A 120,221-nucleotide genomic window follows, 5' to 3' on the forward strand; every position below is an offset into this window, starting at 1 on the left:
AGCCGTTTTCCCTCCAGACTCTGGCCCTCCAGTGCTTGGGGTCGCTGAGAACATTCCTTGGTCCCTTCGAGGCCCAGACAGCCCAAGCACAGCCCCAGGAGGAAAGCAGTGGGGTGTAGGACAAGGCAGTCCCACCTGGTGGCCCAAGAAGATAACAACCCAAATAAAGAGCCAGCCCCGAAGGGCCAGCGACCAGCAAACAGGCCCTGGGCCATCTAGCCTATCCATGCATGTTGGAGGCTATCACAGTGGAGACCCCAAGATCAAGGCCTTCCAAGGTCCAGGACATACACAACTTTTGGCGATGGCCCGGGAAGGAATGTTGCCCAGAGGCGCCCACCCTCAGGTGATCAGGGGCCACTTCTCCATTCACCACATCTCCATTCATCACGAGGCTGCCCTCATTTCCTGTGCTGCAGAGAGAAATTGACAACCTTAAAAATCAACTTGTGGCTGTTTTTGCTCAGTGGTTAGAGCATTAGCTTGAGGACGAAAGGGTTCTGGGTTCGATTCTAGTCAAGGGCACATGCCCGGGTTGCAGGCTCAGTCCTTAGTAGGGGGCATGCAGTAGGCAGCCAATCAATGATTCTCTCTCATCACTGATGTTTCTATCTCTCTCTCTCCCTAATCAACTTGTGGCCATGCACTGCCACACACACACACACACACACACACACACACACACAAACACACACAGAAACAGCTCTACCTTTCCAATCCAGGACCTACAGCCACACTGCTCCCTGTTCTCCTTGCCCACTTCTCATCAGCATGCCCACTCGGAGTGGGGGTGGGGAGGGGAATTAAGGTCAGGGAAGTATTATTCTGCCTCAGGGTGTATTACTCTCATGTAATTTAATTAAAACGAACCCAGATGAGCACTAAAGGAACCGGCAGGGAAAAGATCAGGAGCTTTGAATTTATTATACAGTGTGAGCGACAGAGGAGAGAAGGAGGGGTCTGAGGGAGGGTCTCGGTGAAGGGCGGGAAGTGGAGCAGGCTTTGGGATGGTATAATGGTTAGGGGCCTGCCTGAAATCAGGTGGCACTCTCCAAAGAGGCCACTGAGCAACGTTGAATGAAGGGGCCATTTAGAAAAACCAACAAGGGTGAGGGAAGCATGGGGCGTGGGGGTCAGGCGACTCCCAGGTTATCACCCCCAGCCCGAAGAGCAAAGGAGAAGGGGTGGTTCCTGGGGACTGGGCAGAGCCACAGATGCAGGAGTCCGCTGTGGCCTCCAGGTAGCAAGCCCTGGGAAACCCTGGCCTAGCAGAGAGGGAGCCGGGGGATGGGGAATCTCCTGCTGGTGGCAGCCATTGGCTTAGCACAGATTGAGGCCTTGGCAAGCGAGCCCCGCTGGTACAGTCAGCTGGGACTGGCCTCTGTGGAGAGTGGATCTGGAGAGACAGGCAGACTGGCCAGCGCGGGAGCACCTGCGCCATGGGTTGGACGTCACGTGGGCTCACGTGGGTACAGGGCAAACATGCAGAGCATGGGTGCTCCTCGTCAGCCTTCTTTCCACTTCTCACAGTCCTGCTTTCATGCTGCGTCGGTTTTTTCACGTCAGAACGGTCCCCGAGTGACCGCTGGAAAGGCCCCAGGTTTGAAGGCTGTCTTCAGGGGGTGTGAATGCTTCTCCAATCCCCGCTTGCCCCTCCCAGCTACCGTTCTCATTGGGAGGTGACAAGAATCAAGCCGTTTCTCCTCCTGACAAATTGTTCGGCACCTTGGTGGCAGTCAGGGTGGCAGTGCACAATAGGACCAGTGGTGAGCGGCCCTCCGATGGATGGAAAGAAAATCTTAAGGCAAATGGAGAACTCCACCCACTCTGTCATTTCCCCAGTGGAATCCGGGCTGCCCAGGCTACGGTGGTCAGTACAGCCTCTGCAGTTTCGTCTCTTGTTGTCTCTGTTCAATCTCTGACCTTCCTTCATGGGGTCGCTGTAGGGAGAAGACAGGAAAAGTGGGGAAGGAAGAAGCGAAGAGATGAGTGTGCGGCCGTTGTGCTTTCTCTCTTACTCGTTGAAATACTGCACTACCGATTTCCCTCTGCATGGGGCCGTGAGCACTGGAACCCGATCATGGGAGGGCTCCATGGCCAACCTTTAATCGCTTACCAATTCAATAACCATGACCTGTAATATTATTCTCAGCATTTTACAAGGACATCACTCATGATGATTGGTATCTTTGTGTATGGACGGGGTTCATAAGCCAAGGCCAGGCTAATGTTCCCTTTTAGGCTGCACGTTTAAAATCTATTTTCTATTCTGTGGAAATAGACACTAATTGAATCATCTGATGCCATTTGCGAGGCTGCCTTTCCCCCCCCCCCCTGGTTGGTCACTTCCCTTCTGTAAAAGGAGTCACCCCATTTCTGAGGACAAAGCTTCAGGCAGGTCTCTCTGCCTCTGTCACTTCTCTGCTAATCACAAATGCCATGTCTTAATCCTGGTAACGGTGTATCCAGAGAGCAGCAATGTAGAATTCTAGTCTGACCATTGTAACAAGTGCTGTGTCCATCACATAGGGGCTCAACACCATCTTTTGAATGAATAAGAGAATGTTCTTGAGAGTTGCACTTACTAGTCAGAGGTGAAAGAGTATAATAATAATATGGCTAAGGATTTAAAAACAATATTGGGGTAATTGATAACAGTATCAACCTTCAGGGGTTGTTGAAGATTAAGTGAACTATATGTGAAAAAGCCACGTAAAACTTCAAAGCACAATGTTACATGTTAATTAGTATCGTTATACAGTAGATAAACCAGAGGCCCGGTGCACAAAATTCGTGTACAGGTAGGGTACGTAGGCCTGGCCAGCTATCAGGGCCAATTGCCGCCCTCCTTCTGGCTGCTGGCCGGGGCCTCCCTTCATTCTGTGCCATCCCCTGGTGGTCAAAACATGTCATAGCAAGCGATTGGTCTCCAGGTCTAACTCCCACATGGACAATTTGCATATTAGGTTATATATATATATATATATATATAGTTCATAAGCAATCTGTCTAGAAAGTGCATAAGACTTAGAACCAGAAGATACTTCCTCCTTATAAGCCTCCAATAGTATGATTCTGAAAAGTTGCTCAGAAGTACACTCTGACCCTTAGTCTTCTCATCTATAAAGTGGGGGTTTTAACATTCCATTTTCCTCCCACATGCTCAGAGGGTTATGGAATACTTGAAGGTTGTAAAGCACAAGTAGACGTTGACTTTAGTTTGCTTGTTGGGTGATTTGCACACCATGACTCAGTGAACAGAATTCAATGGGAGAGACACTATTACCCATAGGAGGAGCAATACATTTGAAAATATACACTTCTCATAAAGTGTATCTTCAGAGCTTTTGATATCTTGTTCCCCTACATAGGTCATCAGTTTGGCTCAAAAAAGTCTTATAAGAATTTTGGAAGGAAGGAAGGAAGGAAGGAAGGAAGGAAGGAAGGAAGGAAGGAAGGAAGGAAGGGAGGAAGGAAGGAAGGAAGGGAAAGAAAGAAAGGAAGAAAGAAAGAAAGAAAGAAAGAAAGAAAGAAAGAAAGAAAGAAAGAAAGAAAGAAAGAAGAAGAAAGGAAGAAGAAAGAAAGGAAAAGAAAGAAAGAAAGAAAGAAAGAAAGAAGAAAGAAAGAAAGAAAGAAAGAAAGAAAGAAAGAAAGAAAGAAAGGAGAGGAAAGAAAGAGGAGGGAGGGAGGGTGGAAGGAAGGAAGGAAGGGTGGAAGGAAGGAAGGAAGGAAAGAAGGAAGGAAGGAAGGAAGGAAGGAAGGAAGGAAGGAAGGAAGGAAGGAAAGAAGGAAGGAAGGAAGGAAGGAAAGAAGGAAGGAAGGAAGGAAGGAAAGAAGGAAGGAAAAGGCCATACGGAGGTTGAAGCCATGGACCACCCAAAGATGAATGCCACAGCCTGTCCTAGCCAGTGGGCCCACAGGTTTAAATCTGTGGATTACTTCTAATCATTGTGCCTGGAAACCACTCTCCTATCCAGCTCCTCCCGTGACTTCTAATAGAGAGCCAAGTGGGCAATTAGCATTCTCTGATGGGTTTAACAGTAACCACTCTGGACAGAGAATCAGAGGCTGAGCTCAATACCCAATGGATGTACTTTCTGGCTCTCTGATGGCAGACAAGTCATTTATCATTGCTTAGGTGGAGAAAGAGAATCATGAAATCTATTGGGCAGGACTGTTAAGAAGCTAAAATAAGTTTCTGTGTGTGTGTGTGTGTGTGTGTGTGTATATATATTTATAAAATGCCATTTTGTGGACTGCAAAGCACTAAACAAACGTAAGCAGACTCGGGGGGAAATGTTACGGAGCAGTAACATTTCCTCGCACATGGATAGCAGAAGCAGAGAAGAAAATGAGCAAAAGGCCTGGGTCACGCACACACTGGTACAGCCAGCTCCTGAGTCCTGCAGACGTGGCGAGGCGGCGTCCAATACACTTCAGTGGCTGGAAATTTGAGCCCCTGAGCAAAAGCTGAAGGAGCTATTTAAGATGGATGGGAGGAAACCTAAGGACTTCCAAGCACACATAGGGCAGCGTGGGAAATGTGGCAAGCTGTGGCACTGTTTCCACAGAGCACAGAGCTGTTAAAGGGGGGTGGGGAGGGTCTGGGCCATGGGGCAGGCCAGACCTCGCCTGGGGGACCGACACTGTTATGGAGTTTAATCACGTTGAGCAAACATGGGCTGACCTCTCATATGGAAAGGCTTATCTTTGTGAGCTGGAGCTTAAAGGGGCCCGGGGGACAGGAATCTTCCCTCGGCCGGTGGCTCACCCTGGAGCTAACCTGCACTTTACTTCCCAAGTCAGTTACTTGGAACGATTTGTCACAGCCTCACATAACCTGAAGTGCAAAGCAAAATTTGGAGCATCGTCCTTTATTCATTCACGTTCCATCTATTGATCTGGAACCGGTGACGGCTACCTGTGCACGGGCAGAGAAACCAGGGTGAATACGGTGCAGTCCTCTCCATAAGGAGGTGAACTGAGTGAAGAAGGGGGTGAAGCTGGCAAGCAACTGGTGTACAGTCGATGGAGAGTGAATTGTGGAGGTACCGGGGAGAAAGCAAGGTCACCTGACGGAGGAGATGATGGCTAACGATATAGGGAAAGCAGCGTTTGGATCCCAGACTCAAAAGGGGCAAGTTTTGGAAGGCTGTTTGCAGCAATGTTCTAGCATGAATCTTTGTGTGGAGGTATTTGATTTTTATTATTTATGTGTTTTTTTGTTTTGTTGTTTTTTACAATCTCCACATCCTCTCCAACATTTGTGATTGTCCATTTTTTTATTTTATTTTCACACTCCTAGTAGATGAGAAGTAATATCTCATTGCAGGCATGATTGCATTTTTCTAATGACTAATGATGTTAAGCATCTTTTTATGTGGTTATTTGTATATATTCTTTGGAGAAATGTCATTCAAATCTTTTGCCCATTCCCCTGACCCGACTCCCAAAGATTTTAAAATGTTTGTTAGTATGGTGTTATCTGGGTCTGGAGGCTTGACTTCATTTAATATAACTCAATGATCTCTGATAGCCTTTTTTTTTTTCTTTTTCTAATATGAGCTTTAATTATTCACCTAGAAATATCTTCTTTAATTTCCTAGATAGCACTCTTTTGTTGTTGTTGTTGTTAATATTCATCCAAGGATATTTTTTCCACTGCTTTTTCTTTTTTAGAAAGAGTGGAAGGGAGAGGAGAGAGAGAGGAACATCTATGTGAGAGAAACATCAATTGGTTGCCTTCCACACTCGCCCAGGATGGGGCCAGCGATGGAGCCTGCAACCCAGGTACATGCCCTTGACTAAGAATTGAACCCCTCAGTGCGAGAGCCAACATGCTAGCCACTGAACAATAGTGGGCAGGGCTAGACTGCAGTCTGTGATGGAGCAGTGAGGAGTATATGCTCTTAGCATTACTACAGTTTCACATACCAGTTCTTATTCATCTTCTTTCATACACTTTAGCTCATCCCCAGCTTCTTCCTTGCCCTTTGCCCATTTCTAAATTGAATTATTTATCTTTTTATTGTTGAGTTAAAGAGTATTTTAAATATATTCTAGAATCTAGATGCTAGTTCCATGTCAGACATATGTCTTATAAATATTATCTCCCATTCCATGGGTTGCCTTTCTACTTTCTTGTCCTTTGAAGCACAAAAATGTTGTTTTTATGAAATCCATCCAATCCATCTATTTTTTTAGTTGTTTGTGTTTTGTTTTGTTTTTTGTATCTAAGAAACTATTGTCTTCTCTGAGGTCACAAAGACTTGCTTCTATCTTCTAAGAGTTCTGAAGCTTTTGCTCTTACATTTAAGTTTATGATCTATTTTGATGGATCTATATGATGTGAGGTAGAGCCACATAAAAAATCTTAAAAAAAAAAACCAAAAAAAAAACAACCCTCACTTTTTTTCTATATGGTGTGAGGTAGAACCACTTTTCTTTAAAAAAATATATATATATATTTTTCTATAGTGAAATTTAGCTTGCACACAGAAAAACACAAAACAAAAACGCATTGCTAAATGAATTATCCAAAAATGAACACTTTATAACCAACACCCAGGTCAGGAAATAGGACACTGCCAGTATCAAGAAGGTCCCCTTGTGCTACTTCTAAATATGTACCATGACATTCTATTTTTGATGGTCATTTGAATTGCTTACAATTTGGGGTTTTTATAAATAGTGCTGCTATGAACATTCTTTGCCTTATGTCTTGGTGCATGTATGCACATCTGTTTGGTATATACCTGGGAGTCGAATATTTGGACATATGTAGAAAGTGAAAAACTGTTTTCCAAAGTAATTGTATTGGTTTAAGCTCTCACCACTTGTAAATATGAGTTCTTATACCACACTCGGTGCATATCCTATATAATAAAAGGCTAATATGCAAATTATCCCCTCGACCAGGAGTTCAACCAGCAAGCAGGCTGGCCAACCGCCCATGTCCAGGGTTCAAGCCTGCAACCTAGATACATGCCCTTGACTGGAGTCGAACCCAGGACTCTTCAGTCTGTGGGCTAACACTCTATTCACTGAGCCAAACTGGCTAGGGCTTTGCTGATTTTCTTATGTCAAATCATTGAACTTGTTTATAACCTACTCTCTTTTTGAATTTGCTAATATTTATTTGAAATTTTTAAAGTAGACTTATGATTTAGAGCAGTTTTAGGTCCACAGAAGAACTGAGAAGGTACAGGAATTTCCCATATATTCCTGCCTCCACACATGCATGGCCTTGCCAATCATCAACACCCCCCACCAGAGTGGTCCACTGGTTACAACTGATGAACGTACGTTGACACATCATTAGCTTCCGGAGTCCATAGTTTACATTAGGGTTCACTCTTGGTATTGGTTTGGACAAATATATAATGACATGTATCCGCATTATAGTATCATTCGGAGTAGTTTTACTGCCCTAAAAACCATCTGTGCTCTGCTATTCATCCTTCTCTTTTCATTAACCTCTGGCAAACACGGAGATTTTTTTCACTGTCTTCATAGTTTTTGCCCTTTTCAGAATGTCATATAGTTGAAATCAGATTAAATAACCTTTCAGATTGGCTTCTTTCATTTAGTTATATGCCTTTAAAGTTCCTCCATATCTTTTCATGCTTGATAGCTTATACTTTTTAAAATATATATTCTATTGATTTTTTTACAGAGAGGAAGGGAAAGGGATAGAGAGTTAGAAACATTGATGAGAAAGAAACATCAACTAGCTGCCTGCCCACAACCAAGGTACATGCCCTTGTTTGGAATTGAACTTGGGACCCTTCAGTCCGCAGGCAGATGCTCTCCATCCACTGAGCCAAATCGGTCTTGGCGATAGCTTATTTTTTTACTGTGAATAATATTCCATTGTCTGGATGTATCATAGTTTATTTATACATTCACCTAAGGAAGGACATCTTTGTTGCTTTCAAGTTTGGACAATTATGAATAAATCTGCTATAAGCGTCCGTGTGCAGGTTTTTGTATGGATATGTCTTTAAATTCTTCGTATAAATACCAAAGAGTGTGATTATTGGATCATGTGTTAAATGTATGTTTAATTTGGTAAGAAACCACCACACTGTCTTCTAAAGTGGTTGTACCATTTAGTATTCCCACCATCAAGGCATGAGGGTTTTTATTGCTCTGCATCTTTGCCCGCATCTGGAAGTCTCAGGTCTTGGATTTTTAGGTTCCGTTGTTTTATTCAGACAGCCATCCTATACCTACATTCTTCTCATTCCCCTTTTCATTCTTCTATATTCCTTTAGGCCTCTTAGGGCCTGCATTGGGGAATAATTTTCCTTTTGGTTGAATGATACCCTCTAGTGTGGTTTTGACTAATAGGAGTTTCTCATATTCCTTTTTCTTTCTCTTTTTGGAACGTCTTTATTTTTCTTCCATTGTTGAGGCTGTTCTTTCATGGGGGGGGGGGGGGGAAGCTTGCCGTCAGGGAGCGAACAAGCCACTATCAGTCCTCAACTAGCAAGGGATGAAGCTGATGGATAAATACCTGCTGTGCCCTACCCTTAACCCTCGGTGGGATAATGCTGAGTTGTGTGCCACACAGTCCCTCAGTGGTCCCAGCCGGATTGGTTTCCAGTTGCCCACAGTGGTAAAACAGTCATCCGCTCATCTTGTTTTTTCCCCATTTCGTGTCTCATTTCTTCATTCCTGTGGAATGCTCTCTGCAATCACTTCCTAAATAAACTATGTAGCTAAATCCTTGTCTTAAGGTCTGTTTTTTTTGAAACCAAATCTAAGACATGGCTTCTTTCAGAGGTAAACTCTCCAGGGCTCAACAGAGTAAGAGGGGTTCATTGGCGCTCCCCACTGCGGTGGGGGGACCCTGGACACCAATCCCTGCTGTTTTAGCCCAGAGTGTTTGTCAGAGCTGTCAGCCTCTTGGCTTCTCACTCTGTCTTGCTGGAATTGGCATTACTCCCAGAGGAAAAAGGGGCTGCAAACACAAAACTCACTTCTCCGGGTCTTATTCATCCCTCGGATCCTTGCGTGGTAATTCATCATTACTTCGTTAACTCTCTTGTACCATGAAGCAGGTCTACAGAAATATTTGGCTAACTTGTCCAGTTGTCTTCAAAGGGAGAAAAAGGTCCCAATTATCAGGGGGAAAGCCCCTCCTCCTTTTCTAGGCTTGGATTGCATCTTGACTTTTCCAAAAGCTTCTGCTTGAACCCTGCTTACCTCCATTCCCTATTAGCATTCCTTCCTCCTTCTTCCAAGCCATGGGCTTGCACAACTCTGCACCTTCATTCTGACTTTTCCTGGTTCAACGTCTAAAACTCTCCTTAACGTGCTATTCTGAGTCAAAAATGTTGCTACGTCAAGGTGGTGGTCAGTCAAAGGCCAAGTGGGCAGTATGAATGGGCTGCCCGGAATGAGGAGGCCAGCCTCGACCAGGTCAGAAAGTCTCAGTGCTAGGAAAGTAGGAGGGGATACATCCAGTTGGAAGCAGGGCAGAACACAGAGAAAAGATAAAGGTAGCTTTGGAAGAAAGACTCATGAGTAAGGTGACCAGACGTCCCGCTTTTGGCGGGACAGTCCCGATTTCTAACAATTTGTCCCATATCCCGCGGCGTTTTAAAAAAGTTCCGATTTTTGGAAAGAATGCACGACAAGCTAGGAACGGTGGGAGAATGGGGAGGGAATACACAGTTTTTGGCGGCCATGTGGCTATTATTTAGGATATCGGTTTTATATTATTTTTGTTAATTTTATAGTGTTAAACTTTAATAATAACAAATAATTGGTGAGAACTGATTATCGAGAACTGCTTATCAAAGTTCGCAACGATGAAAACATTTTGTAACTGTCTCTCAGACGATACACATCATACTGCGGCTAGTAAGCTAGTTAAACAAGTGATGTCATTACAAATCAGCTATTCAGATAATTTAGGTAAGTATTTATTTATTTCATAAGTACATAAATTTTCTTGAATTTAGCAGTCAGTACTTGTATTATTTATATTTTATAGTGACGGCAAAATGTCTAGTGCCGGCCTTGAAAGTGACACTTACGACTTAGTTACAATTAAGTGTTGAGACTTTGAAAGCCATTTTATGTGTAAAATATAATTTAACAAATTCTTGTGAAAAATTTCATGACCTTTTAAACAATGACAGCAGTCTACTAAAAAAAAAAAAAATTCACTCAAATGAGAAATACGCCAAAGAATAAAACAATACTATACATAATTTTTTATTTATTATATTTATAAATTGTACTTATGTTGAAATTTAAAAAAATATATTACAATACTATTTTTTCGTTCTATGAAAATTTTTGTTGCTCCATATAGACCAAATTTTTAATCAAGAATTAAATGGTGTCCCACTTTACCAATGTTGAAATCTGGTCACCTTACTCATGAGGCAAAGTCCAGGTATGGAGTAGGGTTTGTAAAGAGGCAAATCTAAAATGACTAGAGACCGGTTTGGCTCAATGGATAGAGCGTCGGCTTGGGGACTGAAGGGTCCCAGGTTCGATTCCGGTCAAGGGCATGTACCTTGGTTGAGGGCATATCCCCAGTAGGGGGTGTGCAAGAGGCAGTTGATCGATGACTCTCTCTCATTGATGTTTCTAACTCTCTCTCTCCCTTCCTCTCTGTACAAAATCAATAAAATATATTTAAAAAAATAAATAAATAAAATGAGCCGAGACCGGTTTGGCTCAATGGATAGAGCATCGGCTTGGGGACTGAAGGGTCCTGGGTTCGATTCCGGTCAGGGGCATGTACCTTGGTTGCGGGCATATCCCCAGTGGGGGGTGTGCAAGAGGCAGCTGATCGATGACTCTCTCTCATCGATGTTTCTAACTCTCTATCTCTCTCCTTCCTCTCTGTACAAAATCAATAAAATATCAATATATTTAAAAAAAAATAAAAAATAAATAAATAAAATGAAATGACTAGGGTTAGGCCAGATATTCCATTTGCCCAGAATCTTCTTGAAAGCGCAGCTTAAGTGACTTTTCTTAATTTTCTTGACTAGAATCACTCCCTTCTTTAACTCCATAGCATTCTTTTTTTTTTTTTTTAATATATTTTATTGATTTTTTACAGAGAGGAAGAGAGAAGGATAGAGAGTTAGAAACATCGATGAGAGAGAATCATCAATCAGCTGCCTCTTGCACACCCCCTACTGGAGATGTGCCCGCAACCAAGGTACATGCCCTTGACGGGAATCGAACCTGGGACCTTTCAGTCCGCAGGCCAACGCTCTATCCACTGAGCCAAACCGGTTTCGGCTCCATAGCATTCTTATTACATTTATCATATCACATTTTTTCCCTATTGGCTTTGAATATTCTGTTCTTTCTAAATTATCTGCGTGTGGTACAGTAGAAAGAGCAATGAATCCAAGTTAGTCGACTTGGGTTTCAGCCTCAGTTTCAATAGTTACCTAAGGTGTTTGAACCTCAGCGTATAAAGGGGATAATGACATATTCCCCATAGTGGGATCTGAGTATTAAAAGACATCTTATATAATCCTATGTAATAAAAGCTTAGTATGCTAAGTGTCCAGTCATCCGGTTGGCTGTTCAACCAATCAAAGCGTAATATGCTAATGATATGCTAAGGCTGCTCAACTGCTCGCTATGATGTGCATTGACCACCAGGGGGCAGATGCTCCAACCAGTAGGTCAACTTGCTGCTGGGGTCTGACCTATTGGGACTGAGCAAGATAAACCAGACACGCCCTGGAGCCGTCCCACGGTCTCTCCTGGGCTGGCCAGCCTCCTACATCCCTCCCCGGCCTCAATTATGCACTGGTGGGGTCCCTTCGCCTGGCCTGCACCTTCTGCAATCTGGGACCCCTCGGGGGTTGTCGGAGAGCTGGTTTCAGCCCCATAGCAGAATGATTGGTCGCTATGACATGCACTGACCACCAGGGGGCAAATGCTCAATGCAGGACATCACCCGAGGGCTTCTGATTACAAGAGGGCACAGGCTGGGCTGAGGGGTCCCCCGCTCCCCAAGTGTATGAATTTTGAACACCAGGCCTTTAGTCTTATATAACAAAACCCTAATATGCAAATCGACTGAACAGTGGATGAACAAACTAAGGACCCCCTGGGGATGTCCAGCCGGCAGTCGGACTTCCCCCGAGGGGCCCCAGGCTGTGAGAGGGCACAGGCCGGGCTGAGGGATCCCCTCACCCCAGTGCATGAATGTTGTGCACCGGGCCTCTAGCTAAGGGTAAAATGTGGCCCATAGTGAGCCCTTGGCAAATAAAAGTTTCCATTTGCAGAACCTACTAAGCGTCATGAAGTGCCTTACGTGCTTGACATAAGTTATATACTTAGACCTCACCACCATTTATGTAGATCTATTCCTTAGAATGCTTTACCAATGAGAAAAAAGACGCTTTGATAGGTTAAATAATGTAATTGATGTCACATACCTAACTAACAGCAACGGGACACACATCTAAGTCTGTCTGGGTCTAAAACTAGCTGTGTCCATCGGTCCACCCTGCTTCCCCATGGCTCACAGGGACATCTAATAAATAACTGGTCTTAAATCTTTTACTCAACACTAATCTGTGCTAATTTTGGAGCTGGTGACCTACAAAAAAAGTGTCCCATTATCTATCCTGAATTACAAATAAACTTTCATGTATTTTGCTCAAAAAGTGTGTGATGCATTACCAGTGAAAAAGTGTTATTTAACATTAGGAACTTTTCACCGGATCCCCTGATTTTAAGGAACATCCCCGGACTGGAAAAGCGGCTTGGCTTCAGGTGTTCACTTTTGCTTTGAAATAGATACTTGATTTAAAAAAAAAAAATTTAAGGAGTCACAGAAGCCTTTGAAGGGAAGCTATGAACTGGCTCCCTAGAAAAAAAGCCTCTAGGTCCATTCAAGAATTTGTGTGAAGTTGAAGAATGCCTTTGTGGGATAGATCATCTTTCATTTGAAAGCCCTAAGAAAATCATGAACTATTTACAACGAAGTTAGTGGAAATTTCCATTTCTTGTTTCCTTTGTGTGGCCACAGGATGGTGATGGTGGTGGGGATGGTGGTGGAGGAGTAACTGGGGAAACTAAGGCGGTAAAAGAAGTTGGCTCTAAGATGCTACCCTAGGACCTTGTGGAAAGGTTCTTACATAACTTCCCATCGCCAATGAAAGAAAGGCTGTGCACTAACTGACCCTTCACTGATTTTACACTTCCACTTTATTTTTTTTAAATATATATTTTTATTGAGAGGAAGGGAGAGGGACAGAGAGCCAGAAACATCGATGAGAGAGAAACACTGATCAGCTGCCTCCTGCACTTCCCCCACTGGGGACCTGCCCACACCCAAGGCACATGCCCCGGACCGGAATCGAACCCGGGACCTCCCGGTCCGCAGGGCGGCGCTCCATCCACTGAGCCAAGCCGGTTTCAGCTACACTTCCACTTTACATATAACAGCAGGGGGAGGACAAGAAACAACGCTCCCCTCCCCCCCTCCCAACACACCCCGAGGGCTTGCAAAATAAAGAGGGCTGTCCTCCGGAAATCCAGGAGGATGCGGGAGCCCCTCTTCCTGCCACCTCCCCGGACACCCTCGCACCCCGGCCGGCCTGGCTCCCCCGCGCGCGCGGGCGGGCGGGCGGGCGCGCCCCTCCGCCGCTCACTCCCGAACACGTGCTCCGGGGACACTCACCCGGGCGGGCCCACCCCCCACGGAGGGGGCGGGGCGCAGGGCTCGGGGCCGAACGGACCAATCGGCGCGCGCCTTACAGCGCCGTGGCGCGACGTCGTTGAGCCGCCCAATCGCAAGGGCCTCAGCGCCCGTTTCCCGGAGCCCCGCCCCTCGCAGCCGGACCCCCCCCCCCCCCGCCCGCCGGTCTCCTCCCTCCTCCTCCTCCTCCCCCCGTTCGCCCCTCCCCCGCCGCCCGGGAGCCGAGCCTGCGAGGCGGAGAAACTGGGGCAGAAGTGAAGATGGCGGCGGCGGTGCTGGCGGCGGCGGCTTCTCCTCGCCAGTGACGCGCGGTGCGGGCTCATCCCTGCCCTCCTTCCCCACCAACCCGGGCCCGGACCCCGTCCGCCGGCCGCCGGGGCCACACCGCCCCCTGCAGCCCGCCCCTCCGCCCCCGTCACCCTCCCCAAGCCGCCCCGCTGCCGCCGGCCTCGCAGCAGCCCTGCGCGCTTTGGCCGGGGAGCGGGCGGCGCGAGTAGACCTCCCTCCCTCCCGCCCGCCCCGCCGGACCGACCGACCGACCGGCCGCCGGGCCGCGGCCCCACACACACACACACACACACGCCCGGCAGCCAGCGAGCGGCGGCCCCCGCGCATCTGCTTCCGTCCATTAGGGGCCTGGGCGGCGGCGGCCGCGGGTTTTGGGGAGGGAAGTGGGTTCGGGGCGGGGGGAGAGAGCGGGCGGGGGCCGCCCTCGGGAGGAGGAGGAGGAGGAGGAGGAGGAGGACGAGAAGGAAGCACCACCATGACGTCCATCCATTTCGTGGTTCACCCGCTGCCGGGCACCGAGGACCAGCTCAATGACAGGTAATGGGGCCGGCGGACGGGGACGGGGGGAGGGGCGGCTCCCGCCCGGCCCGGCCCGGCCCGGCCCGGCCCGGCGCGGCGCTGCCCTCCCCCGCGGGGCCACGCCGGGGCCGGCGGCGGGCGGACGGACGCCGGTGTTTACCCGCCGCCGGCCGGTTGGCGGGGGGCGGGCGGGCGGGCGGGCGGGCGGGGGGCGCTTAGGGGTGGGGGTGGGGTGGGGTACGGGGTGGTGGGGGTGTCCTCACGGCCCCCTGGCCGGCTAGGCCCTTTCCGGGGCGAACTTGGGGTCCGGGGGCAGCGCGGGGTCGACGGGAAAGCGCACCGTCCGCCCCCCCCCCCACAACCCCCGCCGAGGAGCCGCGTTGAACTCGGCGGAGACGGGGAGGGTCGGGCTCCGGGGCCGGGGGAACCGGGGGGCTGTGATTACCGCCGGGCCCAGGCCCGAGGAATCCATATTAGTCAAAGTTGAATTGAGACAGACAATGCGGATGGGGGATGGTGGAGGTGGAGAGAGAGGGAAGAGGGGCGGCGGGCGGGCGGGGGGCCCGGGAGGGGTGTCCCCGGGTTTTTGGGGGGGGGGGTCCGGACATGCCCGGGGACCCGGGGGTTGGGGGTTGGGGGGAGGGAGCCCTGATTCCCGGCGGATCCCCGCGGTGGGAGCGGGAGGAAGCGCCATGACTGTTGTTATTATTACATTGGAGCCCCCGCGGGGAGGCTCGGCCCGCCCGCCGGGTGGGGAGGGGTTCAGGGGGCGGGGGGTGGGGAAGGGGATCGGATTCCCTTTGCTCTCCGGCTCCCTTCCCTGTGTGTGTGGGGCGAGCTTTTTTTTTTTTTTTTTTTTTTTTTTTTTTTTTTAATCCTAATGGTAGTGTTTTCCTGAGTTGTCATTTGACAGCTGAAAAGCGAGCGTTCCAGTAGAAGAAGGAAAAAAAAAAAAAAAACCCGCTCCTAGACGTTTGCAGCTTTCCTTAGCACGCTGTCCACGTCTGGGATGGGATGGGCTCGCTGTGGGCGGAGGAGGGACGGTGGTGATTTTTTTTTTTTTTTTTTTTTTTTTGTCTTTCATAAGAAGGCTGTCTTGACAGCGGGTTCCTCTCCTTTTCCTCCTCCGCCGGTCCCTGCCGGCGTCGGGGGTTGAATGGCAGGGCCGCATGCTCCCGGGGAACGGAGATAAAGCAGGAAAAGTTCCTTTGCTGATGGAGCACAGAGACTCCGAGGCGGCGGAGGGAGGCCTCCATTAGAGCGAGTCTCCGGATGGAGCACTCGGATCTGAGGGTGGGCTGAGTGTTTACGGGATCACAAAGGGGGGCATCTGAAGCCGCCTGCTCCCCTATGCCTTCGCTGCCTTCCTCCCTCCCTCTCTCTTTCTCATTTGAATGTAGGAGGCAGTCTGGGCCCAAGTTGTGAAGTTCGGTAGGATTTTTGCTAAGGGGACGGGTGACCTAAGTTGTGTGACACCCTATTTGTCATGCGCTTCCCGGGAAAGGGGTTGGGGGTGGGGAGAGGCCTAGCTTGCTGCTAAGATGCTGGCCTTGGTCTCCAAGGATCTAACCGCGGGGGGGGGGGGGGGGCAGCCTTTCCATCCTAAAGCTGGCTTGGATTTCACTCATCTTGGCTGTAGTCATAGCTTAATACGTTTGAGGAACTTTTGGGATACTTCCCTAAAATACTGAAAGAAGTTTTTAGTCGTTTAAGATTTTATTACAGGATCCTTAATCTGGTTTTATCTCATTAGCGTTAGAGATCTTTGGAAAGGCTTTTAACTTAATATTTTTATTTTGGTAAAATTTCGAATCTGGTTAGTAGTGAGGATAGAACCAAATTGGTAGTGTTTGGAGTATAACGTCTTGTAACAAAATTCCACCATGGTGGAGAGAAGTAGGGTGTGTTTTCACTATTAGTCTTATTTTACTACATACCAAGAGTCCTGACTAGTTTACCCAAGGACCACACATGCCAGAACCTATTTTGCAGTAGTATTTGGGCAATTTGATTCATTTTTGAGCATTCCTTTTGCTTCAGCTGGTCTGAGAAATTGACCAGGAATGTATCTCTTTTTAAACTGCCTTTTTTTTTTTTTCCCCTTCCCCATTCCTAGTACAAACAAGTAATCTATTTTGGTTTTGATTCCTGTAGTGTCAGTATGCAATATTTAGATCATCTTTAGTTTTCATTTATGAAATAAGATAAGTGGATTTGATTCAGATCGTAAAATCTGTGCATCAAGGATGCAGGTATTTGAAAAATAGGCAAGTGCTGTAGGTTATAATTTTAGGGACCTACATTTGTATGGAATAACAGTAACAATGTCTGGTCTGTTGAGATTTGTGAAAGCAGCATTGAGACAGCCTTGCACAAGTTTTGCAGTAATTGACTTGTAGAGTTTTTCTCTGTGTCTCCCCTTCAAAAGGAAGGAGCCAATCAACCTATTGCTGCATTGCTAGGGAAAAGTCTGTGTCCAAAGATACTGGTTTTCTGGAATCAACATCTGGAACAAGAAGCCTAGGATATTTACATTTTCAGATAAAAGCTTTATCAAAGTTTAGCAAGTTTTGATAACAGAAAAGAATGTGCTACTATAGCTTTATTTTTATATGAGAAACGTGCCTGTGAGAGTCACAAATGAAATGATAAATGTTAGTTTTGGGTTAAAAGGGGTATAAACAAGCAGACTTTATTCTTTATCCAAAAAGTAAGATTGGGTAGGCAGTGAGGTGTACTGCAAATAAATTGCTCAGTTGAAGAAAATTTAGGGGACTCAAAACATCTATTTTCCCCAAATAAGGTTGTGTGTTTTTTTTTTACCCACATCCTTTTAAAAATCAAATATTTTGTTCAATATAATCGTGTGATGTCTCAAACATGTAAGATGCACTCAGCATTAAAAAAGGTTAAATACTGATTTTTTTTGTTTATTTTTGTGTATTAAAGTCTGGCCCTGGGGACCAGATAATGAATGCAGTTGATAAATATAGATGGAGATGGAGGAATTTAAAGATCTTAGCTTGTTGGTTGGTTGTAGCTTCCTGGAGTGATTACAAGGTCCCTGGTGCCGAGTGGCTGGCCTTCTGCAAATATTCATTGTGCTCAATTGAAACCTTCCTGTGCTCAAATACTTTTGTGACCTTTCAGTTTTCTTTCTAGGGAATTTCTGCTTAAAATACTGTCTCAGAGAAATAGGAAAAGCATACCAAGAACATGTGTCTGCCTGTCCAGGTTGAGGGAGAGCTGGAAAATGCCTGCTCACTGAGACCTGGACAGTGCCCAGGAAGTATGCAGACCAGGCTTTTCACTAATGAGTCGAAAAAACAGGCCTAGAGATTGACCGAGTTTATCCTGGTACACAGTGACCTAGAGGCTGAGGAGGTCCACATGATGGCTCTTCTGCCTTTTTCCCAAGTCCAGGGCTCTTTCCTCTGTCCCACACGCTCTGTGTTCTGGGATATTTCCGCTTCCTGAGGCATCCCAGCCTTAGAGCAGTCACTTGCCTTAGAGTTTTGGTTTCCTCTTCCCTCCTACCTACCTCATGGCTCCAAACTGACTTTTGCCTTTTGCTAGGGTGCTAACCCTCAAGCCTTTCCTAGAACTAGATTAGGAGAGGGGAGGGAGGCCTTTTAAAGTTGATGTGGGTATGGCTTGGCTTGTCCCTGTCCCGAATGCAGGTTGTTAACAGTACAAGCCGGTTCTCATTGTTTCTTCTGTATGTGGACTTTTCCTGTGAGCTTTGCTTTTTGGCATTATCATGTGTTATGCAGTCATAAACAGTCTTGATTGAGATTTTCATATCAAAAAGGCTTTTCTCTAAGGAGCTTCCCCCTGTAGGTGCTGTAAGACTAACTACAAGGTACGTTGAGATTTGGAATTCCTAAATCTGGATATGTTTTAGCCATGCTGTTCATTCGCTGTATTGTGATAGGCATTTAACCTCACTCCTTGTCTCTACTTCCCACCCTCCACACACCTGCCTCAGGGTCAGTGAGGAGCACTTTAGATCGTGGGAGAACACAAATATTATAATGCAGATTCTGCAGAAAATGTAATGCGATGGCTAGTTGTAACTGCTTTTAAGTGTAATGTGGTTCCCAAAAATGTCCCTAGAATATTCTTAGCACTGGGTACAGAATCCAGACTCTTAACCTTAGATCAATAGTTTTAAACTGGGTGTGATTTTAAATGCATATAGTTGTAAAACTAAATGGAAATAATCTTTATGACGGAAAACCCAAGTGATATAGGTTAGTCTCAAATGTGACTATTTAAATAGAAATGAATTAAAATGAAATAATATTAAAAAGTCAGTTCCTCAGTACCACCGGCCAGCTTTCAAGTTTTCTGTAGCCACACGGAGCTGGTGGTCACCATGCTGGACAGGGCAGATACAGAACAGTGCCCTTCTCACTGAGAGTCTGTTAGAGAGCAGTGGCCACAGGTCCAAAGTGCCCCCCCACCCCCCTTTTTTTTCACAGGGCGTGACATTTAGTAACCGCTCCTTATTTTTATTTGGAACTGTTGGGTTTTAAAGACTCAGGCATACCCTTGCCTTCTCAGTAGGAGCCAGAAAATATGCCAGGGATTTCATAGAGCTGAATGAAGGCTGTGGAGGTAGTTGAAAGCAACCTAAAATTTCAGTGAGCTACACCAAAAAGCACAACTGTTAGTCTGTGTGAGATGGAGCATCAACCACGGCACCAGTGGGAAATCTCCCTGTTTGGTTATTGAGATCGTTACTACAAATAATATAGAACAACTGTGCTGGGAAAATACAGGGGAGCGTCACTAACATGATTAAATGAAGTTGATTAAGAAAAGTAAGGTTAAAGAAAGGGTATGAAATAGCCAAACAAAATGCTGAAGAGCAAAGCAAAGAAGGGCAGATCAATATTATAAATGAAGAAATCAGTGATTATATTGCAGGTTTAGTAGTAAGAAGGCACCTGTGAAGGAAATGGCACGGTACACATGAATACAACTGGGAATAGTGGGATGAACTTGAGAAAGGTCAGGATTTTTCCTTAACTATTAACCCTTTGCACTCCGCTGTCCCCTCTCAGGGGACATTGGAATTCTAGCATATCACTCGGATGTCTCCTCTCAGGGGACATTGCAGTTTATTAGTGATTACGGGGAATTGAGTTATTTCAACGCACGTTTCCACCGTTAGCGTCGAGTAGCTGGTAACCAATGTCCAGAATGGTTCGGAGTGCAAAGGGTTAAGTTATTTACAAAATAGTCTCTAAAGGAAAGGAATTATTGGAAGTTATCAAATTATACTTCAGTAGAATTGATAGGGTTATTGAAAGCAATTTTAAAGTTTTCCTCTGAAAATTATTTTTAAGCTTTTTATTAATGGAAATTTTAAACATACAAAAGGTGAAATAGTATAACTGTACACTCATGTACATTACCCAATCACAACAGTTACCTATTTAGGGCCAGTCTGGTTTCCAGCGTCTTCCACATTTATTCCTTTCCATTGGGTAATTGAATCAGTATACTTTCAAGATGAGTTTTAGAGATGAAGACTTAAACAAAAAACAAAAAAAACAACACCTTAATATAAAAATTCAATCTGCCTAGATTTTCCTATTGTCATATACACTTATTTTTGATCAACAATTTTGATAATTTTACCTCATAAAACTAGGATCTAGCATGTTGCAACATTTAAAAAATATATATTTTATTGATTTTTTACAGAGAGGAAGGGAGAGGGAGAGTTAGAAACATCGATGAGAGAGAAACATTGATCAGCTACCTCCTGCACACCTCCGATTGAGGATGTGCCATGTTACAACATTGGACATTTTTTTAAAAGTATATTTTATTGATTTTTTACAGAGAGGAAAGGAACATTGAGAGTTAGAAACATTGATGAGAGAAACATCGACCAGCTGCCTCTTGCACCCCCCCGCCCCCCGGATGTGCCCGCAACCAATGTACATGCTCTTGACCGGAATCAAACCTGGGACCTTTCAATCCCCAGACCTAAGCTCTATCCACTGAGCCAAACTAGTTTTGGCAACATTTGACATTCTTAAGAGAAAGTTTGTTTAGATTGTAGACTTAGTAGGAGGGTCAGCATCACATTGGAAATCTTAAGGTTCCCTTCAGTTTGATGCTGTCACTTAACCTCCAGTGTGGTGGTGTTTTATCAGCAGTCACTTGTAATGAGTGTGTAATGATAAGATGGGATTCTTGAAATTAAATTTCTATGGAACACATTGAGGAATAGGATTGCTATGTGAAAAATTTACTACATCCTTCTAAGTTAATATATAGAGGTGAGACTATTGTTAATTTGGACTTGGCTATTAGAAATAATTCCTAACGAGGCCATATTTCATACTACCTTCGCACACCCACCAGCCAATCTGGAGTGAGTATGCAAATTAACCCAACAAAGATGTCAAGTTAATTTGCATATGAGGCAGGGAGCAGCAGGGGGGTGGGTGGGACAATGCCGGCAGCCAGGGAGAGGAAGGCCCATTCTTGCATGAATCTGTGTGCATTGGGCTTCTAGTTTTTAATAAAGCATTAGAAATCTGTTCTTTCTTATGTTTTCATGTCTTAAGACAGAATTTCTTACCTACGTAGCAAAATTTGCTTAATTTTGGATGGTATGATTAATCGTAATAAAATGTTTTCAACTTTCTCTGTTCTTGTTTTGTAAATCAGCTTTATTGATGTATAATTTACACACACTAGAATCCACCTATTTGAAGTGTCCAGTTTGATAAATTTTTACATGTATACAAAATTTGTATACACACCCCAGCAATTAAGCTATAGCACCCCCCAGCCTGCGTGGTTCAGTGGTTGAGTGTCTACTCATGAACTAGGAGATCAGGGTTCAATTCCTGGTCAGTGCACATGTCTGGATTTGGTGCTCCATACCCAGTAGGGGGCATGTAGGAGGCAGCCTGTTAATGATTCTCATTATTGATGTTTTTGTCTCTCTCTCTTTCTGAAATCAATAAAAAACATATATTTTTAAAAAATAGAACATTTCATCACACCAAAATATTTGTGTGTGTGACAGCCTGCTTGATATGTGAAAAGTAGAGGATGACGGGTTTTATAAGCCTTAAGAAAAAGCCATTTTTGAGACTAGGAAGTGTAATTTGATGAGAAAGCCAAACAGACAATATGGTAGGGCAATTTTCATGTCTAAATGATGAAAATAGGGTTTTATATAAAAGTCTGGGGGGATAGGATATTGGGCTTGTGCAGTTCATCTGTTTTCTTACGTTGAAGGAGTGGCTCTGTTTTCTGTCCCAAAGTAATTTGAACTAGCCTAGTTATGGCTGTGTCATCATCTGCGTATATGGAAACCCTACTTTGTCTTTAAAGGAACCACCAACCAAGTGGTTTTTCTTAAGTTGCATGCAAATCTTGTTTAAACATTCATTCTTAGTATGCTGAGAGTTCTAGTGGTGTTTAAGCTGGTCTTCTCCTAGAAACCCTTTGATGTTTTGCTGAAGTGATTGCAGGTGGTGTGATTGTTCTCCACAGACAGACAGACAAATGAGGGAGAGGGACACTTCCATGCTGTGGACTGCGTGACGCTTTGTTTCTGTGGTGGTTCTTTGGGGAGGTATAGGATCTATTTTTTTTTTCTGAGTCTTTTTTTTAATTTCAAGAAAAACGATCTAAAGAATAATGTTACATGCAGTAAACAATATCTCAAAAATGATTTTAAAGATGATGTTACATGCAATAAACACCAATTATTCAAGAAAAATGATCTTACATGTAATAATATTACATGCGATAAGCATTAATATTTCAAGAATAAAAGGATTTTAAGTATAATAATATTACCAGAACTTTACTAACATAGTATGGTATCACAAAAGTTGTAGGAAATATTAAAAATCCAAATAATAGGATTACTTCTATTATATTTTAGAATATCTGCCCCCCACCCCTGACTCTATTTTTGTTCATCAGTTTATGTTGCTCATTATATTCCACAAATGAGTGAAATCATGTGATGTTTATCTTATTTCCCCACTGGCTTGTTTCGCTTAGCATGATGCTTTTAAAGTCTATTTTGTCGGATATGAGTATTGCTACTCCAGTTTTTTTTTTTCCTCATGGAAAAAAATTTTCCATCCCTTAACTTTCATCCTGTGTGTTTCTTTGTTTGGAGGTGGTCTCTCATAGACAGCATATAATTGGGTCATGTTTTTGTATCCATTCAGCTACCCTATTCCTTTTGATCGGAGCATTTAATCCATTTACGTTTAAGGCTATTATTGAGAGGTACGTACTTATTTATAGCCATTTTAATTCTGTTTGGCTAGGTTTCTCTTTTTGTTTCTTCTTCTCGGCAATCCCTTACAGCAATCCCTTAGCAATCCCTTTAGCATTTCTTTTAATGCTAGCTTGGTGGTGATGAACTCCTTTAGCCTTTGGTTTGTTTGGGAAACTCTCTATTTGACCGTCTATTTTGAATGATAGCCTTGCTGGATATAGTAATCTTGGTCTCAGATCCTTGCTTTCCATTACTTTGAGTACTTCATGCCATTCCCTTCCGGCCTGTAGCGTTTCTAATGAGGAATCAGGTGTCAGCCTTATGGAACTCCTTTGTAGGTAACAGTTTTCTTCTTTCTTTCTGCCTTTAAGATTCTCTCTTTGTAATTTTTGGCATTTTAATTATGATGTATAGGAACTACTTTTTCTTTACTTCATGCAGTTGCCAGCAGGGATGAGTACAAATTGCTGCCACCTGCTCCTCCTAATTCCGTTAGGTCTCTCACTGCTGAGGGGACGCAGACACAGGATGGGTAGGGTTAGGGGAGGTTTACAGCTCATGGCCTGCAAGTCAGAGATGACATGTGGACTGCTTTCTTTTGGCAGCTGCTCATCTTTCTGCCACTTCGGAGAACAGAGAGCTACTGCAAGATACACACAACATGGACATTCAGAGACAGAAATCCATCTGCAGTGAACAGCTAGCCTATAACATCCCAGAATTTTTTGGTTTCACAAAACTGTTGAGGGGCTGGGACTCCGGGCAGTTGGTCTTTTGCTTTTCTTCTCTAGGGTCTCTTGAGTCCTCAGAAGACTCTTTGGAAATGTAAAATGTCTTTTTAGTTGACAGGAAGATTTAATCTTTCTTTGGTAGATTTTAGGACATTCTTGAGGAGTGATAGATAGCATTTATTTTTGGATATATGTTTAAAACCCCTCTCCCCCCTTTTTTTAATGGAAAGTTTTTCTGGTAATAATGTTGAGGGTTTTAAAAGTAACATAACCTAACCAAATTGTAATGAGAACATTTATTGTGGTGGCTTTTCTGATTAAGAGGTTCTTTGATTTAAAATAGTGCTTTAAATAACCAAATACCAGATAGACTGACTACTTTATGCTGCTAAATAGACCACTGTATAGAAAGCTCTTACCATTTTCTTAGTTAAAAATTCAAATTGGTGACAGCAAATAGAGTTAAACTTGACAGTTCCTTGCAACTCTCAGCCATCCTTTCCCCCTCAGGTTATGGATTCTCCAGCTGTCGAGTGAGAATAGGGTATTTTTCTGCCCTTTGAGACTTTTTTGTTTCTACAGATGACATTTTAAAAATTTGAGTTAAGTTACACAAATATTATGTCATCCTCAGAACTGTAAGATCCTGGGATGATATTTTAAAACATATTTAAAAGAAAATAAATATTTTATTGACTTCAGAGAGGAAGGGAGAGAAACATCAGTGATGAGAATCATTGATTGCTGCCTCCTACACATCCCTACTGGGGATTGAGCCTGCAACCAGGGCATGTGCCTTTGGCTGGAATTGAACCCAGGACCCTTCAGTCCGCAGGCCAGTGCTCTATCCACTGAGCCAAACCAGCCAAGGCATGGGACAATAGCTTTTTAAAAACACATGTCAGTGCTCATAGGGTTACAGTTGAGGGGGTGAAGCTGATCCACCGACCAGTAGCAAACAGAAAGACTGGTGAAAGAGTTGGCCTGTGTAAATATTTGCTCTGTGTTGCCTGCACAGAGTTTGAGGGCAGTGTTAGATTAATTTTCCTTGGTCAGTAAATGTTTGTGTGCTTCTCAAACATTGTGCTAGGCCAGGGGTTCTGCTAGTCCAGGTTGCCGCACCAGCCCTGCCTGGAACTTTGGGTTGAGAAGCAGTTGGAATTTTTTCTGGCTTATTGGGAAAGTTTGGAGAAAGGCGAGGTGATAGATTAGTGGGCCTAGGGAGTGGCATCAGGTGGGTGTGCTGTGCTTTTTAAAAATTAAGCTTTTTACTTAAAAACAAGTATAAGCTCATAGGAAGTTATAAAAATAATGCAAAGAGGACTCCTACTCCCATAACCCAGCTTCCCCCAATGGTAACATCTTGATTGTGCCATTTTTCACATCCTTGTCAGAATGCTAGAGATGGAAAGGAACATTTTCCTTGTATGCATTTTTTAAAAAAATACATATTTTTATTGACTTCAGAGAGGAAAGGAGAGAGAGACAGGCAGAAACATCAGTGACGAGAGAATCATTGATTGGCTGCCTACTGCACGGGATCAAGCCTGCAACCCAGGCATGTGCCCTTGACCGGAATCAAACCCGGAACCCTTTAGCCCATAGGCCGATGCTCTATTCATTGAGTCAAACCAGCTAATGCTTAATACGCGTTTTTGAACATTATTTATTTATCTGCTAAGATAACATAGTTTAGAAGACAATTATTTAAAGAAAACTTGGTATTTTTAGACGATTTTAAATTGATGGAATATATAGTAGGCAAGGATTAAGTTTTTAGACAGTTCATCTTATATTTGATGCTGAATGGAATATATTGTAAATGGGAGAACAGTGGTTGGGGATTTGTTCTTTTTTTATGTGACACTACCTGGCCATGTGACCAGGAGTAAATGATATAAGTCATTTGAAAAGTGAGAGAATTGGGCCGTATCATTTAGGTTTTTCCCACTCCCAATTTCTATTCTCTTAGAATTGTGTTAAAGGATTTTTGTATTATGTATTCTTGGGGAAGAAAGAACTGATACTTAATTTTTGTTGATGAATGAAAAAAATGAACTAGGAAATTGGGAAAATAAATTTTACTCTTTTACTCAATTCAGTGAGTATTTTGCCAACTAAATTATATATATTGGAGTACTAAAATGATCTCTGCTTCATGGAGCCTTCAGTTTAATGGGGGGACAGACATACAAATAAAGGTTAAATAAGGGGTTAGATAAGGTCAGAAGGAAGAGGACCTGATAATTAAACGAGGTGCTTATGAAGGTCTTTGAAGACAAGGTTTCAGGGTGTGGGGACTGGTTCATTTCCTTCCCATTCTCTTGAGCCTAATGAATTTTTGTTTATGGGATTGAAGATACTGTCAGTAGCGAGGGGTTCGTCATCGCTGCCTGCATTTGACACTGATAATGAGTCCAGCAGTCCTGTGCTATGTGCGAATAGACAGTGGGTTTTTTGTTCTTTGCTCTTTATTTGCAAAAGATACTGTCTAGGGATAATAAGTCAAGATAATTGGCCCATCAGGGTATGAGAATGGTTGCTTGATTGGTATGCTTTGACTGTATTGGGAGTTGGCAAGGAGGGAGAAGGGATACCTGAAGAGTGACAGAAAGGTATCACTCGTGTGCAGGGTGGGACTGGGCTCCTGTGGCCACCTTGAGCACTGCCAGGAGAGCAGTGTAGTAGCAGAGACTTAAAAATGAGACCAAGTGTCCTAGCGCTTTCATGGTTATTATTTTTGTTTAAAATACTTAAATTCATCTAAGGTACTGCCAATAACTATTTCAAGATTATGGTTGTAGATATTCATGTAATAGAAAGGTTTTGTTGGGTTTAGAATTTCATACCAGAATTAAGACCTTTAGGTGAGATGAAATAGTCAAAAATACATTTTTAAAAATTTAGATGTATCTGCTTAATCTTAAATTTTGTAAAACATTTTTACCTATCTTCAGGTTTGTTTTATGGTATTGATATCCATGATCAAGTATTATAATTCTTACAGAATTTGGGAGTGTTACTGTATATCCAAAAGATTTTGTCCTACAGAAAGGTCCTGATGGGGGCAGAGCTCTGAGAGCTGGAAAGATACTGGATTTGGAGGTAGGCGGCTTGGTCTTCCTATTGACCAGTGGTGGGATCTTGGACAAGCCATTGCCTGCAGTGTCTTAGTGTACTCATTTGGAAGATGAGAGGTTGTATTTGATACTTGAAAGTTCATTTCAGCTTTGAGTCTGTGTGATTTGGGGCGTTTAGATATTGTTTGATGAGTTACAGTTGATGTATGTTGATCACCTTTGCATTTTTAAGATTTGATATTATTTCCTGCCTCAAACCTGCTTTTCTGTCCTTTTGTATTTGTTCTAAGGGGTTTTTAGAATTGCGGATATTCTAAACTTCACCTGTTTGTTTAACTGGAGGGGAACTCTTAAAAACCAGCCCAAATATTCTGTATTTTTCAAAAAATTTCAAGTGGCTAGGGCTGATGTATTAGTACAATTGTATTGTCTTTTAATTACACTTCATATAAATTTAATAGGGGAAGGTTCTAGGTGGCAAAAACTCCCTTGAAATAAAGTGGGACAAAGTAAAAGTACATTGACTGTGTCACCAGCTGCGGGTGGGAGGGTTTGCTCACCTTTGGTTTCTTTCCCAGGCTGTTCAGGAGGCCCCCCAGTGCTGCCAAGTGCTCAGTGGGCCTGTTTTCCAGGATACCCATTATCATTCTGTATGTTTAGCTGTGGTAATTGATATTACCTTTTGACTGGAGTAGTAGACTGCAGGTCTACTTGAGTTTGATTGCTGAGTAGGAAATAATATTTAAGATTTTCGACATTTTATACCAAGGAGGATTTTAGGATGTTTGTATTTATAGCTGCGGAAATTGAGGGCTGGAGTGCTCAAGATGATTAGTTAAGTGGTCAAGACTCTGCATCAATTCAGCTTTATTGCTTTTTTCCTTTTCTATTTGGAATGAGCAAAGGAAATTACTTGTGTTTCTGACACACATTCGTATATTATGTAAAAATAATTAAATATTAATATGGATACACTGTATATCTATATATATGCCATATTCTGCACCCCCCTCTTAGTGGTCAGCACACGTCATAGTGACTAGTTGTTCAGTTCCATCATTCAGTATATTTGCATATTAGCCTTTTATTAAATAGGATTGTCAGATAACATCTTATTACCAGCCGATTGACTTCAAAATATGTGGAAGTGATAGGCCAGGTTGTGCACTTGTTAAACTTGCAGGGATGTTTGGAGACCATTTTAATAAGAAACCAGTGACTTGTGAAGGGTTAGGCCTTGTCAGCTTTTGTTTCCTTACGCAGTCCCCTGACTGCAGGGATCAGGAAATGAGAACATTCTATCTGTTTGTTAATCTGGTTGACAGGAGAGTTGGCCTGTCAGTGTTAGGTTAGTTACAAAGGTATATAGAAGTATAAGGATTTTGTTTATATTTACATAAAGATTGGCGTTTATTTTGAGCAAAGATTTACTTCAGATTAATCTAAGATTAAGTAGATCTGTAGATAAGATACTTGAAATAAATGTTTAAGGAAGTCTACAGATTGTTGTTTGTTTGTTTGTTTGTTTGTTTTTTACTTTGGCTCAGTTAAAGGAATCTGGTAAGGAAGATATCAAAGATGAAGCATGAATGAGGCTTTATTCATATACCAGTGGAATTAACACCAAAGAAAATGTTGAAGGTTTTTTGTTTTTTTTTTAATCATTCTGTGTTTTTATTACTGTATTATAAACAACTCTAAACTTAATGTGAAACCACAGTCATTATTATTTCTGGGGATTGACAGTAATCAGCTAAGTGGTTCTAACTCCAGGTGTTTTCTGCAGTTGCAGTCTGATGGTAGCTTGCATCATCTAGAAGTCAAACGCTTCTCTCCCCCTGTGTGTGTGGTTTCTGCAGAAAGGCTTCCAGGTAGCCAGACTTAGTACGTGTCAGCTCACAGTTTCAAAGGCATGGATCCCAAGAAAGAGCATCAGGATGGAATGTCTTAATATGACTTAGTCTTAGAAGTCATGTAGAGTCACTCTGCCTCATTTTTTTCTCAAGTAAATCATAGGCCTATTCATGGACGGATAATTAGACTTCATCTCTTGATGGGAGGCCTGTCAAAGAATTTATAGATTTTTTTCTAAAACCATCACAACCATTAAAAAATATGATAAACTAATAGTAAAGTGTAATTATTCAGAAGGATATTTGGGAACCATTAAAGTATTAAAAAAGATTGGTATACATTTGAAAATAAAAACGAGACTTGGCATTTATGGCACTGGACACTATGCATTTATGGAAGTAGTAACTGTTAATAAACTTAATATTTCCAGGCAGAAGTACTGAACTTGGCAGTTACCAGTAAACAATTTAACATCCCAGAGACAATCCATATCCTAGGTCTGAGTCCCAGGAAATAAATGGAAATGTGCTTCTTTGACGTCACTGGTATTACAGAGGCAGGTGGTTGACTGGGTGCATTATTTAGGGCATGTGAAGCATTAGGTATGTTCTAAGACTTAAAGATTGGAATATGGGCTACTTCTTTACTATGAATGTGCAGATGCACGGTGTATTTTGCTATGAAACAATTTTCTTTGGACAAGAACTACACAGCTTCATCAGCCATATAATTAGTCAGCTTTAGGACTGATTTTTTTCTATGGTCTGAGACAAATATGCCATGAAGGTTTTGTTGCTGAGTCAATTTGTTTTAATCATCACTTGTATGCCTACAATATGCCAAGCTACTGGCTATAGTGGCATTCAAAATAAACTTTACAGCCAATTCCTAAAAGAAAGCTTCAAAATCTTTTGAGCAGGGTCATTGATGAAATAAACATGTAGCTTACCAGTATGATTAATATGAAAATAAGGTCTATTTGCAGGCAAAGTTTGTTGGAAGTAGGTTGTATTTCATAGGTTGTCTATGAAATATGTGGTTTTCTGGTATTATTTGTTGTCAAGTTTAAAGGGATATTAGTCATTTGTTATTTTTCTTACTGTTTTTTATTAAATGGAATATGTGAATGTGAAAAAGAAAGGCCCTATATTTATTTTGTGCATTCAGTACTTTTTGTTGTTTTGCCAGTTTCTAATAAAAGAGGCCTTATTATTGTCATCATAAAATGAAGATGTGGGATTGGACTGTGTCCAAGGTTCTTACCAGGTATAACACGCAAAGTGGGAAAGAGTGGGTAGAAGTTGTGGATGGTAAAGGTGGTAGGAGGTGCCAGTGAAGTGTCAATTGAAATTGAATCATATTTTGGACTTTATGAAACTTAGACTAAAAGTAGTGGTAGCAAATGGCACTGTTTATTATGTTATACTAGAGGCCCTACCATGCTCAGTTGAGTGTTGTAACTAGGGATATTACTCATTTCTGAAGCCAGTGCCTGTACCTATTTATTAAGCTCTTCCTGTAGACTCTTCATCCTGACATACAAGGGTGTCTGATGGTAGACTGGGGAACTGTAGACTCATAACGACACTGAATTGTTTGTCTTTCATGTGTTGTTGGGTGAGAAGGTTGTGAACAGTTGGTCTCTGATGTTGTATAATATTCTAGTATATTTAGGCAAACTATGCCGTACCTACAATGTGCAAAACGTGTGTACTATGTAGTTGGGAAAATAAAATTGAGTTGTAAAAAAATAGCAATATCAATGACAACAGTTCAAAGCAGTAATTGATTATTTGCAAAATTGAACAGAACTGATGAGTTCTGGATGAGCTCAAAAGAGGATGTGCCCTGTGGATTGTAGTACCTTAATTATATTTCCTGTAGATAATTGATATGTACCTTGGGTAGATAGAGGTAATTCTAAATATAATTTGTAGAAGTTGAGATAACCAGATCTTAATAGATGCTATGGCTTCACATTGTTTTTACAGTACATATGACCTAAGAAGTACAATTTTGTCCACTAACTTCAGTTAGGTCCACTAGACCAGCGTTTTTCAACCGCTGTTCCGCGGCACACTAGTGTGCCGCGAGATGTTGCCTGGTGTGCCGTAGGTGCAGACAAGACAAGAATTTTATAATTTTTCACTATTTTGTTTACTTAATATTTCATAATAAAGTAATTATAAAATACTTTCTTTGTGCTTATTTGATTCCTATTCAAGAGAATTACTTTATATATAGTCAATATAGGCACAGAGTTAAATTTTTTAACATTTTCTAATGGTGGTGTGCCTCGTGATTTTTTTCATGAAACAAGTGTGCCTTTGCCCAAAAAAGGTTGAAAAACACTGCACTAGACATACCACTAGACCTAACTGAAGGTAATGGACAAAACTAGAAGGTAAGTGTCTTAACTGCTCCTATTGCAAACTTCCAACAGTCTTCCTGTTAGGGGTTACCTAACCCCAGACATCAGAGGTACCCGGTGCCTTAAATTCCTAGAAATGGGTCTGCTCATTTTTGGTTCTTCTCCTGGGACCTTCATTTTTAGGGGCTTTAAAGGCTGGTCATTTAGGGGAGATCTTAGGGGCAGAGCAATAGAATATTCATCAGCTTCATGCTGATGTACCAAAGTGAGATTTATTCACTTAATTTGTCCTTGGGTATGGTTGGCAAATAGTACTTTACTAGATTTCTATTGTTTGTCTCCCTGAATAGAGGGATTTAAGCTATTTACCCTCTGGTTGGGGAGGAGAAGTGCAATCCATGGTTTAGGGAAGATAGGATTTCCTAGGTGGACACAAACAGCTGTTTAACTGTCTGTCTCAGTTTCCGTTTCTTTGTCCTGGAATTTTCCCAGCTTCTTACAGTTCTATAACAGAAGGATTGTTGGATCTGAGTCCCTTATATCTGCTGTCCTGTTAAGGGAAAAAATCATCTGCCTCTGTGAAGTGCACTGGTCTTTCCTTTTTTGACTTACACTGCTCTAGCACTGTCCATTGTTTAGATGACTTGTAAGAACAATGAAATGATTTAAATTTTAGAATTACCCTATTGGCATCCTGAAGTATTTTGGATAATTTTAAGTTTTTTATTGCAGAAGAGAGAGGGGTAGAATGAGAGAGAAAGAAGGAGGGAGGGAGGGAAAAGGGGAGGAAGAAAAAGAAAGAGAGGTTGATTGGTTGATCTCACATGCTTCCTGACTGGGGCCCTTATCAAACCTGCAACCTTAGTACATGCCCTTGACTGGGAATCGAACCTGAGACCCTTGGATGCATGGACCAACACTCTAACCACTGAGCACTCCTGCCAGGGCATGCCCTTTTTTCTGAGATGATGAATTTCAACACCAGTCAAGGCCTGCTTCCAAATTCTGACTCCTGAAGCCCTGGTCCTCATTGAATCTTCTAAACCAGTGGTCGGCAAACAGGCAGCTCATGAGCCTCGAGCTAGCCTCGGTTTGCTGCTCTGTTGATTAATGAGTTTGCCCACCACTGGGATAGGGGCTTAATCACAAGGAACAACAACAGCCTGTAATTACTGGAAAGGACAGTCTAGGTCAGGGGTCGGTAAACTCATTAGTCAACAGAGCCGCAGTTTGCTGACCACTGTTCTAAACCAAAGTGAGTTCTGCCTTCTTGTAGTAATTTTTGCCTTTAGCATGTATCTTGGCACCTGGTTTATTTGTTTTGTTTGTTTGTTTAGTAGGTAGTTGTTGGTCTCCCCCTTTTGCCAGTGTATTTTATTGTGCGGTTTATTTCCTGTAATATTCAGCACCTACCATTCAGGAAGTATTTGTTGATTGAATTGGACCTTTGGCAGGTGTGCTATTATGGCAGGACTAGTCGCCTGAAGAGGTTTTGTCTCATGCTCTCCCTTGTACCTTTTCATTGAGTAATTACAGGTAAATCACCTACCCTTGCAAATGGGAAATAGGGAGACTATTGTAGCAAGGACTTCCGGAGTAAATGAAAAAACAAAAACAAAACAACAACCTTTTGAATTTATTTTTTTGTTGGAATTTTATATTTTCTGATTTTTCTTGCTGCTTTCCCCCCTTATATTAGGTCCCTAGACCATGTATTGCATTTCTGTTCTTTTACTATTGAAATTCTCAGCTACAGTGTTTTCTAACAAAACTGGAGCCCCCTCTAGCTTCCAGGATGAACCTGGCTCTGGTACCCAGTCCCTCACTGGGGAACACTTGTAGCCTCGTTTCCCTTTTGTGGAGATGTTTATCTTGTAATTGATCCTATCTTTGTCTCTCTGTTTCCTCTTCTTTTTACACTTGTCTTTTAGAGCTGTGCACTTAGACCAGGAGAGATCTTTCCCAGAGTGAACTCAATGGTACATCTCTCTCCAACCATTCTTCCGCCCCTGGTATGCCACCTGCACATAATATTCACAAAATCTGTTAATTGATAAGTATCTTACACATTTTGTCCCTTCTGTTTGATCTAGTTTTACTCATTTTCTTTTTTTTTCAGTCAGAAAAGAAACTGGAGGGACTAGGACCATTCAAACCTATGGGAGGGCTTTTTCACTGGCTACCCACGTCAAGCTTGGTGGGGTGCTCAGTGTTATAAGAAAAAAGGAATAGAAATTTAATCTGGTTCAAAGCAACTGTACAGCCCTAGTGTGAATTGACAGGATTTATTAAGTGTTCTTATTGTAGGCTGCCTTAATTTTAGGTTTGTTAACTGGTGTTTTTTGTTGTTAATCCTCCCCTGAGGATATTTTTCCCATTGATTTTTTTATTTTATTTTAAGAGAGTGGAATGGAGGGAGGGAGACAGAGAGAGAGAGGGTGAGAGAGACACATCGATCGGTTGCCTGTTGCATTTGTCTCCACCAGGAATTGAAACTGAGACCTTAGGTGCAGAGCGACACTCTAATCTTTGAGCCACACCGGCCACGTGGTTTGTTAACTGTCTTGCCATGTAAACAATAAAGCATTATACAGATGCCACTTGCTTTTTTTGTGTGTGGGAAACGAGGGCTAGCTACTCTGCATGTTGTAGCTATGATGATAGTGACTGAATTTTGCAGGCATTTCCATTTAGCCTAGTGATGATGACTAGGACATTTCTGAGATGGTGGTGGTGACTAAGGACACCAGGCTAGAAATGAGGGTTTGGATCTACCTTGATCACCACTCTGCCATCTCCCTCTTTCAGGAAGTTGAAGTAAATTAAGAAGAGAGGAGGTAGCAGATTAACAATAAACTTGTTAGTGCCCAGTGTTGCAAGATTAAAAACAAGAATCTGACTAGTGATTTTCAGGCATTAAAATAACAGGGAAACCAATAGTTTGGGGTTGATAATTAGGGACTGGCACATAGGGAGGCAGAGCTTCATAATCTTTCCCAGGGTTGGCTCTCTATTATATTCTCACAATACTTAAAAGCATTAAAGTTTGCCTGGGCCCCTCCCTCATTCTCTCCCTTCCTTCCTTCCTCTCTTCCTTCCCATGTCCGCCCTCCCTTCCACTCTCTAAAAAAATCGATGGAAAAAATATCCTCGGGTGAAGATTTAAAATAAAGCATTAAGGTTTTTTTGTTTGTTGTTTGTTTTAAGTGGTTGGAGACAGAGAGATGGGGACTCTTCATCAGAATTGTCAGTCTGTAAATTGGAACCTGTTTCTTGAGTCAAGGGGAGAATTGGAAGCATTAATGGTGGATCCCTGGGGCCAAAATCCAGAGCCAGACCTTTGCTTTGGTAGCTGTGTTGCCAGAGAGGGGAAATTTGTGTTCATTTGTGCCCTTAGTGATAAAACCAGAGGAACCTGGTAGAGCTCTTAAATTTGACTCTGGTGACGTAGTTTTGATGACATTTGCTTGACCTCTTTGGTTTAGATCTCTGAGTTACACCTGAAGGAAGGCTTTCTGGATCAAAGGTTAAGAATGGTAAGAATCCTGGTTCTCACAGATTTCAGAGAAGCTATTTGCTGCAGCTTTCAGACGCCCTCTGGATATACTCATGAACATGTTTTCAGTACCAGTAAAAGGCAAACAGGTGGTCAGACAGTTTGATTGTAAAGCTTACTTGATTAGTTTGGCTTCATGGTAATAAAGATGCCCAGTAAGGTTTTCTTATGTAGGGATGGGGAGCCTTTTTTTTAGCCAAGGGCCGTTTGGATATGTATAACATGGTTCTTGGGCCATAAAGAATTAACTTAAAAATTAGCCTGCTGTATTTGATCAGACATTTAGTTACCTCACCCCTAAAGCCTTGGGAGGCCAGAGCAAATGGTTTTGTGGGTCTCACGTAGCCCACAGGCCCCATGTTTCCCACCCCTGCTGTGGAAGGAAATGATACTGAGATTTATTGCTGTCTATTGAAAGTAGATGATTTTGAATCATAGTCTTTTATTTTTCCACTTAAAGGAATGAAAATACCTGTTGATACATACCGTATTTTTCGGACCATAAGACGCACTTTTTCCCCCCCCAGAAGTGGGGGGAAAAAGTCCCTGCGTCTTATGGTCCAAATATAGCCTACACATATACTTTTTTAAAAAAAGTTTTTTTACTTGCCCGGCTCTGTGTGGTCTCTGTGTGCTTGCCCGGCTCTAAAATGGTTCTAAATGCTGCTGTTTACTTTTCAGGGTTGATTACATGTGTTTATGACTGTGATGTTGGGTTTTAATGCACATAAAATATTTTAGGACACTATTTGTTTCAGAATCTTTTTTTCTTCATTTCCCTTCTCTAAAAACTGGTGCGTCTTATGGTCCGGAGCGTCTTATGGTCCGAAAAATACGGTAATTACATAATTTGAATTTAAAAAATGACCTGCTGAAGGTAGTTTGCATTTTTTTTTTTTTTTACATTATAATTTTAGGCAAAGTGGGGTTGTTTATGCTGTTAACCTTTTTGTTCTTTAAGTTGGTTAAGCAATAAGAAAGTTGGGAAATCATTTTTTTAAATATATTTTATTGATTTTTTTCTTTATTTTTTTTCTTTATTTTATTTTTTTTTACAGAGAGGAAAGGAGAAGGAGAGCTAGAAACATCAATGAGAGAGAAACATTGACCAGCTGCCTCCTGCACACCCCCTATCGGGAATATTCCTGCAACCAATGTACGTGCCCTTGACCGGAATCGAACCTGGGACCTTTCAGTCCACAGACCGACACTATTCACAGAGCCAAACCAGTTTCGGCAATGTAATTTTTATTTAGATAAAGGGAAAAGACAGGAAAGGCAGTTTGTCGCTCTTGAGCTTTAGTTTCTTGAGAGGCTTACTCTGGGCCAGGCATCCTCCAGGCTTCTGGGGCAGAGAGTAAAAGTAAGACATTGTCTGTCTCTGCCTCCGGAAGCAAGAGTCTCAAACCAGTGTCCTCTGGTTCCCTGAGATCTTACTCGAAGGAGTGACCTGAACTGTGTTCCATGTTCAACTTCAGTTTGGGAAACATAAGATTAAGCATAGTTAAACAGGTTTCTTTACTGTAGGATTTATCGTCCTTAATGGATATATATGAATTGTGATGAATTTCTAAGATGGGGCTCTCCTGAGCAACATTAATAAAACTTGAAATAGAAAGGGTGATTAATATTTCATTAATCTTATGATTATTTTAAGCCATCCTTGTGTGTACTTGTATATTAGAGAAGTGTTTTTTGCAAACCTAGTTGATCAGAATCACTTTGAGTGCTTAGAATTTAAAAAAAAAAATTGAATTGATAATATGCTTAAGTTTTAAAATTCAAAAAGTGTATGTTGGCACACAGGAAGAGTTTTCTCCTTGATTCGTTCCTTACCTGCCTACTTCCTTTCCGTATAGGTGACTAATGGTATTCTTTCCAGAGGTATTTCATGCATGTGCCATATTTTTTTTTAGCCAGAATATAAATTACTAAGCCTGGTATTTGGAGATTTTTGATTTATTGAGTTTGGATCTGGGAATATGTCTTTTAGAGATTGTGATGATCACACAGATGTAGACACTATTATTTTAGATGGTACATGTTACTTTTGTATGTTGCATATTATCCAATTCTTAAAACAACTCTGAAACAGATACGGTAATCACTGTTTTGGCCAGGAGGTGGAAACATGAGAATAGGAGATGTTAAATGCCTGTTCCATCTTTTAGTTTGGAGCTGGGATTTAAAGCCCTGAGGAGTGTGTGTGTGTGTGTGTGGGGCGGTGTTATCTGGGGAGAACCAGGTTGGCACTAATTCTGCCTTTTCATGGCTACAATCCTTATGATAGGCCAAATAACAAACACCCAAACAAATAAAAAGTTAATATGGGTATTTATGTCCAATTCTCCCTAATTTGCTACAAAATTAAATGTTAGATTATTTTATTGAATTAGTTGTCAGAATGTGTCCAGTGAGTAGACTTTCTCTGGTTTGCATTTTAAGTCACATAGCCAGATAGACTAGTTTTGTCCATTCCAGACACTTTAAAGGCAGGCTTCTTGCAGATTTTCATGTGTAATTTTGCTTTCTGATGATCCCTCCTCTCTTTTCTTTGCTTCCAGCTTCCTTAGCACATTTCCTTAATAACAACCCAGATTAAATCACACAGGAAAGAGAGGGAAGGGAGAGAGGAAACAGGCCTCCCCCCAAGTGGAGGAGACTGGGAGAGTCCATATCCCAGGACTGTGAAGTACTGTGCGATTTTCCTGTTGGTCTGGTACACCAATTATTTCTTTCTCGGGATAATTCTCAAAGAAAGCATTTCAAAATTTCCTCATAGCATTGCGGGACCATTTGAACTAGGGTATAGCCCCAGGTGGGTTATTTTGTAGGACAACATTCCTGTGATGTGTTTTAAAAAACCCAGTCTCAGTATATTGAGCATCTAAAATGACTTTGAAAATAACAGAAAAGTTGTAAATCCACCATTTTGAAGCAGTGTGTAAATGTCCATTCGTTTAGCTACCTGGGCATTGGCAGTTACTAAAGATTCACAGTGTGTCAGGTGCTGGGAATTAAGAAATTAGTGAAACACGGTCTTGCCTTCATAGAGCTTGCCTGGTGGTGACAGACAAATATTTCATCAAGCAAATGGTTACAGCATGAGAATGGATGAGATGTGCCCAGGTATAACTGGGACTCAGAAATGCCCAGTTTAACCTGGAGTGAAAGGTGAGTTAAGGTTTTCCACAGTTTTTTCCAGCCCAGCCTTGAGAGACTAGTCGCTAGATAAGTAGAATGCAGTGAGGGTATGTTACAGTATTCTAGGCTGAGGGAATAGACATGTTAAAAAAAGAAAAAAGGAGTATTTTGGATGTATACTTTAGGTAGGGAATTAATGAGAGTATAGTGATTGGAGTATAAAGTCCTCTGGAATAGGAGTTAAGATTAGAGAGGTAATAGGGCCAGGAAAGAAGGAATCTTTCACTTTTGTGAAACAAAAACCCATGCACAAGGAACAGAATTATAGTGAGTCTATAGAATTCCAAGAATTCCCAGACTTAGCTGTCATTCCCTGCATCCTTAAGTTCCTACCCGATCTCGGGATTCAGTTTGGGCCCTAGTTAGTTTGGCATCCAAGTTCAAGGCAGGCTTTGCAGATTTGAAACAGCAAAACTAACTCTCTCTCTCTCTCTCTGTCTCTCTCTCTCTCCCCCCCTCCCCCTCCTCTCCCCCCTTCTGTCTCTCTCTGTCTCTCTTCCAACGATGAAAAAAGACACACTCTCTCTTTTCCAAGAATGAAAAAGACACACATACACATACTTTTCCAAGGATGAAAAATCCAGTTGAGTAATAATGATAATGGCTGTCATTTTTTGAGCATTAAGTTATATCCACGTAACAGACCAAGAAACTTTCCCGTCTCTGGGATGTTAGAGTAAAGCTTGCTAGGGTTATAGAGCCAGTGAATGGGGGGATGGCATTGAACCCGGGTTTGTTTGCCTGACACTGCAGCTCATTCTTTTCCCACTCCACCATGCTGCTCTTCACAAGATTGCAGGTGTGGCTCCTGGGGCAGATGGAATGGAAGCTCAGGAATGTAAAATGACCATTTCAAAGACTGTAAAACTGCTATTTCATCTTTGATGTTGAAAGGGCATCAAGAAGGATCCCGGTAGCTCTAGTTTTAAAGAAGCTCGCCTGAATCTAATGGCATCAAGATCTTGGTCAGGAACAGAATCTTCTAATTGTCTTGTTTCTATGGAAAAATCAGATTTTCTTACAGGTATTTTATTTCAGTTTGCAGTTCTATCTTAAGGACTGAGTATTTTGCCAAATGGCAGAATTTATTCTATGAAGTACATCCGTTATCTCATGAGAGGTTTGATTTGTACGTAGAGTTAAAATTCGGTTTGTAATGATTGGAATACATTATCTGCTTTGGGCAGATAACTTTAATGAATGCTGTTGCAGATATTCAGAACGTGAATATGGCCTAAGAATGAAGAAAACCACGAAGTTTCTCTTGAAATTTTGGCTGGTGCTGTACTTTTTGTACAGGAATGCTAAAGAAGCCAGCACAGTTTGATTCTTGTATGTATTTACAGTCTCACATTAAGAAAATGAAATTAGATGAGACAGAAAGACTTATGAAATTCTCAGAAGAATTATCTTTTCCTATCAAATTTCTTCTTTTCCATTTGGCATGCATATTTCCCTTTTCCTGTTTTGTATGGAGCTGAAAATAACATGGTTAGTTTTGCTATAAAGGAAAATGACTCCTTTTGTGTTCAGCATTTAGTTTCTCTGAGATGTGTTTATCTTTCAAATGGCACAGTAGTTTGGAATTTTGTTACTTATGACACTATATAGGAATTTCTAACTGGAAACATGTTCCAGGTTAGAGGAAGAAATGATAGGTTTAATGTCAGTTTTTCTATGATAGTTTGCAGAGCATTTCTATAACATGAATTTTGTTAACTTAGTTTTATAGGAATCTTTTAACAGTTTCAATAAACAACTTTAGGGGGAAAGTAAAAAAAAATTACCATTTACAAAAATTTATATCATTTTATGAATTTATCACACTTACTTAGAAACTTCTTTTCTTTTTGGTCTTGAATGCGTCTTAAGGGTGAATGTCCTATATTATTTATTTCAAGAGAACACATTGTATAAACTGACATTTGTCATCTCCATAAGCATAAAGTGTGTAAAAACCTTACCTGTAATTATTGTTCAGCAAACTGATGGATGGATTTTTTCCTCTACAAAAGCCATCACTTACGTGATTTGAGATCTTTTAAGAATAAAGTCAGATGTTTGCAACTTGACATAGTTTTCTTTGGCTAGGCAAAAAGTGAGAAAACTGAGGTTGCTATTTTAGAAAATTTCAAGTCAAATTTAAAGAAATAAAATATGGTTAAGACTTATGGCTGAGCAAAGATATATTAGGGGTTAATGTGCAGGCTGAAATTTGCATTATAAAACTGTATTCAGATTACTCTTCACCAAGGAAGTACCTTTTCCTCAGAGTGTGAGGAGGAGGAATCCTGTATCTGTGGTCTCAAACCCAGTTGTCTGTCTCAGGTGCTAGGTAGGTAAGAACAGTCTAGTAACCACCAGGAGATAAAAGCTCAGTTGGATAGAGCATCATTCTGATATGCCAACATACAGTAGTGGATTCCATCCCCTGTCAAGAGCATAAATAGGTGGAACAACAAATTGATGTCTCTGCCTCTCTGTCTCTCCCTTTCTCTCTCTCCCCCCTTTCACTCTCTAAAAATCAGTATATGAAAATTTTAAAAAAAAGTACCCATTTGTAGGCTGGCAGTTTATGAATTTCCTTAAGTGTGTCTGTAGGGTCCCCACCTACTTTTAGTAATTGACTGCAGCTTTGCATATAAATCTTAAGTTCTTTTATATCCTTGCCCCTACTGCCTAGTCTTCAGCTTTTGAAAATCACTGCCAAGTAAATGCTAAGGAAGTTTAATACTAAGGGAGGCAGTATTGACATTTTTTGTATGCTTTTTGGTACTTCATTGTGCCCTTTAATATCTAAACAGATTCATGCATGGGTAAATAATTTATTCACAGTGCAAGATAGACCAGTGGATTTTAGTATCACAGTATGAAAAGTTCATTGATCAAGTTCCAGATTCTACGTGGCAACCAACTTTTACAAAACTATCCATTAGACAACTCAGGCTCACTGTGACTCAGTGGTTGAGCATGAACCAGGAGGTCACGGTTCGGTTCCAGGTCAGGGCACATGCCTGGGTTTTGGGCTTGGTCCCTAGTGGGGGGCATTCAGGAGGCAGCTAAGCAATGATTCTCTTTCATCATTGATGTTTTTATCTCTGTTTCTCCCCTTTCATCTCAAATCAATAAAAATATACTTTAAAAAACACAATAAAAATTATCAATTACTGGTGTAGTATCAAATAATACCTATTATTATAAAATATTTTAAAAGTACATAATTAATACATTATTTTGGTTGTCATTTGTGACTATTTTAGTAAAGCAAGAACAATTTCCCCACCAATATTAATTTAGTAATTGGTTACATTAATGCACTGGCATTTTAGAATTCACTACAGCACTTCTCCTAGTGTATTCTGTAGACCCAGGGGGCCCCCAAAGACCCTTTCATGGACTTTGAAATAAAAACTGTCCTATCTATTAAAAGTATAATATGCAAATTAACTGTTGCTCCATCACAAAGATGGCGGCACCTGGTGCTCTCAGCCCCACTGGAGTCCCCCAGACCCGGGAGGGAGGCAGATGGCTGCTGAGAGCAGGCAGCATGAGCAGCCTGGAGAATGCTTGCTTCCTTGCCGCAGTGATGAGGCAAGAGTTCCACGCCCAGCCCTGGATGGGCCTCTGGGCCGCGGAGAGCCTCTGGGCAGCGGGCGCGGAGTGACCAGGCCCACAGAGCTATTGGCACACGGATTCGTGCGCAGGGCTGCTAGTCTTCGTAATAATACTGAGGCTTGTCTTCTCACTGTTTTTGCCATTTGTGCTGTTGTTCAAAAGTGATGGTGGAGAAAAGACTAACTCGTAGCACAAATCAAGTTATTGGCACCCAGTTGTACTGGAAATTACTATATTCACTTTTTTTGTTGTATTTGCAGAGAGGAAAATGCCAGTTTCACTTGAGGCGTCCTTGTTGAAGCCATAAAAAATACTATTAATTTTATTAAATCTTAACCGTTGAGTATATGTCATTTAATAATCAGTGTAACATTGGTGTTAAGGAAATGTTTTTGCACTTTAAAAAAATATTTTATTTTATTTATTTATTTATTTTTTTTACAGAGAGGAAGGGAGAGGGATAGAGAGTTAGAAACATTGTTTAGCTGCCTCCTGCACACCACCTTTCCCCTCCTCTGGGGATGTGCCCACAGTCAAGGTACATGCCCTTGACCGGAATTAAACTGGGACCCTTCAGTCTGCAGACCGACACTCTATCCACTGAGCCAAACCGCTTAGGGCTGCAGTTGTTTTAGTTGCAAGTTGAACTAGCTATTTTCTTAATTTTTATTTGATAGATAATTATTCAATTGATAGTGACTTGAGCAAATGTGGTTTTGAAGAGCTGTATAAATCAGTAAACCAATATTTTCAAATGACCAGTGCATGCTAGCTGTTACAGACTCATGTATGGTCAAACAATTTTTTCAGTTTATTGATAGATAGATAGGTTTTAGATCCCACATTGCTCCCAGTCTTTAAGAAACTGTCAGTTGTTGAGTTTTGATATAATATGAAAGAAGAATATCTACAACAATCTGAAAAGGGTATTCAAATAGTCAATTCTTTTGTAACTACTTATCTATATAGCACTTCCTTTTCTTCATATACTTCAACCAAAGCGGTGTACTGTGTAGCATTGAATGCAGAAGCCGATCGAGAATCTGTGTTACATTAAGTCTGATAAATAATAAAGAGGCCTGCAAAAATGGAAACCAGTCCCCTATCACAAATATTTTTTGAAAAGTAGTTGTTTTTTGTAAGGTAACTTATGTCAAAATGTTATGAGTTTGTTATTTTTAGAATAAATATTCAACATTTTTCTTGGTTTTTACTTTAATCTTACAAATATCAGTGGAAGTAGCCCACACAAACAAAGGCTTTCTGGAGGGTCCTCAGTTTTTAAGAGTGAAAAGTGGTCCTGGGATAAAAAAAAATGTTTGAGAATCATTAAAGTACATTATGAGGGTTGGAAGCAGAGACTGCGGAGAACATGGGAAGAATATTTGGGGAGATGGAAATATGCATCCATAGATTGACTTACTTTTTTTTTTTTTTTCCTCCCAATTTGTTTTTTATTGATTTGAGAGAAAGAGGAAGGCGGGGGGAGGAGGGAGAGAGAAAAACATCAGTTGGTTGCCTCCTGCACATCCTTCACTGGGGACTGAGCTATATAATCCCGGTATGTGAGCGTGCGCCCTAACCTGGGATAATGCTCAACCTACTGAGCCACACTAGACAGGGCTTCATTTATTTTTAAAGAATTCCCTCCTATAGATGATACAGAGAAATATAATTATGTTCTTTACTTTTTGAAGCCTAAAATCTTTTGTTACTGAGTAACAATTTTAGTTCCTGTTTTGGCCACTGCAATAATTTTACTCCTTGCTTCATTGTTAAATTTGGGAGTTTTCTGTAGTCAGCTATGACATGAGAAAAACTAAGGGCAAAATAGGTAGTTTTTAATATAGCTAAACTTAATTTATATTCTAAGATTATAGTCTTCTTACATTTTTGGTATGAAAATGAGGTATGGTAATACTTTGCCTGTGTGTGTGTTGTCAAAATAGCTATATTACTTCTCTCATTATCACCCATCCCCACTCTCATTTACTGTTTCATGAAATCTCAAATTCAGATAGAAGCACTACAGAATGGCTTTCAAAAAATGTATCTGAAATGGACTGCTTTGAAGTAAAATTTCAGACATGCAATGAGAGAGTCTCTCATAGTCACAGATGAAGGGAATCATTCCAATATTCTGGTGCTTCTTTCTTGGGCTGAGGCCACTCTGATCTTCCCATACTCCTCTCTGCTATCCTCAGCCCCATGGCTCAAGGTAGCTCCTAATATTTAAGTCACAAACAGAAAGTGGCCGATTATGCCATACCATTAAGGCAATTGCTGGTAAACATGAAACATGGGTGTGTATCTTGTCTTATAATTACAGGTACATGGTAGCCATCATCTTGTAGAAGGTGGGGATGTCAGGAATATCTTTCTCTTCTGTGGGATTGAAGCCTTTTAGGGATCTCGATAAATCTGTTTTTTAAATTAGAAATTCAGCTAGAAAAATACATCTGGTTTAGAGGTGTGTGTGTCTGAACATGCAGGTGTGTTATGTGGCAGGGGAGGGGAAAGGCGGAGAATTATAAAATGGAAGAATCTAAGTGCTATTGCTGGTGAGAAGATGAGTTGTCTTTCAAATTGTAATGTTAAATTTTGGGGGAAGTGCGATTGAAGTTATAGGGGATTTCAAGGGCAGCACTGCAATGTTAGCTTCTGGCGAGCAGTTATACTTTGCTTTCCTATTTCTCTATTAGCATCAGTTTGCTGTTACCTTATCTTGGTGCTTAAAAAATAACAATATTGGAATATCGAATAAATCTTTGGTGTAGATGTACTAAGATTGCCAGAAGCTTATTGCTAACCTATCCACTGTGTGTCACAGCCACCTCACAAAGGCTTTCCTGTATGCCTGAATGAGAGTAAGTGGAGTTATGTGGTTATTTTGTAATGTTACACTTTTCTCTTAAAATTGTTTTCTGTCACAACCATATGCAAAGATTTATTTATTCTGAAATGGAATTTGCTGAGCTGTAGGATGCTTTTTCTTTTATTTTAAAAGTGGGGAAATCTTTTGTTAATGTTGCTGTGAGAGGAAATATAGTTAATAACTTTAAGCATCATAAGTTTTCGGGGAAGACACAAGGGCCTAATAATTATGTAGATAGAGTCAGGATTTAGTAAGTTTAAATGAATGTGATTTGATCACAGTGATTCTGTGATTTGCAGGTCTGCTGAGGAAATGCAAAAGGGAACTGAATGCACACTTACAGTTAACATCTTTTTTTGCTTGAAGGTTTCTGGGATTCATGTAAATTAATATGTAGGTGGCCAGTTTAGTCATTATAACTATCTTGAGATTTAGAAGGATGATGCATTTTACATAAACTTTTGGTATTGAATTTAAGAAAAGTAAAAAATAAATATTTGGGGAAACATTCTAAATAAGTGTCCATGTAAAATCAACTTGTACATGAAAGTTTCAGATGGGTAAGGTGAAATTGAACATGACAATTCATAAGTGCTATTTCCATAAAACCATTACTTACATAAACTTCGCTGAGACATTTGCTTTCATACATTCATCAGAATTTCAGGACCGAAAGGAACTAGAGGTGACTATTCATCTTTCCTCACAGGGGTGAGGACCTGAGCTGCTGGGTTTAGATGAGGCCTGCTATAGTAAATGGGTTAGGTGTAATCCCCAGACTGCTTCCTAGTGGGTATTTCAATACAGATGGGGGTACATTTCAGTTGTGCTTAGAAGTCCGCTATGATTTTTAAGATTAGAAAACTTAATTGATGGCAGTAACCATTTTCTCTGTCGCCTTAGTATCCTGAAATTTGCTGAGTTCTTGTGTTACTAAATATTTTCTAGCATTTTGATGTCTTCAAAGCTAATTTTAGTTTTATAAATATTATCTACCTGGAATGATATTTGGAACCATGAAAGGAGTGTTCATTCTTAATTTCAGTTGTTGTCCAGCTTTGAAGAAGCTTTGACAAGCCTCTCCTACCCTGTCCCCGCTCCCCCGGCCATACTGTATACTTGGTGAAAACTCTAGCGATGGTATTGAGCTGAGAAAAAAGATATGGAAATGAATGGGTTTAGTTGTAAGCCAGTCAGTACGTACCTTCTAAAAGTGTCACTACTATGGTTTTGGGGAAGTACAACCTTTCTCATATGCTGGCTCTGGTTGGGTGAGAAGTTTTGTAAGTTATTTGCAGTAAACGTGGACCTAGGTGAGTCAGCGCTCCTGCCTGTTCTGAGTCTTCTAACAGCTGCTGTTGCTCAGAGTGGGAGCCTTGTAGTTTGGAGCCTCCCAGTTTCCCTCCCTGATTTTTATCCAGCCTTCGCAGAGCTCAGGAGTTCCACAGGGCATTACTCTTAGGATGTTTTCTCTTGTCTTTGGAAGTGTGTCTCGTAAGTGAGGGAACCTTTGACATTCCAGGATCAATAACACAATTTTTGTTAATGAAAATAAGAAAGGAAAATGTGTTTTATTGGGGGCCATATCACACATGGTCAGATGCTATTCTTTGGGATTGAGAATAGTCACCAGTGAATATCTACCCTGTTTCCCTGAAAATAAGACAGTGTCTTATATTAAATTTTTCTCCCAAAGTTGCGCTAGGTCTTATTTTCAGGGGATGTATTACCTTTCCATGCGCTAGGTCTTATTTTTGGAGGATGTCTTATTTTCGGGGAAACACGGTACTTTTTGGAAAAGAAATTATGGCATCATTTGAATGTTACTCTTGCTTAGGTGTATGATTTGATATTGGCCAGATACTGTACACATTTTAGTGTTTGAAAGATGTTCCTCAGCATTGAACGGAGAGTACAACTACCAGGAGAAAGTAATGTTGAGGGATAACTGGCTGCCCCTAGAATCTCTTACTAAAATAATTAGATGAATTGCCTATATATTATATGATTTGTGGTAGCTTTTTAATCCTAAACTGGCTGTAAGGTTTGATTTATTTAATTTTTTAAAGAGTATTTTTATTTGATATCAGAGAGGAAGGGAGGGGAAGAGAGATAGAAACATCAATGATGACAGAGAAGCATTGATTAGCTGCCTCCTGCATGCCCCCTACTAGTGCCCCCTGCATGTGCCATGCCTGGAATAGAATCCAGGACCCTTGGGTCCACAGACCTGCACTTTTATCCGGCAAGGGCTGTTTTCATCTGTTAGTACAAGTGATTGAAATTTGATTTCATGTATTGTCACTTTTTAGAGAGCAAAGTTTATGGAATACCATATTGATTAACTGTCCTAATTTTTTTCCCTTTTTAAAATTGTCAGTTTATTTTTTAGATAATTATTTCTGAGACAAAGTTTGGGAAGACCAGGCAGTTGTTATTTTTTAACTTCATGGAATCAAACTCTTAAAATCTCTGCATTTGTTTTCATCTTTATAAAATTACTTCTGTAGATTGTTAAGTATTTAAATTGGTATTACAGTATATTCAGATCTGTTTGAGAAGCAGCAATATAATAGATAATATGAATTAATATTTTTTAATGCAGCACTGAGATTTTTCTAAGAATATTTAATACTCTTAAAAATGGGAGGTGGTGTCTTTGTTTTATAGATATGAACATTGAGGTTTTAATTTGTACCATTTTTGTATCATAAAGCCCTTTTAGATGAAATTGAGTCTGACAATTAATAACTACTTAAGGCATAATGATGTGCCCTTAGGCTTATGGGCTTTTTCTGTCTCATTACATTAAATTCGTAATAGATTTGTGCTTCCCATGTTTTTTTATTTCATGATATACATGTACATTATTCAAGACTTTCTTGGCATATATAGCACAGTATTTAAAAATTGGCTTTCCATTGGATGCTAATTCAAAGACCAGCTCTACTGAGACATATTGTTTTATAAACTATAGAAGCCTCAGCTTCCTAAATGTGTAAAATGGAATTAACATTATTATTATTATTATTATTATTATTATTATTATTGAAATTGCAAATGGGATGGTAAGAGAAGTGGATTGAAGGATTGTGATTTTTTTTTGGGGGGGATAAAATATAATATAAAAATACTAGAGGTTTGGTGCACAAATTTGTGCACTGGTGGGTTCCGGCTGCCTGCCCAAATAGGGGCCCATCGGGATGGGCTGGTGGGGGATAGGGGCCATGGGCGGTTGGCCATCCCACCCCACCCCTGATTGGGGAGTTGGGGACTGATCGGGCACCAGGCCAGCCAGGGGAGGGGAGCTGATCAGGGCCTGGATTAGGCTGGTTAGCTGCTTCTGTGCGCCTCATAGCCACAGGTCAATTCTGATTGTTCTGGTTATTTCACCGTTCTGGTCACTATTTCCTGATATAGCAAGCATTATGTGTACTACTGTTAAAAATCACCAAAATAATGGTATAAGTACCTATCGGAATAGAATTGTTTTGTTTACAAAGGATCTGTACATGTGCTTTATTCGTGTTTTGTTTTGTTTTTAAAGGTTACGGGAAGTTTCAGAGAAACTGAACAAGTATAATTTAAACAGGTAAGAGCTGTAAAATATTAAAAATTTCCTGAAAATAATGTTTCTTTATTAGGAAAATCAACTCATATTTAGGAAGCATCTATTTGGAATATTTTCATCTAATTCAACTTTTTGTGAGTTGGGTTCATTTGAATTACAGTTTCTGTTCATGCTGGCTTTTAAAAAAATCTGGCATACCAAGGAATTGGAATTATAATGACTATGAGGATACAACTGTTAATTCTTTAGTTATTGCTTTAAAATCTGTAAATATTAGTTTTGAAAACAGTTTTTGCCAGTCTTTTTTTCTTTGCTTACTTGTATTTACCATTTACAAAATAATTTTACGTATGTACTTTTTTTTATTCACAGCCATCCGCCTTTGAATGTATTGGAACAGGCTACTATTAAACAGTGTGTGGTGGGACCAAATCATGCTGCCTTTCTTCTTGAGGTAAATTGTTTATTCTAAGAGAGAAATGAAAATAAACAGTTAAAATACTGCTGTGCATCATTAGGTTTCTTTTTAACCAGGGAAAATGTCAGTTTCTTGCAAGAGTTATTTCAGAGATCACCCAGTTCCATTTCCCTATTGTGTAAAATCTCTGGCCCAGATAAAGCTTAAATGATTTACTAGAGCTTGAAACTAATTAGTAACATAATAGAGAAGTTCCTGATATCCAGTCATTTCAGTACCCTGATTCTGTTAGATTGAGATATTTCTTGATGATGTATGTAAAACACGATTCCTCAACTCAGGTGTTAGCACTTTCCGGAAGTGAGTTTATTTATTGTTTTCTGAATTGACAGTGGTAGGTACATGATCAGTCTGTTTGTTGAATAAATTCAAATTTTAACTCACATTTTTTTACTTTGGCAATTTCTTCTATTTTCTTCGCTTTTAGGATGGTAGAGTTTGCAGGATTGGTTTTTCAGTACAGCCAGACAGACTGGAATTGGGGAAACCTGATAATAATGACGGGTATGTCCTTTCTATATTTCTAAAGATATGTCCTTTCTATTTAATATTTAGCTCTTATAAGGTATTATTTTAAACCTGTGTTTTGATTTTAGCAGCCCTCTGTTTTAAAAAAAGCATTGCAGAAAATGAGACACTTAAAATAGAGTGAAATGGTTACTTTGTAGTTTGATTTTAATTTTTATGCACTGCAGTGATTTGTAGCTAAAAGTACTAGCATTAAAATAACAGCAGAGAAGATGATCAAGAATAATGACATGTATTTGGTAGGTTCCAAGTCAAATTTGCTCTTTGATCTAAATAACTTGTTAGATCATATTTTCTTTTTTTCCTTTTTCCTTTGTAATATTTTCAAATCAAATAACCCAACTTAAAAATGACAGGGTCTTTTAAATTTTGGTCTTTAAAAGTAACAGCATACAGAAAAGGTTGCTGGACAATATACGATGAATTTCAATTGACTGCTTCTAAGGAAAGCATGATTACTTTAAGAAATCAAAAGAATAATTCATCTGTAGTTAAACTTTGAAAATGTTTCAACCAGTAAAGAACCCCAGATTGTTATGGGGCTGTAAATTGTTGGATTTGCTCTTTGATGTGAAGTATGTTTTTAGTAGGATTAATCAGAATACATAGGCTGGTATTTTACTATAGGAAGTCCCAGGGTAATGAGGCCTGGAAATCCAGGCTTGTTCCCAGACAGTTTGGGACTGTTCTGTGATAGTTCTATCTCTTGTTTTTTCCCAGGTCAAAGTTGAACAGCAACTCGGGGGCAGGAAGAACCTCAAGGCCCGGCAGGACAAGCGACTCCCCATGGTTTCTCTCAGGTTCCGAGACTCTGGGCAGGCTGGCGGGCAACACCCTGGGGTACGTTGTGGCTGGATGCTGGCATCCATTGGTCTGGGCCAGTGCTCTGAGTGCTTTCACTGTGCGTGTCTCGTCTTCAGTATCATTCAGTGATGGGATGAGGCAGCTCTCCTGAACTCTACACAGGAGCTCATTGTAGCTCATGATGAGCCACCATAATAAAAATAACTCACACAGGCTAGTTACAGTTAACCCAGGTTCTTGACATTTTAAAAATGTGAAGTGTTCACGTGTTTATAATGCCATTTATTATGTCAGTTTTATTAAACATTTCAGTGGTACCATCTTTGGTTTTGTGACTCATTCTTGGGTTAAAAAACTTAAGATTTTTTTCCTTTCTGGTATCCAAATCTTAGTTTTTTCTGAATTAATTTAGTGAAGTTTGAAATTCATGTAACTAAATCTTAAAGTCTTTAATAAAGTTATTTTTGCCTTTTTTAATAAAAAAAATTGATGTATGATTGACATATAAATTCAGTTGTACAACATTTAACCTGTTTCCTAATGGCCCTACGCTTTTGGAATGGTAAATGAACATTTTGCTTTGACTTAAAGTCACCAGCTGCATTAGTTTCTAATAAGAGAGTCAGCCTATCCTTTGAAGCTTTGAAGGCAAGCTTTGACAGATAGCTTTATCTTAGCTTAAGAGAATGAAAAATAAGATCTGAAGTGATCTTTTCAGAATGAGTGTATAAAATGATAATTCTCTAAATTCTCTAATTTTAGAAGTCGCTGGAGTTCTGGAGTAGGAGGAAGTGGAGGAGGATCCTCTGGTAGGTCGTCAGCTGGAGCGCGAGATTCCCGTCGACAGACTCGAGTGATTCGGACAGGACGGGATCGAGGGTCTGGGCTTTTGGGCAGTCAGCCCCAGCCAGTTATTCCAGCTTCCGTCATCCCCGAAGAGCTGATTTCACAGGTATAGCCCTTGTAGAACACTTAACATGGGGATGAGGTTTAACTGAATATAGTGAGTTATAGGCATGACTCATATCATGAGTTGTGAAATACTGCTCTAGAAAGAATTTAATCAAAGGGGTATTAGAATAACACACTTTTCATTTCAGGCCCAAGTTGTTTTACAAGGCAAATCCAGAAGTGTCATTATTCGGGAACTTCAGAGAACAAATCTTGATGTAAACCTTGCTGTAAATAATTTACTTAGCCGAGATGATGAAGATGGAGATGATGGGGATGACACAGCCAGCGAATCCTACTTGCCTGGAGGTTGGTGGATCACCATCATGATTTTCTCATCTCTGAAGGGAAAGGTTGTTTTTAAACTATGGAATGGAATTTTAAAGTACAATGAGTATTCTGACTTTAATTTCCAAGGTGGTGGTAGATACTTCTCCCTGTAGTGGTTTTTTTTGTTTGTTTGTTTGTTTTTTTTTTTTTTAAATCCTCACCTGAAGATAATTTCCAACTAATTTTCAGAGAAAGGGGAGAGGCAGAGAGAGATGTGAGAGAAACACATCAATTAGTTGACTCCTGTACTCACCCTGACCAGGACCAGGGCCTGGGCCTGGGAGGAGCCTTCAACCAAGGTATGTGCTCTTGGTTGGAATCAACCCACTACCCTTCCGTACTCAGGCCAATGCTCTAACCACTGAGAAAACTGGCTAGGGCACTGTAGTGGTTAAAAAAAAATTTTTTTTTAATTACAAATTCTTTTTTAAGGAAAAATGGGGGAATGTCTTTGCTCAGTGTATTTGGTCCCAGTAAAGAAATGGATATATGTTCATGGCTTTATCACTAGCTGACAAATGACTCTGGACTATTGTTTTTTGATGTCCTTATTACTGAGTATGTCTAAACTGCATTTAAATTTTGACTTATCTCTGTGATGTCACAAATATTTAAATAGAAATCTTATTTCTTATGATTATTAGTAGGTAGCACAAATAAGCAGACATGCAGTTGTTGTTCCTTAAAATATTTGTTAAGAATGTTCACTTTATTTCCTAGGTAGTGACTGCTATTTTTCTCACAGGTTATGCCAGTCAGTTTTCGATTTCAATCTGTTTTAATTTGCAGAGATCTTTCAATGATCTGCAGATGTTTTCTCTATATCTGCTTCATTTTTATTTACTTCTGTTTTGTAGAGGATCTTATGTCCCTTCTTGATGCTGACATTCATTCTGCCCACCCAAGTGTCATTATTGATGCGGATGCCATGTTTTCTGAAGACATTAGTTATTTCGGTTACCCTTCATTTCGTCGCTCATCACTTTCCAGGCTAGGCTCATCTCGAGGTAATTTTACATTTCTTTCTTTGTGACTATTGGCTGGCTTTATGGAGAGCAAATGGTAAAATTTGCTGTATTTGTTAATATAACAGTAGAGGAAATAATTAAGTTTTTTTTTTTTTATGCTTTGGCATTAAAACTAGTTATTTTTTATTTTGAAGAGCCACAATACTTTAGAGATGATCATATCTACATTGTGGAATACTCACCAAGGGTTACGACTGTATATTTAAATAGGATTATAGATTCTGAACTAAAAGCAGAATTCTACTTTATAGTGACATGCAGCATTCAGAAAACAAATCTCTTTAGTTTATTTGATTAAATTAAAGTGATTATTCTGTTAATTTTAAATCCTGGTTAAATGAAAGAGTGAAAAAACTTCTTATAAATATAGAAATGTTTGGTTTAATAAAATGCTATTTTAAAAAGGTATAATAGAGGTTAGAAAGTGATTTTGAAATCATCATACAAATATAAGACTTTGTCTATGTTGGTATAGATTTAGTTTGCATTTTAATTTTGTTAAGTCAATGTTTTTACTTTCCAGAATGTAAAACGGCTTGACTCAATAACAGTCAGCTATATAATTTATCAATCATTAATAAATTGAAGTTGCCATATTATATTAAGCTCTTGTTGCAAATATCTAGTACTTAAACCAGTTTTAAAAGAACAAACCTATGATTTTTTAAACATACTAAGTTTATTATATAATAGCTTTTAAAATTTTTTAAATGCATACTTAAATGTATCAAGTATTGAGTTTTAAAATATTTAGTACCTGCCGAGACCGGTTTGGCTCAATGGATAGAGCGTTGACTTGGGGACTGAAGGGTCCCGGGTTCGATTCCGGTCAAGGGCATGTACCTTGGTTGCGGGCATATCCCCAGTAGGGGGTGTGCAAGAGGCAGCTGATCGATGACTCTCTCTCATCGATGTTTCTAACTCTCTATCTCTCTCCCTTCCTCTCTGTACAAAATCAATAAAATATATTTTTAAAAAAATATTCAGTACCTAACACAACCTCTTGTAAATGTCTCCCTTTATGTTATTCTGTGTCATAGTAGGTACTATTTTTAGTTTGAACTATATGAAATTCCTGATTTTTGACTTGCATTGGTGGCAATTTTGTATGGCTCAACTTAATTTTGTTTTTAATCTTTCTTATCAAAAACTTGGAGCTGCAAAAACTGGTTATAGAGAATTTATAGCCAATTGTAGGGGGAACACTTTGTAAGAACTCTTTTTATAAAGATTCTTAAAAAAAAAATTAAAAAAAAAAATCCTGTCTAGTTTCTTAAAATAACACTTATTTATAAAAATCCAGCCTATAAATTACTCTAAAGTAGGCCGTGGATTATGAAAAGTTTTTTAGTTAATATTAATAGATTTAATCATTTCAAGGTTTTTCCTGTATAGGGTTTTTTTTTTTGTTTTTTTTTTAAACAATAGAAGACATTCTAACCTACTTTTGGTTTATATATGTACCTAACATGTTGAAATTCTAATTTATGCTTATTTCTAATAAATAAATAAAAAGTTATGGTAAACATTTTTAATGAAAGCCCAAAATTTTAGATTCCTTTTAAAAAATCTGTAGCAGTTTAAAATAAAGGAATTCTGCTATAAAAACATGTAGTTGCGATTCAGAAAAGTCTGCCTCTACAGAGTTCTTAAAAATACTAGTTTTATAATTTTTATACTTTCACTTGAAAGAGTTAATGTTTTGAATGTTGCATGTCAGGCTTATTAGAAATACATTTACATTAAATTTTTGTGAGTAGATAAACTGCTGTTAGTTGCATCCTGAAGGGTCTTTACTAGAGAGTGGCTTACTTTTATCCCACTGGTGTGACCCAATTGCATACCAGTTCTCCTTCTTCCCTTAGAGAGAGACTCTGAGCTGTTGCGTGAACGTGAGTCCGTTTTACGTTTACGTGAACGAAGGTGGCTTGATGGAGCCTCATTTGATAATGAAAGGGGCTCTACCAGCAAGGAAGGAGAGCCAAACTTGGATAAGAAAAATACACCTGTTCAAAGTCCAGTGTCTCTAGGAGAAGATTTGCAGTGGTGGCCGGATAAGGTATTTGGAAAAAATCCCTGCCTTTCCATTTAACTAGATTCCTGATAACCACTTTTCTACCCCCCTTCACTCCCCTGCGTGCCCCCCCGCCAAAAAAAAGGTTTCTATTTTAGATTTTTGTACTGTTACTAATCTCTCTCTCTCTCTCTCTCTCTCTCTCACACACACACACACACACACACACACACACACACACACACACACACACACACACAGTGATATTTTTGTTTTATTTAAAAAGTAAGTAAGTTTCTCAGTATCTAGAGCTGTGGCTGGCAAACTGCGGCTCGTGAGCCACATGTGGCTCTTTTGGCCCCTTGAGTATGGTTATTGCACAAAATACCACAGCCTGGGCGAGTCTGTTTTGAAGATAGAAGAAATTTAATTTAAAAAAAATTTGGCTCTCAAAAGGAATTTCAATCTTTGTACTGCTGATATTTCACTCTGTTATCTGATGAGTTTGCCGACCACTGCCCTAGAGCATTGGCCTGAGCACCAAAAGGTCTTTGGTTCAATTCTCGCTCAAGAGCATGTACCTGGGTTGCACACGTGGAAATAACCAATCATTGACTCTCTCACATTGATGTTTCTCTCTTTCTCCTTCCCTTCCTCTTTCCATTCCATTCTCTCCAAAATATCGATGGAAAAAATACCCTGGGGTGAGGATTAAAAGAGAAAAGAAAAATAATAAAAATATATATATATATTTATCTAACGTCGAAATTTATTTGGCATTACATGAGTAGTATTCGTGAGCTGTGTTTCAGTGGTGCAATATTTTTTCTACTGATGAAGTAAATTAGAGAAATCAGAACGGTAATTTCAGATAATACATTAGCCTTCTGTTTTAGGACTTTTTTTCTGGTGATAATTATACCAGTAACTGATGGTATATCTCTAATAAGATTTGTTTTGTAATGTCACGTGGACGCCCGTTTTTGCAGGGCATGTTTGTGATCTTGTGGATACAAGCATGCATGTGAGGGCAAGATGAGGATCTGTTTCTCTGACTAGTTAGCTGTCCCTGGACGGCAGTGAATTCAGCATCCTCTGCTCTGCATGCCGTGGGAGACAAACAGGCTGAACAGGAATGCACTGGGGGAGTTCTGCTCTGCAGCTGGGGGAGTGCAGTGTGCAGGCTTCTAGTGGTCTAGTAATAATTAATGTCGTTTTTCAACATTCGTTTAAAATCTTGCTTGGCGGTGACTTGTATTGACATAACCTTCCAACACGTGGAATCTACAGAACGTGTAAAGTGCAGTTAACAAGTTTTACTTGAAAAAGTTTGTGTTTGGTTTGGTTTTTGTTGCAAAACTAGGGCTAAGAAGATGGCGGATGAAGAGCATATTCGGCACTGCATGCTTTACGAGTTCCAATTAGGAAGAAAAGCAAGTGAGGCTGCAAAAAACATCTGTAGTGCTCTTGGTCAAGATGCAGTTAGCGCCAGAAAATGCAGCGTTGGTTTGAGAAATTTCGCGAGGGAAATTTTTCGTTAGATGACAAGAGTGGTCGAGGCTGTGTGTCCAATTTTGATCAAGAAGCTCTTCAAGCTCTTTTGGTGCAAAATCCTCAAATTACCCAACAAGAGCTTGCGACAACTTTAAATTGTTCACAAAAAACAATTTCCAATCAATTGCGTGCACTTGGCAAAGTCCAAAAGTTTGGAAAATGGGTTCCTCATGAGTTGACCGACAACAACCGTAATCAGAGTCACAATTTGCAGTTTGCTCCTCTCTCGTCAAAATCGTTTGCCGTTTTTAGAGCAAATTTTTACCGGAGATGAAAAATGGGTGCTGTATGTTAATTTGAAAAGGCGGCCTCAATGGTTGGACAAAAATGAGGCTCCGCAGCCCACGCCAAAACCTGACTTGCATGCGAAAAAAGTGATGTGTGTTTGGTGGAATTTTAAAGGAATTCTTCATTATGAACTTTTACCATCTACCCAAACCATTACAAGTGCAGTGTATAGTGCCCAATTGGAAAGGTTAGCCCAAGCTTTAAGAGAAAAAGAACCCGCGCTGATTAATCGGAAGGGCGTAATTCTTCACCACGATAACGCACGACCGCATACTGCAAGAATCACTGCTGAAAAACTGCGCCAGTTGGAATGGGAAGTTCTCCCTCAACCTGCATATTCTCCTGATATTGCCCCTTCCGATTACCATTTGTTTCATTCTTTGCAAAACTTTCTTCTTGGAAAAAAATTTAATAATAAAGAATGCCTCAAAAATGCATTGACCGAATTTTTTGCATCAAAATCACAAGAATTTTACAACAGAGGGATTAAAATGCTTCCTGAGCGTTGGGCACAAGTAGTAGAAAACAACAGCAACTATATTGTTGATTAAATTTTGTTGTATTGTTTAAATAAAGTCGATTTAAAGAAGTATTAGAAACGACATTAATTATTACTAGACCTAATAGAAAGCTGTCAGGATTTGTTAAGATGACTTGAACCTTGAAGGGTCCACCACTGCCACTAGTGATGCTCTCTGTTGATGGTGTGTGGGCTTCATTGTCTTTAGGGATGGGTGATTCATCTTCAGAGGGTCCTGTAGGAAGCCGTAGGTTTTCACTTCTTTTGGGGTGTTTGTTCTTATTTCCAGAAATAGTAGGGTAGGAAATTTTCATAAGTAGAAATAAAAAAAAGATAAGAATTTTAAGGTTAAACTCTAGCAGATAAGTTTCTGATAAGGACTTCTTTTCTTTCTTTGAAGTTGAATTGGAAATATTAAAGGAAAATATTATCTAACTATTTTTCATAGTTATTATGAGTCTTGACATAGTTCATTTTTCTTCTTCTGTATTCAGCTCATGTAGAAAACTTGAATGCAAGAAGGAGCATGAATTTTAATCAGTCTCTTTATAAGCAAAAGGTTATTCTGGTTTCCTTGGCAGCTAACAGATTTTCCCTGAGTTGAATTCATTTACTTATTTCCATAAAACTAGAAATTTCCAAAGTTTTAACTTTCACTTCGTATGCTAGAAGGTGGTGTAAACCCCGGGCTTTCTTTTTGTTTGTATGGTACATTGTGTTTCCTGTTTCTCTTGCCTGGATCATATTAGAGCTGTGTCTGCATATTGGCAAGGAGTCATAGGAGACTCACAATCTCATTTTAACAGTGCCATCGCATGCATAGTAGCCCAAGCTGCTTTATCATTTATTATTTTTGATTAATGAAAGTATTTTGAATAGTACAAGTTTAGCAAACTTTTCCTCTGGCCATTGTACCCATTGTTAAATTTAGCCAGTGATTTGCCTTTACTGGTAGCCATGTTTTCAGGCACAACTTGTTTTCAGAGATAGTTACTAAGTATCATGAGATCCTGATACTGCAACAGACCTTACTTAGTATATTTCCTGGTTTGTTAACATTGACTAGAGGAGGAATAGCATAATGTGAAACAAGATGTAGCTTAGCTATACTTTATTATTAAATACCTAATTTAAAAATAGTCAAAAAGATCCAAGTCAGACCAATAGAAAGTAGTTACCTATAAATAGGAAAGAGAAGAGGTTCCAGAACTGATGATGGTTTGAATAGAAGTTTAAAGAGAAGGTGGAATGATTAAATGCATGGGCATTGATACAGCTGTTGTAGGTGCTGTTATGGCTGTTGGCAAAACTGATAACGTGAAATATGCCAAGTGATCATTCACTTTACTGCGAGTAGCATTGAAGGAGAGACCAGTATAGGTGGTGGTTGGCGTTACAAGAGAGGGTTGTATTCAGTGTGTGTGTGTTACCTTTAAATAGGGGAGAAGGACACTTTTTTCCTGGGATGGGGTGCTTTTTCATTAAATGAACCTAGAAGTGGGAATACTCGGGAAGCTCGTGTTTTCTAGGGAAGTAGGAGATGAAGTCAGGGGAGCAGGTAATGGTGGTTGACTTGGACAGATCACTTGCTTGTGCTGGGCCCTGTGTTGTGTACTTTATATGTTACTTTACTTGGTCTTTACCCTCCCCATCTCCATATGTGTTATTAACACTCATTTTAGAGGTGAAGAAATGGGTTCAGAGAAACGGCATTAAGTTACCTGAAGTCATGTGTTTAGAAAGTGCTGGGTCCCAGTTGGACCTACTTGGTCTGATTGTGTCGTTCTTTGAACCAAGGAGTGAAAGAAGTGTGGTGGGAAATGTTAAGCTTTGATGCAGCAGCCATGGAGAGTCGATATGACTTTCAGATCCCCTTGGGGAAGGGAAGAGAGGAATTGCTAACTTAGAGCATTTCAAACTTGGTCTCTCCCACTGTGCCTTGAAAGTGGGGCTGATGGGTACTGGTAAACAAGAAGGTGAAAATCAGTATATATATATATTTTTTTATAACTCTGAGTCATAACCTGTTACTATTACATTTAAAATCTTGGCAGAATTCACAGGCTTTTAGCTGAGCACTATAACCCATCTGACCAAATAAGGTTGGAATTCGACAGAAAACCATAAAGACACCATTAGTTTAGCATACCTTAGAGCCAGAATTCCAAAGAAAGTAGTGTATAGACCAGTAGCAAGAAATACAAGTTAAAAATATGTTTTTGGCAAGTTTGGAGGTGAGATTTCTGGGTAGCTTCATGGCTCTGATCATATTGGTCTTATGTTTAAGAAATTATTGAGCCCTAGCCGGTTTGGCTCAGTGGATAGAGTGCCACAACTGTGGACCAAAGGGTTCCAGGTTCGATTCCGGTCAAAGGCATGTACTTCACAGTTGCAGACTCCTTCCTGGCTTGAGTCCTAGTCGGGGTGTGTGCAGGAGGCAACCAATGGATTTGTTTCTCTCATATCAATGTTTCTCTGTCTTTCCCTCTCTCTTTTACTCTTTATAAAAATCAATGGAAAAACATCCTTGGTTGAGAATTAACAAATAAAAAGAAATTATCATTGATGTTGTTTATTTATATTTATTGTCCAAGCTTTGTATAATTTAATTGCATTCCAATTCATTGCATGAACATCACCTTAAAACTAAACAAACTTTTACCTTAAAAAACCAACATGACATTTGTTTTAGCAGTTTGGAAAAGCCTGCAGAGAGGGAAACTTAATACTCAACTTCCCCTGCTTCACCTTCTACGTGCACTGTTCTAAGAACTGCAGATACAGTAGTAAACAATTCAAGGCTTATGTTCCATTGAGATAGAGCATAAACAAGTTAATATAATATAAATTGTGAAATGCTATGAAGGAAAAAGAAGGCAGAATAAGGAGATAAAATATGTGAGTGGTGGTTTTATAGATTGTGTGGTCAGAGAGGTCTCATCTGAGCAGATTGATTGAGGAGAGGGAACGAGTCACACGAGAAACAAGACAAGAAGAAGGACCCGGGTGGGTTCCGGGAAGAAGGCCAGTGTGACTGGAGGGAGGGAGCTGGGGCCATACAGAGGACCTTGCAGGCTGTGCTGAAGAATTTCATAGCTGTGGTTTATGTGTTCACATAATTCAGGTTTTGTGTAATATTGTATCCAAACCATTAGGTTTGGCAACTGTTACATTTATTGCATTGTGATATTTTTTCTTTATAGGACGGGACAAAATTCATCTGTATTGGGGCTCTATATTCTGAGCTTTTGGCTGTGAGCAGTAAAGGAGAACTTTATCAGTGGAAGTGGAGTGAATTGGAGCCTTACAGAAATGCACAGGTATTTTATATTAAATCTTTCATTGACTAGCTCTGCATATCAACATACAAAATGGTGATCATTTTTCTTATGCTTTCAAAGAATCCTTCACTGCATCATCCACGAGCAACATTTTTGGGGCTAACCAATGAAAAGATAGTTCTCCTGTCTGCAAATAGCATAAGAGCAACTGTAGCTACAGAAAATAACAAGGTATGAAACACTGCATTGATTGATTGATGAACATTTTATACTCATTTTCTTGATTGTTTTCTCCCTTTTCCTTTTGTCTTTCTAAGTAGATCACACATACAAAGTGTTTCAGCCTCAGGAGAGTAATCCAGTATAGTCTTTTTTGTTGTGTGTTTATCTTTGTATTATAATTTAACTCTAGAGGTAGCTTCCTATTTTAAGGGAAGGAAAAAATATTCAAGGTAAATGCTGACAAAAAGAGATATGATAAGCATTGTAACTTGAGATTATATTATAGATTGAGAAAGTATGAATATTATGCCTCAGATTATCAGTTTGGCTTTAAAAGAGACATTATATTATTTTTAAAATGGTTGGAGCAAGTGTTTACTTTTAATTAATACCTTACATGGCTTTAGACTTTGACTTATTTGTATGAAGAAAGTAGTTTACTTACTTTCTTTTTTTTTTTTTTTTAATATATATATTTTATTGATTTTGTACAGATAGGAAGGGAGAGAGATAGAGAGTTAGAAACATCGATGAGAGAGAGTCATTGATCAGCTGCCTCTTGCACACCCCCTACTGGGGATATGCCCGCAACCAAGGTACATGCCCTTGACCAGAATCAAACCCGGGACCCTTCAGTCCCCAAGCCGACGCTCTATCCATTGAGCCAAACCGGTCTCGGCGAAAGTAGTTTACTTTCTAAGTCTTACTAAGAACCTTTATTGAATTACGTATTTTAATTTTTTTTCTCGCATTTAGCACAAAACTGAAATTTTAGAATTCCAGCCTTTAGAGTATAAAGTTTTAACCACAGTTCTTTTGAAAAGGTTACTTGTTTTTATTTAAACCTTTACTATTTTATTCTTTAGGTTGCTACATGGGTAGATGAAACTCTAAGTTCTGTGGCTTCTAAATTAGAGCACACTGCACAGACTTACTCTGAACTTCAAGGGGAACGGATAGTTTCGTTACATTGCTGTGCCCTCTATACCTGTGCCCAGCTGGAGAACAATTTATACTGGTGGTGAGTATCACCGGGAGGGGGACTCAGCGAATGAGCTAATGCTCTATGTGCATAAATAGGTGCTTTGGGTAGTGGAATACCAACATGAGAAGGTCAGCAAAAGATAATGCTTTTCGAGGGGGAAGTTTCACTTCGCAGCAAAGTAACATTAAAAATACCTTAAAAGAGACGCTTATAGAAAATAATGCATACTCAGTGCATTAGAAACTTTGTAAAAATATAACGCAGTAACAAAAATCACCTACAATCCTACACCTCAAAGATACAATTACTATTAACATTTAGTGGTATTTTAGTCGTTCTTTCCTATACGTAAATGTGTACTTATTTTACATAATTGAAAGCATAGGTTATAGGGTACTTTCTAATTCAACAGTGTTACTTAAAATGTAAGTTTAAGGGTTATTAAAAGTATTTCAATTTATGAATATTGTATACCTTAGTTACCCTTTCACTATTCAAAGAAACTTTTAAATGTATTCTCTCGTGTTTTAAGACACTAGTAAGTTTGCATTGACAGAAATCATATATAAGAATATAATAAAATATCAACTGATGAATTTTTGGTAAATTCTAATGAAGGTTTTAATAAAAATGGATCCAGTTATGTTTTAAACCTATGAACAAGAATGAGTTGAACATGTTAATATTAAGAATGAGTTGAACATGTTAATATTTTGAAGCAAAAATATTGGAGAAGGAATATGAATGCCTAAATAATATGTATAATTTCAGATTTGTTTAATGGTTTTTTGGGGTCCTTTTTTTGACCAATTCATGCTTTGTCTTTCCAGGGGTGTAGTCCCTTTCAGTCAAAGGAAGAAAATGTTAGAGAAAGCTAGAGCAAAAAATAAAAAGCCCAAATCTAGTGCTGGTATTTCTTCAATGCCTAACATCACTGTTGGCACCCAGGTAAGGGATTAGAACTAATCCTGTCCTAAGGGACATTATTTCTCTTCAAAATCACTTTCTACCCTGTAAGTAATTCCCCTCTAAATTGAATGTCATTTAAAGGGCCAGGTTCCAGTAGCATGTATGTGGCACATCATTCTTTTTTCAGTAGTCGAGTAACATACAGAGTCTGCTCCAATGTCAGGAGGTTTCCCCATGGGGCAGGGTTCCCACACTTGTCTGGTTTTCACAGTCATTTGGTACTTAGATGCCGAGTCTGGAGCCTCTTACTGGAAATTTTCCTTCAGTTTGTCTGGTGTTGGGGCCCAGGAAGGAAGTACTGTATATAACACACATTCCAGGTGATTCTTAATGATCAAGCCTTCAAAACATGCTGCTCTTTGGGGACATCATCAGTGGAGGCTGGAGGCTTCGTCAGATTACCCAGGGTTCTACCAGTTTCTGTTTCTTGACTCAGATGGTTTAAGACTCCTGCAGATATCTTATGGAAGATGCTTTTTCTAATACCACAACCTTTCCAGGAGTCTGTAGAATCTTTCTCCACTTGCATACCTGTGTGAGGAATAGTATTCCCATATTTACTCAAAGTCATATCACAGCAGAAGCAGACATGGGATTCCAGCTGTCTTCTATTAAATTGGACATTAAGAGACTTGCAAACATGCAAACAATGCCACTTTTCTTGCTGATTCTTTGAAAATTTGGGTTTTTGTTTTTGTTTTTGTTTTATCATAAAAATGGTTTATATTAACCCAGGATTTATTGCTGTTAAGTGAATATTTAAAATTTTCTCAGTTTTAATTATTTACATATTAAAAACCAACTATATGATCCACATGAAAGATTTTTAGGTTCTCAGTGATGTTTAATAGGAAAGAGTTTGAGTGCTAGTGTTACCATGATTCGTTAGACTTTCATAGAAGTAACTTCAGGTTAAAACTTGGCATTTATATTCATTATAGTAAGTACTGTAGTGAATGTTTAAGGACTTTATAATCCCTAACACCTAGACAAACAGTGGATTCTATTACATAATGTGGAACAAATTTCCTCATCTGACATTTTCAATTCAGTTTTTTTCTCTCTACCATATTATTTATATCCTCTGAGTCTTAAAAGTTGTCATCATTTTCACTGTTACTTTTTTTCTCTAAAACAGCTTCAATGAAGCTGTTCTATTTGTTTGTGGCTATTTTTTGTCTTACTCATGGTTGTCTTGTTCTGATCCTTTGTTGGCCTTCCAACTAGGAAGTTTCCAGCAATTACGCACTGTTTTGACTGTGACTGTACAGCCTTCAGTGTTTATGTCAGTTGCTTTGTACAGCTCTTTCTCTTCTTGGAGCTCCCCTTCTTCTAGTTAGTTCAAACACTGCTCGCTGATGTTCTCCAAGTTCCCTGTTCTCTGGACTCACAATTGCCTTATTACCATGTAGGATGACATTACTATGGACAGGGAGGGCTGAACAAATACTTTAGAGACATACTGAGGAAAAGCTAAACAAAATAGTATGGCACTAAATTGCTGAAAGATAGCAACATGTTAACATATTTGGTGTAGAACTAAGTTTTTGTTTTGAACCTACAAAAAAAAACAGTGGAGGTTTAAGACAGTCACAGCCACAGAACGAGTGTTCATGTGTTAACATCAGAAAGAATTATTGATCACTTAGGGTTTTTAACTGCACCTGCACTCACAGATCATAATTGTTGAGAGAAATGTACAGGCATACCTCCTTTTATTGTGCTTTGCAGATATTGTGTTTTTTACAAATTGAATGTTTATGGCAACTCTGCATCAAGCCATCTTATCAGCATCTTTTTTCCAACAGGCTCAGATGATGGTTAGCATTTGAGCAATAAAATATTTTTAACTTAAGGTACATAATTTTTTTAGACATAATGATATTGCATACCTAATAGATTACATTATAGTATAGACAACTTTTATATGCACTGGAAACAAAAAAATTTGTGAGACTAGCTTTATTGTGATATTAATGTTATTGCAGTGCTTTGGAACAGAACCCATAATACATCTGAGGTGGGCTTGTATTTTCACTGTATGTCTTGTTAGATGCTGGACCCTGGATATGTAACTCCTGGCTTTAAGGTGCATTTATTTTTATTATAAGGCTTTCATACATAACTTCTAATATATCTCGCTACATTTCTTCTTCAATTACAGCCTTCAGGCTTTAAACTTTCTATTACTTTTTTCTGAAAATTTGTGGATGAAACTTCCCTTTAAGTCACAGCAAAGCAGGACATACATTTTTCAAGAAGCTAGCTATTAAGAACTATTCATTAGAGATCATAGAACTACTTGGTGACATATAACTGTTCTTTGATAGTACTGTGACTCTATGCCATTGTTTCCACTTCTCATATTTATCAAATGTTTAGCTTCTTCTGTGTCACTAAGTATAAATCACCAAAAAATAGGATCTTTATATATGCCACTGTCAAGTACAACATAATCATTAGTTATTGGATAATTGAACAGAACATCAGTAAGATTGTACTATCGATATTAGAGAAATAGAGATTTCCAGAAATGATAGTTATACCTTTTTTTGGTGCTAGCATTAGTGTGTTTGACAGTGCCACCTTGCAGGTTATTGGTTTCAGGATGTTCTCTGGCAGTGAAAATCTATAGATTGTTCTTAAATTGAACTATAGATTATTCTATAAATAGATTGTTCTATAGATTGAACTCCACTAAATGCTTACACTAATGTCTGTGCACTCTTACATTATCCCAGGAAGCTTCTGGCTGTAAACAACAGTTTTCCGTGGGAAACAAACATCAATAGCTATGAAGTGATATAGTCTATAGGGTCACGAATTAAAGAGAATAATTCAAATTACAAGAAACAGACAAAATATGCAATTGTTTGTTCACATTTCACTTTTTAAATTACCTTGTTAGTTTCTTTTCTACTATTTCTATTGTTTCCTTATGGCAGAATGTCAATATTTGCTGCCTAAATTTTAATTTTTAGCAAATGTGCTACAATTATTCTTGCTCCTTGTTTTTTGAGGAATAAATGTTTTTAATGGAGACCTTGAAGTCAATGCTTTATCAGCCTCTTGATTGTGTAAAATTGTATTTGGAAAACTGAGGAAGCAATATACTTTCACATGTTGTATTTTTATACACTTTTGAAATAACTTCTAGTATGTCGTGTTGATGGTGATTTTTCTTTTGTTTGCCAGGTATGCTTGAGAAATAATCCTCTTTATCACGCTGGAGCAGTTGCATTTTCAATTAATGCTGGGATTCCTAAAGTTGGTGTCTTAATGGAGTCCGTTTGGAATATGAATGATAGCTGTAGATTTCAACTTAGATCTCCTGAGAGCTTGAAAAGTATGGACAAAGCTAGCAAAACTACCGAAGCTAAGTAAGTATTATACCCTAACTAATTTTGGTTTTACAGCACTTCTAGTTTGCACTGTATCTGAAGAGGATAGTCAAGGGAGACAGAGGTGTATAGTGACTCAGAAAAGTGCTCAGGAGTTTGGAAAAGAATTGGTAAAATTTACTGTTTGCTGCTTGGTATTAATATCCCTATATTATAGTTCTTGATTAATTGCCAGAATGACAGTATGTATGGTTCTCTTTTGTTGTCTTTGTTTTGTTGTTAGAGTGTGTCCGTAGTGTTTCGTAGTGGTAACATGTTCAGCCTTATTGTGTTAGGTCAACTTTCTCCCCCTCTTTTCATAAAACTATGTTGATAAGCCAAATGTAGTTTTCATTGTTATTCCTCGATAATACTTATTTGAAGCATTGTTCCAAGTTGTTGATAGCGTTATATGGTATATTTTTCTTCTATTTTAAAACAATAAAAATTTGAAGTAGGCACTGTGTACCCTCTTCCGTAACGTACTAAAAATACATCGTTTTGTACAGATTTTTAATACTTTATTCCCTTACATAAGAATAAACTTGAGTCTTAAAAATAACCATTTGACAACTGCCTAATACTTCACATTCCTAATTGTAAGGAGAATCTTATTTCTAATCTCAGGCCTGAAAGCAAGCAGGAACCAGTGAAAACAGAAATGGGCCCCCCACCATCTCCAGCATCCACGTGTAGTGACGCATCCTCCATCGCCAGCAGTGCGTCAATGCCATACAGTAAGTGTTAGTGAGGTACCTGTTGGTCAGTAGGTCCCAGTCAGTATTTGAAAATTTGGGTTTTTCAACTTTAGGTCCAACATCAGCTGCTGTGTTACCTCAATTATGTATCCCTTTACAAATGATCTATTTATATTAGGTGAAATCTATAAAGTCTCCTTTACATTTTCTTTTTGGTACTTACCCTTTTGTTGTTGTCTAAGAACGACGACGGTCCACCCCTGCCCCCAAAGAGGAGGAGAAGGTGAACGAAGAGCAGTGGTCTCTTCGGGAAGTCGTTTTTGTGGAAGATGTTAAGAATGTTCCTGTTGGCAAGGTGTGTTCAGAATATCTAAGAACTAATTACTAACAGAACTGTAATGCTATTGGTTATCCAAGAGTTTATGGTTGGTGAGTGTTCATCAGCTCTTTTATTCAAAGCTGTTTTATTTCTCACCTTCAATGACCTCTTTTAAGTCCTATCCCTTAATAAGATGCCAGATAGATGATTATTATGCCTCTCCTTGAGCATTTATGCTATTTGATTTTTGTGAATAACCCATGTCCCACATGGCTTAGGGTTTGTAATCTGGAGAAGGGGCCGCATGCAAATTAAGAGACAAGACAAGCAGTAATAATTTGGAAATTGGGGGGCCAGGCAGGAGCCCAGGAGGACTACTTTGGGATCAGGCCTTGCAATCCTTTTATTCAATTTGGGATACACCTATAGCCCTTAGGCAGGCAATTTCCAGTAACTGACAGACTATCTTTGAGTAAGGATTTATATGACTGTCTAGTGGGGAAGTTGCTTCAGCTATCATTGTCTCAACTAAATAGTGGGTGCATAGCTTTGCCAGGGCTCAAGGGTCACCAGCATTCCGGGCTCCTTGTCCACACCTCTCTGCTAGTGAAGACAATACCCGGTTTCCCACAGATTTTTAAAGAAATTTTATTTTGGAATTTTAGATGTGAAAAAAGGTGCAAAATTAGATTATCTTTTTATGTAGTCCATTCTTTGGAACTATTAGATAGTCCTAATGGAGATCATCTCTATAATAAAGACCCAGGGTGTAACGACCAATCACAACCAAAGGCTGACCATCTGGAAGTCAGCTCTGGGTCCCCATGGCGACCCAGCACTGACTACTATGGCTGCAGGCCCAGTGACCCAGCAGTGACTGCTGAGGGGGCTTTGAATCAGGCCTGGAAGGAGACCTGAGGAGAGAAGTAGGGATTGATCTGTAGTGTCTGAGGCAGCTTTTGACCAGCACTTGCCTCTCTCTTTCCTCTGAGCCTGGCCAGTAGCCCCACGTTCATTTATCTCCGGGCCTCCACCAGGGCTGCTGGTCAGCCCTGCCTTTCTGTTCAAGCTCTGGGTCCAGATACACTGACTGGCATAGAAACTGACCAGTCAGAACCAAATCTGGGTCAACTGTGAGGAGCCAATAGCTGTCTAGGAGGTGGAGCTTTTGACACTGACTGGCATAAAAACTGACCAATTAGAACCAAATTGGCCCCCAGAGGAGGGCACTTGGGGGCGAGATCAGACTGGCAGGGGAGGGCAGTTGGGGGCAAGATCAGGCTGGCAAAGGAGGACAGTTAGAGGTGATCAGGCAGTAGGCAGGTGAGTGGTTAGGAGCAGCAGTCCCAGATTGCAAAAGGGATGTCCAGTTGCCTGTTTTATCAGGCCTACACTGCCAGTCAGACATCCCGCAAGGGGTACCCGATTGGAGAAGGTGCAGGCTGGGCTGAGGGAACCATCCCCTCTGTGCATGAATTTCATGTACCAGGCTACTAGTTTTCCATAACATTTAAAAATATTATTACTCTAAGTCACCTTTCACTTCTCTTCTTACTGGAGCGTGTCTTGCTCTCTTGGGAACAAGTTAGTAGAGGCTATCAGCTGGAGTGCCATTAATTTCCCCTTTCTCTCTGTATATAGTTAAAACCAAAATGGATCTGTAGTTGTAGAATTCCTGCAAAGTAAAGGTTTTCCTGATTGCCCATTAATTTCTGAAATAAGATGTTCTTAGAGGAAAGAATAGATACACCCACCACACTCGGCAATTTACAAAGACCTTTTTCATACTCTATTTCATTTGATTGTCAAAATAGAACTGTGGTTTACGGGCAGGTTTTTCTTCTGAGAATGTCGCACTCAAAATCAAAAGCAGTACGTGTAGAGGTGGGACTGAGTATTCTAGTTTCAAGTCTTGTGCGTGCCTGCCTGTGCATTGAGTGTCTACCTGTGCTGTCCAGGATGGCAGCCACTTGCTGTGTATTTGGCTAATTAACTTTAGTAAAATTAAACAACATTAAAGCCTGCTACTCAGTCACATCAACTCCATTTCAAGTGCTTAATAGCTTCCGATAGGACAGCGCAGGCCATCATCGCACAGCGGACTACATACTGATAAAGAGGAATGAGGGAGGATTTTGTAGATTATACTTATTTTTTCAGTTGATTGCCAAACATCCACAGGCTATGTAGTTTAGTTTTTCTCTAGAAAATAAGCCTTGCTAATAGATACCAAGTTTTGATGAGCTTGTTCAGGTTAATTTTACAACTTGGTGATTACTGAAGAAATATAAGGAATTAAATGCCTCAGTGTTAATTTAATGAATACCATTTGCGTATTGATTTCATATAAATTATTAATGTAGCATATTTACCTCTATTTCTAGGTGCTAAAAGTGGACGGTGCCTATGTTGCTGTAAAATTTCCTGGCACATCCAGCAATACAAACTGTCAGAGCAGCTCCGGCTCAGATGCGGACCCTTCTTCTCTCCTGCAGGACTGTAGGTTACTTAGAATCGATGAACTGCAGGTCAGTGTGGAGGACTCCCTCAGCGGGTGAATATTGGGACTGACTCCTGGAGGATGTTACAAATTTGAGAGCGAAATTCTTTTTGTGTCATGCAGGTTGTCAAAACTGGTGGAACACCAAAAGTTCCCGACTGTTTCCAAAGGACTCCTAAAAAGCTGTGTATACCTGAAAAAACAGAAATACTAGCAGTGAATGTGGATTCCAAAGGTAAAGATTCGACAAGTTTTTCAGCTGGCATATTCTGTATCCACTTAACACTTGTGTGCAGCAAATGAGCAGAATCAAGTGATTTGGGGCAGTTGACAGATTATGTACCCTGGGCGTAATAATACTATGGAGTAAAATGTATCTGTTGGAATTGGCTTACAAGTATGGGCATAAAGGTCAACATTTGGTAGTACTTACTATAGACATGTAATAATATTTTTACATTTATATGTTTTAAAGGTGTGCATGCTGTTCTGAAGACTGGAAATTGGGTACGGTACTGTATCTTTGATCTTGCAACAGGAAAAGCAGAGCAGGAAAACAATTTCCCGACAAGCAGCATTGCTTTTCTTGGTCAGAATGAGAAGAATGTAGCCATTTTCACCGCTGGACAGGTACAGAGGCTTATTTTTGCTTTTGAAAAGTGACATGTCACACTGACTTTCATATGTTCTTAAAGTGAAGCTTGGAATCTGGCTCTAGTTTGCTTATTATTTATGTGAAGCTTGGAATCTGGCTCTAGTTTTCTATTAAACAAATATACCTATTGGAAAAAATCAGTGGTTCAGTTTGATTGGTAACCATCTTTTATTTCTCTTTGTCATAGGAGTCTCCTATTATTCTTCGAGATGGAAATGGTACTATTTACCCAATGGCCAAAGATTGCATGGGAGGAATAAGGGATCCTGATTGGCTTGATCTTCCACCCATTAGTAGTCTTGGCATGGGTGTTCATTCTTTAATAAATCTTCCTGCCAATTCAACAATCAAAAAGAAAGCTGCTATTATCATCATGGCTGTAGAGGTAATGTGACTTTAGAAACTACCTGATATTTGAATTCAGAAGATACTGGAGCCCAGGGAAACAGTCTTGAAAAATCATTCATTCTTCCTCCCTATTGGAGCTAATAGTCAGGACAAGAGAGATGAGTAAATTAGTGATTACATGCAATTTAAGTGTTGAGAATGGCATGCACAGTCTGAGGGCCATTATAAATCCGACTGTGATTGTAGAGAAGGCTTCTCTGAGGCGATGTCTACATGAAACTCCGAATAATCAGGGAGGGGTCCCCTAGACACAAGGTGAAGGTGGGAGTAGTTGTCTCAGGTATGGGAAAATGTGTACAATCTCTTTTGCTGGTTGTTGCTTTTTTTTGGTTAGTGTTATTTTTAGAGAGAGTGGAAAGAAGGGAGGGAGAGAGAAGTGGAAAAAAGGAGAGAGAGTGGAAAGAGGGAGAGAGAGTGGAAAGAAGGGAGGCAACACATATTGGTTGCCTCCCACACATGCCCCAACTGAGGACTTGGATCAGATGTGTAACCCAGGTACGTGCCCTTGACAGGGAATCGGACCCAAGACCCTTTCTAATCACTTTGTAACACCGGCCAGGACATGTGCATTCTTTTGATGAAACCAGAAGGTAGGGCTCATAATTCGTGAGTGGCATTTATAAGTCTAGAGGAAGGTGGTAGGGAGTCTTGTTGCTAACCTAAGGGATATCAGAGTTCCCCTGAAAGCTAGGAGGAGAAGGAATTTAAGCTGGCTTTTCATAAGGAAGATTTAGTAGTGAATGGAGAAGTTCAGAGACCAATACAGTTGTCCAGTGAAAAACAAAGCTTGGATTATTGAAAATGAGGAAGAGGGGATAGATTGGAGAGAGACTGAGGAAGGAGAAAGTATAAAGTTGATAACTGGATGCCAGCAATAAATTAAAGGTAGGAGTTGGTTGTACAGCTTCTGAGTTGGGTGTAGTTGGTGTGGAGAGGAAACAGGAGGAAGAAAGGGAGGAGGAGGAGTTCCGTTTTGAACACGCTGCTGTTGCGGTATTTGTTAGATAGGTAGGCAATACCTTTGGAATTTATTGGAGAAATGTGAGCAGAGATTGACCTGATTGGACTTAGAGAGGATCACTGCTGACAGGCTGGAGTACTAGGAGGACGGGACACAGGAAGGCCAGTAGGAGGCTGTTCAAATAGTCTAGGTGGGAGGTGATGGCGGCTTGGCTCCAGAGGCAGCTGTGAGTCACAAGTGATTAGATTTTAGATGTTTAGATATGTTTTCAGATAGAGCCAAGAGGATTTGCTTATGGCTAAATAGATGGTGTTAAATAGAGGAAGCAAGAGGGTGAAAATTTTTAGAAAAAGGAAATTGCCATTCATGGAGATGGAAGACTGTAGTGATGAAGCAGGTTCAGGGGTTGGGATGTGATAGCAGGAGATTGGTTGTATTTATTTTTTATAGATTTTGGCTATATTTTCTTGTGTGCTCCATCCTGAATTCTCCTCCCCATGAGGTTGGGGGAAGGGATGGATTTTGGCTGTTTGGGACTGGGAGGTAGCAAGTTGTTTAAATGCATCTTTCTTCTCTCCTTTGTACTTCCACACTCTTTTCCCACCTTCTTCCAGTAATTTTTTTTAATACATTTTATTGATTTTTTACAGAGAGGAAGAGAGAGGGATAGAGAGTTAGAAACATCGATGAGAGAGAAACATCAATCAGCTGCCTCCTGCACACCCCCCACCAGGGATATGCCCGCAACCAAGGCACATGCCCCTGACCGGAATCGAACCCGGGACCCTTCAGTCCGCAGGCCGACGCTCTGTCCACTGAGCCAAACCGGTTTCAGCAGTAATTTGTAATTGTAGTTAAAATGAACAATAGTACTTGTTTTCCAAACCTGATGCTTTATATTCATTCCATTAAATATTTTCATAAATATAGTTTCACATTCTAAAAGAAGCCCATTTCAACTTTTTGATGTGTTCATGCTGTGGCTTTGTTTAGGCTGCTGTAGACTTGAGTGGCTTATAAACAGCAGAATTTTATTTGTCACATTTCTGGAGGCTGGAAGTCTAAAATCAAAGCATGGGCAGATCTGGTGTCTGGTGAGGGCCTGGTTTCCCTCATATGGTAGAAGGGGAGAATTCTGCTTTCTTTAGCTTTTAATATATATATGTATTCAGAGATAAGAGAGACATCAATGTTGAGAGAGAATCAATGACCGATGCCTCCTACATGCCCCACAGTGGGGACTGACCCCACAGTCTGGACATGTGCGCAGATTGGGGATTGAAGTGCAACCTCCTGGTTCATAGGTTGATTCTTAATCACTGAGCCATGCTGGCCAGGCCTTCGGCCTTTTTAAAGTGCATTAATCCCATTCCTGAGGCTCCAAATTGATGACCTAATCACTTCCCAAAGGTCTCATCTCCAAATACCATTGCACTGGGGAATAGGTTTCAGCATTTGAATTTTTGAAGGGACACAAATATTCAGTCTATAGCATGCTGTCTCTGATAGTCGGTATGTTCTACTAGAGGCCTCATGCATGAAATTCATGCATGGGGCTCGGCCCTCCCAGCCCCAACTTCATCTGGAAGGTTGTTCGGCTATCCAGTTTAATCAGCATATTACGCTTTTATCATTATAGATGCTTTATCAGTACTACCATGTCTTTGACAATGAAGGACATTTGTTGTCACGTCTGGGGGACTGCATAGGTCATAATTTCTGGGGAGTTGAAGATTTTGGTTTTCATGTACCATAGTGTGATACAACCTTTAAGAGGGTATGACTACACTCGAAATAAAATGTATGCCCTTTGCTTAATTGATTAACAGTACTAATTAAGGTCCTAATTTAATAGTTCTATACCATTTACATCAGTGGTCGCCAATCTTTTGGAATTTGGTCTGTGGACCATCAGTTGGCAGCCGCTGGTTTACATGACATAAATCAGGGGTTGGCAAAATGTAGCCTACAGGCCAAATCTAGCTGCTGCCTTTCAGTTGTATATTGTATATGGCTGCTTCTCCACTGTAGCCACAGAGTTGAGGTAGTTGCAAAAGCTGAAAATATTTACTATTCTTTCTTTTTTCTTTTCTTTTTTTTTTTTTTTTACAGAAAATTTACCCACCTTTTTCCATTCCTGTCAGTTGTATACTTTATGTAATTTAAAGTGTAATCTTAGGTTCAGCTCCTTTTGCCAGGCTACATCATATTATTTGCAGAGCTGATTATATTCTTTTGTTGGCCATGAGAAATTTTTGACCTGTGTAATGTTATTCAAACTTATTGAAGATATTTTCCTAATTTGTCTGAGCACAGAAACAAACCTTAATGCAGCACATCCTACGCTGTGATTATGAGGCCTGCCGACAATACCTTATGAATCTTGAGCAAGCAGTTGTTTTAGAGCAGAATCTACAGATGCTGCAGACATTCATCAGCCACAGATGTGACGGAAATCGTAATATTTTGCACGCTTGTGTATCAGTTTGCTTTCCAACCAGCAATAAGGAAACTAAAGAAGAAGAGGGTGAGATTAAAACCTATATTTAAGTCTAAAAGGAATATTAGAATATAACAACTATTAAAGGAAAGAAAAATAACTATATAAATTTATGGTACTTTTATTTTTCTTCATGAAATCTAAGAGTTTTGACATTCTTAGAAGGTACAAATTTGTGTTTTATTAGGATTGAATATGTGACATAAGCAAATAAAATTTTAATCAAATGTGTTTTTGTTTTTATTCTCTATGATATACAGACTGTATATGTAATACTTATGAGATTTACAGGTTTTATAATTTCAGATGATTACGTGAAGGCAAGTTATATTAAGGCAACAACCTTTATCTCAAATTTCAGAATGTAGGGGGGAAATGAGCTAATAATTTGTTAGTTGTTTTTGGAAAAGCAAATAAGTTTATCTTTTCCTTAATGTTTTTAATTGATGAATTAAGGGAAAAATTGGAAACCTAAAGTGCAACTGTGTAATTCATGTTTTTCCTTATTTTGAATTCTGCCAACAATCTCCTAGTAGCTACATTTTTGAAGAGTGGTTTTGAATACATAGTGTATAAACTAAGATTGAGGTACTGCTACAGGGATCTTTTTCTTCCTTAGTAGTGAAAGCTATTTCATTCTACTTATGAATAACAGTATTCTTGACCTTTGGGGTTTGAAAAGTAAGGCAGATTAAAAAAGTAATTCATATTAAAGGTTATAGTTCAATATATCTTTTTTTTTTTTAAAATATATTTTATTGATTTTTTACAGAGAGGAAGGGAGAGAGATAGAGGGCCAGAAACATCGATGAGAGAGAAACATTGACCAGCTGCCTCCTGCACACCTCCTACCGGGGATGTGCCCGCAACCAATGTACATGTCCCTGACCGGAATCGAACCTGGGACCCTTCAGTCCACAGAGTGATGCTCTATCCACTGAGCCAAACTGGCTTCGGCAGTTCAATATATCTTAATTGCTTATTGCTCTAGAGAGGAAACTTAACCCTTTGCACTCCGAACCATTCTGGGCATTGGCTACCAGCTACTCGACGCTACTTTGCGGCGGAAATGTGCATTGAATTAACTCAATTCCCCGTAATCACTAATAAACTGCAATGTCCCCTGAGAGGGGACATCCGAGTGATATGCTAGAATTCTGATGTCCCCTGAGAGGGGACAGCGGAGTGCAAAGGGTTAAGTTATTAACTATCTCTGGTACGTGGATTAGAGCATACTCGAGAATACATAGCAGTTAGCATTTAATGGCCTATAACATTGGCCGGCAAACTCATTAGTCAACAGAGCGGCAAGCCCCATGTGGTTCTCGAGCTGCAGTTTGCTGACCACTGGCCTGTACACACTTAATCTCTTAGTTATGTTTGAAGTTTAATTTGATCCTAATTTTTCCTTTTATGTTTCAGAAGCAGAGCGCTCTGAAAGAAATACTTTTGCTGAAAGACTTTCTGCAGTAGAAGCCATTGCAAATGCAATATCAGTCGTTTCAAGTAATGGCCCGGGTAACCGGGCTGGATCATCCAGTAGCCGAAGGTAATGTGATTTTTACCAGGAAAGTTGAATTGGCGGAAACATAATCCCAGTACAGAAATAAATGTATCTCTTGCCTATTATATGCATTATTGGTAGGTCCTTTTGTTTTATTTCTGTTCCTCCCAGCAGCACCCTGGGAATAATATCTGATAATACCTATTTAGAACTTAAGCGTAGAACAGTAGGACCTAGGATGCTTCAGAATGTTGAGATAATTTAGACAAGTAGTTCAAACTTGATTCTTTTAATGTGTTTTAAATTTATCATTTTTGTTTTCTAGGAAGTTATTTTATTTAGTTGGAGAACAACTAAGAACAGTGATTGAAAGAACCTCAATCTTGTTTTCAGATTGCTTATTTAGGTCAATTTCTCAGATGTCTTAATGATCTGGGAAGAAGTGAAAGGCTGGTGTATATTATGAACATTTGGTGTTATAAACTTTCTGCTTTCTGAGTTGTGAGATGGACAAACCTTTGTAACACATTGACAATTACTAGCTGTTTGAATAGGTGACAAATATAAAGAATTCAGGATATAGTTGTTTTTCTGAAGAAAAAGCACACATATTAGACATGACATCCAAAATTGGATACTTGACAGATCATTAATGGAAGCACTGCTAACTGTGCTAATGTGATAGTTGTAAAGTCTATTCAGAATGAAGTCTCTGCCTATCTTTTGTTCCATATTCAACTTTCCCTTTAGAAATGATTCTTTTAATATTGGTACCAACTTGATAGCTTCCCAGGTTCAAAAACATCCTAAAGTGAGACTTACAAAAAACACACAAAAAACACACTTATTTTTGGGTGACCAAATTATAACTTAAAACAGTACATAACATTATGTAGACTATACAAAATGGAAATGATGACCAGCTTATTTGTTTAGGATTACACTAAACAAAGTATTTGGTCTAAAATGGAGAGCAACTTAAAATTCTTCATGAAGAAATTAGTGTCTGAATTATTTCAGGTCTTTCATTTCCTCAGGGAATATACAGGTGCAGGTCAAGTTGGATTCTGATATGGGTGGTCCAGTGCCAGTGCTGCCATCTTTTTTTTTTTTTTTTTTTCATATAAGGATTATTTTTGAAGGCAAAGACTAAAAGGAGCTTCAAGAGTGGGTGATGTGTTGCTCACAGAAATAATTTGCAGAGTAAGCTCCTTTGAGGCATTTGCCGAAGATTTCACTGCAGTGCTCTTACACAGTTCAAACTCAGGGCTGCCGATTGAACAGATGAAAGCACAGGAGTCCTATTATCCACGCCGGGCATAGGAAGTCCACAGACTGCTTCACTGAAGTGAAACCTTCCTCTAGCCTACAATGGATTTCCTAGGCGATGCCCCTTGATGAGTATGCAGGCTGGGATTCATGAGCTCTAAGCTCAACACTGATGCAGTTTCAATGTTGACTGGAGTACTGTTAAATGCCTTCAGATGATGATTTGACTCAGAAGTTTTGTTGTGTGACTACTAGTTCCTGAGTGCAAAGGGCAGAGTTAGTGGAAGGCTTGATTGATGCATCTGATTGCAGGTTTATGTGCTCTAGAGATTGTTAATCTGGAAGACACATGACCTTCGCTTTTTTGTCACAGTGGTATGTTTGAACATGACTGGATTCTCAGGCTTCTGTAGCATGGATATTACGTGCTTACAAAGAGGAAATTACATCATCCTTGAATTCTTCCATATTGTCAGAAAATACGATGACTTCCAGGCAAGCCTATACGAAGAAATGTCAAAACTCTGAATCTTAGCAGCCAAGGTGGTATCTCCTCAGTATTGTCCTCAGCCACTGGGGATACAGGTGAATCTCCATGAATTGTGTACAACATCTTGAAGAATAATTTTCTTTTTTTTGTTTTTGTTTTTGTTTTTAAAGAATCTATATGAGGAGCTGGGCATTGTACTTAAAAATGTTCCCAAGACCTAATGAAGAAAAGAGGTTAAGGACAACTTTTTTAAATGACAAGGAATGGTCCCCTCATTTAATACTGAATTGACTACATCAAACAACAAAGTGGGGAGTTTGAGAGTTCAAGATGAGACTCTGGTCTCCATTTCTCTTCATTTATTCTTAATCTACTCTAAATTAGAGGTTGGAGAATAGCCCACATGTTTTCTTTGGCCTGTGCAATGTTAATTTTTTTTCTTTAAGATTGGAATGCTTTTAGATGAGTGTGTACACCTCTAGTTTGTCATTGTTCCCTCCTTCTTACACCTGCCTGCCCTTTCCTCGACTTATTTTATCTTCTGGGCCCAGGAAGCCTTGAGTTTGTGACCCTGGTCTGGTGTACGCCTACTTCTCATTAAGCCCAAAACACGCATTCATTTTCAGGTTATTCACAGTGCTTCCCAATTATTGCTGATTCTCTGTGTATGTTTTTAGTAAGGCACATTAGGATACTAAGTATCTATGTTGAGCTTAATTGAAATTGCGTAGGAGCATCATACCGTGGACAGTCACCCGGTGTGTGCTGTTCCCGGTGAGGAGCCTGCATTCTCTCTGGGTGATGATGTCTTTGGACATGAATGTGACTTCACCTGAAATAATCACTGCAACCTACTCCTTCCATTTTATAAAAACTCTTCAACTCAGATTTATAAATTGGGAGAGAGAGAAGGTATTGATAGCATAAAATAATTTACTGTAGGTATTTTTAAATAGTGAATGATGTAATAATTAAGATACTATTTGAGACACTAAAATTTACTTCCAAAAATGTTTCTGTCCCCAAGGTACATCATCATGCAAAAGCCTTGTAAAATAGACGTGTTTCTGAAAATAGTCTGTAAAAGAAATTTTCATAAATGCTTTAAATATAAATTTACTTAAAAAATTGAAAATGTATTGCTGTGGAAAAACATATCTGCTATGGATCAAATCATCATAATTAGAGATTCAAACATTAATAAGAATCTTATTTATAGACATAATAATGCTCACCTGGTAAGGTGTTAGGTCTTTTACATCAGAAATGTTTGGGATTAAATCTGCAAGGGAGAATGAAATCCCTTGCGTTTCCTGGCCCTTAAAATTGAATTTTTACTCTTTTTAGAAGCTCTAAAATCGTGTCTGATTTGCCTTATGTGCTCTCTCTTAATTGCTGTTAGTTATTAATGTATTAATTTTGTAGCCTTTGTAAGCTTTTATTCAAAGGTTCAGATTTTTTATAGGTAGGCAGTTCCCAGTTCCCCTAACGAGATCTGTGTTTATGATATTTCTTTTTCTTTTTAGTGATGTGCACATCTGTGCAGTATTTTTTTATAGGAAAAATAATCACGCCCAGACGTTAATCTAACAACACATTTTAAAGCTCCGGTTTCATTCATTAATTTCATTGTGATGCAAGCTGTACTGTTACAAAGAAAACGTGTGTGTAAAAAATAAACCTAAATTGCTCTTTGTTGTAAAATTACTTTGTGAATATTAGTTCAATTGCTTTTGAGATCACAGACAAGGGATTTAGTGGGTTAAATCAGTCTGTACTAGTTTTGTGCTTATCAGCCTGTTCTCTGATGTCTATTATTCTTACTAATTATTAGTAATTATATTATAAACTTAATTATTACTAATTATAAACGGGACAGAAAATTTTTTTGTTTTAATATTCAGCTGCTCATTTGTCTTAACTGTATGAAAGATTATTTTCTGATCTTGACGGCAACTTTTATTCCCTCTGTTTAAGTTAGTGGTTTTAATGCTGAACTGTAGACTAGGACCACCCAGTTTCATTTCTGTCCTTCACTGACTTATTCTGTGGTTCCTGAATTGGCATTTGTACTTCACTGCCTTTGCCTGGAGCATTTGCTTGTAGAACAAACTTTGATCTCAGATGAGAAGTTCTGTGTACCTTTTCATTACATGTAGTCATGGTGGTGAGTTTTGATTTTGTCCATGTTCTAGTTTGAGGTTACGGGAGATGATGCGACGTTCACTGAGAGCGGCTGGTTTGGGTAGACATGAAGCTGGAGCTTCATCCAGTGACCATCAGGATCCAGTTTCTCCCCCGATAGCCCCTCCTAGCTGGGTTCCTGATCCTCCTGCGATGGATCCTGGTAAGATCTGTTATTTTATTTCGTTTTTAATGAAAAGACAGGGTTATGAAAGGAGAAATTGAGCTTTTTAAATGGGTTATTGGTAAATCTGAAACATTTAAAAGTAGTGTTATGTGTATTGTAACTGACTTAGTTATAAAGGTTTGGTAAGGGGTTTGTAATTTAAAAATTAAAATTTCAGAAAATCTTACCAGGTATTCCTCTTATTGAAATATTTTCATACTGGTAAGAAGCTACCTAGCAATACATCTGGATAAATCAGTAGATTATCTAGTGGATTCCTTCTTTTATAGTTAGGAAAATAAGTTTATACTTAAACCTCTGTCTGATTTGTCGTTGGCTTGTACAGAAGAGTCTTAAGTCCAGTTAAGAGAACAAGTTAGGGATATGTTGCCTATAATGATATGCATCCTGCTATTCTGTTTACTGAAAGATGGTGACATTGATTTTATCCTGGCCCCTGCTGTGGGATCTCTTACCACAGCAGCCACTGGCACCGCTCAAGGACCAAGCACCTCCACCATTCCAGGTGAGAATCTGTGCTCCTGCATTTGCTTAGACATTTGGAGGAACACACTTCAGAAACGGGTTTTATAGACACACACTTTTATAAGGAGACTTTCCTTGGCTTGAAAAGCATCTAATTCTCTGAATTATCTTCCATGTATCAGTGAAATTGTGGTGTGGATGTACATATCTTTCATCAGTTGAGATTTGTAAAATGTGTTAGTGTGTTTAAATTCTCTTTAATGAAGTTATTAATTTATTACTAATATGAGAATATTTTGATAGTTGGTATGTTATTCCATAATATTCTTTCATTTGGTCTTTTTTATTATTGTTTTATTAACAAATGGATCTGCTTAATTACAGGTCCTTCCACAGAGCCATCTGTAGTAGAATCCAAGGATCGAAAGGCCAATGCTCATTTTATATTGAAATTGTTATGTGACAGTGTTGTTCTGCAGCCCTATCTACGAGAACTCCTTTCTGCCAAGTAAGAAGTTTAATACTTCATAGAATCCAACGTTGTATCCCTGTTACTATGCTGTCTTCAGTGAAAGATGTTTTTGCCATAAAATTCAGTGTCACTAACTGAATATAAAGTGATTTTATGTTGTCTTGATTTGAGTGTATATATGTTAAAAAGATCATAGTCTTTTATTCTCATTGGGAATCCGTAAATTAGTTCTATCACTGTCACTTTGAAAACCTTGAATATTATACAGATTCTTCCCCCAAGCTCTACACTAGAAGTATGATTCAGTAGGTCTGGGATGGGGCCTGGAATCTATATTTAAAACTGCATGATGTTTCTGATGGTTTCTTTGGAAATCTTTTTGGCTTGCAGAATGCATCATCATGAGATTATTCAGAGTTTTTGATAAGTATTCTGTGGTAAATGCACATTAACCATTAATAGATCATATCCTGCTTTCAGCATGACTATCTTTACAAGCTCATAACAATAAATATTTTTATAAAAATTAGTCTTCATCTGTGCCAAACTCTACTTGCATTAACTCCTAATTCTAGAAATAACCGTTGGGAGTAGGTGGTATTATTCCCATCGTACATTTGAAAATCCAGGCTATCTGAGGTTATTGAACTTGCCCAGGGCTATAAAACTAGTGAGTGGCACAGCAGGAATTTCAGCCTTGGTGCATCTCTTGCTTCCAGAACTGAGACATTAATTTGGGATAGGAAGGATGCATGTATTTTGGAATAAACAGAAGGGAGACATATGTTCTTATAGTAGGAAGCTTTATGAAGAATAAGTTTGAATAGAACCATGAGGAATGAGTAGGGAGGAGAGTGAGCAACAACATTAAAATGGAGAAGTATAAATATTTTAGACATTAACTTGCCTAATTGAAGGTGGACAGTCAAAAGAGAATAGTAGCCAGTGAATCTGAAAAGTTAGGTTAAAGCAACCACTTTGGTCTATTCTTTGGGCTTGAATCCTCTGAATAATGGCTTTGGTTAGACTGTAACAGTATCAAAGTGGGGTTATAAAAATAGTAATATGAATGTGGTATAAAAAAGTGTTAAAATTAGGCAAGAGCAGAGAGTGAAATTGAAGCTATATTGTGTATGCCTACTTACAGCCTTCATTTGTATATTGAAATACACTGATTTGTTAAAGATGGGAAAGATTAGAAGCAAAGGTAAATAATTGATTTAGAAGGAAGATTTTCATAAAGAATCTAAGTTTTGTCTTAGTTACTAGTGACAGTGATATTGTTGGCTGTCAGAGAGCAGTCAGGTCGAGCGCAAGTCTGGGAGAAAGATGACTATCGGTTAGGTACGTTGAATGGGAGGGGTCACTGGGAAATCCTAACTAGATTTATCAAGTAAGCCGGTGTCGGTGCTGGGACTGCAGTAACCTCAGAGAAGTGGCAGCTGCTGTGGGAGATGAGAGGAGGCGGCACAAATGTCTAAGGTTGGGATTTTGGAAATTCCAGGAGGGAGTAGAAATTCAATAAAGAATAGTGAAGGCATGTGTGTAAGAGAAAATACATAAGAATAGCTAGCACATATTGAGTACATATTATTTGGCAGGCATTGTACTAAAAGCTTTTTAAGTAATTTATGTAATCCTCATCACAGTATCATGAGATAGAGCCTTATTCCTATTTCCACGTTTAAAGAGTTGGTTTGACCCCAGACCCTTGCTGGTCAATAGTGTCACTAAAGGCTAAGAAAGGCGAGCATGGTTTAGGGACACGGCGGCTTTCTTTCTTAAGTGAGATCATATGAGATCAGAAAATTCTTTGAGTGGTGGGACATAACTTAACAAGACATAATTAGTTGTTGCATCATGAACATGTCTTTTATAGTAATCAGAAGGAAAGTAATTGAAAATTAATATTTTTATGTTCAATTTTTCTCATTTTAGGGATGCAAGGGGAATGACTCCATTTATGTCAGCTGTAAGTGGCCGAGCTTACCCAGCTGCAATTACCATCTTAGAAACAGCCCAGAAAATTGCAAAAGGTAATTTATTTCAAGTCTAAATGAGCTGCATATTTTTAAATTTGAATAGATTATCTTCTGTACCCATTTATTCAAATCTGATTTCTGTATATGGAAATGATGTGATTGATTAGAAATTATCCAGATAATTATTTTGTGCATGTATATGTTAGTGTTTGTGTGTAAAATTCATGTTTACACTTTTTTCAAGTGAGTTATATATTCTAACTTTCCATCAAAAAGCAGCTGGTATAGACTTATCAAATTTCAAAAAGTTTCCATAATATATAATGTAATAACCTATCTTTAGAAAATAAAGATGAATTATTGATAGAATCTGTCAGTGGTTAAAATGGTGTTAGTGATAACATATTAAAGAAGTTAGAGGTCAGATATCTTATTATTCTTCTGACTTGGAATACTTAATAGAAAACATTAAGGAATATCAGTTCCTGTCATCTAGCCTTTAAAAGATTGAAGTAGTTATCCTCTTTAAAATACTGGCTATAAATACTTGATATGATTGTCTATACTTTGATATATAGGTTGGACTTGATTCTTAATTGCATAACTCAGAGCTAAGGACTAAGGTGGCTGATGGCTAATGTGTGGTGCATTTGTATTGTCCTCTAATGTGGTTATGACATAGTTACACTTTGCACAGAATTGACTGGTTTTCCTTGCATGTTGACTTTGTATACCAGGTGTTTGTTTGTTTTTTATTAATATGTAGTAGTTTCTTATTTATACTATGTAAATGTTAGACCTTTCTCCTCAAAAGGAGAAAGTAGCAGATGGCTGTGATTAAGTCCTTTCTTTAATCTTTGTAGCTGAAGTATCTTCAAGTGAAAAAGAGGAAGATGTTTTTATGGGAATGGTTTGTCCATCAGGCACCAACCCTGATGACTCTCCTTTATATGTCTTATGTTGTAATGATACCTGCAGTTTTACATGGACTGGAGCAGAGCACATTAACCAGGCAAGTTATTTTACATTTTTCTACATTTACACTATCTTCAGGTTTTCTTTTTTTCCCTATTGCAAGTCTGATATTTCCTATTACTCTGAGTTATAAAATTCTCTCAAGAAAATTAATTTTTATTTAATTCCTAAATAAACGAAGAAGAAAAGTTAATTAACTTAGTTATGGGATATCATGAAAATGAGAAATCTTCATTGGGTAGTATAATCTGGTCCACCACTCTTGATGTAGACTTTATAGCTATAATTTTCTTTTTGGGATGGTATAAATTATTTTTGTCCACTGGTAGAATATGATTATATGATTTACATTTGTCCAATATTATAAAATGTATATTCACTATAACATCTGTTACTTGGTTTCCAGTTTTTATTGCTCTGCTATCGTAATTGAAATGTTTTCGAATATGTCAGAAGTAATTTTATATATATACATACATACATACATACATATAATATACATATATATGTATGATTGTGCGTTTTATTGAAGTATACCTTTTAATTTTAGGATATTTTTGAGTGTCGAACGTGTGGCTTGCTGGAGTCACTCTGCTGCTGTACGGAATGTGCCAGGGTTTGCCATAAAGGCCATGATTGCAAGTGAGTACAGTCTGGTTCACTCTGACACTGCAAACTGCTTCCATTCCTATTGCTGCATTAAAATGATCTGTGCCAAGTCATGCTTTGTTGCATAGTTCAGAAGGTGTGAGGTTTTATCATCTAGTCCTCTTTAAGCTAGTTTATGTATTAGGATGTAGCTCATGATTTAAAGTGTACTTTGAAATGTTTGTTCTTTAAAGAAAAGGAGGCTAATATGCAAAGGAATATGTGGTCATACATGTGACTAGGATCTAATTCATCTTTTGAGATGTAGTGATAGGATGATTTTGACTCTATTCTCCAATCTTAGGTCCCTTGTAGCAAGAAATCACATTTAAGAGAATCAAAGTGGGTGTTAAACTAAAGGTGGTAATCTTTCAATTCAGCAGTCGAGTTGCCATGCCTAGTTTGTTAGTTTTTATAGATCTGAGAAGCAATAAGTACCCGAGTGCCTTAGAGCCTCATAGGAACATGAGCGTAAGTGGTGCAGATGGCTAGGTGTTATAGGTAAGAGAGACTGGTTTGTAAAAACCATCTATTCTGCTTTAAAATAAGCAGATATGTAGCACAAGTGGAAAATTTTATAGATATTATATTAATACTTAAGATTTTTATTCAAAGAATTTTGGCTGTTTGCTTACCTTATTTTAAGCATCTAAAATTTATCATTTGTATTCTTTGATCGCTTACTAAGTGCTCTCACTGTGCCAGAAGTTTGGGTAGTGGTGGACACAGTTAGTCCCTGTCCTCACAGGGTTGACACTCCTGTCAGAGGACACAAGCAAGAAACATCTGCCCATAGGGTTTTGGATCTTCCTATGTGGAGGCACATAGGAAGATCACATAAACTTCCGTGGGGCTGTGGGGAGATAGGGAACACATTCCAGAGGAAGTGACTATACTGAGTCATTTTTGAGATTACTCTTCTCATAAGAGTTTTGTGTAATTCTTGTTACATACATTTTAACAATTACTCTTTGCATTCAAAAATTAATAAAAGTTCTGTTTGGTTCAATGCCTCCATAATTTCAATATAATGCTTGTGTCTTTTAAAAATTTTCAATTTTTATACTCGTGTATGAATGCTTTCTAGACTCAAACGGACATCACCGACAGCTTATTGTGATTGCTGGGAGAAATGTAAATGCAAAACTCTAATTGCTGGACAGAAATCTGCTCGTCTTGATCTACTTTATCGCCTGCTCACTGCTACTAATCTGGTCACTCTGCCAAACAGCAGGCAAGTGGGATTTTTAGGACATAAATTAGGTTGAAAAAGCACTGCACACCTGAGTGCCGTCTCCAGCTGTCCCCTCTCCCCTCTCCCCCCACGCACACAGTCCCCCTCACAACAGTGTTCTGTTTTGTAGGGGAGAGCACCTGCTATTGTTTTTAGTGCAAACAGTTGCAAGGCAGACAGTAGAGCATTGCCAGTACAGACCGCCTCGGATCAGGGAGGATCGTAACCGAAAAACAGCCAATCCCGAAGGTGAGTAAATTTTAGTCATGAAAAGCATCCACGTATGAAAAGTGGATTTTTTTTTTTTTTTTTTTTTTTTTGTCTTACCCATTACTTCTTTTTAGATTCAGATATGCCTGATCATGACTTAGAGCCCCCAAGATTTGCCCAACTTGCATTGGAACGTGTTCTACAGGACTGGAACGCTTTAAAATCTATGATTATGTTTGGGTCACAGGAGAATAAAGATCCGTATGTATTCATTAAATTGTTTTTAGATTTATCTGCTTCCCGTGTTAGTGTAGGCAGTTACAGTGCCTTCTCTTTCCTTCCCCATTCAGTCTCAGTGCCAGCAGTAGAATAGGCCACCTTTTGCCAGAAGAGCAAGTGTACCTCAATCAGCAAAGCGGCACGATTCGACTGGACTGTTTTACTCATTGCCTTATAGTCAAGTGCACAGCAGATATCTTGGTAAGTCCAAGTCAGTCCTTTGAATGTTTATTTAAAGCACATCACTCAAGTTGTTTTTCTTACTTAGCTTCCCATAATTTTACCAGCCCAAATTCTTAAGTACTATTAAGCTTTAATTAATCAGTACATTAAGGGGAATGGAATTTTTGGGTGATTTAAATGTCTCAGTTAACAGCAGAAGCTCCTTTCATTCTAAGTAAATTCCTAAAAAGTGTTAAAAATACAACAGTGTAAAAATGATTGGAGTAGTGTTCAAATGAATAGTAACTTGGTGCAAATGTTTTAAGTATCCTTTTTGCTGTGAAATTAAAAAAGGATATAAACTATAAAAACCAGTGTGAGGTTATGGTAAAGACACACTTTACACTGATGAGTGGCATTGTATTTGGCTCTCTTTTGGAAAACAGAAATGTCAAGAGCCATAAAAATATTGCCGTCAGAACTTGTTATCTATATATGTAAAAGCCTACATGACTGGCTGGTAGCTATGATGCGAAATGACCATCAGAGAGCAGACACAGGAGCTTATGAGCAACAGCAGTGTTGCAGAGTGTGATCTGGTACTCCAGGCCCTCTCGGGGGATGTCAGACTGCCAGCTTCAGCCTGATCCCCACAGGCCAGGCTGAGGGATCCCACCTGACAAAGGGACCTTGCTCACTCAGCAGATGCCCTTCAAGTCCTGGCTCCACCCCAGGTGTGGCCAACTGGGGAGGGACCGTGGGAGGTTCGCTCCAGGCTTGTCTGGCCCTTCTCACCCAGTCCCACCCTCCTGGCCACCTTTTAATTTACTTTCAATGTGCATGAATCTGTGCCCTGGGCCTCTAGTAAGGTAATAATTTATGATAGGAGAAAGAAAAAGTGTCATAATATAAAATTAAAAAACAAAATACTTTATGGATCCTCTCTATGGATGAATGAATCAACTTGGAGTTAAACCACTATTGAATGTAATGTAGTAATTTACAAATAAGGGTCATTTTGTCAGGCCAATATGGGTCAGTTGATTGAGCATTGTTCCATGTACCAAGAGGTCACTGGTTAGATTCACAGTCAGGGCATATGCCAAAGTTGTGGGCTCAATCTCCAGTAGGGGGGGCGTGCAGGAGGCAGGTGATGAGTGTTTCTCTCTCATCAATATTCTATCTCTCTCCAATCAGTAAAAATAGACTTTTAAAAACATTAATAGCAGATACTTGAATTAAAAATAAAAATAACGGTTAAATAACATTAAAAAAAACCCCAGAAAATAACATGAAATTGGGTGTCCTCTATAATTGATACTTATATGGTAGACCATGCATGGAAATGAGACTAGAAAGTAATAATAGTTAGGTAATAGGGATGGGATTATAAACTTATTAATACAAATAGTTAACTCTACTTAGGTGCTTCAATAAGTACTATATAGCAAATGAAATATATTCATCCTCTGACCTGAAATAATTGGTATTGTTCTTCTAAATATTAATTGCTATCCATAGGACTGAGAGACTGAACACAAGAAGTCAGACATCTGAGACTTAGAGGCCAAGTACTGATCAGCTTGTCTAATAAACTAATCACTGACTTTGTAAATGTTTTGGTTACATTTATTTGGAGATTTTTATTATAAAACGTAAACATTGAAAGGGGTTGGAACTTTTAATGAAAGTCTAAAGATCTTTTGCGATGTCTCCACACTAATGGAGTGGTTATAATTTCTTAAAGCTTCTGGATACCCTCCTGGGCACACTAGTGAAAGAACTCCAAAACAAGTACACACCTGGACGCCGGGAAGAAGCCATTGCTGTGACAATGAGGTTTTTGCGCTCAGTGGCAAGAGTTTTTGTTATTCTCAGTGTGGAAATGGCTTCATCCAAAAAGAAAAAGTAAGGCATCCCTTGTGATTTTGACATTTGCATTATTTTGCACAAAGTTTTTGTGAAACTGAAATGTATATGAAAAGATTCATAAAAGATTCCTATATTTTCCTTTTTGCTCTAGCAACTTTATCCCGCAGCCAATTGGAAAATGCAAGCGTGTATTCCAGGCCCTGCTGCCTTATGCGGTGGAAGAATTGTGCAATGTAGCAGAGTCACTGATTGTTCCTGTCAGAATGGGAATTGCTCGCCCAACTGCACCTTTTACTCTGGCTAGTACCAGCATAGATGCCATGCAAGGCAGTGAGGAATTATTTTCAGTGGAACCACTACCACCACGACCATCATCTGATCAGTCTAGCAGGTGAATATCTACCTGATAACAGATTCTGATTAATTCTTTCTCTGGAAATGTCACATTTGACTTATGAAAACCTTTGCACAAGCATTCAGATGGTGTACGTGATCATTTGTATATCAAACGGTGAAGATTTTAATTTGTTTGGAATGTAAGTATAAAAATTATACTTACCTCCATGACTAATAGACATATAGCTGTGGGTTTTCGTTTTGGTTTGGAAAGGCACTTCTTTTTTTTTTTTTTAATATATTTTATTGATTTTCTACAGAGAGGGAGGGAGAGGTATAGAGAGCTAGAAACATCGATGAGAGAGAAACATAGACCAGCTGCCTCTTGCACACCCCCTACTGGGGATGTGCCTGCAACCAATGTACATGCCCTTGACCGGAATTGAACCTGGGACCTTTCAGTTTGCAGACCGACGCTCTATCCACTGAGCCAAACCGGTTTCGGCAGAATGGCACTATTTTTATGAGGTCATTACAGTAGCCTGATAAGAAACATTATTTAAGACTTCTCTAGACATAGTTACTTTCTGTTTTTTCTTATCTTTAAGTAATAGCCTGTTGGAAGGCCAAGTTAAAGAATGAAAAGATAACTTTCTCTGTGTCCAAAGGCTGGGACTAGGGAGCACAAGTTATGTACAATAAATAACAATCAGAAAGACAGAATTTTAAAACATTCTCTACAACAGCCATATTAACTATATTACTTTATAATATAGAAGTCCTTCATTATAATACAGTACAATCACTCCTCCTCATAGGCTTTCTGCTGACCAGGGTTCCGAGCATGTCTTAAATAAAACCTATACACTTGACCAGTCTCTGGGATTTCTCGTGGGTTAGATGGTAGTTGGTATTTACCACTACATTGAGTATAAATTCTTAAGTTCAATTGTTTTGCTTTTCTGTTGCTTCCTCCCACGTCTTTCAAACTCTTAATGTCTTTATTCATTCATATGTCTCTACTCTGTCTCTGTGCCTCATATAATAATTGTTACTGAACGTTTAGTATGAACTAGGAACTTTCCTGGGCATTATAGATGTATTTCTTGTGTAGTGATACCCAATAACAGTTAGGCACCACTATCACTCCGGTTTTAAAAGGGAGGAAACCGAGGCTCAGAGAGGTTACAGGTTCAACAGCTATTGATGTTTAAAAATATTTAAAAATCTAGGCAGGTGTTTTCCTTTGCTGTTACATTAGGCAGAGTAGAGAGAGAAATTGCTACTTGGTGCTTACTGATAGTGTTGAAGTATTGGATTGACTGACACTGAAGCCCACCCTCCCCCAAAGTGCAAATTGCAGCTCCAAACTCTCCTGAGTGCAGGCTTGTAGGTAGAAGTATCTGGAAAGACGTTCTTCCTGTCTTCACCTTGCTGATAGAGGATAAGTCTCTTAAAATCTGTTGTCCTTTCTTGATTTATGTTTGGCTCATGTATATGATAGAAGAGAGGATTTCTCTGATGTAACTTCCTATTTTGCTCAGACCCCAGGCTGTCTTCTGTGAAAACCGTGGCTCCTTTAACCATTCCAGTCCAAGAGACATGTTTCTTGAAGGCTGTGTCTCAGTTGATAATTTTTCATGTGTAACTGGTTTGATTTTGTTTTGCAAAGCAGCTGAAGTGATGAGATTTAAAATCTATAGTAATAAAAGCATAATATGCTGATAATTAGACCAGATGTCCTTCCCGAGGAAGCCAGGGCTGTGAGGGAAGCCTGGGTCTTGGGTGCCTGTTGGCAGCTGGAGGGGAGCCGGTGCTGGCAGCTGGGGAAAGGAGGGCCTGCTCTTGCACGAATTTCATGCATTGGGCCTCTGGTCTGTAAATAAAGGATAAGAGGTAGGTCACAGGGTAATTTAGCCCCTACCTGCATTTTAAGCTGCACTCTATGCTTTCTCCATTTTTATTTATTTTTAAATAATGGAGGCTTCTGTCCTTTCTTGGCTGTTTCTCAATTTGATTTTTAGGAAAGTAACATTATTTTGCCACCCACCTTTCATTGTGATTCTATTTTAACATCACACTTTTGAATTGATGTGTTCCCTCATATACACCCAGCAAGTCAAAGGTTAATAAGTTGATGCAAAGTAGTAATGTCAGGTTTCTTAAAGGGTGAATTATTTAAAGTAAGCACACTTTCGTTAATGGATGAATGCTTCTTGAAGCCTTTGGAAATTAAGAACTGCTGGTGTTGAAAGCAACAGAAAAGGGAAAACTTCCCTTTAAAATATTTCAGTGTAGGGACTCATGAAAAGTAAAGTAACAATTCTGAGCCTGGCCAGTGTTGCTCAGTGGTTGAGTGTTGACCTATGAACCAGGAGGTCATAATTCGATTCCATTCAGGGCACATTGCCAAGATGCAAGTTTGATCCCCAGTAGGGGGCGTGTGGGAGTGGACTGATTGATGATTCTCTTACTGATGTTTCTATTTCCCTTTCTCTCTCTGAAATCAGTGAAAACATATCTTTAAAGAAGACCACAATTCTGAGATTTTTAAGTTATTCTTTATGATAAAATAACTTCTTTGGGGTTTATATTTTCTGAGAGACTAGATGAGTTATTACTGGTTTCCAAGAATTTTCAGGCCCAATTTAAAATAGCATTCTAGCAAGCGAATCACACTGAGTAACATTATGTCCGAGGTGTGGCTGCAGTGCACTCTGACCTCCGCTTCCTTACAGCTCCAGCCAGTCTCAGTCGTCCTACATCCTCCGGAACCCACAGCAGAGGCGCATCAGCCAGTCTCAGCCTGTTCGGGGCAGAGATGAAGAACAGGATGACATTGTCTCAGCAGATGTGGAAGAGGTAGTTTTAATTGGGGTGACAAGAGGCTTATTTGGGAGAGAAGGAGGGGAAAGTAGTCATTAGAAGTTAGCTTACTATTGTTCAGTGCATTTGGATTTTTGTTTTCATTTGTGGTTATACATCTTAAAAATATTTTAATAGTGCTTGATTTACTGGGTAATAGGAAATTGGAAACATAACTTGTTTTAACTTAAGGATTAATAGAAAAGGTATTCTTAATGTTAAAAAGTTGTAGTAGTTTTGTGCAATGTATTTGAAGTAGAGAGAAAACTACATATTTTGGGGGTAAAGTTTATAATTGCAAAAGTTAAAAAACTATACATTGTTATAGTTCTAATTTTGAGGTTCTATAGATGGGCAATAATTGTAAACATTGAGATAGGTCAACATAATTTTTGGTAGCAAATTGTCACTAGCAAATGAAGAGTTCAGTTCCCTGTACTTAGGGATCCTTGTGTTTTCGTTAACTAATTGCTGTGGAGGAGCAACATTGGTAGAGAAGTAGGTTCGTTATATGCTTTGATGGTCTACAAGTAAGTTCTGGATTTAGGTTGAGGTGGTAGAAGGTGTGGCTGGAGAAGAGGACCATCATGATGAACAGGAAGAACATGGGGAAGAAAATGCTGAGGCTGAGGGCCAACATGATGAGCATGATGAGGACGGTATGCACACTATTTGAGAAATTTTTCAGTATGAGTAAATCAGGTACCTTAAAGAGATTTTAATGCAGAGAAAAGCCCATTCGATCTTTAGCAAATTGTTCACCATATTTTCTGCCAAGGGATTCTATAACATGTTTCAACTGTTAGGAGGTGGTATATGTGTGTCGATACAAACAGTTGTTTGTATGGAAAATAATACAATAATTAATAATAATATAAGAATAAATTCTGTTTCATGTGCTTACAACTATTAACCTACTTTTGCCCCACTATGTACATACATATATGCATAGATACACATATATTATACATACAAATGTGCATATAAATATACTTATGCATGCACATACATGTGTATACATGTATGCATATATATGCCTATATTTATAACATAATTATCTTCTTCCCCTCTACCTTTTGGTTTAAGTCACTTTTTTTTAAATGAGGCTTTTAGAAATTAAAATAATCATAACTATATTATGAGACATTTGGAGATTAGAGAAAAGGAAAACATATGGCCTATAATGCTAGCTGTACACTAACAGTTTGTATTTTACTTTCAGTCCTACACTGTACTGCCCTATTCTCATTCGTGTCCTTTAGATATTGTATATGACATTTTTGTGACTTTCTTTTTAACTTGAAAATAATCATTTTGGCCTTTTTGCTACATAGTCACCTTAACCATTTTTTTTTGGGGGGGGGAGGTGTTATTTATTTATTTTTATTTTGCTTTTTTAAAAAAAATTAAATTATTATCTGTGTACATATTTTACCATTGCGTGGTCCCCCCCCCCCCCAATCTTAACCATTTTTATCAGTAGTCATAGAATAGACTTTTTTTTTGGAACTAGCTTTATTGCAATATAACTAATATACAATAAATGGCACATATTTAAAATTTCTCATTTTGTATGTTTTGATATGTGTATCTACTGTTTTACATAAAGAATAGACATTTTTAACTTCCTTCCCCATAAATGAGAAGGAAGCAGTGGGCCTAGCCCAGAACTCTTCTCCCTGCTGCAGTCGTCTGCTCAACACTTTTTACATAAGACTCTGCAGGGCAGACCTGAATTGCTGTATGATAATCCACTTAATGCCGTAGTTCACCTAGGCATCCTTTCCCTGCATACAGGACATTATGCTCACTGTAGTGCATCTGTCCCTTCTTTTTGCCTCTTCTTTTCCCCCTTTTACTTTCTTAGTTCCCTCCCTTATGATATTCTGACTTAGAAGACCCAGTCTGGACCCCCAGGGAGTTTGTACCTCTTTTTTCTTATTATTTAAATGTATTTGCTAGGGAGTGACATGGAGCTGGACTTACTAGCAGCAGCTGAAACAGAAAGTGACAGTGAAAGCAACCATAGCAACCAAGATAATGCCAGTGGACGCAGAAGTGTTGTCACTGCAGCAACTGCTGGCTCAGAAGCAGGTATGGTGCCTTAACCCAACAACTCTCACTTACACTAAGACTGTATTCAGCATGAATTGCTTAAACTGTATTCTGTTTACTATGCACAAGGGTGACAATCTTTTTATAACATCTTTTTTTCCTATAAGATTAGTAAAGAAGGTACTATTTTAGTAACTTTTTTGCTCTTTTAAATGGATTAATTTTAAGGTTCACTTAGAAGATTTTTTTTCTAATTAAACTATTTTAATGATGTGTTTTGTGGACTGTTGAATATAGACTGACATTCTATTTAATTCATATATTTTCCTGAATGAGGGGGTACTCTGTAGTTTTAAATGTCAACAAACTCACAATGGTTTTGCTTTTAAAAATTAAAAATTTAGGTGCAAGCAGTGTTCCTGCCTTCTTTTCTGAAGATGACTCGCAGTCAAATGACTCGAGTGATTCCGATAGCAGCAGTAGTCAGAGTGACGACATAGAGCAGGAGACCTTTATGCTCGATGAGCCTTTGGAGAGAACCACGAACAGCTCCCACGCCAACGGTGCTGCCCAAGCTCCCCGGTCCATGCAGTGGGCTGTCCGCAACACCCAGCATCAGCGGGCAGCCAGCACGGCCCCTTCCAGCACCTCCACGCCGGCAGGTGAGTCTGAAAACTGATATTCCTACAGTGTTGGCTGCATGGTTTTTTTTTGAAGTTCGACATGTTCCTCAGAAAACAAATAGTTTCATAATAGTTTTCTAATGTTTTGCTGAGGTCAAATGTAAAAATTATTTCTATATTCTTATACCTTGGTTTCTCAATCTTTGTACCATGGTTAAATAATGGTTTATTTTTGTAATTGTGCATTGCATGATGTTAAGCATAATTTGTGCTGTTAGCCACTCACTAAATGCCATTAGCAATCCCTCACTCTTGTGTGACAACCAAAAATGTTTGCATATGTTGCCAAATTTCCCCCCCTTTTGGGGGGGCAGTAGCAAAATTGCCTCTGGTTTATAGTAATTCTTGTCTCCCTTATCATTGCTAAATTAGTGAGGCTTAAAAAAGTTTTTGGCTGTTTCCACATTTGCAAGTACATTTGATCTTTTAGCTTTTTAGAATATGAATAGTGCTCAAGAAACACAGATAGCAACTGGCATTAGCTGACAGTTCTTTCCTTTTTTCCTCACAGCAAGTTCAGCAGGTTTGATTTATATCGATCCTTCGAACTTACGCCGCAGTGGTACCATCAGCACGAGTGCTGCAGCGGCAGCAGCTGCCCTGGAGGCCAGCAATGCCAGCAGCTACTTAACATCAGCAAGCAGCTTAGCCAGGGCTTACAGCATTGTCATCAGACAAATCTCAGACTTGATGGGCCTTATTCCTAAGTATAATCACCTAGTATACTCGCAGATTCCAGCCGCTGTGAAATTGACTTACCAAGATGCAGTGAACTTACAGGTATGAAACCTCTGAAGAGTTACTTGTTCCAGTATATTTTTTGGCTGTCAATTATGAGAATTTCAGTATAATGGGAATTAAGGTTACAAATACTTACACGTTTACATAATACTACTACAGTAAGTCCTCCTTATAGATTACCTATAAGTTCTTTGACTTTAAGCAAAACGAAACCAATTTTATCATAACCCTAATGGATATAAACAAGAGTTAAGTTCCTGTGGTATCACATCAACAAAATGACATTATTCAAGGACCTGCTATGTGTTTAATTTAACTTTATTTTGTTAGTTTTAACTGTTTTAGTTTGGTTTTTACAGTTTTAACTATTTTAGTTTGGTCTTCATAGAACTATGTAGAAGAAAAGCTTATTCCGACTTGGAACTGGATGGTCAGTATTATGGATTCTACTGAAGCTCAGTTACGTTATGGTTCTGCATTAGCATCTGCTGGTGACCCGGGACACCCAAATCACCCTCTTCACGCTTCCCAGAATTCCGCACGGAGAGAGAGGATGACCGCACGCGAAGAGGCTAGTTTACGAACCCTGGAGGGCAGACGGTATGAAAGTCTTCAGTTATGCTTATATGTTTCAACAGACCCTTATAGTCTAGAATGTGTTTTACATAAGATCTCAGTTTGTTGTGAAGGAGTAATTGAGTTCTTTATATATTCTAAATACTAGTAGTTTTTTATTTATTTATTTATTTATTTATTTATTTTTTATCAGAAACGGTATTTACAAAAATTTTGTCCTATTCTGTGGGTTGTTTTCACTTTTTTGATGGTGTCCTTTGAAGTACAAAAGTTTTTACTTTTGAGAAAGTCCAGTGCTTTCTCTGTTTTCTTTAGTTGCTTATGCTTTTGATGTCATTGGTTCTCACATGTGGTCCCCAGAGCAGCAGCATCAGTATCACCTGAGAACTTGTTAAAAATGCAAATTTGGGGGCCCTACCCGACTTGAGACTATGAGGTTGGGGCCAATTACCCCTTTTAACAAGTTCTCTGGGTGATTTTCATGGATGCTAAACTTTGAGAACCATTGTCTTTAGGGAAGGCATTCCTTCTGCCATTCCCAAGAATGCTAGAATTTCTTTTCTGAACTGTAAATCATACATAATGGTCATATTTCTGAAGCAGAGCCACGGGCTTAATGGATAGTTTAAGCCAGTGGGTAGTTTTTGTTTATGGATGGTTTCAGTTCCTAATTTTGCATATTTATGATGGTGGTAAATGTTTATGTTCTTTTTGTAAACATTTTCATTTTCTTTTTCTTCTTCTAGCCGTGCCACATTGCTTAGTGCCCGCCAAGGAATGATGTCGGCTCGAGGGGATTTCCTAAATTATGCTCTTTCTCTAATGCGGTCTCATAATGATGAGCATTCTGATGTTCTTCCAGTTTTGGATGTTTGCTCACTGAAGCATGTAGCATATGTTTTTCAGGCCCTTATATATTGGATTAAAGCAATGAATCAGCAGACAACATTGGATACACCTCAATTGGAACGCAAAAGGTATCCATATTTGCCCTGAGATTGGTTTAAGAAATACTTGCTCAGTGTAGTATTCATTAGTATATTGTCCAATATTTGGAGTAAGGGGAACAGCTTTGCAAAAGAAAAATAGTGCAGGAATATTTCACGTGGGAAAGTGGACTTGAGTATACCCAACCTTATATTTGAGATAGTTTGGTCTTATTGATCATATATTAGAGTTTGTAAAACTACTTCCTCTTCTGTTTCTTGGTGTGATTAGCTTTTTACTTCTATTAAAATCTATTTTGTAATTGTGGCACACATGGTGGTCAGTCTACCATTCCCAGAGTCTGAGACTTCGTCAAAATGTTTGAAATTGTTTAGATCCTTAACAACCCTTTTCATTGTTTTTTGCTTATAATTCCCAACATCTTAAGTTTCTGTTCATATTACACAAAAATGTCATGTAAAACAACTCATTTATCTTTTTAAAGGACGCGAGAACTCTTGGAACTGGGTATTGATAATGAAGATTCAGAACACGAAAATGATGATGACACCAATCAAAGTTAGTGTACAGAAAATCTAATCTACTGCAAGAAATGGCTGCCTCAGTAGTTTCTCTTCAAGCTTTTTAACTTCATTATTTTCTGTCTGGGTGGGGATTTCTCTCTTCTTCTCTATGTTCTTGCCTTTTCTGTCCATTTTTCCTTATAAAACCTTGCACTATTTTCTTCATAAATAAGAATGATTAAAGAAATGTTACGAACTTTTCAATAATCAGTATTTTTCCTGCATAATCTTTGCATCTATCCTGTACATTTCTTAGTTTTATTTTTACTCTTAAGTAAAGTGTGTAGGCATTGCAATAAAATCTTGGCAGAACCTTTGTTAATATTGATGGAAATAGAATTAGTAAAGAAGATGAGAAATACTAATTATGACTCCCAAATGTAAAAATCTGTAACAGTTAATGTAATAAAAAGAAAGTATTCCAAACTCAAGGAATTTGGGGGATTTTCTTCAGTTTATTTGTATTTTTCAGATATTCAAGTGGAATTAAAAAAAAAATTTTTTTTTAATGGGGTCATTTAGTCCACTTGACCCTTATTATCAGCTAGCACTTTCACTCAACCTAGGGAAAGACAACTGAGCTAACTGGTAGTTTTTTAGTGCCCAGCCATTATTTCCTATTGTTTTCAGAGCACACAGGAAGCCCCTCTCAAAGTTTAATTAAGGGGAGTTGTTGTGCTGACTTCCTATTGGGATTCATGAGTGCCCAGAGAATTTCTCTGTCGTCTTATAGAGGAAGCAGAACTTACCAGTAAGCAAATGCTCAAATTTCAGCTCCTGACCATCTCTTTTTGGAGTCATGTGAGCCCAGGTCATGAATATGCTTAGGAATCTACCTCTATTTAGGTTTGACTCTCTGTAGAGAGATAAAGAGAAGGATATGGGAAACTTCCACATAATACAAAATGGGGCAATAGCCGAAACTGGTTTGGCTCAGTGGATAGAGCATCGGCCTACGGACTGAAAGGTTCGATTCCGGTCAGGGACATGTGCCTTGGTTGCGGGCACATCCCCAATAGGCAGCTGATTGATGATTCTCTCTCATTGATGTTTCTAACTCATTAACCCTCTCTCTTCCTCTCTGTAAAAAAAATCAATAAAATATATATTTTTTAAAATGGGGCAATATTTGTTACTGCTAATTATTTTTTAAAATATACATAACAAAATTTGCCATTATTACCCTTTTAAACTGCTAAAAACTTAAATTATCACTTAAAAATACTATATTATTTTTGAGTGCCATTAGAATTCATAGAGGTAATGGGAATTTTGGATTGAGCAGATTCTTTTACCCTTCCCCAGTGATTAAATAATTTTTCTAAAGACCATACATTTCATCTCTTTATGTTTAGGTGCTACTTTGAATGATAAGGATGATGACTCTCTTCCTGCAGAAACTGGCCAAAATCATCCATTTTTCCGACGCTCAGATTCCATGACATTCCTTGGGTGTATACCCCCAAATCCATTTGAAGTGCCTCTGGCTGAAGCCATCCCCTTGGCTGATCAACCACACTTGTTGCAGGTGATTTAAATTAACTGGTATTCAGCTTTTTTTTTTTTTTTTAATTGACTTTAGTTTTTTCAAATATACAGAGTAACTAGAATATTTCTGTTAAAATTGCAGCCAAATGCTAGAAAGGAGGATCTTTTTGGTCGACCAAGTCAAGGTCTTTATTCTTCATCTGCCAGTAGTGGGAAATGCTTAATGGAGGTTACAGTGGATAGAAACTGCCTTGAGGTAAGATAGTAAAAATCTTTGCAATACAATATTTGTTAATAAGCATTTTTCGATTTTTGGAAATGCATTAATTCAGAATATTGTATTTCCTCAAGTTATAGAAGTATCAGAAATTCCTGTTTTGTGTTAACAACAGGAATTCCAACTGTTTCATTAGCCAGCTTTGAGACTAAATTGGGCTATGTCAGGTTATTTCATCAATAAACTAGTTCTTCCTATTTTACAGTTTATTGTTGTAATGTTCCTGAAAATTTAAATTTATATGACATATATGAATACATACTCTCTCTATATATGAGCATGTATAATAATTAGCTTGAAATTTTTCTTTTTGAACTTAGAATGTGAATAAATAAGGTAATATTAATAATTTGTTAAATCTATCTTCTAAGCACTGTCTCAATTAATCCTTATAGCCATGTTGGGTTGATTATCTTGATTTTATGGGTAATAAATTCAGGCTTGGAGAGATTACATAAATTTCATGTGATAATGTCTATTGTTATACAGCTGGTTAAGTGAAAGATCTAGATTTTAGATAAAAGTCTGGTTTGAGAGCCTAAAATTATTCTGTACTGAATGTCCAATGAAAAAATAATATGTTTAAGAGCAGGCATTGAAGAAATTTAGTTGAATGGAATTTTTTATTAAATAAATGATAAAAAATACTGAAGATGCATAAGAGACTTAATAACCACAGACAGTACAGAGATTCTTTTAAAAGTTCTTGGGGGCTGCTGTGGTAGATGCACTGGACTTGGGATCAGTGAGAGGAGTCAGACAGACAAGAAATAGCTGCCATCTTTATAGGTGAAGTGCCAGAAAGGAATTCTATCACTTGCATGTGATTGCTATGGAGTACTAGTTAGCAATTGAAAACAAAATTTAGTTAGTTTTTTTAATGTGCAACTTTTAAATATAAAAATTCATAGGTTCTTCCAACTAAAATGTCTTATGCTGCCAACTTGAAAAATGTAATGAACATGCAAAATCGGCAAAAAAAGGAAGGGGAAGAACAGAATGTGGTGCCAGAAGAAGCCGAGAGTGCAAAACCAGGGCCATCTGCTCATGATCTTGCTGCACAGCTGAAAAGCAGTTTGCTGGCAGAAATAGGACTGACTGAAAGTGAAGGGCCACCGCTTACATCTTTCAGGTATTTGCTAAGCGAAAATAATTTTTCTGTTGTATTATGTACTTTTATGGCTATGATATAATTGTAAGAATTTTTATTTAGAAGTTTTAGTTTTATTTCAGTGTAATAGTATAATTAAATGTTATTTTGGATGTTTGTGTTTTCGTAGGTTATAAGTAGATATTTAAATACTGAACTTTAGTTTTATGGATTTTTGTCTTTTTGTGACTGTGTCAGTGGTGGGCATTATGATTTTCTCACTTAGAGGAGATTCTAAGACTGGTTTTTAATGTTTAGTACTAAGTTAAAGTATATATGTTAGAGGCCCGATGGCCCTCGCAGCTCCAGAAGGACTTCTGGAGGTTATTCAGCTGTCCAGTCTAATTAGCATATTATGCTTTTATTATATATCCATGTCAAATGACCAGTTGTAGACTTATTTCCAGCAGCTCAGTTAAGGGGGCACATGTGAATAACTAGAAAGATTTCTTCATTTGTGGTTCTCATGCATACTTGAAGTTCGTCGCCAGGTCCACAGTTGGACACTCTCTTGCAAGAGATAGGCTCTTTGCTTTCCCAATAAAAATTTGCCAGTATGCACTGTGGCTCAATATGGCTAATCACCAAATGATTTATAGATTATTTGCTATATACACACACACACACACACACACACACACACACACACACTATATATGCTCTGAGTTTTTTGCTTACATAATATCAGATAATATTTTTGCTTAGGAGGAATTAAACTAGTTTAGGAAACTGTCTATACTTTAGGGAACTATATATAAATACATGACCTAACAACCATAAAAGGCAAGGAAGAATTACGGGCTAGAAGGCCCAAGTTTCCTAGAAACAGTATGGCTTGAGCCGAGGTGATTAGAATGTATAGAAGCAGGTGGACTGATGGAAGAATTAGAGGTAGGGAGACAAGTTAGAAATCTGTTATTAGTTCTGGTTAGTGGTTTAAAAAAAAAAAAAAAAAAAAAAGGCTGACGTAGATTATTGCTTATGCCTTTGGGGTGGGGGACGATTGGAAAGGAAATCATGGAAAGGAAGGAGATGCTCATAAAGGCCTTACCTTGATCACTGGAGGAACTTGGGGAAGAAAAGTTAAAATTTGTTTCATGGTGGTGCAGTAAGGAAGTACATGTGACTACTGAAAGAAGTCTGGAGGCAATGTCACTGTAGCAGAGCCACAATCAGTTTACCATGCTGAGTTGAGTTGAGTGTCATTGGAGTGGTGTTATATTTAACATAGTAGAAATTCTGGTCCATTGTGAAAATGTGAATTAGAGAGGTTATGGGAATCACCTAGATGGGGATAGACATTGTATTTTGAAAGAGAAGAGGTAAAATTAAAGTTGAAAATAGAAGGTAGCCTACGGATGTATCCTTACTTAAAAGACAGCAGGAAAAATTGAGTAAAAATGAGATGTTCTGTGAAGAAGTAGCTATAGAAAGTTCTTCATTAGAGAAGATACGGTTTAAAATACTTAAAGCCTCAGAATATTAAAAGACTAAGTAAATTACTGCCATTGGCCAAAAGTCAGGGAATTTTTAGAGTTGGCTAAATTACTTCCCCCTTCTCCCCTTAAACTTCCACAGGCCACAGTGTAGCTTCATGGGGATGGTTATTTCCCACGACATGCTGCTAGGACGCTGGCGCCTTTCCTTAGAACTGTTCGGCAGGGTGTTCATGGAAGATGTGGGAGCGGAGCCTGGATCAGTATGTGTTTTGAGCACTTTACATTCTATTTTGTCTCTAAGAATGTACTTCAGATAATAATTCTGTCATGCATTTTTTTTTTTTTTTTAAGATCCTAACTGAATTGGGTGGTTTTGAGGTAAAAGAATCAAAATTCCGAAGAGAAATGGAAAAGCTGAGAAATCAGCAGTCAAGAGATTTATCACTAGAGGTAAAGGTATTTAGAATTTCTTATGCTATACATATAGTATGCCATTTATATTAAGTTTAAAAACAAAAATTAATCTTGCTTAGGGATATGTGCTGTATAAATCAAAATTTAAAGAAAATAAATAGTAATTACCACATTTAGAAATAGTGGCTGTCTCTGGCAGTTAGCTTCCTAGCATCCTCTAGTGATGATCAGTGAGTTTTTTGTTTCAGTTTCTCTCTCTCTCTCTCTCTCTCTCTCTCTCTCTCTCTCTCTCTCAGTGTCATTAAGAACACATGAATTTAAATGTTTCTGATGGGCTTATTTCATTGAGGATATTATTCCAATTGATGCTCAAATTGTCTCTTCTTTAACTAGTGGGAGTCTGATTCCTTTTTGGCTTTTGAGTCCTTTTGACATGAATCATCTTTGATAACTTCCTTACTTTTTGGTATGTCTCATCTTGTATATACCCCATCACAGACCTTACTTAAGTTAGCCATTTCTTCAAGAAGTCCTTGTTCCTTCTGGTAAGAAATTGTATTTTGAGATTAAAATCTGGGTTCGCTGCCTCCTAGGGTGGTCATTGATTCTAGGCCTTTTGAATGGAGAGAGCTGGGAAATGCTTTTTAACAAACAAAAAAAGCAAACAGAAGAAGAAGAAGAAAATTATGTCCATCCTGATAATCTCAATCAAATTTAAGATTAGGGACCACAAGGTTTTTTTGTTTATTTTCACCTCTTAGTCTTTATTGCCTTATCTTCTAAACTGAATATCCGAATTCTCAACAACACTGATAACTTCACTCATTTGCTTTTACCTTATAGCATACACATATCAGTCTGAAAACCACAGTGTCAACACTACCACGAAAATAGCTTAAGAAGTATTTGCAGATTTTTGTCCTTAGAGCATATCCAATTGGAGATGTACAGTCAAATTACTTTGTTTTCAACTTATTTGGAATATTTTATCTTTATGTGGTTTTGCTACCATCTCCATATAACTGGGGCCTTTTGTTTTATTTTGCTTTCAGCTTTTAGGGATTGCTTTCTCCTTTTATTTTTTTTTATTTTTCATATTGAATGTAAAATATTTGCAATGTTGCAAGGTCAACTCTACAAAGAAGATTTATGTATTCAGAGAAATCTAGTTTCCATTCCTATTTTTATCTCTTTTACATGTCCCCTGCCCTTCAGGTTTTAAATTAAAGTTTATTTCCCTCCTCACTTTAAAAATTTATACTCATGCATGTGTATTCATTACCTTTCTCTCTCCCATTTCCCACCCCGACCATGCTATACATTTTACTCCATCTTTCTTTTACCAGTAAAGCGTATATCCTAGAGATAAAGCCTTAATTGCATGTAGAGATAGTCTGCCTTCATATTACAGCTATTTAGTCCTAGTGTACTGCTAGGACATTGTGTGATTGTATCTGATTTTTTTTTTTTTTCCAAAGTCAGTCTATTGATAGGCATTTTTATTTGTTTCTAGTCTTTTTGCTGTTACAGTAACGAGCGTGATGAGTAAGCCTCCAGTGTATCTCTTGTGGGCTAGTGTATCTTATATTTTACCTAGGTTGAGAGATTCCTAGACATTGAACCTAGATATGGATCAAAGGGCATGTGCATGCATAATTCTGCCAAGAATTGGCAAACACCCCGCATAATGGTTGTATATTTTTACACTTTCAACATAAATACGAGAATAGTTTTGCCAGCATTTTGTCAAATTTTTAGGCTTTACCAATCTGACAGATTAAGAAGTGGCATTATAGTATAGTTTCAATTTATGTTTCTCTTACAAATAAGTTAGACATTGTCTCATATATTTAAGGATATTTCTTTTTTGTGTGAATTCTTTGTTGATGTATCTTGCCCATTTTTTTCCTATTTAAGTGGTTGGTTTTTTAGAATCACATTGTCTTTAGGCAATAATGCATACAACTCATGAATATGTATCTTTGTATTAGAAAGTGCAAAAATTTTCCCTAGTTGTCGTTTCCTTTAACTTTGTGTGTGGTGTTCCATATTTTCTCTTAGTATTTGCTATTTTTAAATTTCTTTTCACACTTCACATCTGCTTGCAGTTTATTCTAGTGCATTCCAAAATTGAATGAATTGCTGTTTCTAGTAGACCTTTTAAGAAAATGTTAGAATTGAGTTAAATTCCATTATCCTGATTTAATACAAGACACTCTTGTATACTTTTGAATGTGTTTATTTGGAATGTATACGTTCTGAGGACTTAAATTACTTTTGTTAGTTATTTAAATCAGCGGTTGCCAACCTTTTGGACCCCACAGACCACCAGTGGTCAGCGGACCATCAATTGGCGACCGCTGATTTAAATTATCAAGAAAAAGCTAAAATTAGATGTTCAGATGTTACATTGAAAATTTTTGGGATGGTTTCCAGCACTGAATTTATTACTTTCTGATATGTTTTTGTAGGTGGATCGGGATCGAGATCTTCTTATTCAGCAGACCATGAGGCAGCTGAACAATCACTTTGGGCGAAGATGTGCCACCACACCTATGGCTGTGCACAGAGTGAAAGTCACATTTAAGGACGAGCCAGGAGAGGGCAGTGGCGTAGCCCGAAGTTTTTATACAGCCATTGCACAAGCGTTTTTGTCAAATGAAAAATTGCCAAATCTAGATTGTATCCAAAATGCCAACAAAGGCACTCATACAAGTAAGTACTTGACAGATAGCAAATAACATAAAAATCTTTTCTTATTTGATTGAAACAGTGATAATTATAGTTATACGTATTTATAGTGAGAGAACTTCAATGTACATTTACATTTTCATATGCTTTCATTCTAGATTAATGATTTAATCTTGTTTACACTATTCTAATTGACAGTTTAGCAGTTTGCCCTTTTGTCACATATATTTTCCTTAATGTTGATGAAAATTATAACTTCTCATTTTAGTTGTTACATGTTTAGGGGTGGTAGGTTGTAAGATCCATGGTACATTTTGTAAAGTAAAACAAAGATCCATGGTAATATACAAGTTCAGCCTCTGTGTTTAATTAGTTCAGATACTTGAGAAGAAATCATGACCCCCAGAGAAGAGCTATTGAACGTATGCTTTATAGAGTTGCTACTGGCTCCCAGTAAGATAATGGAGCTTGGCAACCAAATGTAGATTGGTTGACCTGTGTCACTAACCTCACTGTTTGTATCGTGGTAGTGAGATTTCTACTAACATTTTGGTGTAAGCTCTTTTACCTCCTTTGAGTAGCTGCACTTGGGGATTAGAACTTCTGCCTAAATTTCAAGATTCCAATTAGCAAATAAAAAAGTGAAAATTGCAAAAGGCTTGAGTAGGTGATAATTGGTCATTCATGAATAGGGGACAGAATATTATCAGTTCTGTAGGGGGGAGGATATAATAATTGAGGGGAAGAGGGAGTTACTAAGAAAATCCTGTATTTCACCTAGGCTGTAGATGCATTTTATTGGTATTCTCTAAACCACCACTGTAGAGGCTGAATGAGCTCTAGAGAGGACTGAGGATGAAAAGATGGGGCGCGTACCCCAGCCTTCCATCATAAGTTTTACCATTTGACTTTCTATTTATAATAATGAAAGCATAATATGCTAATTAGACCGGACCGCCGAACAACCTTCTGGACATCCTCCAGACAACCTTCTGGATGAAGCTGGGGCCGCCAGGGCTGAGCCCTTTGCACAAAATTCGTGCATCAGGCCTCTAGTAATCTTATAATAAGAAATTGGCAAATGTAAATGAGAAACCTGGGGAGACGTAATAATTCAAAAATAACTTCTGCATATTCTTTGGAAACCATACTCCGGCTTATATTTATAGTTTTAAAAATAATAATAGTTAATGTTCTGGATGGCCTATAATAGATAAAATAAAATACAAATAATAGGGAAGATGTTCGAATATGATTCTAATCCTAAAAGAAATGTCAGCATTATTTATGGTAAAACTAACATAGCCCAGTTGCTACATATTATTTCACAGCTTTGATGTGACAAGAGGAAAAATTCATTGAACACATACTGAACACCTAATATATGCTAGATACATTCTGCACGATCACCCCAACCCTTAATACCACTCGATGCTCTAAAGCTGCTATGTCTTTCTTACTGTGTTAGGTCATGTCCTCACATGGACTTCAAAGTAGTTGAAATTACATTTATCTAAACAATGTGTATTTCATATTTCCTTCCAGGTTTAATGCAAAGATTAAGGAACAGAGGAGAGCGGGATCGGGAAAGGGAGAGAGAGAGGGAAATGAGGAGAAGTAGTGGCTTGCGAGCAGGTTCTCGGAGAGATCGGGATAGGTGAGATAATTTTGTATCTTTTGTTGAATTCTACCTTTTTGGAAGAATTGAAGGCAGGTTTGTAAATAAAAGAATTTTAATTATGAACTATTTTTTAGAAAATTAAAGTTAATATTTGGATATATATATAATAACTAAAATAATCTCACCATTTTAAAAATGTTCTTTAAAAACTCAGAGCAGTTGAAATTATATTTGCTTTTTATTTATCCTTCTCAAGGACTTAATTTTTGAAATTCCATAGCATTCTTTCTGAAGTTTGTTTTAAAGTTATAATTGTAGTAATTATGTTATTTAAACCTTTCAGTTTTTCTCCTGGTAGGATGATTGGCATTTTACTTTTGACTACTATCTCCAGGAATTATGGATGGGCTCTTGATTCTGGTATTTTAAGGTCTCTTCTCTTAGAATCAAATTGGAATACGTATCGTGAATTTATAGATTTCTAAGTGAAAAAAATTAAATTGTTTCCCAATCATCATCCAGTGTTAGGTATTCTACCACCATGGTGTGCCATAATTGGAACAACCTGTTAAGCTCTGGTTTCCTACCTTCATTTCCTGTTGTGCTGATATTTTAATTTTACAGACAAAGGAAATAAAATCATAATAGCTTTGTTCTTCTTTCAGAGACTTTAGAAGACAGCTTTCCATCGACACTAGACCCTTCAGACCAGCCTCTGAAGGGAATCCTAGTGATGATCCTGATCCTCTGCCAGCACATCGTCAGGCGCTTGGAGAAAGACTTTATCCTCGTGTCCAAGCAATGCAACCAGTATGTACAGTGAAGTCAGCTGCCACTTACTTAAATTAAAGCTGGTATTTTAAAAAATTGTCAGCTCCTGGCAAATCATGTGCTTGAGGACTGTAGTAAGATTAAAGCTTAGGAAGGAACATGCTTCCTAGAGGGAAATTCTTTAGATAGCTTGAGGTTTGTTTAATTTTCCTACCTATGCTACCTTAGCATTCTACCTAAGAAGTTCCTTGTGTGCTAAAGAATTATCTTTTTCAGCCGAAACTGGTTTGGCTTAGTGGATAGAGCGTCGGTCTGCGGACTGAAAGGTCCCAGGTTCGATTCTGGTCAAGGGCATGTACCTTGGTTGCGGGTACATCCCCAGAGGGGGATGTGCAAGAGGCAGCTGATCGATGATTCTATCTCATCGATGTTTCTAACTCTCTATTCCTCTCTCTTCCTCTCTGTAAAAAATCAATAAAATATGTTAAAAAAAAATTATCTGTTTCAAAAAACATATTAGCACACATTGTTACATTTGAAAGCAGACTTTTTATCTGTTATCAATCTGTAGTTAGAACACATTGCAAATACTGTACCTTTCTGCTGATAAATATTACAAGATTTTTATTTTGAATGTTCTCTCAGAGATTTCTTTCATAATATAAAACAAACTGGTTGTGATTTTTATCTTTTACGTAACTATATTAGAAGTTATAGCAAAAGAATAATAAAACAGAAACCCAATTATGTTTCTGTCAGTAAATCCTTAGCCTTATATATTGGCATCTTTTTCTCTCTCTTCCTCCTTCACTTCTCCACTCTCTCTCTTTTTCTACCATTAAATGAAAGAAACGTTTCTGGCATTCTTATAGGAAATAAAAACAGGGAAATTATTAGTATGTTAACTCATGAATATCAAGGGCATTACAAAAAGGCTTACTATATAAATATTAAAATAGCTTTAACAAGGCTGCTAGTGCATGGACTATACAATCCCTACCAAAGTTCTCTATAATTAAGCTTCTATCAATAGTTTAATAAAAAACCTTATTGGATCAGAAGTTTTTGAATTGTTATCTAAGTTTCTTATTTTCTTTTTTCTTTTTGGGGCTGGCAAGATTGCTGATTTAGACAAGAAATTCAGAGAGTAGGGGCCATTAACATTTGTTCATCCTTTGCAGGCTTTTGCAAGTAAAATCACTGGCATGTTGTTGGAATTGTCCCCAGCTCAGTTGCTTCTCCTTCTAGCAAGTGAAGATTCTCTGAGAGCAAGAGTGGATGAAGCCATGGAACTCATTATTGCACATGGACGGTAATTTGTACAGCTGGGAAGGCATTTCAGTTTACATATCAGCTGCTTTATTATTAGGATGTAGACCATAGCTTAGAATTTATAAAGTGGCTATACTTTAAGTGGCTTCTCAAGAGATGGCTTAAAAATCCATGATTGAGAGAGCTGAGTTTCACATTTATAGAAAGTAGAGTTTTAGCATTCCCTTAAGTACGAGTTATTTAAAAATTATAAGAAATACATCTCATATTCTCCCATCAGGATATAGTCCTCATTGCAGAAACTACATACCTCAAGAAATTGGGGTATAGTACTTGAGTTCTTGCCATAGAATGAAATTTCTTTTAGGCCTCCGGATTTATCTCAATACATGGCAAGCTTTTGCTTTCCATTGTGCAATTTATTTGTTTTAATAAAAAAAAAAAAAATTTCTGTTAGCCTTCTTTTTCCAAGGTGACAAGTGACATTAGGAAAATATGTCATATTTATATTGTGCCTTCTATTCTGGGACTACCCTAATATCCAGTTTGAGGTTTTGAGATGTTACTTTCTTTAGATGAAAATGTATTTTTTTTCATAGTCATGATTTCGAATGAGAAACTTAGTTTAGATATAGTACTAGCGATGGAAAGCAGGTAGGCTAATCTCTGAAACTAAACATCCACTTCCCTTATTTCAGACTTTGAATGGTCCAAGCCAAAACCTATTGTTAGAAATTTATTTTCTTTGCTATTACTACTTTTCTTTTCTAGATTTTATGCACTATTTCTTTATTCCTCTTTCCTGTCTTTGGAGGTATCAGCACACTTATAGAGCTCAGCCCATTACAGAAAATGTTGAGAGGATTATACATTTTTTATGAGAAAAAGTTTTGTAAATATATGCAAGGTTTGCTAATACAGTAGTGTTTTCTATAGAATGCAAAGAATATATAATATTGACTGCTTTCTTCACCTATATGGGGTTATGGAGTATGAAGTTACTAGTATTTTAGAATAATACACTAAAAAAATGATTCTAATTGTGATGGCTTTATGAACATTTTTCTGTTCTTTATAATTCTTACCCAAGCTAACTTTTAGCACCCCTATGAAGACCACATTTATTTTGTCTTAGCCTTTGGTTCTTTATCTTGAATCATGCTTGGAACATCTAGTGCTTTTTATTTACTTCAAAACTTAAATGTATTTATAAATTCTTATAAATTTAAATTCACATGCTTTCTCTACACTAAATTCTATAAATGTCAGTTATCTGGAATGTGAAAGGCATTTTGTTTGTTTTTAGGGAAAATGGAGCTGATAGTATCCTGGATCTTGGATTATTAGACTCCTCAGAAAAGGTACAGGTAAGTGATATTTTGTATATGTGCTATTAATAAGCACTTGTAACTTGAATTACAGGAGGGGAGGAAAGCCATATTTATGAAGGAACTATGTCTTTATAAGTAAAATGCTTGATTATAATAGAGAAAAATTACAAAGATAGGTGTCATGTACACAATCAAGTAATGAGATTGGTTTAATTAGGGCTCAATATACTAGTAACGACATTCACTGGCTGCCTCCATTTAATCACAGCCTGAATTAAGCTGTAATTTAGAGATGTCATGAATTAATAGCAGAGGAGAAGTAGTATGAAAGCCTAGAGCTTATTCTTCAAAGAAGCAGTGAGTGTAAAAGATGCAGACAAAATATGATGTGTATAGCAGTTGGGTTTTATTCTTAAGCTACAAAGGACTTCATTATCAGCCAAGATGGAGCAAACCCAGTATATTCTTATCTCTTTCACTGCTTAAATCTAAAAACTCTAGACAAATACAAAATGGAACTGCCTGAGGATCCAGAAAAGGAAACAATAGCAAACAGATTAGAGCAGGAAATCAAAACTTGAAAAAGCAGTTGGTATGGCATTGTTTTTTAAGGAGGGAAGTAAAGCTGATCGTTGCTATTCTGTCTGAGCTAGAAGATAGAACAAAGGCTTTGAGAACTAACCTACAGTGTATAAACCATTGCCCAAGTCCCAGACTACATCAAATGGTGAATATGCAAAGCAGGCCCTAAACACTAAAATGAAAAGTTTTGGAAACTTAATTGGTATTGGAACCACTGCACACAGAAGGTGATACTTGTGATCTGATGCTAACCAGGTTGATTGCCAAAATATCAACGTTCTCTGTGTCATTTTAATAACATCCCAACTTTCACAATTTAATACTCAGAATCTGGTAAAGACTCCAAAATTACTCAACATCAAAGACCCAGGAAAGACTGGCCAATTCTCCCAGTAGATGTTAATTTAGAAATGACCCACTTGTTGGAATTGTCAAAGACTACATCTTAAGTTCTTCCTAGGAAGTAAAGCAGTAAACACTACGGAATGACAAAAATAGAGGTTCTAAACAGAAATAGAAACTATAAGAGAATGGAAGAAAATATTAGAATTAAAGTACAATGTCTAAAAGAAAATACTTCACTGGATAGGTGAGTAGCAGAATGAAGACAGAGAAAAGTTGCCAGTCAACTTGAAGAGAGTTAGAAATTATCCATGTTGAAAATAGAGATTTCAAATGGAACTATTTCAGGGACCAGAAAGATCAAACATTCATGTCATTAGAATATCCAGAAAATAAGGGAAAAAGCTTACTACAGAAAAAAAATATTTGAAGAAATAATAGCTGAAACATCCCAAATTTGATCCAAGGCAGATGTATAAATTCAAGAAGGTCAGTGAACTATAAACAGGATAAACTAATAGAAATATATCCAGACACATTATAATAAAACTGCTTTTTTTAAAAAAAAATAAAACAGCTAAAAACCAGTGCCTTACAGAGAGGGAAATGATGATTTGAAAGACTGGATCTCCCGTCAAAAACTGGGAAGGTTGGAAGAGAATGAAATGGAACATCATCCTTAAAGTGCTTTAAAAATTATTATTCTAGACTTCTAGATTCAGTGAAAAAATATACTTAAGGAATTAAGGTGAAAGAAGCCAGCAGAGTTTCATTAAAATGCTTTTATTTATATGAACAGAGAAGAGGAAAACTAGTGTTGCTCTACCTACCTGACTTGACTTTGAGTGATTTTAAGTTCATATGCTTTGTTTTTAAACTTAACTTTGGCATTTAATCTCCGATGCTCTGTTACTAGGAAAACCGAAAGCGTCATGGCTCTAGTCGAAGTGTAGTAGATATGGATCTAGATGATACGGATGATGGTGATGACAATGCACCTTTGTTTTACCAACCTGGAAAAAGAGGATTTTATACTCCGAGACCTGGCAAAAACACAGAAGCAAGGTTGAATTGTTTCAGAAATATTGGCAGGTAAAATATCTCCCATCTTATATTTGAATTTTCAAAAAATTTCAGTTAGACTTTGAAAAATACATTAGTTTTTAAATGTGTATATATTCTAAGTCATACTGATTAGAAATTGGGCTATAGAAAACTTTTTCAAAATACTGTATGGTTATTATCTCTGTATGTGAGAGGTTATACATGTTTTAGAATTATTTGTGAATTCAAATATTTCCTGGTTTTATTTTTAGGATTCTTGGACTGTGTCTGTTACAGAATGAACTATGTCCTATCACATTAAATAGGCATGTGATTAAAGTGTTGCTTGGTAGAAAAGTAAGTGTTTTAATGAACCAAATTGCTCTTATAATTGTAAAATTTTTCTTTTATAAAATAATAATATAATAGCATACTGTTTATGGCATTAATTTGATATTAAATTTTAAAGCATTATAGCCATTATAAATCATTTTAAAATATTTTTAATCAAGCCCATTATTGTGTCTGTTAATATAGCAATATCATATTGTATATTCTTAAAAAAAACCCCACAAAACCCTCTGACCCTATTGAATTCTTAAAAGTGTCCTACCTAAAATGTTCTTGTGCAAGGAATCACTGAAATAAAAGTTCAGCAACGTATGCTCAGTTGGTATGTCTAGCCTTAATGATGATAATGGAAAAGATCATGGAATCAAATAGATTAAAGTAAAGCCAATGACATGATCTTTAGCAAGTTACTGAGTTCATTTGAGCATCAGATTTATATCTGTAATCTATATTTTAAAATTGTCAAGACTAGGATTCATATTTTGTTTAGGATCAGTTGCTCAGCATAATCATTGTTTAAAAATTAGTGCTAGTTTTGCAAATATGTATTTTTAGAACTTAAAAAATTATACTGTTGACCTTAAGTTGCTTCAAAAATAAATTGTAGTTGTTTTAAAAATTAAAATGTATTATCAGAACCAAAAATTTATTAAACTTTTACCCTTTAAATCAATTATTAGATATTTACTGGAAAATTATTCTTTATCAGTACACTGAGTTGCCAGATTACTATGATCTCTGAACGCGTAATAATCTGGCCACTCAGTGTACTTCTCTTGAGTACCACATTTATTTGATATCAAAGATACTATAAATCGTGCACCTGATCAGTTTTCCCCTTTGCACTGGCTGATAGAAAGCTCAAGGCAAATAGGTGGTTGATCTCCAGCAAAAGTCTAGAATACTTTTGGTACCCATCTGAGATACAAATACACTGAGTGGCCAGACTATTATATGTTCAAAGATCATCATAATCTGGCCACTCAATATATATCTTCAAATTATTCTTTATCATACATTTTAAGTTACTAATAAATAAAGCAAAACTTTTTTTTCATATGATTACTTTCTTAGGTCAACTGGCATGATTTTGCTTTTTTTGACCCTGTAATGTATGAAAGTTTGCGGCAACTTATCCTCGCTTCCCAGAGTTCAGATGCTGATGCTGTTTTTTCAGCGATGGATTTGGCATTTGCAATTGACCTGTGTAAAGAAGAGGGTGGAGGACAGGTAAAGCAATTATATAGTTTTCTGATTGTGGCAAGAGCATTTGGTTGGTCTGTTGTGCTTGTTTTATATAGAAACAACTTAGGTAGATAGGAGCCGAGAGAGAGGGAGATGGGGTGAGGGGGGACAGAGAAAAGACACAAATTAGCAGACAGAGAGATTTGAGAGGCAGAAGAAGGGTTTTTTGGGCACTTACCGTATTTTTCAGACCATAAGACGCACTTTTTTCCCCCCAGAAGTGGGGGGGGGGGAGGAAAGTCCCTGCGTCTTATGGTCCAAATATAGCCTACACATATACTTTTAAAAAAAAGTTTTTTTACTTGCCCGGCTCTGTGTGGTCTCTGTGTGCTTGCCCGGCTCTAAAATGGTTCTAAATGTTGCTGTTTACTTTACAGGGTTGATTACATGTGTTTATGACTGTGATGTTGGGTTTTAATGCACATAAAATATTTTAGGACACCATTTGTTTCAGAATCTTTTTTTCTTCATGTCCCTTCTCTAAAAACTGGTGCGTCTTATGGTCCGGAGCGTCTTATGGTCCGAAAAATACGGTACTTGTTTGTATCTTTAGATACTTGTCAGATACACAATTGTCTTTAGACTAAAAAATGTAGGAAATTGCTTTATGAATTGTGTTATGCAAAGTGCTGAGGTCCCAGAAAATCTCAGCTATCGCTCATGGATTCCAGAGAAATAACCTGGAGGACTGTCTGTGGAAGACATGGGTTTATTAGGAGTTAAATGCTGACTGGGGCAGCTGCTGAGTTCATTTGAGCATCACTCAGACTTTCCCAGTACAAGGTTTTATAGCATATAGAAGCAGAGAAAAACCGTGCATGCAGGGGGATATGCATGAGGTTAAAACACTAGCTGTTCACAATCTGGGCTAACTTTTATATATATAGTATTCCATTATGTTAATGTATCAGTTTTTTTGTTGTTGTTGTGTTTGTTTGTGTGTGTGTGTGTGGGGGAGATAGGTATTTTTTAAAATTTTATTTTATTGTTTAAAGTATTACAAATAGTAGTACATATGTCTCCTTTTTCAGGCTAACTTCTAGAAGCAGTTTCTTAGACTGAGTTGCTGGCCAGGTTCCCAAGGTCTCAGTCTGCTTACAGAAGGCCTTCACTATATTTTCTATAGGGTGGGAGCGGGAGTTGGATCATAGGAAGTGACCCATGTTCCAGATTACCATAATAACTGTTAACTTATTACTGCTTTGACAAAAATGGCTTTTAAATTGCATTGCTGAATTTTTCACAGGTTGAACTTATCCCTAATGGTGTAAATATACCAGTGACTCCCCAGAACGTGTATGAATACGTGCGGAAATATGCAGAGCACAGAATGTTGGTTGTTGCAGAACAGCCATTACACGTAAGTGCTTACTAAAAAAATGTTACTTGATCTGATGAGGCTGTGTGTGATCCTGTGTGGTAAACTAGCTCAGAGTATATTCAACTGTATAAATGGTCAAAAATTTTAAACCAAAGTGAATTTATAATGTAAATTGCACTTGAATTCAGACCTTTTACTTTCTTTGGGTGAAATTACATGAAAAAACCATGTAATCATCAGAAAGTTAATCTGATGGCCAAAAGTTTGGAAAGGATGTTTATGGGACTGAAATGACTACTGTTTTGGGGTCTTATGACTATCCATACTTTTGCTGACTTATTAGTTGGGTTCCTAGGACTCAGAGGCAGTTGTGTTCATAGTTATGGTGTATTATAGCAAAAGAGGAAAAAAATGCATCAGGCATAGCATAGAAGCATCCAGGTGCAGGCTTCCAAAATTCTCCGAGGACATGGGTTATCTCAGAGAGCACTGTTCTTCCTCTAGCAGTGAGTTACAGCAGTATGTGTGCAGTGCTTGTGCTTAGGGGAGCTTGCTTAAGAGCCAGCCAAAGGTTTTTAATTGGAGGCCAGTCCCGAAGCATATTCCTGCTTGCACAACCAGCCAGGATTACTGGAAATCAGACTCCCAGAGAAAAGCACATGTTCAACGTAAATCACCCTATTTGCTCAAAGAGCGTAGGCAAGCTGTACAGCAGGGCTCATTGCCCAGACACTGAACAGCCACATCAGTTAGTAATGTAGGGAATATTCGAAAAACCAAGTTAAGTTCCTAGTGCCAGCCAAGGGCCACCCAGGCCCTTCTAAGAGCAACATCAAGCTTGCCACATTAACTCCCCTTCTGTAGTAAAATGTCTGTTTATGTAGATTTACGTCTGGTAGTGTCAAGTGTTTCTGATGCTTGGGCTGGGAATAACTGTGCAGGCTCTGGATTCATACAGGCAGGGTCCCTTCAGATCATGGGGTCATGGCTGCAGCCCCCTGTGGCTGGGTAACATTAGGTCTTATGTTCTTTGTGCCCTGGTTCCCTCCTCCGCAAGATGAGGATCGGGTTGAGTGAATTCATACATGTAAGGTGCTTAGAACAACTTTTGGCACATGGTAATTTCTCAGTAAGCTTCTAGATTTTGGGCTTGTGTTGGAGAAGTTTGCTTTGTCATTATCATACCTACCTTAGGATGTTGACAGGATAGCATGTTTGGCAAATTGAAGCTATTCTTATTATTCAGTGACTACCCTGTTTGCTATTAATACGGTTTAAACAATTACTTCAGTTAATGACTGGTATATAATACTACTTCACTTTTGAAATGAAGCCCATTCCTGAAACCATTTTCTCTTTTGAATCTATTATTATTAAGAAATAAAAATACAGAACCTAATGTTTTTTTCTCTGGTTTAAAATGAGAACTAATATTTTAGAGAGAGGCTGTTAAACTAAATATTGGGACTTAACAATAAAGGCTACATGGAAAAGTACCAGTAGTAATAAAAAGATGATTTCTGAATTCTCTAGGCAATGAGGAAAGGTCTACTGGATGTGCTTCCAAAAAACTCATTAGAAGATTTAACAGCAGAAGATTTTAGGCTTTTGGTAAATGGCTGTGGTGAAGTGAATGTGCAGATGCTGATCAGTTTTACCTCTTTCAATGATGAATCAGGTATGAAATTTTTTAAATGTTTGTTTAAGGAATAAGCTACATAGTTTGGTCAGTCAGCATTTTCTGAGTTTCTAGTTTTTAGATACATTTACAAGGGCTTTAGAAATGTTGTGTTACTGATGCTTAAAAGTTTTTTTTATATATATTTTTAAACATGATCGAATGATGATGGCTTAGTGTTAGGTTATTTTTTATTGCTTAATTTTCCTAGATTTTAAAGAATGTAAGGTTAGTAAAAATTCCTTGTGGTGAGCAACTGGGTGAAAAGGATTTTATATACTTTTAAGAAAAAACAATCCATCTGTCAGTTCCATTATACTTACCCAATTCATGTCTCTTAAACTCTCTAATTAAAGAATTGGGTCTAGTTATAGGACTAGACCCAAAACACACAAAGATAATAGCAGCACATAAACACATGGAGTATCTAGAAAGGAAAAAGAGATGGTGATGATCCTCCTGGATTAACATTTACTTGAGTGCTTGATTTGCTGCAACTCTTTTTTTCAAAGTCCTATAGTCTAGGAATAGACTTTTTAGCTGTGACTACACAATAAAATACTGGAAGTTCCAAGAAATTCATTATGACAGGATTATACCTATAGTCCAAGATTATTACATACATTTAAGGTACCAAGTTTTCCTCCTTTATTTTTCATACTTTGCATACAGCTTCAGCCAAATTATAGTAAGTTAAATTTGGATAAATTTTCTTGTTTTTCCTTCATGCTTGGCAATATGTAAGTCATCATGTAATCATTTGTGCAATTTTTTAATATAGTGTTTAGTATTTCTCAGGTAAGAATTTGTCTCATTTACAAGTCAAAAATCTAGGAGGGGAAAGAATATATCTAAAAATATTCCAAGTATGATCCTCAGATCAGCAGCATCTGAAACTTTCTAGAAATGTAGAATTTTTGTGCCCCCCACCCCCAGACTTCCCTCTAGACGTAGTGAATGAGAATCCATGTTTAAAAAGATCCCCAAGTGATGTAAAACTCATTAAAATTTGAGAAGCACTGGATTAAGAACATGGGAATAATCATGACTTATCAGATGGAATTAAAATCATGTGATTATCAATTTTGAGATTGATGGTTTCTTATCTTGGTCATCTTGAGTACCATTGACAGTAAGATATAGATAGAGGTCTTATAGTATCCAAATGGTCCTAATTTTCTACATTAGGAATTAGACCTGTATAACGTTTTAATATAATTATATATATATTGCCCTGACTATATATCGAGCCATGACCTCCTGGTTCATAGGTCGACACATAACTACTGAGCTATGCTGGCTGGCTATATAACATTTTAATTATGTACATTTTTATATACTATAACTACTGATACAGTATATTGAATTTACATTCTTCATTCTTAGGAGAAAATGCCGAGAAGCTCTTACAGTTCAAGCGCTGGTTCTGGTCAATAGTAGAGAAGATGAGCATGACAGAACGACAAGATCTTGTAAGTTAAGTTCACAGAATTTGTAGAACAAAATGTAAAAATTTAAAGTACTATATATGATAGCCTTTTGTTTTAAGTTTGGAAAAGTGAAAAGTTGATCCTAAAGTCATTCCAACCTGGAATATATCCATAACCAAATCAACCTGTCCATTCATCTTGAAAGAAAAATCTCCACTGGACCAGCCTTAGTGCTCAGTAATCTAGACTAGACTATTCATGGAATGTATAAAAATGATCACATATCTGGTATAGCCCCGAATTTTATTTGAGAGGGGAAAATGGTTACTTGTACTTTTAGTATTCCTTAATCTTTACATGTGCCCACCCCCTCATCCCAGTATTTCTTTACTAGTGTTTCTGTTTGTTGAGCAGCAGTCCTGGTAATTATTCCCTGGCTGGTAAATTCTATGTAATTGGTTCCATATAATTAGACTTTCCCAATCTTGTGGGCCCTAAAGTCCCTACCAGTGCTAACACCGTATCTGTCCTTGATGCTCTCAAGAGCGCCTACCTAGCTTGTTAGGGTTATATCACTCAGAGTCAGTCTTTGGATTTGGGAACCTTGTTTCCCTGTATCAAACAACATATTAGTTTTGTAAAGCTTACCAGAAACAGAAATAGAAATGATTGGCTATCTTATATGAATTCTTATCCATTCCCTAGTTTTAATTTCCTGCTGCTTTTAAACCAATACATCCTCTGACCAGTTAGTCAAGTTAAATCTCAATGCAGTTTCTACTTTCCCTGGAAGAGAAATGAGCTTCACTCTTTAAACGCCTATATAAAACCTATTCCTAGGGCGCAAGCAGTATATCAAGGTGTCTCTTCCTCTCTTCCCTTTCCCTTCTCTTATTGTTGGTTTTATCCTGATATGTCTGAGGAGAAATGCTGAAGGATGTAAGAATATAACAGGGTTTCTCAAACGGTTCTCCCTTGAATTATTAGTCCTGCAAATTACAGGGTTTCTAGAGTTTCTGGATTTCTTATAAAACTGCTTCAGGAATTATTGCAAGTTAGTTCATTTAGGTTTCCTCTGGAATTTTGGATATATTTGTTTGTTTAGCTATATTCTATAAATGTATTAGATTTAAAAAGCTTTATCTTAGAGATTGGCACTATTTATTGTATGTATATATGTATAGGTCAATGACAAATGGACTGTATTAATAAAAATAAAGATTGTTATATTTAAGTAAAAAGGTAAAGTAGAAGTTAACATTTATTTTATGTCACACAAAATAGATGTGTAGTAAAACGTAATGTTATATGGCTTTTTGCATGGATTTTCATGTACAGTAGATGTTCTCATTAATTACTTTTATAAAGTTATCCTGTAGCACTGAAAATACTGGGTTTTGCTAGTAGATAAAATGCAAAATAACTTTTTTTTTAATTTCTTTATTGGTTAAGGTGTTACATATGTGTCCTTATTCCCCCATTACTCCTCCTATTCCCTACACCGCTCCCCCCCTCCCCCCCCAAAAAAATAACTTTTTTAAAACCTGTGTGGATTTTAAGCCTTTGGCGGCAGCGGCGATGGTGGTGGTGGTGGTGGTGGTAGGTGGGAGAAGAACTGCATTTTTCCATTATGAGGCACACCTAGCAATTTAGCCCCTGGAAAGACCCTTAGAGAACATTTGGTCCAACAGCCTCATGTTACAGATGAGAGACTAAGAGCCTGAAACAGTGTCTTTTTTACATATTTGACCCTTTTTTCCCTTCTGACCCTGAACCTTCCCTTTTCAGTACAAAAAACGAAAACTCAGTTCAAAATAGTATAATACCCTTTTGTAGATTTTAATACAAAAATGGGTCTTTGTGAGTATATTGCCAGAATTAAGAATTGAATGTTAATCTGCTAAAAACCAAAACTGTAATTATATATTCCTGTTTAGGTTTACTTTTGGACATCAAGCCCATCATTACCAGCCAGTGAGGAAGGATTTCAGCCTATGCCCTCAATCACAATAAGACCACCAGATGATCAACATCTTCCTACTGCAAATACTTGCATTTCTCGACTTTACGTCCCACTCTATTCCTCTAAACAGATTCTCAAACAGAAATTGCTACTTGCCATTAAGACCAAGAATTTTGGTTTTGTGTAGAGCATAAAAAGTGTGTAACTGCTGTGTAATATTACTAGCGAATTTTGTAGATTTTTTCCATTTGTCTATAAAAGTTTATGGAAGTCAATGCTGTCACACCCCCTGGAAGTACCTTAAAGAGATAAATACAAACATTCCTTGCTGAGTTTGTAGCATAAAGGACTGAGGAGCACTAGCAACATCTGACTATGATTTGCTAGTTAACAACTTCTGGGTCTAACCCAGCCAAAGATGACAGCAGAACAACATAATTTACACTGTGATTTATCTTTTTGCTGAGGGGGAAAAAATGTAAAATGTTCTGAAAATTCACTGCTGCCTTTGTGAAAGTGTTTCAGCAAAGGTTCTTGTATAGAGGGAATAGGGAATTTCAAAATAAAAAATTAAGTATGTTCTGTGTTTTCATTTTAACTTTTTTATGGTGTTGAATTTGTGGTTGGCTGCAATTGTGTATCATGTATATGGATGGTGTAAAAAGTTATGGACATTCAGATCTTAAAGGTAAAATCACTTTTACCTATAAAAACCACTTATTGCGGTTTATTTTGGCTGCATTGAACTCTAGGATATTAAATGAAATCACTAATATTTTGCATGTAATTGTTCTTTTGAGTGAGGGCACTTTTTGTACATATGATGGGGCCAATGCACAATACTTGACCACAATCACCTTTTCCCCTTTGTATCCTTGTTCAGTGAGCAGTCAGTCAGGAGGTTACTGCACTTCAGTCCTAACTAGACATCTGTACTAAGGCATTCAGTTATGTGAACTCAGCCTGGGCACTTTCTGATAACTGTAAAATGTTTTATAAGATCATGATTACTGACGATACATTTTGGTAATTTTAAATGTTCGTGAGCAGCTTAACTACTTTTGTATCTAAAGCCTTTTTTAAGTATCTTGTTACATTTACTTTTTTAAATAAATTACAGAAGAAATGTCAAGTAATATTGAAGAAACAATAGTTTTTATTTATCTAGTTGTACATTTTTAAACTAAGGGTAATACACCGACATGGTTATGTGCAAAAAATTTTTGATTTGAAGAACAGAAAGTTTATATACACATGGACTATAAGAAACAAGAAAAATCAGCCCACATTTTACAGTTAGCAGGAATCCTGAATGGCACTGGCCAGGCCACCTTTTCTTTTTATAAATGGGGGAGTGAAGTTGGGACCCTTACTTGGCAAGGAAATTAACTCACTTATGTGACAGGTACTTTTTTGATGACCCATTATGTAGCCTCGGACCAATATCTAAATTCTTGTGGTAGCTTCATTCAATGGCACAATATGGACAACGGTTTTCTTCACAAAATCTTCAAATAAAGTGACAAACTAGTCACTCTACCTACTGAAAATGAGCAGAGTCAGTCTTCATAGGACTTCAGTTCCTTCATAGGACTCCTGGCCTTCGGGATTTTTTCATGTTCAAAGGCACTACACTTTGATTATATAACTTCCTTCAGAAGAAAGAACTACATGATGTTCTCAGCCTTGCTGACATATATTAAAAGCTAAAATGATAGTGAAACTCGTATTACTCAAAACTTATGCAACATGCTGTTAGATTTGTGTAAATTAACCAAAGGTTATTTTACAAAGTAACATTGGTTTTTATGTCTAAATGCTATTTCTGAGTAAATGAAATAGTAATTAGATTAAGAGCTGGTTATTGATATGTCTGAAATAGATAATATATCATCTTCACTTCTGTATGCACATTACAGGATAAAGTATGAAATGAGAGCAAAACAGATATGATTAGGACACTTGAAACCCTAATTGTGAACTTATTTTAATAATTACTGAGGAAATGAAATATTTAAAATAATGCAAAATGTCTTAAGTCTTCCTAAATCAAGATTTTGGTTAAAATGCTTTTAGGAATATTAAAAACTGAATTTTTTT

The 120,221-nt window shown here is 38.4% G+C and overlaps 1 protein-coding gene across 22 annotated transcripts; it reads left to right on the forward strand.

Moving 5' to 3' along the window:
• The first annotated feature begins 14,360 nt into the window (after positions 1 to 14,360).
• UBR5 (ubiquitin protein ligase E3 component n-recognin 5) lies at positions 14,361 to 118,700 on the forward strand. Of its 22 annotated transcripts, none has more exons than XM_036436665.2 (59): positions 14,362 to 14,524; positions 47,615 to 47,659; positions 48,011 to 48,092; positions 48,544 to 48,620; positions 49,365 to 49,484; positions 50,211 to 50,400; positions 50,549 to 50,708; positions 51,587 to 51,736; positions 53,605 to 53,816; positions 59,337 to 59,453; positions 59,535 to 59,645; positions 60,503 to 60,657; positions 61,452 to 61,569; positions 64,786 to 64,970; positions 65,598 to 65,707; positions 65,911 to 66,023; positions 68,372 to 68,515; positions 68,611 to 68,722; positions 68,963 to 69,117; positions 69,330 to 69,527; positions 72,828 to 73,038; positions 74,434 to 74,560; positions 78,470 to 78,621; positions 79,055 to 79,150; positions 79,495 to 79,618; positions 81,521 to 81,618; positions 82,428 to 82,576; positions 83,090 to 83,181; positions 84,275 to 84,421; positions 84,552 to 84,670; positions 84,766 to 84,892; positions 84,982 to 85,111; positions 86,820 to 86,980; positions 87,096 to 87,335; positions 90,019 to 90,142; positions 90,693 to 90,804; positions 92,108 to 92,239; positions 92,605 to 92,862; positions 93,395 to 93,663; positions 94,013 to 94,248; positions 94,947 to 95,177; positions 95,633 to 95,706; positions 97,067 to 97,239; positions 97,342 to 97,455; positions 98,388 to 98,608; positions 100,205 to 100,325; positions 100,417 to 100,521; positions 102,951 to 103,194; positions 104,716 to 104,827; positions 105,457 to 105,601; positions 106,744 to 106,874; positions 108,141 to 108,201; positions 110,006 to 110,181; positions 110,406 to 110,490; positions 111,559 to 111,714; positions 112,976 to 113,089; positions 114,584 to 114,728; positions 116,115 to 116,200; positions 118,096 to 118,700. In XM_036436665.2, exons 1-59 carry the CDS (start codon positions 14,463 to 14,465, stop codon positions 118,306 to 118,308), a joined length of 8,427 nt encoding a protein of 2,808 aa, XP_036292558.1. In that variant the 5' UTR covers positions 14,362 to 14,462; the 3' UTR covers positions 118,309 to 118,700. The 22 variants fall into 22 exon arrangements, 20 of the variants coding, with proteins under 20 accessions (XP_036292576.1, XP_036292577.1, XP_036292575.1 ...); XM_036436669.2 differs by having other exon boundaries at positions 108,141 to 108,195; XM_036436674.2 differs by having other exon boundaries at positions 79,106 to 79,150.
• The last annotated feature ends 1,521 nt before the right edge of the window (positions 118,701 to 120,221 follow it).

Source organism: Pipistrellus kuhlii, unplaced genomic scaffold (genome assembly GCF_014108245.1).
Source record: "Pipistrellus kuhlii isolate mPipKuh1 unplaced genomic scaffold, mPipKuh1.p scaffold_m20_p_14, whole genome shotgun sequence".
In the NCBI taxonomy this organism is placed as follows: Eukaryota; Metazoa; Chordata; class Mammalia; order Chiroptera; family Vespertilionidae; genus Pipistrellus; species Pipistrellus kuhlii.

Excerpts from the sequence above, each read along its gene's own strand:
- UBR5 (XM_036436665.2), top strand. The coding sequence starts at position 14,463 with ATGACGTCCATCCATTTCGTGGTTCACCCGCTGCCGGGCACCGAGGAC. Across the intron at positions 94,249-94,946 it reads GAAAGTCTTCAGTTATGCTT|CCGTGCCACATTGCTTAGTG; the intron begins ATATGTTTCAAC and ends TTCTTCTTCTAG. Across the intron at positions 100,326-100,416 it reads TGGGAGCGGAGCCTGGATCA|ATCCTAACTGAATTGGGTGG; the intron begins GTATGTGTTTTG and ends TTTTTTTTTAAG.